Below are 121896 nucleotides of genomic sequence, written 5' to 3'. Positions count from 1 at the left end.
TTGCCTGTTTAAGATTTGCTTCTAGGAAGGAATGGAAGTACTGTTCTTTCCTTGCGGGTGTACTGTTGCCTGTATTAAATTTGGATCTACTCATTCCCTGTCTGCTGTATGTCAGAGACCAGTTTTAGATACAATAAGAGATTTTTGATGAAAGTAACAATGTTGTAAGAGATACTATTTTATTTTATAGTTTTTATACATTGTTAATACACTTTGAGAAGAATAAGGTATTATCATTAAAATACATCCTTTTCTTTTTTCCCAGATCAGTTATACTTAGAGCTGCTCTTAATGTGATAACAGTGATTACACTCTGATCTCAACACCTCCTGCCCTGCATTGAAAAATCGTGAATTTTCGTTGTTGAAACTTAGAGTTGACAGACAGTAGAACTGTTCTGACTATGTATCCAGTCTTCCATGGGGTTAAGAAGAACTTCATTTCATCCCTCAATAGAGTACTTTGCTAAGACCTGTGCTATGCAGTTCCATATGTTTCAGTAAGAAGTGCCTTGCAACATGTTCACAACACTACCCTAGTATTAACTAGATTCTGCATTGGACTGTATTGCAGGGTGAAAAAGGCAATCTGAGTGCTGCCTATGGCCATGCATCTTATCAGTCTAGCAAAAACTATTACACAGCAAATGTAATCGGAATTGGCAGTAGAGGATGCTTGGTTTCTTAATGTATACACTATAAGTTGGGTGGAAGGATGATGTCATATATCAGTACTTGAATAGGGAGAAGTCTATGCACTCTAGAGACATTGTACAATTTCTCACAGTCAATAGCAGGAAGCATATTAAAAATTATTGATATGGATGCAGTGGGGACATAAGAAATCCACCTAAAGCAGATCTGTTTGACATTGAAATGGACCAGCAGCCTGCACTCTTGCAATGGCCTTCTGTAGGTGACTACATAATAGCTAATGGATTCTGATGAAACATTTTTTTTAACAGTATGGAAATGTGCAACTACCTAACATCTGGCAGAAATGTTTACATCTTCTTCAGCTAAAAAGAACCTGCAAATTCGAATTGAGTGACATAATCACTGTAACACTTCACTTAGTAACGTTATTGAATCATTGACTGATGACACAGATAATTCAGTGTAGAGGATTCAAAGCTTCTTTTGTGGTTAGCACACAGTTTTAATAATTTCAGTAGGTATCCTTAATTTAAACAGCTAGTTAAACTATAGTAGTAACTGTATAACATCATAATGCACATATACTGATATGAGATGATACCTTTGTAATTAGTGTTCATGTCACATCAGAGTTATTGATTCTACTTCAAACATGTGCAGTGATTAAACCAGCATTTGACTCTTTTTTCTCATTAATCAAATTTTTATTGGGCTGTTGTGATTGTGGTAACATGGAGGAAAAGGATCAATTATATATGTAATGAAGGTGTCAACTTGACACTCATATGAAGGATAATAGGGAAAAAATATAAATCTAAGAGTGTGACTCCACCAAGTACCTCAATATGATTTCATTGTTTCAGAATTGTTCCATTTTATAAAATGTGATTGAAATGGACTGAATTACTCATAATTTATAATCTGATTTAAATGTTTGGTTTTGGCTTATGTAACATGCACATGCATACTCAAAACTATGGCTATTGTCCTTATAATATATACATTATACTGAAACAATGTTCATTTATTGACATTTTAAAGCACTGAAATACAGTGAAATTGGAAGTTTAATTTGATTCACATTTTTCAGAACTGGCAACAGAACTTTAACTGCTATCATTGTCTAGTTTCATTGAGATATATCATTCCTAAACTGTTTCAAAGTAAATATTTTTTGTTGGCACATGTGTTTTGAAACTACACATGCTATTTTATGCTGTAGTGGACAAGTTTACTTCTTCATTACGTTCCATTGTATCATTAAAACTGAGTGCTTCCTGAGTTCCATTCGCAGTGCTTTCAGAAACCTCAGGTGAACCCTTCTGTGAAAGTTTTGGCTGCTGTCGTATTCTTTTGCAGTTGAGATCCAGCACCAAGTCAGACTGAAAAATTTAACACAATTTTAGTAAAATTTTGTAACAATGTATAGACTGTTTACCATGTGCAGGAGAGAATGTTTTAGTAAATGAAAGAATATGTTACTCAGAGAGCAAAGAGGAAAACTGAACAATACGTTAAGACCAATTTTTTATGGTGTTTTCTTCATTTCTACCTTCCTGGTAAACAATGAATATGAATTAAATATCATTAAAAGCTTTATCTGTGGGATAATGAAGGCGCTTGAGTGCAGCTGATGGCATGTTGTGATTGATGAGGTGACCTTTTTTGATGACTGAAACTCCCTTGAATTGTAGATGCATACATCCTTTTGATGCCCAGTGTATTTTTTATTGACTTAGTGTGAATCTCTTAATAATATGAAATATGCAACAACTTGCTTATAAGACAATGAGAAAACAGTAAAGTATTTACAATAATATCAGGAAAAGGACAGACTGCTACTCACTGTATAGATGACACGTTGAGTTGCAGCCAGGCACAATGAAAAGACTTTTACGTGTTATAGCTTTTGGCCAAATCCTTCTTCAGCAAAGAAAATACAGAGACATTTACACAAGCAAGCACATCTCCTGTACATCTGGCTACTACCACGAGCAGCTCCAACCACTGTGTGCAGATCAAAGCAAACTTCTTGTTTTCCACTGATACTTTTGTCTTTGCAACTTGTTGGCTCATATTATGATATACTTGGACACTTAAGAATGAGATAAAGTTACTTTTACTTTAATTTTGCAATGCATTGAACCTGCACTGCCTAATTCTTGTAGCCATCTCTTCCAATTATAAATTGTGTTCATGTTTAAAGGTTGCTTGATACATGATATTTTAGCTGATCTGTTATTCATGACACTTTTTACAGTGACAGAAGGAGGAGGAGATTAGGGTCTAACGTCTGTCAACAATGAGGTCAATGGAGATGGAGCACAAGCTCAGATTAGGAAAGGATGGAGAAGGAAATTGACTGTGCCATTTCAAAGGAACTGTCCCAGCATTGGCCTTAAGTAATTTAGGGAAATCATGGAAAATCATGGAAAACTTAAATCAGGATTGCTGAATGCTGGTTTGAAGAGTCATCCTCCCGAATTCAAGCCCAGTGTGCTAACCACTGCAATATCTTGCTCGGCAGAGCGATAGGCATTATTCTTTTATTTAGGGGTTCTTAGAGGACTACAACTATTACTTTTCCATTTTTGTATCATTCATGGCATACTAAGTTACTACATCAAGATACTTGCACATGTTTAACACTCCACAAGGAAACTTAAGGCCTACCCTACCATGTATTATGTGAATAAGTGGCATAAAGACACTTGATCTGACATAATTACATTTTCTTGAAGACGTATGAGTCTCAACTTTATCTTTGATAAGGATAGAAGCTGAACCAATAAATTAAAATTTGTGACACAGCTGGGACTTGAACCCAGGTCTCCTGCTTGCTAGGCAGATGGGCTAACCACTGCCCAGTGCCCTCCCTGAAGATATGAACTGAAGTTTGTGTTAGGGAGAACACTGGACTAAAGTAGTTCATGCAGTTGTGGCAGCTGCAACGCTGTGGTGGTGTAGTGGTTAGCACATCTGCCTGGTTATTAAAAGACGTGGCTTCAAGGCTTTGGCCAAGGCACAAATTTCAATTCATTGCTTCAGCTCCTACCCTTATCAAAAACACAGATATACCACATGCACCACACACTGGTGTGTTCTCTAACTGGAGAAAAAATTGTACATTAAAGCACAGTGCAGTATCCAAGTGCATGTTAAGAACACTACAATTCAGGTTTGTGCATTGGAGGAACTACTGCATAGCTGAGCTGTAGATTTTTACCAGCTGAATTTTTTTCTCCTTTCTTTCATCTACTCCTCCTTCCATTGGGGGTACATTTAAAAAAATCTCATTGTTTGCAATGTCATGTGTTCAGTATGTTTGGAAATGTGCTATTTAGTTTTTATGACTGTCTGTAGTGTCAATATATTCCATCTTCTTAAAAAAATGGAATGCAGTTTTTTAAAAAGTCTCTATAAGTAAAAGGAAATGACATGACTGACTGACTTAACTCATCATAGCCCAGTCCAAATTTTTAAGGATTGAAACTTGAAATTTGGAGAGGTAGTTGACCTTATACTGTAGGCATCATTTAGGATGGGATTTTTCAATTTTATTCCCCTAAGGGGGTGAAAAGGGATGAAAGTTTTTTGAAAATACATCACTATTAACCCAGTTTTGAAGCTAGAACTATGAAATCTGGGATTTGGTTTCTCAAAAAGAAATAAAAAAATACCTGTTTCAGCATTTTTCTAATTCAGCCCCTAAGGGGGTGAAATAGTGGCTGATTTTCTTTAAATAAATCATTATTAAATAACCACTGAAGCATTTTTAAAGCTTACATATATGAAAATAGGTGTCTTGAGTTCTTGATGGGAATACTTGTTTCAGTGTTTTTTGAAACTCAAAAAAAGGGGGGGGGGGAGGGGGGCTACAGGACCTAACAGATTCACTGGCTCCTCATCGCCCAGCCCAAACTGCTAAGGACAGAAACTAGAAATTTAGAGAATGTGTTATCTTTTATTGTAGACATTGTTTGTGCATCTACATCTATATTTACATACATACTCTGCTAGCCACTGTACAGCAAATGGCAGAGGATACCCTGTATCACATTAGTCATTTCCTTTCTTGTTCCACTCACAGAGTGAGGGAAAAATGGCTATCTATATGCTTTCATTTGAGCCCTAATTTCTCATATCTTATCTTCATGGCCCTTATGCAAAATGTATGTTGGTGGTAATAGAATCATTTTGCAGCCAGCTTCAAATGCTAATCTCTAAATTTTCTCTGTAGTGTTTCTTGAAGAGAATGTCACCTTCCCTTCAGGGATTCTCATTTGAGTTCCCGAAGCATGTCCGTAATTCTTGTATGTTGTTTGATCCTACTGAAAACAAATCTAGCAGCTTGCCTCAGAATCATTTTGATGTCTTCCTTATATCCAACTTGGTACAGTTCCCAGACACTTGAGTGGCACTCAAGAATAGGCACATTAGCACCATATATGCAGTCTCCTTTAAAGACGGACCACACTTTACAAAAATTCTCCCAAAAACTGAAGTTGACCATTCGACTTCGCTGCCACAGTCCTCGTATGCTCATTCCATTTCATAGCACTCTGAAACATTATGCCCACACATTTAAATGATGTGACTGTGTCAAGCAGAACACTACTACTGCTGTGTCCGAACATTACAGGTTTATCTTTCCTACACAACCATGTCATCTTTTCTACACTCAGAGCTAGCTGCCATTCGTTACACCAACTAGAAATGTTGTCTAAGTCATACACAACACCATCATCAGCAAGCAACCACAGATTGCTGCCCATTCTGTCCATCAGATCATTTATGTACATAGAAAATAATAGTGGTCTTATCACACTTCCCTGAGGAACTCCTGATGATATTCTTGTCTCTGATGAACACTCGCTGTTGAGCACAACTTACTACATTCTATCACTTCAGAGGTGTTCAAGCTATTCACATACCTGGGAATCTATTCCATTTACTCTTACCTTTGATAATAGTTTGCAGTGGGGACCGTGTCAAATGATTTCTGGAAATCTAGCAATATGGAATCCGCCTGCTGCCCTTCATCCATAGTTCGGAGTATACCATGTGATACAAGGGCAGAGCGATGCTTTCTAAAGCCATGCTGATATGTGGCCATAAGCTTCTTTATCTCAAGAAAATTATATACATAATTCACCTGTGCTTTTTCCAATCTCTTGGGACTTTATGCTGGGTGAGAGGTTTGCGGTAAATGCAAGCTAAACAAGTCACCAAAACTATAGAGCAGTCTTTGTAAAACCTAACTGGGATTCCATCCAAACCCAACGACTTATTTTTTTTCAGCTCTTTCAGTGATTTCTCTGTTTCAGGGATGATTATTACTATGTCATCCGTACGGGAATCTGATGGTCAAATGGCAGTACACTTGTAGAATTCTCCTGCGTGAACTATTTCTCAAATGTGAAATTTAAAACTTCGGCTGTCATTTTGCTTTCTTCACCTGCCACACCAGATTGGTCAGTGAGTGACTGGATGGAAGCCTTAGACCTGCTTAGCAATTTTATATACTGTAGGAGCAGAATTTTCTCAGGTTCTCAGCCAGGGCTTTTGCTAAGGTGTGATTGTAGTACTAGTTGTATGTGTTGCGCTTATGTCTTTACACAGATGCATGAACCTCTGCTAAGCTCAAGAAGGGGCTTTTTGAAATTACACTCCTAAAAGGGGAGGAAATAGGCGATGAAAGGTTTTTTAAAAATATGCATTATTAAGGCAAGTTTGAAGCTAGAACTAAGAAAATTGGTTTTTGGTTTCACAATGATTGCACAGTGTGTTGCTTTACACCGGAGCAATGGCATAACAATGTAAACATTTCATTAAATAAAAACAAAAAAACTATGCAGATCATAAAGTCAATGTGAATGAGCAGCAGCACTAAACTAGACTGATTATAAAATAAATTATGAGTTTACCCTAACTGCATTTGGTGCATCTTTGTAGTAGACTTAGGAGAGGGAAATGAATCTTTCTGTAACAGTAATTGTCCCCAGTAGAGCAAAGAAGGAAAGAGAAACGTAAAATATATATATATATATATATATATATATATATATATATATATATATATATATATATATATATATATATATATATATATATATATATATATATAGTAAGAATTATAGGAAGAAGAAAATGTATAACATACTTCCATAGCATTTGTTTTCTTTGATTCTGGAACCACATATTCCTTCATGTTGTTATGGAGAACACTAAGAAGAGGATTTGGTTCACCACATAGCCCTTGAAAATCATCTTCATCTATAGCCCACATCATAGCACCTGCATAGCCTTTATGTTTTATGAAGTTCATCTTTATTTGAAGGCTGTGGGGATTCTCATAGCCTACCCATGTTCTTCCTGCAATAGATGAATGAGCAATGTGTAAAAATATGTTTTCTTCAAGTTTCTACAAATAATGAAAAATCAATTTAATTACAAGAACTACCATTTAATGTTCAAATTACCTTTGTAAGCATATGGAACCATGCCATATTTGTCCCATTTCACAGTCCATTCCCCAACATTCTGAATTTCATTACATATCTGAAATTTTAAACAGACAGTGAATAAAATTTGTAAAGGCATACTATGCATTGTGGATAAAGATTAAAATTTGGATGAATTTATGATAGTGGTATAAAAGTGAAGCAAGCAAAGAGTCAGTCTGAAGTATCTTTATTTATGAAATTAAAATATAATAACTGCTCTGGATGTGTTAACGTGCACGCCTTTGCACCTGTCCCTGTGTGCTCTGAATGTGTTTACAGGCGCCACCAGTCCTTCTACCTAGTACTCTGAAAGTGTCTATGTGTAGAGACAGCATAGATGTCTGTGTGTAGACACGTTCAGAGTACCAGGTAGAAGGGCTGGTGGCATGCGTAAACACGTTCAGAGCTCACAGGGACAGGTTCAAAGGTACACATGTTAACACATCCAGAGCAGTTAAAGGTTTAAATAAGTAAAAATTATTTTTGAAAATACTTGGTGCATTTGCTTGAGCTGATTTCTGGCATAATGTACTTTTATTAATTTAAATTTGCAAAGAAGACACAAAAGTTGTGAGGAAAGGGATATAATTTGGAACAGTGCACCATCAGCCCTTGCTAGGTTCAGAACACATTCATGAATCATATTGAGAGAAATTATTTGTTTAGTCAGCACATTCATAAACAATGCTTTCTCAAACATGTTAAGTCTATTTTGAGTTGAGATCAGAGAGTACAATGCTTTTTGGTGCCCTTTCTCCTGTTCATTAAATGTCTTATTGGTTTTCACATTAACTACAGGGGACAGTGCCCCACACAGGGTGTCTATTTTAACTGAAGACATTGAAATATCTCAAAAAATAGACATTGGATCAAAAAGGTTATAATTCAAATTTGTTTGTCTCAGAGGGGGACATCCAATGATTCCAGATTCAACCCCCAGCCCACCCCATGTGTAGGTGGTGGGAGGAAACTTTGAAATGTTCAGTGGGAACCCCCATTATTTATTGCACATTAAGCTTCTATGGCAAAATATGCAAACTTTTTGTCTGTAGCATTTTCTTCATTTCACCAAAGATGGAATTGTAATCAGAGAAATAGAAATGGGTACACAATCTTAATTTACAACTTGCTACTCAATGGCCCTTGCATATTCAGTGGCAAGTTGGACCCCGCCTCGATGCTGTAAGGATAGGCCAGGCCAGTATTTCGTAACTTCTAATTAGAAACCCCAATTGCAATGTTGTAATCTTCTGACATATTGAACAGGGGACTACTCAACGTGCCACTGTGCCTGTGGCTCAATGTGAACGCTAGTCTAATTTTCCAATTAGAGTATATGTTCGAATGTAGTACTGCCAACTTCAATACACTTGGTGATTTGCTTTTCAATTGACCACACTCAGGACAGAAGCTGATCAGCAGAATGCCATCACAGACGTTTCTGATGCAGTTGACCATATCTTCATGGCCTGTTGGCACTTACTGGAACACCTTATTGTTTAAATATCTCCACAGAAAGAAATCTGGCAACATCAAATCCAGTGACCTAGCATGCCAATTAATAGGGCCACCTCTGTCAATCTACTGACCAGTATAAACACAATCTAACTCCTCCCATGCTTAAATTGTGTAATGCATTGAGCTACCTTCATGCTGAAACCACATACATTGTCGAACATCCAGAGAAACATCCTGAAGTAGTACCGGTAATTTCTATTCCAGAAACGTTTAATATTTGTGTCCATTCAGTGTGCTGTTGATAAAAATAGGACCAATGAGTTTGTTCCCCATGCTGCCACACTATATGTTAACCTACTAAGGAAGTTGATGATCAGCTTTCCATAACCAGTGGGAATTGTCTTCACTCTAGTAATGCATGTTATGCCAGTTAATGCTCCCATGGTCTGTGAATGTAGACTCATCAGAAAATAGTACCTCAGCAAAGAACTTGGGGGGTTGTTTGCATTTGTTGTTGTGCCTGTTCACAAAGCCCTACCCTGTTAAGGAAATTTGCACCATGAAGTTCTTGATGCAGTGACACATGGTATGGCTGATACTTATGATGATGCAGTATTATGACAATTTTACCTATGGAAATATCAGAATCACTTTGCAATTGCTGGGCACTTATCCATGTGTTTCGATGCACTGCTGCTAGTACAGCCATTTCATTAGCTTATCCTGTAACATGTTTGCTTCATTTCCTATTGCTGGTCTGTTCACTGCCATCAGACATAGAGGCATTCACAATCTTGTAAAATGACAAATAAGAGCGAGCTTTCTTTGGAAAATGCTCAGCATACAAGGCAACAGAAGCCTCAACATTTCTCCTACATTCTCCATAAACCAGGATCATTTCATTGTTTTCCTCTGTGGTCCACTTTCACGTCTGTTCTCCAACTGATAGGTAGGTGAGCAGGCAATGAAAACAGTGCAAGTATTGTAATGTTTAGAGCCACTATCTGTTCTAAGTCTGCATGGTGTGTAAGCTCCAGTCACAGTGTACTGCCGAGTGTGATACATCTTAGTTTGCTACATGCGCACGGTGGCATGTTGATTAGTCAACTGTTTGATAGGATACAATGTTGCCAATTGGGTTTCCAATTAGAATTTATGAAATTCTGGCCTGTCCTACCCTCACAATGTGGAGGTGGAGTATTCATGAGCCATTGAGTAACATGTCTTAAATTACAATCGTGTACCCATTTCTGTTTCTCCGATTACACTACCATCAATGGCAAAATGAAGAAAATGTTTCAGACAAAAATTATGTAGATGTTGCCATAGGATTGACATTTGCAATAAAAAGCAAGGGTTCCCATTGATGATTTCAAAGTTGTCCCGCCTTCACACCACCAACGCACGGGGTGGGGTGGTGGGTTGAGTGTGGTGTCATTGGGTGTGCCCTCCGAGACAAACAAATTTGTTTGATCTGATGTGTAGTTTTTGATATACTTGTATATCAGTATCTTCAGTTAAAATTAACAATGTGTGTGTGTGTGTGTGTGTGTGTGTGTGTGTGTGTGTGCGTGCAGAAAAAAGTCACAATACCAAAAAATAATTAATGTAGAGCAATGAAATTTCTGGAATACATTTCTCTTGGTAACATATTTAAGTGATCAACATTGCAAGATTGCAGGATAATGCAAGTGCAAGATACACCTTTGCAAATGTAAAATGCTGGTACTTTAATAACCAGTGTAACCACCAGAAAGTTGAATGCAAGCATGGAAATGCGCATGCATTGTGTTGTAAAGGTGCCGAATGTCAGTTTATGAGATGGCGTTCCATGCCTGTTGCATCTGGTCAGTACAGGGATGGTTAATGCTATTTGTAGATGTTGCTGGAGTTGTCCGATCATATCCTACATGTGCTTGATTGGAGACAAATCTGATCATCAAACAGGTCCAGTCAACATGTTGAGACTCCGTGGATCATGGTAGGTTACAATAGCAGTATGTGAGTGAGTGTTATCCTGTTGGAAAACACCCCCTGGTATGCTGTTCATGAATGGAAGAGCAACAGGTCAGATCACCAGATTAACATGCAGATTTGCAGTCAGGGTGTGTGGGATAAGCACGGGAGTGCTCCTGCTGTCATATGACAATGCACCTCAGATCATAAATCCATGTGTAGGTGAAGCATGCCTAGCACACAAACAGGTTGGTTGCAGGCTCTCAACCAAGAAAAAGCCATCACTGGCACTGAGGCAAAACCAGCTTTTAGCAGAAAACCCTGCCCTCGAATAAGCTCTTGCTTGACCACTGAAGTCGCAAGTGGTGGTGGTTTGATGTTGGTGGAATTCACACTACAGGGCATCTGGTCTGGATTTGTTCTTGTAGTAACTGATTTGGGACAGTTTGTTGTCTCATTGTGGTGCCGACTGCTGCCCAAATTGCTGTTGCAGATGCAACAGGGTGTGCCAGAGCCCTACTGCAGACTTCCCTCTTGGTAGTGCCATGTGGTCGCCCATAGTTCTTGCGACCATACATTCTCCTGACCACTGCTGCGAGCAATCATGTACAGTGGGTACATCCGGCCAAGTCTTTCTGCAGTATCGCAAAAGGAACATCCAGCTTCTCATAGACCAATTATGTGACCCCATTCAAACTCAGTGGGTTGTTGATAATGGCATCTTGGTCACCTTAAAGGTGTTCTTGACTAACATCAACTCACCACTTCAGTCTTATTCTAATTACATCATAAGATCTCAGAAATTAAAAACTGTATATTTTGTATTACATTATGCATGGTCTGCAAACTTTTCTTCTGTGTTCATAGAGAGGGATGTGAGGAGCAAAGGAATCAAGCTTCATTCACCTGCTGTGGGGAGAAATGTGTTGTGGAGGGAGTGGGCCTTACATTCCTCAAACAATTCACTCATATTTTGCGCTGCGTACTGACAATATAACCTCATTTGGACGAGAGCTTTCTTTTTCCAAGAAGGAATAAGGCATTGCCCATGATGGTTCAGGAACTATTTTAATACGGTTTCTAGCATAAACAGAACACAGCATTACAAAATGAAATGTTGTGTTCCAAAATGGCTACTGCAGTACTAGTGCTTATTTGATTGCTAACGTTGTTAGTGGATGGATTCAAAATGATAGCAGCCTGATGTTTTCTAACTTTTAATGGTTTAGAATCAATGCACACATCATACAAAAAAGATTTTATAAAATATGTTAAAATCAGCCATCTTTGGCGGTTTAATGTCCTAATGCTTCATAGAGAACCAATAAATGCTGCCTGCTTTACATCAACTGAGAATTGTTTCTCTACTGTAGTTCCCCAGCGGAGGCATGCCTGCATCTTCCCTTGCGTGTTGGGTCACACCCGCAAACCCACTATGAGAAAGTCGTTCCAAATGTTCCAGCTGTATTGCCCTACTCGGAGGAGATGATTTCATCCCTATTTTCTCACCTCCTGCAACGACAAATCCTTGCCACGCCACTAGCCAACGAGATTAACATCCTTGCCTCTAGGTTACATCATACTGTCCGCTCACAGTGTTACCAACACTGATGTTTGTCAACACTCATAACCAATGTGGTTTGTCCAAAGAATTTTTACGGGGTTAGAGTTTCGGAATAAATTTTTTCTCCGTAGGACAATTTCATTTTTTTATTTTCGTCAACTGTAAATCGAGCTTAGTGTCAACATTGAGACAGATGGTAAATTGCCTCGACTGTAGCGACAGTGCACTGTTGGTGTTACTGTGGGTGTTATGTATTTGCTTATTACGTGTTATAAATTTTGCAGTGTTTCGAGGTGACAGTGTTATGGTTCTAGATAGTTTTCGAGATACCGGTATTCTTGTATCTGCTTCATTATGGATTGTGAATACTGCTTCATCAGTGTAGTAGAGAATGAGTGAAAATGAATGTCGTAAATAGTTTACGTGTTGGGGGGTTTTCTTAACTTTCAGATGACCAGAAACATACTGTAAAGGCACTCTGAAGACTATTACCAGATTTGAATATTGAGCAAGTTATGAATGCCAGAAATCGATAGTTTAAGACAGCACTTGAAAGGGATCTACATATGCGTATATAATATTACGCTGCAATTCACAATTAAATGCCTGGCAGATGGTTCATCGAACCACTCTCAAAATATTTCTCTAGCGCTCAGCTCTCGAACAATGAGCAGGAAAAACGAACTCTTAGTTTTTTGCAAGCTCTGATCTCTCTTATTTTATCGTGATGATAATTTCTCCCTATGTAGGTGGGCTCCAACAGAATACTTTCGCAGTCGGCGGAGAAAGTTCGTGATTGAAATTTCACGAGAAGCATCAAAAACCGCACTTGTTTTAATGATTTCCACTCCAATTCACGATATTTCGCGATAATACGAAACAAGCAGGGCTTCTTTGAACTTTTTCGATGTCCTCTGTCAGTCCCATCTGGTGCGGATCCCACACTACACAGCAGTAATTCAGAAGAGGGCGGACAAGCGTGGTGTGAGGAGGCTTTATAGTAGACGTTCTAAGTGTTCGGCTAATAAATCGCAGTCTTTGCTTTCCTTTGCCCACAACATTATCTGTGTGATAGTTCCAACTTAAGTTATTTGTAATTGTAGTCTCTTAGTATTTAGCTGAATTTACAACCTTTATATTTGTGTAATTTATCGCATAACCGAAATTTAGCAGAATCCTTTTAGTTAGAGATGCAGTATGTAACATTATGTGATTGCCTTATCATTTTAAATCATTCACTAATCGAGCAGTCGCTCGGCAACAGCTACAGTTAGCAATTAATGTTGCGAGAATGTCAAAGGTGAACGACCTGTGACGTAACTTGTTTATTGTCGAAGCGCCGTCAGAGATGCAGTGAGTTATTGACTGAAAACCGCGGCGCGAAAAACGGACAGAAGAAGAACACTTTTACACATTCTTTTGATGTACGAGATATTCTCGATGAACAGTTACTCAGTTACTCATTTTCTCTTGTCTCTTGTAACTTGTGTCGGACGCGCATGTCTTGCCCGTTAAAAATAATATTATTTTAGTGTAAAGTAAAAGTGCAATACTAAAATTGCAATACTGCATAGCAGTAAATTTATTGTGCGACGTGTATGTGAAAACGTCAAAGGAATTATTTTCATTACGAGAAGAGAAGTGCCAGTTAAAACGGCATCCATGTTAAATCCTTCATTGCAGTGTAAGTTCATCTATTAATTGCCATAAATTCAGAGTTAAATGGAACTGGTGTATGGACTATTTATTTAATGTAGAATCTATGTCTCACTCCATGAAGTTATTTAATTTTCTTTGTGTTTCTGCCAAATAGAGAGTTCACAGTCACGAATTCTTTCGTCGACATCGGACGGAAGTTGTATGCGGCGAAATATTTTCTCCGCGCCATATTCTACTGGTAAATGTATGATAAACACGGTCTCTTAGGAAATTCATGTTGAGCTATGCAAAAATAATTATATTTTGAATAGGCATTTACTCTCCTCTGCAATGCAACTTCCGACTGATCAGACGATCCAACAAGAAACAGCCGCTCACGGTCGGTGTTCGCAAATATATTTCCACCGCTGATTATAGCTATATGTTACAGCACAAAAGTAAACATATTGTTATAATTAACGACTACGAACGGGGACATTTATAACTGTATGTTTATGTATACACATTACGTAAACATATCGTTATAAGTACCTAGCTGGGACCTCGTCAGGACACCCTGAGATGGGGTTGTAGAAATGAAGTAAAAAAAAATATTTAATATAATTACTTTTATTTAGAACGCAATTAAATGAAACTTGTTGTGGCAGAAGTAGTTGGTACCCCATATTTTCCGGAAGATTTCACCTTTTTCAAAAAGCGTTTGCTTCCCTTTCAGATATTTATAAAACTCCATTCAAGTCAACATGTAGTTAAGACTGGCATTGGAAGACTGTTTCCACAGTCCCTGGCAGCAGTGGCGTCGTGTGCGGAAATAGAAAACAAGGCCTACTCGAATAATTTTAGCAGTTGCCATTTGCGTTCAGGATTTTCGGTTTTCGTAAGAAAGTGAATCCGCCCTTCTTCCCCGAAATGTTTAGAATTCCATTCTTCCGAGTCAAGCTTAGTTTCTAAAAAGCTCTTCGATACATATATTCCTGAAAACAATTTTCGCCTGAAATCTTCACACCATTTTTAGTCAGATAGACAATCTACGGTTTCGGACAGCGTCATCCAATCAATACTAGATATTTATTAAAAGAAATGGCCCTTTTCTCTAGGAAATCAAATGATATGGTTCAGAAAACCGTTGTCTCTTTTTCAGATTTTGAAATCAAATTAATTACATCTTGGTTGGGGTCCTTATTCTTTAATTTGTTCAAACCTATTTTGTTTTGCATGACAGTAAAGTTGGCTGTCTTCCTTTCATTGAGACATCTTTGAGTGTCGATAATGTTTTTCTTATTTCAACTATCGAGACTTTATTCTACTCCACGTTATTCATATTTTCTTCAAACACAGCCAAGTTTGACTACAGAAACATTAAGTAAATTTCACTGATCGGAGTACCGAAAAAATCTGAAATTATTTTAGATGGCCTGTCTTTAGCGTCAAAAAATTGTTTTAGTGGAATCCAGAGCTTAAAAATTCTCTCAACACCGGGCATTAGTAACAACAACCTTGTTTCTGAATGCGGTAGAAGCGTCTGATGACTGATGTCAACGTATAAGCAGAACTCTTTCACGTTTTCTGTCCTTACCAATTAAATAATTTCCTTGAAGATTACTTCAGAGTCAACAGTTAAGACTCCAGCAGCGCTTGATATAGTGTTGTGGAAAATATGGGCAGGGCATCCAACTCCTACATTTTTTCCTAGTTCTTCTTTAATTTGGTGAAATACATTTCCGCTGGTCGTTTCGATGAAGCCCTTCGAAGTTGATATTTATTGTCTTCACAAAAAGGGAATAATTTATCTAATGGAATTTGCAGTTGTCTTAAAGTGTCTCCCCCCATGAACCATGGACCTTGCCGTTGGTGGGGAGGCTTGCGTGCCTCAGCGATACAGATAGCCGTACCGTAGGTACAACCACAACGGAGGGGTATCTGTTGAGAGGCCAGACAAACATGTGGTTCCTGAAGAGGGGCAGCAGCCTTTTCAGTAGTTTTAAGGGCAACAGTCTGGATGATTGACTGATCTGGCCTTGCAACAATAACCAAAACGGCCTTGCTGTGCTGGTACTGCGAACGGCTGAAAGCAAGGGGAAACTACGGCCGTAGTTTTTCCCGAGGGCATGCAGCTTTACTGTATGATTAAATGATGATGGCGTCCTCTTGGGTAAAATATTCCGGAGGTAAAATAGTCCCCCATTCGGATCTCCGGGCGGGGACTACTCAAGAGGATGTCGTTATCAGGAGAAAGAAAACTGGCGTTCTACGGATCGGAGCGTGGAATGTCAGATCCCTTAATCGGGCAGGTAGGTTAGAAAATTTAAAAAGGGAAATGGATAGGTTAAAGTTAGATATAGTGGGAATTAGTGAAGTTCGGTGGCAGGAGGAACAAGACTTCTGGTCAGGTGACTACAGGGTTATAAACACAAAGTCAAATAGGGGTAATGCAGGAGTAGGTTTAATAATGAATAGGAAAATAGGAATGCGGGTAAGCTACTACAAACAGCATAGTGAACGCATTATTGTGGCCAAGATAGATACGAAGCCCACACCTACTACAGTAGTACAAGTTTATATGCCAACTAGCTCTGCAGATGACGAAGAAATTGAAGAAATGTATGATGATATAAAAGAAATTATTCAGATAATGAAGGGAGACGAAAATTTAGTAGTCATGGGTGACTGGAATTCGAGTGTAGGAAAAGGGAGAGAAGGAAACGTAGTAGGTGAATATGGATTGGGGCTAAGAAATGAAAGAGGAAGCCGCCTGGTAGAATTTTGCACAGAGTACAACTTAATCATAGCTAACACTTGGTTTAAGAATCATGATAGAAGGTTGTATACATGGAAGAACCCTGGAGATACTAAAAGGTATCAGATAGATTATATAATGGTAAGACAGAGATTTAGGAACCAGGTTTTAAATTGTAAGACATTTCCAGGGGCAGATGTGGACTCTGACCACAATCTATTGGTTATGACCTGTAGATTAAAACTGAAGAAACTGCAAAAAGGTGGGAATTTAAGGAGATGGGACCTGGATAAACTGAAAGAACCAGAGGTTGTAGAGAGTTTCAGGGAGAGCATAAGGGAACAATTGACAGGAATGGGGGAAAGAAATACAGTAGAAGAAGAATGGGTAGCTTTGAGGGAAGAAGTAGTGAAGACAGCAGAGGATCAAATAGGTAAAAAGACGAGGGCTAGTAGAAATCCTTGGGTAACAGAAGAAATATTGAATTTAATTGATGAAAGGAGAAAATATAAAAATGCAGTAAATGAAGCAGACAAAAAGGAATACAAACGTCTCAAAAATGAGATCGACAGGAAGTGCAGAATGGCTAAGCAGGGATGGCTAGAGGACAAATGTAAGGATGTAGAGGCTTATCTCACTAGGGGTAAGATAGATACTGCCTACAGGAAAATTAAAGAGACCTTTGGAGATAAGAGAACCACTTGTATGAACATCAAGAGCTCAGATGGAAATCCAGTTCTAAGCAAAGAAGGGAAAGCAGAAAGGTGGAAGGAGTATATAGAGGGTCTATACAAGGGCGATGTACTTGAGGACAATATTATGGAAATGGAAGAGGATGTAGATGAAGATGAAATGGGAGGTACGATACTGCGTGAAGAGTTTGACAGAGCACTGAAAGACCTGAGTCGAAACAAGGCCCCCGGAGTAGACAACATTCCAGTAGAACTACTGACGGCCTTGGGAGAGCCAGTCCTGACAAAACTCTACCATCTGGTGAGCAAGATGTATGAAACAGGCGAAATACCCTCAGACTTCAAGAAGAATATAATAATTCCAATCCCAAAGAAAGCAGGTGTTGACAGATGTGAAAATTACCGAACAATCAGTTTAAGGGGATACGGAATCACCTATCCCCGCAATGTTAATATATGCCTACTATAGGGAACATTTTCTCACAAACTACTGGAGACAGAGAGGTAAAAATTTTACTGTATGTGCATTCATATGTTACAACAATACTGAAACAACAGTTTATTGTCAAAGTATTTTCTTACAGAGATATTGTACATTTATTTTTAAGTAAATTTTTTCCATCGCTTTTTACTAGACTATCACCCCTAAGTCTTTTGTAAATCAAGTAATTAAAAAATCGTTGTTTCAGTATGTAATAGGGACCTATGTCACTACGTCATAAAAATTTCAGACTTCTAGGTTGACCAGTACCTGAGATAATGTTCCTAGATGAAGTAAAAAGTAAACTTACGGGAAACGGAGAAAGAAGATTAAAACATTCCTGATCCTTAGCTAATACCCCCTTCACAGTCTTCATAATCATCTTCAAGTCTTCTTTTGGCACCCCTCTGCACCTGTCTTGCTTTTTTCACTAATGTCTTGATTATATTATCAGCATGCCTTAGTCTGTGCTGATCTAAAAAGAACATAGCACGTACCGTACGGGAACCAACACACATACCCAACTTTTGAAGGACCTGGCATTTAGTTATATTTCCAAGATTGAAGGTTGCCACAGCATCATACACACCAAAATGTAGTGTATTAATTCCGACAAACACTGTTTTTGGGAGACGATGCCATATCACACTATTCAAGCACTCGTTGGGGTTCTGCGTTTTTCCGTGAAGACATTTCATCAGAAGACTTCTGTCAGCCAGGTCTCTGAAAATGGGCTTTATTTCTGCCATGATGGCTGATGGTAGACTGTGGTGGTGAATGTATTTCTCTCCTGTTGTTAGTCCCCTATTGTATTTACACCAGCTGTTTTCACCTTTGGGGCACAAACCATGTTGTGGATGCTCATCCGTGGATGCGGTGTGGAAATATAAAGCCCATATAGCTCTCCTCATTTCTTCAAGATTGCCTGTATTTTGCCTGATTGCAAGGCCATAGCAGTTCTGAATGTGGTCTATTATGGAATCAGTCAATCTTCCTCTGCCATCCAAGGTTTTCCCATCATCTAGTTTTTTTCCCTTTCATAACTGATTTTAACCTTCTCAGCCTGGCACCCATTCTCTTCTGCACATGTCCTATACATTCAAGTTTGCTTATATTTACACTGTTCCCATATGGTTTGCTTTCCAAAACTTCTTTGAATGCTTTAGAGTCACCATCTCCCAGATATTTGACATAGCGAACATTATACCACTGTGAAGAGCGATGAAAAATTTTCTTCACCCCAGCAACCTCCATGCCACCACTACTACCATAATAATTAGCAATACAGTCATCACTGTGTTCATTTTTCAGCCTGCCTGTGCACCTACAGTATTTAGACATTATTGCAACATCAATAACCTTGCCAGTATCAACACTAGTTGCTGTTACAACACCATTGTTGGAGGTGTGGCCCCTTTTCTGCCACGTGCCATCAAACGCCACTGTGAGGTCACGACTGCCGTCATTTTCTTCCACTGCTTCTTCCACAGCAACCTGCATTGACTTCTGTGCTACATCTTCAACTGCAGATCCTAGTACATAATTGTAAGCTTCAAACTTTGAAGGTGCACTTGGAAGATTTAGAACACCACATAGCATATCACCAGCTGCTTTGCCCTTACCAATTGCTCGCAATCCATAAACTAACCTAATATTTACACTATAAAGTTCAGTTTTCTTGTATCCATTATTTACAGTTACTGAAACCGAACTTGGAAACTTACAGCTGTATTTACAAACACTGCATATTAAATTAAACTGGGCAGCCAGGCCAACATGGGATTCTACTTTCAGAGAAACGTTTCCATAACATTTTTTGCAGCACAAACTGTTTTCAAGAGCTTCACACAATATATTCGTATCAATGAGTTCAAAAACTTCATTCCCTCTATCAAGTAAATTATATTTCTCTTCCAAATCTCTTAGTTTTTTATGAGAAGCACTGTTTTCATTTGGTGTAAGTTCGTTCGGCAAATCAGTAATAAGTGGATTCACATTTTCCAACAGTGATGATGATGAACTGCTTTGCTTTGCTAATGAATCATTATTTCTTTTCTTTTGCCAGTTCACACGCTTTTTAAATACTTTTGCTTTAGCTCTAGGCATTTTCACTGCGAAAAATGAAGCACTAAATACGAAATAACTCAACAACAACTACTTATCACACTGTTTACAAAACAGTCCCGCCACAAAGTCAAAGAGTAACTTGAGGAAACCAGAGAGAAACATTTTCGGGCAACTAGTGTATAAATAGTCGCTGGAAACCGGGATATTTGAATTCATGTCACTTTAAAGGTACTGCCAAAAAGTTCATGGTCAGCCACGAGAGACGTGTATAACTAAAGCGCAATACCCGATCTCACAAATATATAAAAATAAAATAGTTATAATTGTAGTAGAGCTATGTATGATACGTCATTTTAAAGAGGAAACATGGCAGAATATAATACGCCAATAAAAAAAAATTCGATTTTTTAACCCAAAATCCGATTCCGTATCCCCTTAATAAGCCACAGCTGCAAAATACTAACACGAATTCTTTACAGACGAATGGAAAAACTAGTAGAAGCTGACCTCGGGGAAGATCAGTTTGGATTCCGTAGAAATACTGGAACACGTGAGGCAATACTGACCTTACGACTTATCTTAGAAGAAAGATTAAGGAAAGGCAAACCTACGTTTCTAGCATTTGTAGACTTAGAGAAAGCTTTTGACAATGTTGACTGGAATACTCTCTTTCAAATTCTAAAGGTGGCAGGGGTAAAATACAGGGAGCGAAAGGCTATTTACAATTTGTACAGAAACCAGATGGCAGTTATAAGACTCGAGGGGCATGAGAGGGAAGCAGCGGTTGGGAAGGGAGTGAGACAGGGTTGTAGCCTCTCCCCAATGTTATTAAATCTGTATATTGAGCAAGCAGTAAAGGAAACAAAAGAAAAATTTGGAGTAGGTATTAAAATCCATGGAGAAGAAATAAAAACTTTGAGGTTCGCCGATGACATTGTAATTCTGTCAGAGACAGCAAAGGACTTGGAAGAGCAGTTGAACGGAATGGATGGTGTCTTAAAGGGAGGATATAAGATGAACATCAACAAAAGCAAAACGAGGATAATGGAATGTAGTCGAATTAAGTCGGGTGATGCTGAGGGTATTAGATTAGGAAATGAGACACTTAAAGTAGTAAAGGAGTTTTGCTATTTGGGGAGCAAAATAACTGATGATGGTCGAAGTAGAGAGGATATAAAATGTAGACTGGCAATGGCAAGGAAAGCGTTTCTGAAGAAGAGAAATTTGTTAACATCGAGTATAGATTTAAGTGTCAGGAAGTCATTTCTGAAAGTATTTGTATGGAGTGTAGCCATGTATGGAAGTGAAACATGGACGGTAAATAGTTTGGACAAGAAGAGAATAGAAGCTTTTGAAATGTGGTGCTACAGAAGAATGCTGAAGATTAGATTGGTAGATCACATAACTAATGAGGAAGTATTGAATAGGATTGGGGAGAAGAGAAGTTTGTGGCACAACTTGACCAGAAGAAGGGATCGGTTGGTAGGACATGTTCTGAGGCATCAAGGGATCACCAATTTAGTATTGGAAGGCAGCGTGGAGGGTAAAAATCGTAGGGGGAGACCAAGAGATGAATACACAAAGCAGATTCAGAAGGATGTAGGTTGCAGTAGGTACTGGGAGATGAAGAAGCTTGCACAGGATAGACAGCATGGAGAGCTGCATCAAACCAGTCTCAGGACTGAAGACAACAACAACAACTTAAAGTGTCTAGACAAAACTTTGCAATTATCTCCGATGTTTCGTTATTCAGCGAATCAAATTGAAACAGCTTCTGTTGGATTCCGTCAGTTTCAGTAAAGCACCGAAAAGCGAAAAGAACATCTTTTCAGCCTTGTGGTTCGATGCACCGGTGCCTATGCCGTAAAATGACACTTGCTGTATCTTCGTGAGTTGCTGAGATGAAACAGGTACAAGTGTCACACAAAAGACCACTCTTTTGTATAATCATCCGAAAAGTGACACTTTTCGTAAGCTATGATAAGATAAATTTATTAGTCGGTAAACAGTTTACAATAACACTTTAGTTATCGAAGTACATGCATCTATACACTTCACGTCCTATACACCCGGAGTAAACTCTTCAAACATTACTAACTTGCATTCTTTGTTCATATTACGTTTAGAAATAATCGTCTTATCAGATCGCTTTTCAAATGGAAGCTGCCTGAATCTTCCGCATGGCGCTGCTTAAGTAGTTCTAGCCCATATTACTGGAGAAGTCTGTTATTTTCTCGAATGATGGCGATAGATCTAGAAGGTGCGTGCAGCGTCGAACAGGATACGCAACATGTTATGCCATCTGTGAGAAGACCTGAGGCTGCACTTACTTGTTTAGCTAACAAATGGCGTTACTTCAGTACTTGAGTCAAGCTCGTAACAGTGTTTTGTGAAATCGGCACAAAATTGGGTCTTGTTGGTATTTGGGGACTAGAAGGTCCATAACGGTGACGTTCCCGATGTATATGGATGGAAGGCAACTCTACTTTTAGTACTCGTGTGGATGACTTCACACATTTCAATTGCCACTTTTTGCAATGTGCATGTATCTCCTTTAAATTATTTTGCAGCTGGTTTTCTACATGTACATGCACGTCATTACTCTGCTATTCACAATAAAGTGCCTGGCACTCAGTCTAAATGAGTGCAGGGCAAACATACGAAGGTAGATCTGGCAACAATTAGTATTGTAGTTGTAAACTACTGTAGTATCCCGAGACCCTCTAACCTAAAAAATCGCCCAGTCCCTTCCGCAGATCTCCTGCTGCCCGTGCAGCTGCTTCCTACTAAGTGGAACCCAGAAACACACCACCAAATGGCGCAGGCCAAGGAATATTTTGCCTACACTGTCGCAGAACTGCCTGAGCCTATGACTCAGACCTGCCACTCGGCTCTGTACCAAAGGACCACAGTTGGTTCTGCCGACAGTGCTGCAAATGGTGAGCTTCGAATCCATCTCGCAAGTAAGACTGGCAGTGCTTACACTTCAGCTAGCCACTCGAAACTGGAGAGAATCTCTTCAGATCCATAGCAGTACCAATGGTTACTACTAACATAAGCCACTATCTGCAATTTGCTGCACCCTGTGCTCTTGACGGCATCTGGAAGCGCCCTTTCCATGTGGAACGACACCTCCTTCCTCCCAGTATGCACACAGAGTGCTCACTGATTTCCTTCCCCTCCTTGGCAGCCATATCCCCAAGCGCTTTATGTTGGAGCTCCCAATTGCCAGTAAACCTTGTGAGTGAGCAGACCTTGCAGGCTGAGGGGCTTCCTCTGGAACTGGGCTGCATCTGGCCCAGGGACTTCGTCAGCCACACATAGAGCCCGAAACCTGTTTGTCAGATTTCGAACACTGGAGAACGTAGCAAGAGTGAAGGAAGCCTTGAACAAAGTCCGACGAAATCTAAGCGCTGTTTATCTGTGCAAGTGGAAATTAAAACATCGTCGCGTCGAAATGTAATAAAAAAGACTGATCTATATGTTACTAATTTACTGTTGTGCATGAATTAAAGCGTCCAGACGGACTTTCGTGCTTAAGTTTCTGACTGAAGTGGAATGGGGAATTTGTATCCTTAGGTTCAAAATGGTTCAAATGGCTCTGAGCATTATGGGACTTAACATCTGAGGTCATCAGTCCCCTAGAACTTAGAACTACTTAAACCTAACTAACCTAAGGACACCACACACATCCATGCCCAAGGCAGGATTCGAACCTGCGACCGTAGCGGTCGTGCGGTTCCAGATGAGGCCTGGTTCATTCTGTCAATGTATATGATCTCACAAAACATGCACCGATATGCACCATAAAATACCCATCAGTACTTTGAAGAGCCGTTGCATAATCTCAAGACTGACGTTTGGTGCGCAGTGTGTGGTGTCCATATTGTAACATGATTCTTTCACCAAAATGTTAATGCTGACTGGTGTGTCTAAAACCTGTTTAACCCATATGTGGATCCACTAAAAAGTCATGAGCGACTGTATGGTTATTTACAGCAAGGCGGGTCAACGGCACACACTACCTTGACAATGCCGTCACACGTGCAAGGGTGTTCGGTGAGGGGAGGACAATCAGAAGAGGCAGTGCAATCTAGGGATGGGAAGAACCGACAGATGAAAACGGATACCGGTATTTTAGTTCTGAATAATCGGTATTTTCCGGTATTTGTTTGGTCTCGGCTGTAACAGGCGTTTTTTAAATTTTTTGCTAATAACCAGGGAAATAAACTGAAATATCAATTAGCCAGAACACCAGTGTTAAAATGTTCGGGTTTTAAATAAATCATTTAAAAAAAATAGTGACTTTTATTCCTAAAATTTCCATAACTTTGAAATATTGCGTTATTGTAGAAAATGGGCAAAACGATCAGTGGTATTTTAATAACAATGGCGACAGAAACAAACTACAAACATACAGCATAAGAGTTGGTATAGCACTGGACCAGTTGCCATGTGGCATGGCCTGTTGGATGGTACGAATGTACAGTCGTGCTCAAAAGTATCCGAACGACCTGAATTGCATTTCGCCTGATTCGAATTCAACCCACATAGTGCAGCTGTCTAGCAGCTCCACTAATCGCCCCTCGGTACAGTCGTTTGACTATTGAAAATGGTTCCAACAAGTCACCACTAGAAAACACTGCTCTGTATCGCAATAACTCAAGAAGTAAAGTAATACCGAGGTACTACAAATATCAGGGAACATCTTATCACAGATAAGACGGTCCTTAAGGCTTGCAAGCTCACATTTATTACAATAAATGACATACCTGAAATGTTACCACCCTCACTATTCACGTAGTAAGTTCGTCGTATTCATGATTTCCTCTTCAAAGTAACATTCCATACTTATTATTTAACACAAAATGACATTAAAAATTTAAGTTATTCACGAGCAGCTAGTTGAGAATATGTATGAACTTCAAATGACACGACGAGCCGTCTCGTTCTGCATATGCATTCAAACCCAGGTCATGCAGACTAAGCAAAGACTTCGTGACTGACGGAAACTAACAGTCATTCCTGACTAGGGATACAGAGAGTGATATACCTCGATTTTAGACAGTATCAGTTAGCAAATATCAACTTTAAATTACATAACGTAAACATTTTTAACGGACGCGAATTCCTACCCAGCCTTTATTGTCCCTGTTAACGAACTACAAGAGATGTTAAATATTGCTCTTCACAAGAAACTTACTTGAAATGCCGTGAGGTAAAGCTTTGTGTTGGACAGGGATTCGAACACAGAACATAACTGGATTGTCATCGAAGCACAATCAACTGTGAGATATCGGATTTTCTCGGCAGTAGCTAGATATTTTAACTGAAATGACGAGACGAAACATTAATTTTTTCTTTCCCAGGACTCCAACCTGACGCCTATCGCTGTTATATTCTAGAGAAAACGAACGTTAAAAATGGGTTTGTTACACCAGCAGCGACATGTGAGCATGTTTGAACTAGAAATAATATGACGAAGAGTTCAGTGCTGACTGGGAATCGAACCCCACACATATCGTTGTTGACTGCACACAAAGAGACGTCAGGTACCGAATTTTTCTCCACCAGCAGCTCGGAATAACATCCTTGAACTTACAGTGATATCGCAAACAGTTCTGTGTCTCAGTGGGACTCAAAAACGTCAGATATCGTTAGTGTTGACAACGAATGAAAATACATTAAAAATCAAAATTATTATCCACCAGCAGACAGGTGTTCTCATGCTAGAGCTTGATAATACATAATGTCAGCGTTAGAGCCGGGCCAGGATTCGAACCATTCCACGCGCAATATGTGGAGATGTTGAGGAACCTGCAGTTTTGAACAAACAACAAATTGCAGTCGAGCTGTATTGTCACGAAGGGATCAAATTCCGCGTTAAGGGCGGTCTGAGTTCCATTCCCGGTTCAGAACCAATTTCATCGACATACAGAAGCTCAAATAAAAGATGGAATAAGTGTCCTCTGACCCTACATTGCGTTTGTTTCGTCACTAGAAATAAATACCTAGTATAAGAAAGGTTACTGCAGATAGAGTTTCTACGTGTCGCGACTCCTGACTTTATTGTGGTTGAACCTAACGTCTACTTGTAGAGAAGGAATATCATGTTTAACATGAATGCCAGACCACAATGCCACTATAACTTCTACACTTGGCGTAGCCTGAAGAGAACAGAATCTGTCTCTCATTATCAAAAATCATTAGCAGAAGTTGGAAGCGAACCCAGACCATAAGTTTATGAACCTAGCATCAATCCAAGAAACCACCATATACTCGCCACACTCACTCATTTTTCTATCATAACAGTGTTGCGCCACACTGGATGAGAATTCTTACACACAGGCTCCTTGTAGTGGTTTGCAGCACGTTCAGTACATGCATTTACTTGGTTGGCCAAATCGCCATGAACTAGCTGCCTCGGCTACCCAGTGCAAACGTTCGACTCTATTTTGTAATCACCGAAATAAAATCACGTAACTGACACCTACACAGAACTGCGAACAGTGCAGGATGCAGAAATTTAAATAGGAAGTGTTCCTTTCGACTTGAGTTACTCTACTGCGCTATCTGTTTGTTGAAAACGTCGTGCAGTGCAAAAGCAAAGCTGTAACTGTCCGTCTCTCAGAAGTCTAGATCCGGTCATATGCATCATCTCACAGCACTGTGCAATGCGGAATGTCTGGACGTATTGTTGTTGAGTTCTGGAGGTACTGCAGCTATGCATCAGGTAGTAGCGTAACGTAAGCATCACGCACTGTAGATAAGATGTCGCAAGTTCGGGTACAATCACTGCTACAATTTTTAAAACGCAATACTGCTGTCTGCTGAAGTTATCGATCTAATGGAACTTTGAACATAATTCCCTTCACTTCTCAACCCAAAATAGTCGCATGTGGAAAAAGGGCTAACTTCTGCGACATTTTGTTCTTTTCAGGTTTAATAGATGGCCAGGCTGCAGATGCATCTCAGAACATTTGTACTTTGTACGTGGAGAGCGCATCGTGCCAAAACACGTCAGAAAAATATTTTATACATTAGCTGTCGTGTTGCAGTGGCATTTTATTCTCCATCAAATCTTGTTTGACAGCTTTAACTCAGATCAAGTTTTCTACATGTTTGTAATCAATAAACTGCATGTGCATTGTCAGACTGTTATAGATAACATCAGAGAATTCGCATATATCGTTGATGATTATTTTCTCTCTCATGTTAACTGATGTTTTAACAGCACTAAAAGTAACCTTACGAAAATTGTGCTCTGTATTATAAGAAATGAAATAAAACTAAATTGCGACATCTGATAAGGAGAAAACTTAAAGCTTAACAATTCATTCATGGTTTGCAATAAAAATAGGAAGTAGCTGATCTGATGCCTATAACTACGTAGAATGCCCGTATTTGCTTGAAGCCCTTGAAAACGGAGAAAGTCACACGAAAAATACACTCTTCACTTAAAACTTCCGGGCTGATAGGCCGTGGTCGGTGTGTAAAACTCTCCCCTGACGTTTTGTCTCCGACTGCGGGAGACATCCTGGAGGTAAAGCGGCGAACTGCAAAGAGAACTCGAGGAAGCGCTGATTATATAGGCAGTATATATATATATATATATATATATATATATATATATATATATATATATAAGTAGAGAGGATATAAAATGTAGACTGGCAATGGCAAGGAAAGCGTTTCTGAAGAAGAGAAATTTGTTAACATCGAGTATAGATTTAAGTGTCAGGAAGTCATTTCTGAAAGTATTTGTATGGAGTGTAGCCATGTATGGAAGTGAAACATGGACTGTAAATAGTTTGGACAAGAAGAGAATAGAAGCTTTTGAAATGTGGTGCTACAGAAGAATGCTGAAGATTAGATGGGTAGATCACATAACTAATGAGGAAGTATTGAATAGGATTGGGGAGAAGAGAAGTTTGTGGCACAACTTGACCAGAAGAAGGGATCGGTTGGTAGGACATGTTCTGAGGCATCAAGGGATCACCAATTTAGTATTGGAGGGCAGCGTGGAGGGTAAAAATCGTAGGGGGAGACCAAGAGATGAAAACACTAAGCAGATTCAAAAGGATGTAGGTTGCAGTAGGTACTGGGAGATGAAGAAGCTTGCACAGGATAGAGTAGCATGGAGAGCTGCATCAAACCAGTCTCAGGACTGAAGACCACAACAACAACAATATATAGTTTATGCATCGACCACGGCCTATCAGCTCGGAAGTTTTAAGTGAAGACAATAACGACCGTGAAAGCCTACACTGTATGATGAACGAAAAATACAGTTCTTCAACTGTAGTTTTCACCCTTTAGCACGATTGTTTGTAATGCCAAATGGTCGTATGATCTTCGACCCTCTCCGGGGGACACCACCTTGACGAAGTACTGTCCGTGCAGGTGGAGAGGCTTGCGTATCTGCAGGCCAAGGATATGAGACCAATCAGTCTGTCCTCCTTCATTCTCAAAACATTGGAAAAATGGTTAATGTATATGTTGGGGAGACGAGGCTAAATAGGGTCCCTCTACACCTGAACCAACACGCATACCAACCAGGTAAATCATGTGAGACAGCTCTCCACCAGCTCGTCGGGGAGGTGGAAAAAGCACTTCACTTCCAAGAAATAGCCCTCTGCATCTTCCTGGATATCGAAGGGGCCTTTAGTAACACGACCTTTGATTCCATGGTAAGGGCAGTAGAGGTGCATGACCTGGGGACCACTATATGTAGGTGGACCAGAGCCATGCTTAGTGGAAGGAAGGTAGAGGCTACCATGATGAATGAAAAGATGGTAATTAAGACCGCTAGAGGCTGCCAACAAGGAGGAGTTTTGTCTCCTCTATTGTGGAATCTAGTGGTGAACAAACTCATTGGGGAACTAAATTCCAGACAATGGCTTCTGCCAAGGATACGCAGATGACCTTGTCATAGTAATACTGGGCAAATTCACTGACACAGTCAGGAATACGGCACAAGGAGGGTTGAACATTGTGCAAAAATGGTGCATTAAACAGGATCTGAGAGTTAATCCTAAGAAGACTGTTGTGGTGCCATTTATGAAGAGACATATTCAGCATGCAAGTTGGAATCTAAAGCTCTTCGATGAAACTCTACCTGTGAAGGGGACAGTGAAATATCTAGGGGTAACCTTGGATGAGAAGCTAACTTGGACCCCTCATACTAAGAGTATCTGCTCCAAGGCAAAAATCACTTCAGTGAGTACTAGGAGGGCTTGTGGCAAAAACTGGGGCCTAAGCCCCAGGGGTATGCACTGGATATACCCTACAGTGGTTAGACCTAGGATTTCCTATGGGGCAGTACTGTGGTGGAAGAAGGTAGAACAGCGGGTTACTGCTAAAGAGCTTGCTAAGGTGCAGAGATTAGCCTGCTTAGCCATAACGGGCGGAATTAGCAGCACACCAACTGCTGGAATGGAAGCCATGCTGGATATGCTTCCACTTCACCTTTGGGCTAAGATGGAGGCAGCAGCTGGGGCATACAGACTTAAAACTGGCCAAAACTGGGTCTCATTCGGATATCCAGAATCACACACTAACATAGTGAGTGAGGTAAATATAGGTATGGCTGGGGAAATGCCCGCCGACTATATAATAACTCCCAACTGCTTCGACAAGCCTTACAACATAATAATTGGAAGTCAGGAGCAGTGGGAGAAAACAGTTTGACACCGTATGGGGGACATCGTTTGGTTCACCGGTGGGTCGAAAACAGATCAAGGCGTTGGGGCAAGGTTGTATTGGGTTCAGCCAAGACTGGAGAGCAGCATCTCTCTAGGGAAACTGACCTCTGTATTCCAAGCCGAAATTACTGCAATCAGGGCATGTGTGGAGGAGAATATGAGTAGGTGCTACAATGACCGTAGTATCTACATCTATTCAGAAAGCCAGGCAGCCCTGAAATCACTGGCAGCTCCTGCAACAAGATCTAAGATTGTTGCAGATTGCCACCGGGCTCTGGTGGAGCTTGGAGGAAGCAGTAGGGTGTGCCTAGTGTGGGTCCGTGGCCACTCTGGGATCTGTGGCAATGAACAAGCCGATAGATTGGCTAGGATTGGGGCAACAACTCCATTTATTGGACCGGAACCTGTCTTGACAATCACCAAGGCTGTGATCAAATTAGAACTACGGAACTGGCTTAGGAAACAGCACATAGGATATTGGACCAAGGTCCATAAACAAAAACATGGTAAGGTAAAGATGCCCAAGCCATGTTTTAAAAGAAGCTCTGTAATCCTGGGATTGAACAGGAAAGAGATAAAACTCATGACTGGAGTGATGACCGGCCATGGAATATTTCAAAAAACACCTACACACAATGGGTATAATGGAAGAGGATCCTAAATGTAGGATCTGTGATGAGGGTGAAGAAACTGCATCACACCTAGTCTTTGAATGCATGGCATTGTAGAGTAACAGACACAGAATCTTTGGGACAACTAGACCTGAACAAATTGTATCTAACAAAAAACTAGTAGAGGGACTCCTCTTTGCACTATTTAAGGGCACTGGTTGGCTTTACTAGATATACAAGGAGCGATACCGCACAATAAACCTAGTTTCGGTGCGATCAGTGGCGGGTCAGACCTAAGCTGTTCTAGCTCTCCTGTTAAAATCAATCAATCAATCAATCAGTGATCTTCGACTGCAACATGACTTTTAGTAGAGTTTCAAAACATTACAATCAATAGGAGAACACTGGTGGTTTTTTGTAGTATTTAACCACTCTCACTTTTCGAGAAAATCAGTGAATGGTGGACAGACAAAGTCTTCTTTTATTTGTGTATTTAATTTAGTATTTTGACTCTATGCATCTTGAAACTGAAGGAGTCAAAAATTTTAATCTTTGTTCGATTTCTACGTTTACTGTAGGAAATAATATAAATAAAAAAATCCGAAAATCAGTTATATCAAATACCGGCTACTTCGAGCTATTTTAACACTCAGGCTAAACTGGCATTGAAAAAACCGATATAACCGAAATCCGGTTTTTCAGTGATAACCGCCTTACCCAATGCAATGTGCAGTTTCCTTGCCACCTCGATCACTGGTTATCCCCCTCCCCCGCTACCTCCCCCTTTTGTGATTTTTACCTGTGGGGCGCAAATTGAAGGGTCAGCAGTACTCAAATAATACTCACACACTGAAAGAACAACAGCAGAATATTGAAAATGCTATTGCTGCTATTCCTCTGGCGCGTCTCAGCTCGGTGAAACGGGCACACTGCCTCATCGACGTCAACAGAGGTCATTTTTATCTTCCGTCATGTTCATTAACAAAGATCAGTCTCGCGTCAGTCTTACTGAAAATGCTTTCTTGGCCAGTTTTATTAGTTCACCATCCACAATGACCGTGAAAAACTGTTTGTAGGATTAATCTGGGCTGTCAGCGGTGGAACAGCCCGTGGGCCACGGAGAGTAGGACTGAGCCCGGGTGTGGAAGACCCGATGCTTGCGTCTCACGACGGACGTCGCTAGTTTCTAATCAGTGCTGGTAACACTGTAAGATGACGTAGAAAGAAATGCGGAAGGTAGTGAAGATTACCTGGTAATAGCTCATCCCACAGACGTCATTTCTGGTGCACGGAACGATGCAAGCGCCGGGAGAGTAGTCGGTGACGTTGGCACACAGTTTGTAGGCGTGGCCGTAGAATGGCACCCCAACAACGAGCTTGTCTGCAGGGCAGCCCAGTTGCTCCCACAGAAGTAAGCCGTCGTGCTGCAAGTTATCCACACATCCAGTACACTCAAGGCTTCACAAGAGCGAAGAACAAAAGCAAAAATGAAAGCGAACAAGAAGTACTCTCTTACCGTGTTTATTTTGGCGTAAGCTCCCGTGTCGTGGGGCCTCCGATAAAGAGGACTGTGGACGTCAGCAAAGTGGTCCCATTCCCCACGTAAATCGTAAGCCATGACGTGGACTGCGTCCACAATGCTATAAAGGAAGAAATGAAATGGCTCTGAGCACTATGGGACTTAACTTCTGAGGTCATCAGTCCCCTAGAACTTAGAACTATTTAAACCTAACTAACCTAAGGACATCACACACATCCATGCCGGAGGCAGGATTCGAGCCTGTGACCGTAGCAGTTGCGCGGTTCCAGACTGTAGCGCCTAGAACCGCTCGGCCACCCCGGCCGGCTTATAAAGGAAGAGACAACACGTTTGTATTTTGGCATGTGTAACTTTCCAGGACAATCTAACTGAATATTTCTCGAATTCCTCCAGCCCCATATCTGTATTAAAGAAACTTAATAACCAGGGTAGGGTTAAATTTTTAGGTGCGCACCTTCTTTCTTAGGTAAATGAAAGCTCTTCGGAAATACATCACACTAGAAATTTTGCCTCTAGTAGCCCCTTTTCCGCTTTTTGGGACTTTTGTCCCTTTTTTCCATCAACCACATCCATAATCCTTTCTATTCCCATTTTTGTTTTACTGAAACTTTTCAGTAATCTTCTTGGACGCATTTTATTATTTATGAGAGAAACGACTTGCGACTTTAGACGCATTTGTTAGTGGGTTCGAACCAATATAACGCCTCCTCAGCTTGCAATGAAATGCGAAAAGTAAGCCTACCTATTTCAAGAAACGCACACCCGCAACAACGGAAAATAACTGTATCTACGTCAATGTGAATAGCCCGAAACACTGCACATGACGATGAGTGCACTTCATTCCTTCCTTTTAACTTCACCAGAATCAGATGCGTGCGGTCCGCCAATGGATATCTGTCACTAAGTGAGTGTATTACTAGGTTTTCCATTTTATCAGTTCCCGATTTTTTTTTGTTTTGCCTCAGGAATTCAAATAAGATTCCATAGAAACAGATGGAACTATTATGCGGTGAACTATTTGCGATTCAGGAATTTTGTTACATCAAAAACACCAGCGAGATCGCATCCAGCTCTGAACATCGAAATAACGAGACTCTTCAAACAAACAAATCACAGGGACCTTTATTACGAAATGCATCTGAATAATGCTCTTCGAATATCCAAAATTTGAAGGAATTCAACATTGATTTGTATGCACCTCTTACACAAGGAGAACTACCACTCAATAAGAGAAACCATCCAGCCTTGAAGGGATTTCTTCAAAAATGTCAAAGCTCGGTGAGAGTTCCGTAAGAAAAAAACTTAATGAAGCCCGTTTACCAAAAAACCGTAGAAAGAGTCAAGGAGAAAGTGTCTGACTGCGATGCGAGAATCAGTCTGGATGAAACCATAGACTGAATGAAACTACAGGTTTTGAAAATTTTAGATTTCCCCTTGGCTGGGGACAAAATTAAGCCCGTGTTGTTAAAAATGTACGAGCTGCCAGTACGGTAATATAGTCAGTCACGGACTTCCGTCAAAAACTGTGGGCTGTTGGTATCGAAACTGTAAAAGTTCGTCTGGTGGTTACAGATCAGACTGTGTACATGGTTTCAGCTGTTAATCAACTGGAGCCTTCATTTACTAAATTGAAGCATGGACGTGATTGCTCTATGCCCTTCACAGGGTTTGTAAATCGAACACGACATCGCAGAACAATTCATCTCTACCCCGAAGAAGACTCTACTGAAAGCTCCGAGTCATATTGTTGGTTACGGGGATATCATTGGCTTGTCCATTGCAGTTTTCACGGTCATTGCTCGCTGGGGAGCTGAGACTGAGTGTGCTGCAATGCTGTGTGAGAATTTTTACAAGATTGAAAAGTCTGTGCTTTCTTTGGATCCAGACGACGCAGGTGTAATCTGCAACCCACAGATACATCTGCTATTGAAACAAATATGTAATTTGCAGATAGCACTATTTTGCATTCATAGCTACAAGTAACTGAGTGCTGCTGTTAAACTATTAGGAGGCCTTGAAAAGCAAAAACGATGGAAAAGTTTTGGTTCCATGAGGGGACAGTTAGATGGTTTTACCGAAGACGAACTTGCGTCTAGGCCTCAGAAAAATCCTGGTAATGAGGGAACTGCCTCATCTGTGGAGTTGCCATTCCGAGTGAATCCAAAGTCTCGCCCCACTGGCTTGTGTGTGTGCCTGAAGTACCTTTAGCATCTACAAAGACATTCTATCTCCTAACAGAATCAGATTTCGTTTTAAAAATGTAGAGATGCGTAATGTCTTGAAGTACAACAGCTTCGTGTTTTATCCCTTGTTCTAATGAGAGATGATTTGATGCACTAGTTTACAACTCAATAAATTAGAATAGGAGAAAGAGAATTTGTTAAATTGATGGAGTAAATCAACACCTTTTGTCCTTTTTTACCTTATTTTAGTACCTCTTCCCTTCTTTTTTCATCTGAAATTTGCAGCTAAAAATCCTAACCTGATTAATAACGACAGGTAGAGAAAGGCAATACCCAGGAAATTGCTTGAGCGGGTTGCGAATTTATAACGCCAGGATACACGGTATCTGATAATACTAGGGTCCCAACTCCCTTAGGTCCGACCAATCTATACTGATGAGTAAATGAACCAAAACAGCAAATAATTAGTCACCCCCAAGAAGCATCGAGTTAATGCCATGAAACAGTGTTATCAGCCTTGCTTACGTTCTTAGTTTGGGAAAGAGCAGTTTCCAGAAGTTTCTTCATGTATGCCATATCCATCTGAAGCCAATAATTGGTGATTATATCTCGTATAGCTACAAAATCGCAGGGATGTAGGATAAAGACTGGCTGATTTAGAGAGCCAGTAGATATTTGATTTGGGTGACTGAGTGAGTCAACCCAGCGTGTCTGGGTAGCGCTGTGAAAACGTCTGTTACCATCTTCGAGGAGGACGGGAGTGTTCACAGCATACTCATCGTAAAGATGTAGTGGATTAGTTGGTTGATTCGGGGGAAGGGACCAAACAGCGAGGTCATCGGTCCCATAGGATTAGGGAAGGATGGGGAAGGAAGTCGGCCGTGCCCTTTTATAGGAACCATCCCGGAATTTGCCTGAAGCGATTTAGGGAAATCACGGAAAACCTAAACCAGGATGCCGGTCGCGGGTTAGATACGTCATCCTCCCGAATGCGAGTCCAGTATGCTAACCACTGCGCCACCTCGCTCAATAAAGTTCTAGGAGAAAGGGCAACACTAGGTCACTGAAATCTTGAAATAAGCATTCTAGTTCATGTTCACGGTAACCTGAATGAATGCTCTCAAAATCTCACAAACCCCTCCACTCTGAACTGGACCGTTCACACTCCCTGGTCAAATTCCTCACTGAGCATTCAGTACACTCTCCGCCCTGCGTACTCGTGGGGCCGCACACACCACGCATCTGTTCAGTTACTGTGTAGTTTCTGCATTGTTAGACACATTTAAGAGGTGCAACATCATGTACCACTAAGAGCAGTAGCCATTTGGGAGGTAGGCAACTCTATATCTACACTATAATCTTCGCTAGGCAACTGGTTGAGATAGCGGTGCAGTCTATTCCGAGACTGCATGGTAGATAATGTGACGATAGATCATTGGACTGCCTCTTTTCATGCGAACAGCCACTGGACCTATGAACTTTCATTATATCATAAATAACGAAGGGTAAACAGTGCTGACACCACCATTCTACCAGCCTGAAATATGTCGTGCCGACCGCAATTCTAATGAAATGTCGTGATGTACCGACTATTTCCGAGAATGACAAGCAAAACCGAGACGGGTCGATGCTAGCAGTTTTGCTGGCTGTGTCCAATCCTGATGCACTGTGTTCCAAAACGATAAGTGCACTCTTTGAAGGAACAATTGATATGAGAAGCGTCCAATAAGTAATGCATCACGTTTTTTTCTGAAAGCAGGTTGTTTTTGTTCAGTATTGCTGTACACCATGTTATTACCCACTGTTTTGGCTAAAAAACCCTATTTTTCAACATCAGCTTCATTCAATGTGACACCCTTACACCACGTTACTGGGAGAGCATGTATGCTGGCATGGTACCACACTACTAGTTCCGCTGTTTCACTAGCTGCTGCTCCTATTATGACTTCCTCACTGTGAGGAGGTTCGAGTGGAAGTTTGTGGCCTGTTGGCCTTTACTCCCCTGGGAATCTTGTAGAGTCTTCTTTCTGTACGTGTGGTTGTATCTGGACTGGCAAGGAGTGCCGATGACCTATTTCTTGGGCTTGTTAATATGACGATTTTTCTTCTTCTTCTTGCTTGTTGCTGAGGGCTCTCCCTCGGTTGGGATACTGTGCGTAATGGTTCCTGCTTTATCATATTCTCCGTTGACCAGAGAGATGATGATACAGCGCATTTGCCACTCTGTGAAGATAGGGTAGGAATCAATCAGATTGAATTCCTCCCTAGAAAGACCAATAAGGCCTTCTGGGTACCCAAGTGGGTGATGTGGGAGTGGAGGTTTAGGATGGTTAGGTGGAACGAAAGGATAAGGGTTGTCGTGGTGGGGGTATGTACCATCGCGAAGCGAGTCAGCGATTTTCTTCGTTACAGCGCTTGCGCTGTACATGTCTGGAAGCGGGAGGAATGGGACTTCATCCTACTCTTCTTCTTGCGCTGCTGCTTCGGTGTCCTTGTGCTGTGTCGCCTCCCCTTCGGCAGGTTCGTCGGTCTGCGTGGCCACCGTCGCGAACTCCTTCTCACGTGGAGGAGTCGTCTGGGTGGCGGTGTCGGCAGAAACTTGGCTGAGCGAAGCTCCTGCGTCAGCACAGCAATCTGTCGCCGAGCCTCGCCCAGTTCCGCTAGCATGGCCGCCCTCTCTTCCGCCATGGCGGATTTGAAGGCGGACATGGCTTCTTGTATGGCGTCGTTAAGGCGCCTGGTGACGACGTCTTCTGTGCAAGTGACCACCTCTTCGTGTGTGGTGGTCACTTGCTTCTGCGTCTTCTTCTCCGGTCCGCGCCAATTTCTTCTGTAGGCGCAGGAACGGGCGTTGGCCGCGTGTGCGCCGTCGCAGTTGGCGCAGGTACAGGTGGCGTCCTTCTGCTTTTTTGCAGTCGCGTGTGTCGTGTGCTTGCGCACACTTCAAGCACGCAACTGCGCCGCTGCAGTGCTTGGCGACGTGGCCAAGCTTTTGGCAGCGAAAGCACTGCGCTGCAGTCTTCCTCTTCTTCTTGCCGGATGTTCCTGCTAGTGTTAGCAGCAACTCCTCCAAGGCAGCAGCTTTACGTCCCCTTCCGCGTCCCGACATCTCGAGTAGCAACAGCGACAATCAGCTATGCGTAACTCACCGCATGCTCGCATGGTACCACACTACTAGTCGACGTCGGAACTAACGTTCCGCTGTTTCAGTAACCTCCCCATCGTCCACATACTGCTTCCCGTGGAGTGAACCATTAATTGGGCTGTAGGGTGGATGAGGAAGAACAGTTCAACGAGGTTTCAGTTTCCTGAGGGTAACACAATACGCTTCAGAGTTGATCTTTGCACCATGAGGGAAGACATCAAACAGAATAACTCCTTCAGAGTCCCAGAAGACCGTCGCCACAACTTTACCAACTGAGGGTGCGGCTTTGAAATTTTTCTTGGGAGGAGAGGTGATGGGGCGCCACTGCATGGAGTGCTGTTTTGTTTCCGCTTCGAAGTCAGGAACCCATGTTTCATCACCTGTGACGATATTCGAAAGAAATTGTCACGATGAACGTCATAACGAGCAAGCAATTCCGCACAGATGGTCCTTGCTTGCTCTTAATGGTCTTCTGTTAGGCAGCGAGGAATCCAATTGGCACACACCTTTGAGTACCCCAACTGGTGGACGAGTTTATCAGCAGAACCAACAGACGCCCAGTTAAGCAGCAAGATGTTTGTTTGTGATCCAACAGTCACCTCGAATGAGAGTGTCCGCACGTTCCAACACTGCAGGAATCGCAGCAGTGTGCGGCCGGCCGGCATGCAGAAGATCGGACGGGTTTGCGCGACCGATCCGAGATGGTGACAGACGCCTCGCCCAACGACTCACCGTGTTTTTATTCAGTGTCAGGTCTTCGTAGACAGTCTGAAAGTGCCTACGAATATCTGCGATGCTCCTGTTTGTCGACAGAAGAAACTCAATAACAGTTCTGCTTGGAACGCACCTCATTTACACAGGCCATATGGAAGGCTACGTAAGCGCCGCCCTCTGTCTGAATTTAATGAAACTATATGGACTGAAGCTGGGATATTCCACTATATCCCACAACAAATTCCGCATTTTGCAGCGGAAACTGATGGGGGAAAAATATGTATTGCATTACTTATTGAAGGCCCCTCGTATTTAGCTCGGTGGGCTTAATGACAGTGCGGAATACCAATTGCTTTGGTTTGGAATCACGATTTAAATTATTTGATTGGAATGGATTTGATACATGAAGGCTATTGGATGACATTTAGAACTAAAAACAACTCTTTCCTGTAAAATACAAGGTGTACAACTTTGCTCACGCCATTTTTCGCTAACATTTGAGGCTTTAATGAAACAAATTGGTTACACATGTATCATTCAAAGTATTTTCCATCGCTGGCCACTACTTTCTCCCTTCTTTTGGGCAGTGTACGAATCCTGCGTCGAAAAAATTGTTCATCTTTTGAAGCGATTCATGAATTGATCCAATTTGTCACTTCTTCACGAGATCGGAAGTGTTGGTCAGCTAGACCATGCGCCATTGATCTAAACAGGTGATAGAGGGAGCAATGTCTGGAGAATACGGCGGGTGGGGCAGGACTTCCCATTTTAACGTTTCCAAGTACGTTTTGACCTCTTTTGCAACGTGGGGTCGAGCGTTGTCGTGCTGCAAAATCACTTTTTCGTGTCTCTTGCTGTATTGCGGCCGTTTGTCTTTTAATGCTCTGCTCAAACGCATTAATTGCATTCGATAACGAGCACCTGTGATTGTTTCACTTTGTTTTAACACCACATAGCACGACGCCGGGCTGGTCCCACCAAATGCAGAACATGATCTTGGAGCCGTGAAGCATGGCCGGGATATCCCCATGATTTCGTTTAGGGTTATCGTAATGAGCCGATTTTTCGTCACAGGTCACAATGCGATGCAGAAATCCTTTACGTTTTTGCCTCTGAAGCCACTGTTCACAAACACACAAACGCCATTCAACGTCTTTTGGCTTCAACTCACACGGGACCCAATTACCTTCTTTCTGAATCATGCCCATAGCCCTGACACGTTTTGAAATGGCTTGTTGTGTCACTCCCACTAATCGCGCCAATTTTTCTCGAGTTTGACGCGGGTCGTCACTCAGCAATGTCTCCAATTCTGCATCTTCGAAAACATTCTCTCTTCCACCACTATGCCGGTCTACAACGTTAAAATCACCGTTCTTGAAGCGTTGAAACCACCCACGACACGTTCTTTCACCAATAGCGTCCTTACTATACGTACTTGAGAGCATTCGATGAGACTCAGCCGCTATTTTCTTCATATTGAAACAAAACAGTAACACCTCCCGCAAATGACGAGAACTAGGCTCGTAAACTGACATTTTGAATCAAGAACAACTTTATGATGCAAACACAAATCGACTAATGTTTGAATGAGGTTATGTTGACGGAGGTCCAAGCTAACTGGCTGACGTCTGTGATCTGTTTCCTTCAACCGCTACTTACCGTTGTCTCCACCTATCGGCAAACGGCGGAAGCAAAGTTGTACACATTGAATAATTTTTTAAAAATAAATAGTTGATGCATTCATTTACTTTCATTTTGTGCAAGACATTAGTTTTTGGCATTACAGTCTTCTTCTGTTGCATGTTTATGAGATAATTTATTAGTAATTACGAATGAAAATGCAACTTTTTACTTGCTATCAGTTGTCCAACGAAAATCACGATATACCATGTGTGATGGATCAGTGAAACGAAGCACTCCCATGGATAGCTTGTGCTGCACTATGAACTGTACGTAACGAGGTCTTCCAATAACGTAAAACGTATAGTGGCCATTAAAACTGCAACACCAGTAAGTCGTGCAAATACAGCCGTTTTGTTTTGAATGAAATCATTTTGGCTATTAGGCCATGCATTATAAAACACTAAAGCAACTAAATTGCCTGGCTATTAGGCCATGCATTATAAAACACTAAAGCAACTAAATTGCCGACGTTTCGGACGACTTGCTGCGCTTCCTTTCAGGACGGAATGACCCATGCGTCTAGCTCTTACTACCATTCCGCGATCATAGTCTGTTAATTCCCGTCGTGCAGCCATAATCACGTCGAAAACCTTTTCACAGGAATCAGTTGAGTACAAATGACAGCTCCATCAATGAACTGCCATTTTGTACAATGTGTACGCGATACTGCTCCCATCTGTATATGTGGATATCGCTATCCCATGATTTCAGATCTCGGTGTATACTCGCACGAGAGTCGCGAGAAGCAAACTGCATCTGTCGGCTTGTGGCATATGCTGGCCGACATTTCACATTACAAGAAGCACAACCAAATCGTCTGATACTGAAATGCTATTGTTGAATGAGAAAACAGCTGCGTAATCTTGCCGTACACAGGCAGTGCCGATGGCGTTCAAATTGATCAAATGGCTCTAAGCACTATGGGACTTAACATCTGAGGTCATTAGTCCCCGACTTAGAATTACTTGAACCTAACTAACCTAAGGACATCACACACATCCATGCCCGAAGAACCGCCTAGAACCGCTCGGTCATAGCGGCCGGCTCGATGGCGTTACGCGTGTCTGGTTAGTAAGGGTGTGCTGAAATGCTGATCGTTTGCATTTCCAAGCAAGTAGTACGCTACATGTCAGTTTGACGTTTGTTGCGTGCCACCTTCATGGTGCTTCAGTTTTGACGGCCAGCGGGGTACTAAGCCTGAAAGCAGAGGAGAGTAAGAGAACCTGCAGAGCTGTGGCACGTGGAAGCCGTCGCGGAGTTTGTCCTCGGTGAGTGGCACCGCCATGGTCAGCTCCCAGCCCAGACCCTCCGCGTCGAAGGCGGCCCGCAGCTCCTGCATGAAGCACAGGAAGTCGTCTTTGTCCTCTGGCACTCCTCCTCGTGGCGCATTGCCCGGGTACTCCCAGTCCACGTCGAAGCCGTCGAAGCCGTACCTGTGCAGGAAAGCTGAAACAACATGCGTACATCTCAAAAACTGAACCGCATAGATTCGTCGAAATACACTGACAGGAAAAAAAATCGCAACATCAAAAACTGACTGATGAGGAGTAACGTAATTTCGGGAATACATTTGTGTAGGCAATATTCACTCATGCTCATAAATTAAGGATAATGCTGAGACATGGTGAGACAACGCTCTGGTGGGCGGTTTGCGGGTTTAAATCACCTCGGCGTATGACCATGCGGTACATTTGACCTGCGGTCGTCGCACGGTGGCGCTGGCAGCAGTCCACATACGCAGAGGTGTGTTGGTGCATGTCAGAGTACGGTGCAGCGAGTAAGTGTGCAGACGTTTTCAGACGTGCCAATGGTGAATTTGTGTTGAAAATGGCTCAAAGACCACATATTGATGACGTTGTGAGGGGTAGAATACTAGACTGGAGGCTGGTCAAATACAGCAGGTCGTAGCACGGTCCCTCAGTGCCACAAAGTGTGATCTCAAGATTATGGCAACGATTCCAGCAGACAGGAAACGTATCCAGGCGCTACAGTACTGGACGTGCACCGTGTACAACACCACAAGACCGATATCTCACCATCAGTGCCCGCAGACGGCCACTGAGTACTGCAGGTAGTCTTGCTCGGGACCTTACCGCAGCCTCTGGAACAGTTGTCTCCAGACACACAGTCTACAGACGACTGAACAGACATGGTTTATTCGCCTGGAAACCTGCAAGGTGCATTCCACTGACCCCTGTTCACAGGAGAGCCTGTAAAGCCTGGTGTCAAGAACACAGTACATAGTCATTGGAACAGAGGTCCCAGGTTATGTTCACGGACGAGTCCAGGTATAGTCTAAACAGTGATTCTCGCCGGGTTTTCATCTGGCGTGAACCAGGAACCAGATACCAACCCCTGAATGTCTTGAAAGGGACCTGTATGGAGGTCGTGGTTTGATGGTGTGGAGTGGGATTGTGATTGGCGCACGTACATCCCTGCATGTCTTTGACAGAGGTACTGTAACAGGTCAGGTGTACCGGGACGTCATTTTGCACCAGCATGTCCGCCTTTTCAGGGGTGAAGTGGGCCCCACTTACCTCCTGATGGATGATAACGCACGGACCCACCGAGCTGCCATCGTGGAGGAGTACCTTGAAACAGAAGATATCAGGCGAATGGAGTGGCCTGCCTGTTCTTCAAACCTAAACTCCATGGAGCACGTCTGGGATGCTCTCGGTCGACGTATCGCTGCACGTCTTCAAAGGACCACGACACTTCAGGAGCTCTGATAGGCACTGGTGCAAGAATGGGAGGCTATACCCCAGCAGCTGTTCGACCACCTGTTGTGCGGCCTGTGTACGTGTGCATGGTGATCATATCCCATATTGATTTCGGGGTACATGCGCAGGAAACAGTGGCGTTTTGTAACACATGTGTTTCGGGACGGTTTTCCCAACTTATCACCAATACCGTGGACTTACAGATCTGTGTCATGTGTGTTCCCTATGTGCCTATGCTATTAGCGCCAGTTTTGTGTAGAGCCACGTTGTGTGGCACCACATTCTGCAATTATCCTTAATTTATGAGCATGAGTGTATTTAGTGATTGCATTGTAAGACCACAAGTTAATGTAGGTGCAATATAAACCATTGCAAATGTGAAATGCTGGTGCATTAATAACCGATGTAAACGCCAGAACGTTGACTGCAAACATGCAAACGTGCATGCATTGGGCTGTAGTACAGGTGCTGAATGTCAGTTTGGGATGGAGTTCCATACCTGAGCACTTGGTCAGTAAATACAGAGACGGTTAATACCGTTTGTGGATGACGCTGGAGTTGTCGTCCAATGATGATGTCCCATACATGCGCGACTGGAGACAGATCTGGTAATAGAGCAAGTCAAGGTAACATGTCCACAACGGTATGTGACAGAACGTTGGAAAACACGCCGTGGAATGCTGTTCATGAATGGCAGAACAACAGGTCTAATCACCAGACTGATGTACAAATTTGCAGTCAGGATGCGTGGCATTATCATGAGAATGCCCCTGGTGTCAGATGAAACTGCACTCCAAACCATAATTTCAGATATATGTCCAGTACGACTAGAGCAGAAACAGGTTGGCTGCAGGCCCTTTCTTGGCCTCCTCCTAACCAACACATAGCCATCACTGGCACCGACGCAGAACCAGCTTTCAACATAAAACACAGCAGACCTCCACCCTGCTCTCCAATTATCTCTCGCTTGACGCCATTGAAATCGCAAATGGCAGTGGTTTGAGTTCAGTGGAATGCACGCTACAGGGCGTCTGGCTCGGAGCAGTCCTTGAAGTAACCGATTTGTAAAAGTTCGTTGTGTCACTGGTCCTTTAATAGGACAGACATCAGCTTTCAGATGTAGAAACACGCCTACCAACTTCCGTTTACGTCGCACAATTCCTTCTTGGTGCTGCAACTTTTTTCCGACAGTGTACTTGGTGCTTGAAAAAATGTGCATCACTTTACTTTATGACCACTGCCCACTGTGAGACTGAATGTCGCCTGCAGGCGTTGGAGGCATATGGTGCGGTAAGGATAGTATATAAGCAGAGGAGGGGCGGATAGAGAATCATTCCAGGGCCAATATGGCACGAAATGGGAAAAAATGCACTGATATACATTACTTCAAGAAAAATGCAATTTGTAATGTCCCGGTACCTAGTAAAAAGACTCTCGGAATTGGCGAAGCTAGCCTTTCGCATTCTACTGCCATGAGCACCTAAGATAAGTGGTTGAAGGGCGGAGAAACCATGCGCTGGAGGCAAGGTGTTAGATGTCTGCGCTTCATCAAAGACCGTGTAGTCGGAGGCTCGCCCCCTCTCTAGAAAAGGACAGGGGTTGATATGTGGCAGTTGTAGCGACAGAGTAAAATGCTCGTGGAGACAAAAATGTTTCGGAGCACACCGTTCATTGCACCTTGTTAACCATGGTGCTCCGTAGAAGACGACCCGTACCTGTTCTCAAGTTGACCGAACAACATCATCAATTGTCAATTGCTATGCAACCAGCACAGGATCATCGAGAATTGAGTGTGTGTGTATCAGCAGAAATGTGGAAATGTGGTGTCGCCAGGTAATATGAATCGCATGCTATGAACGAGAAAGTAGCCTTAAGTCAGCCTTAAGGGCCCTCTCCTTTCCGACTATATACAAAATCTTACATTGAAGATTAACGTGTTTGGCTCTGGCCTTCAAATAATATTCTACTCAGGGAAAGAGAAAGTCGTTGCTAACGTTTTCCCTCCTACATACAAGAAGAAGGAAAGACCCAAGCAGAAAGAATGCAAGAGAATTTCATGTCGTCATGTTTCCAAGCTGCTACTCCAGGCGGGTGTAAAATGAATGTGCGCTACGGAAAATACTGAACGCGAAAATGAAGATTTGGCTCTGTCTGTCTATTCCCTGAAGCAGATCTTAGGATCTCTTAAGGGTGTTATTATCTCCTCCTTCTTGCTCTTTAACATATGAATTACAACATAAACATAAATGAATAATTAAGGGAACTAGTAACTACAAATGATAAATGCTGTTTCTGCTTATACATTTATTGTGGAATAAACCCCTTTATATATTACAAATGTTTATATATCAATGTACAATGTACATAAAGAGATACAAATGGATTTCCTAATTAATATCATTGATGAATTTCCCAAATCTGCCCCTTTTTATGGCTACGCAATGTAATGCAAATAACGCAAGTTGACTGACGTCACCTAGGTACCAAACACTAGAAGACACTACTTTCAAAGATGATCTCCAGTGGTGTGCAACCTCAGTGGAAATAAAATTTATGTGACCACAGCTGTTTGGCTTTATGGCCCTAATAAGCCGAAGCAAATAGCAATATCACCATATGTACTGCTTCCAGTGCGTCAGAGTGACGGTTCTCGTAAACGTCTGCGACAATGGAAGAACTCCAGCCACAAAATATATAAAAAAACTTGATTCAAACACTAGGATGGCAGAAGACGGTCCTCTGCCTAGTATAATCTAATACTGCCTTCTCCTCTCTGTGTTCTACAGACGAGAAACGCGAACTCCCAGCCACAAGGACGGAGTTCAGATAACGTCTCAACGTGAGTATAGGCAGAAGAAGTGCTCTCAATCACTGAACGCTGCTTACTCAATGACGACTCCCTACCTGGAGGCGAAGTCCAGAATCGTATAAGTTCGCAACAGTACAGTGCCTAACCGTTCTAACTATAAAATCTCCTGAGAACAAAGACAGCAAGTCCGTCTGTGCCAACAAAAGCTGGTACTGAGCGACCGCCAAACACGGACACCCAAAACAGAAGACTACCTTCTCTCCACGACTGGCTTCCCAGCAAAGCTCGGCTCCCCTCCCTCATAACTGCAGAAAGCGAATCATATTCTCGAAACCACGGAATATTCTCCCTCTCTACACATTCTTCTGAACACCGACCAACCATATTTTTGTCTTTTGTCGTCCAGCGCGGAAAGTTTGCGAGGAAATACCTACCACCGTTAATTAGAAATACAGACAATGGTACGCTTCGCAGAGTAAATACCCTCGGAAACAACCCAGCCTGCGTGATTTCTGAGGTAACGCTCCCTCGATCCTCTCTGCTGCGTCCAAGATTTTTCAGAGTTTCCGAAGTATTATCCAGTTATCCTTCCGGCTACAAACCGGCCGACCACCGACCGCTGTATTATGCTTCAGCGCTCAGGTGCACCGATCGTCCGTCTTGGCTGCTTCCTGTGTCAAGCAGGACTAATACTCCTGTGCGGGCTTTTCCACCCAGGGCTTGATTTGCGCCCGCCGTTTCATTTCCACTGGCGTTCCAACCTCTACTAGTATAGGCAATCATGCATTATGCAATTCTGATAATAAAGACACTCCATCACCTTTCATGCAATAAGCGTTAACAACTATTTACAAGGTGTACGTGACAATGTCAGTCTTCTTTAAATATTCATTTATACCTACCAAATGATACCTAATTCCGGTTATAAATGACGGAGAAGTATGTAGATGAGTGCTTGTAAGGTGTGAAATTATAGCCACCTTACATGTTCACTAACAAATCATCGCCTCCAAACTATTCCTCTATTGTATTCAATACAAGATGCTGTAAAATGTGCTCATATCCTTCTACTTAAGCGTTTTACTAAACGCAATAAGTGGAGCACACCTTAACCACGAAAAACGCCCTCATACTCCTCCCACTCATCGACACTAAACTGTTCGCTCTATTCGTGATGTAAGGTAACTTTCACTAGGCCTTTGCTAAACCCGAACCGCCAGCCGCGGTGGTCTCGCGGTTCTAGGCGCGCAGGCCGGAACCGTGCGACTGCTACGGTCGCAGGTTCGAATTCTGCCTCGGGCATGGATGTGTGTGATGTCCTTAGGTTTAAGTAGTTCTAAGTTCTAGGGGACTGATGACCACAGCTGTTAAGTCCCATAGTGCTCAGAGCCAAACCCGAACCCTTCCATCGGATTCGCACAGGTTATAGCGTGATTCATCACATCACTCGTTTCGAGTCATCCATTATTCATGTGCGGAACTCTTCACACCACTTCAGGCGTCGCTTATCCTTGACTTCACAAACGTTTGGCTTCCTTCCAGTGATTTCACGCGATTTTTTTTTTACAACCACCTCCGCACGCTCGCCTGCCCCTGTCAGTCAGTGTATGGAATCTGTCTGGTCTTAGTCCCTTCGCGTTCTCACTTCGCAGTAACATCACCAAGTGTCGTCTTGGGCAGCTTTACAACGGTTGAATTGCCCATGATAGATCTGCTACTCAGTCGATATCCAGTGACTAATCCTCGTCTGAAGGTACTGAGCTCTGCTGACCACCCCATTCTGCACTTACCGCTTCTCTACTGACAATACAGTACTCCCCGTAACTTTTCACACTTGTTGGTCCACCTCTCAACCTAGCAGTCAGTTCTGCGTTACAAAGAGACGTCCGGATACTTTTGATCAGATAGTGTGCTTGTCTCCTTTAACTACATCACAATTCAGTCCATTCTCTGATTCTCATTCCCCAACCCTCCACCTCCCTTTTTGGGACATTATGTCAAGGAAACCATTCGACTTTGGATAAGATATCATTTGCATGGAGGGAGTGTACAACAGGTAGTTACTTTCTGGACTAGCCTCGCATGACTACAAAACAAGTAGGTAGTGGTATCAGGTAGTGGAATGCTCTCATCCCGCAGTTGCCAACGATGGGCTGCGACTTCATTTGAAGGAAGACGGCAGAAGTAAAGCGAGGAGAGACTCAGAACGGCTCACCGACGGCGCTGCGCACGAGGCTGGCCCTCCTGGCGGGGTCGCCGACCATGGCCGAGTAGTTGTGGCCGCCCTCCGCCCAACCGCCCAGCGCCACCTGCAGCCGCACGCCGGGAAACTCCTGCCTCAGCGCCGTGAAGTTCTCAAAGCCGCCATCTTGCACGTCCAGCTGTTGGCAGACAAGCAGCCGCTTTGGGAAGTGCGGAGAAATGCAGGCAGCACTTTCACTTAGTGCTATTCGCCATTTCAATTGCAATGACGTCCAGAGCTTTCCTGATTTTACAACGGAAAACTGAGGGGTTTCTGTAGCAAATGATTTCACAGTGTGAGACTAATCTAAATACCATGTTCCACAAAGTTTGGTGATTCCACCCCCCACCCGTTGCCGCGCGTCGATCGCTGTATCCCTCCCTCTTCCACCTCCACAACCTCCATCATCAGGGCAATTTCCAGCACCTCCCCCTCCCATATCTTGAACTTCACCATGACGTATACCCTTCCTTCCAACTGTAACCTGGGCTTGTTGCCTCCCCCCCCCCCCCTTGGGCCCTCTTTTTTCCACTCTCCTCCTTCTCCCAGAGCAGATTTTTCTCCTTCAACTACATCTACATCTACACCCATACTCCGCAAGCCACCTGACGGTGTGTGGCGGAGGGTACCCTGAGTAGCTCTATCGGTTCTCCCTTCTATTCCAGTCTCGTATTGTTCGTGGAAAGAAGGATTGTCGGTATGCTTCTGTGTGGGGTCTAAACTCTCTGATTTCACCTTCATGGTCTCTTCGCGAGATATACGTAGGAGGGAGCAATATACTGCTTGACTCCTCGGTGAAGTTATGTTCTCGAAACGTCAACAAAAGCCCGTACCGAGCTACTGAGCGTCTCTCCTGCAGAGTCTTCCACTGGAGTTTATCTATCATCTCCGTAACGCTTTCGCGATTACTAAATGATCCTGTAACGAAGCGCGCTGCTCTCTGTTGGATCTTCTCTATCTCTTCTATCAACCCTATCTGGTACGGATCCCACACTGCTGAGCAGTATTCAAGCAGTGGGCGAACAAGCGTACTGTAACCTACCTACTTTGTTTTCGGATTGCATTTTCTTAGGATTCTTCCAATGAATCTCAGTCTGGCATCTGCTTTACCGACGATCAATTTTATATGATCATTCCATTTTAAATCACTCCTAATGCGTACTCCCAGATAATTTATGGAATTAACTGCTCCCAGTTGCTGACTTGCTATTTTGTAGCTAAATGATAAGGGATCTATCTTTCTATGTATTCGCAGCACATTACACTTGTCTACATTGAGATTCAATTGCCATTCCCTGCACCATGCGTCAATTCGCTGCAGATCCTCCTACATTTTAGTACAATTTTCCATTGTTACAACCTCTCGATACACCACAGCATCATCTGCAAAAAGCCGCAGTGAACTTCCAATGTCATCCACAAGGTCATTAATGTATATTGTGAATAGCAACTGTCCTATGACACTCCCCTGCGGCACACCTGAAATCACTCTTACTGCGGAAGACTTCTCTCCATTGAGAATGACTTGCTGCGTTCTGTTATCTAGGAACTCTTCAGTCCTTCCCTCCCTGAGTTCCTGCACCCCCTCCTCGACTGCTTCACTCCCACGTCCTTCCCCCTGGCCCTCTTCAGCGCACCCTCCCACCCGTCTCCCACATCTTCTCCTCTCCCTCCCTTCTTCTTCTCTCCCCCCTCACCTCCCCTACCTCGGTTCTTCCATTCTCCCCCTCTCCTCCCCTCCCTCCATTCTTCCCTCCTCCCTCGTCTGTATGCCCCTGGCAGCTCCTCTCTGTTTGCTCATCGTCAACGGTGTACTACATCAGTGTTGCGTTCAGTGCTGTTAACCTGTTCGTCAAGTGCTGTGTGCTGGACTTGTACATAGTGTTATTGTCAGTGATTGTGTTGTGCCACGCCATCCGTCGATACTTTTACGATCCAGTGTGTGGTTTTGTTTTGTGTGTGCTAATTTTTTACGGTTTATATCTCCATTTTACAGTACCCCTCCCCCCTTTTGTCTGTTCTCTTCCGTACTGTTCCCCATTTTATATCTATTTTCCCCATTCTGTTATTTTAAATGTCTTCTTTGTATAACTACTGTCTTTCGGCTGAAAAGCAGCGCATATGTTGCTGCCATCCTGCTCCAGGGAAAAAAAGAAAAAAAAGTTTGGTGCTGTACTCGCTCCTGTTCTTGACCTGCATGAATGGTACAATATACATTAGAGGCCTCTTCAACAACTGTGTTAAAGTGCCTGAATACATTCATACCAAAAATCACTAGCAGAAAATAAACTCTGTCATCATTGGCTTTTGGTAACCCCGTACTGTTCTAGATAAAAATTAGTCTCGTGGCTATTGGTGCTATGTTTTCGACCACTTCAGCTAAGTGAAGAATTTAACATAGACAGCGAGAAGATTTTGAGATTACCCATATGGTATGTTAGTTTGCAGTCTGTGACCTTACCTTCTCGTCGAGTACTTGAAGCTCCCACGTGACGTTGTTGAGCCCGACGAACGAATAGATGATGTGTGTACACATATCTCCTGGAATGTCCTCGATGCCATACCGTAACCTCTTCCGGTACACAGCCCAGCTCTCGAAGTAGCAAGTGACGCGGCCGCGGCGATGACCACCTGGAAATTACATGCCCCTATGTAATGAACGTGTGAGACAGAAACGTACTGGGAATAGACAAACACGATTCAGAAAGAACGAAATTAATATTGGAGATACGCTGATCATCATAAAAACAGCTGCATCCAAAATAACGAGTCAAACTGCGATCATTGTTGTCAGGTAACTAGATGGTACCATATATGTGAAATGATTACACTTTCAACATAGAAAGGACCAACTTTTATTGTGCTGTACAGCACAAAACGTATGTGTTGGCATGGCATTAGGCCCCTGTAGTTTTGAATACAGGCGCCCAGACGTCGCAGCATAGAACTGCAAAGGTCTCTGACGTAGTCCTGTTATGATGCACCCCATGCTCCTTGAACTGCAGTACTCAGTTCTTGGAGATTGATGGGTGGACGTGGAGTCCTGTTGATACACTCCATGGGACTCTACAAATTCTCGATCGGCGAAAGATCAAGCGATGTGGCTGGCCATGGCAGAGAATCAACAGCTGGAAGGAACGCTCAGGATGTGGCAGAGGAATGATGACAAGCATCGTTCTGCTGAAATAGAGCGTGGGTGTGGGTGTTAAGGAACGGCAGAGCCACTGATTGCAGAACCTCCTCCATGTACCATGCGGCTAACAGTGAATGGGTACCGTCTATATCGCGTGTTACACCATCACACCAGTCTGGCAGCTTGTGTTATGGAAGACTACCACCAGCTCTTCATAGCGTTCTCCACTGCTCCTCCAAATAAGGAACTGGTGGTCGTCGCTTACAAACCCGAGGTGGGACTCGTGAGTAAAGATGACATGCTACCAACCTGGAGGGTCCTATGTCCATCAGGTGCAACGCTGCGGGGGTGTAAATGGAAAGTGTCGTAATGGTTGGTATGCATCAAGCAACCATCTTCCAAAGATACTAGCGCTTATGGAATGTTGCACAGAGGCAGTACAGCCCTCTGAATGGCCTCTATCGTTGCTGTTGGATCTGTTCACACATGGCACACGATCCGTCGGTCATCCCTCCATGTGGTACATATCAAACGTCCAGATCATACATATCGTGCATGTGTGCCTTCCTGTATCCATGGCCGTTAACAGTGGCCAATATCTGTATCCGTACGATTTGTGTAGAGCGCAGTGCGAAATTGGAACACACAGCTTCCTACAGCCCCATGATGTGGGCCTGTAGTTCGTCTAGCTAAGCAACCTGCTGTCAAACGTGTCACTTGGTCATAGTACTCGTTCAGGTGGTGCCCTATCGATTCTGGCCGCTGAACTGGTAGCATGGCTGTTTGGGGCTCTCTTAAATCAACCGTGGGACGACGTCACAGCCCCGCTAACACTCACTGAGTGTGTGACCAACCGTGCAAAAGTAATAACTGGCATACCTGATAATGTGCAACATGTCCACCCAGTTTTCAGTGGATCGGTCGTGCCCTTCTGCGTGCAGCTCTTATTATGACGAGCTGTGTAAGAGAACGAGATTCTTTGGGTTGGGTTGATTTGGGAGAGGAGACCAAACAGCGAGGTTATCGGTCTCATTGGATTAGGGAAGGAAATCGTCCGCGCCCTTTCACAGGAACCATCCTGGCATTTGCCTGAAGCGACTTAAGGAGATCACGGAAAACCTAAATCAGGATAGCCGGACGCGGGATTGAACTGTCGTCCTCCCGAATGCGAGTCCAGTGTGCTAACCACTGCGCCACCTCGCTCGTTCGAGATCCTTTCCAGAATAAAATTGGAAAAGAGGCGTTAGTAGTCAAACATTTTGTTGACACATGAAAAGCGGTAGAGTGTGTCAGGTAGCAAACGAAAGACAATTATTCAGTTTCAAGCACTGGCGCCCCACAACGGATTTAATCCATCAAGAAGATTAGAAAGTTCCATTTTATGTTCTTTCAGTGTTTCGCATAAGCATTCACTCTTTGCTCTGCTTATGCCCTTAACGTTCAGTTGGGAAATTGATACTGAGTGTCCAATCTTACGAAACTGAGGGACCTGAGAAGCACTTCTTCGGTTATCTTTCCTTCTTAACGTCTGACCGATCTGTCTCATCTCAAAGGTTGTTGCTCTCTTAACACTACCTGGGCGACAGGTGCAGAGTAATAGAGGGGGTAAATGCTGTGGACGTGTACAGCAATGGCGAACTGCAAATCTAACATCACATTTTGAGTGTAAACGTAGGCCTCCGCGGCCGTTGTCACAGTCAATAAAATTCTTCTGGGTTTGAGGCCGCATTGTCATCCGTAAAAATCCGACGTTTTGGCGACTGTTGCAAGGCGCCTTCCTCAGGGTGTATTGCTAACACCAGCAGTTAGCAATACACCCTGAGGAAGGCGCATTGCAACAGTCGCCGAAACGTCGGAATTTTACAGAGGACAATGCGGCCTCAAACCCAGAAGAATTTTATTATCACATTTTGAGTTCAGAATCTTGAATATTGCAGCACTCAAAAATAGCTAAGTACGATCCAACAGGGGTCCCAGACGTACAAAACTCAAGTCTGGAATGTGGCAGCTAAAATGAAAAACTCGGAGCAATGCACACCAAAAGAACTGCTTGGGACGCCACAGTCCTCATATTATCGATTTTAGCTCTTTCATAGTCGCAAAACATTGCTGTTCAACTTTATTAAACAGTGCTCACACTAAAATAATTGGCACACAGCTTCGTCAGGCAATGCGCCTTATCACAGGGTGCATTCGTTCCACAAACACGCAGGGGCTACCGGTTCTTGGTAATATTCTACCAGCATCCATAGGAAGATCACAGTTATTGCTCAGCTGTGTACAAGAATAAAAATCAAACCAGAATTATAAATTCATTCAAAATTATGATTAACAGAACCGTGGCGACTGAGGTCTAGAAAATTGTTGTGGCGCACAGCAATCAGGCTGCAAAAGAGTCAGTTCGACATGTTAGATGCCCAGAACAGCCAACGGCAGGAGCAAACTTTCTAAGTGCATCATCAACTACTTAAAACTTCCTGGAAGCGACCAGAAAGTATTCATTGGCCACAGCGGCACTTGTGCATGCTAAATAGGTTTAGAAATGATTGGGGTGATGTGGAGCGTTCATGCACCAATGGGGATGGAAGTCCTTCCCTCAATGTGACTGCCCCGAAGTGCACAAAACCTTACATCATATAACATTGAATGTTCCTCAGAGCATTCGAAGGGACGATGGAAGATCTTCACAATTCGTCTGCAAAAGTTTCTGGCTGGAGAAACTGAGTTTGCGTATTTTAGTATAGAAATGTATATATTTACAGTAAATAGTTGTCTAATATTTTCTCCTGTCTTCATAAGATAAATAAATAGAACTTCTGTTGTGTGAGACTCAAACAAAAAGCGATACGTAAAGAAAGAAGAGAAAACGAATGCATTTAGGCACTGAGAATACGAAATATTTCTTCAGATCGATGAAGTAGGCTACAATTATTGAGAATAACTTTAGCCGTGAGATTGTATCGACGCTCATTTTTAGCTTTCCTGAGAGTTCTAAGGAATGTTTACAGTCTTCGAATAACAAAAAAAAAGAAGTCGTTACGCAGGAATGGCAGACACAGTTGCAGTTCTGACAAGGAGGTTCGTATGTTAATTTTTAGAACTGTACCGCAACTATCCGAATTATAAAAGAGGAAGCATTAGGATTTAGCAAGCATTAGGATTCTCCCCTGATACTATGCTTGGGTGAAAGTGAAGAGAGCATGGAATTTGGAAACAAGAATTGTGTAGACCTTCCTGACTGCAAACGAACGCATAGCCACAATCACAATTAGGTAGGTAAGTAACCGTAAATTGGAGTGCTTAGAGCGTTCTTTGCTTAAGTTTTTCGAAAGAACAGAGGAGAAGTAGCCAAATGTAGAACAACGTACTAACGTGTTCCTCAGGGACAACAGTTTTGCTGACAGAGCAGACAAAACGAAGACATTTGTTGAGAAGGCACGCATACAACTCTTCCATGGCGGCTTGACGTCCTGCATATATCCTAGTGTGATTTTTTCTTCCATTCTTAAAAGCGAGTGAAGCTATCGGTGGATTTCACGTTCAGCGGGTCCAATAGCGTCCAGAACTTTAAGAACTGTACTGGGATAAGATTTGGAAGCATAAAAAAATTACGTTCTCCTCTTGGAAAGGATGTAGAACACGGACATGCACAAATATTCAGTCCTTACATTGGGAAAACGGAGAAGTAATACGTATCAGTAGAGGGTCCCCGCGCAACCTTCGTTTTGATGATGACACTGCTCTGTTTATTTCTAATGAGGGCTGTAGTGTAACTTAAATGGAGTTTGCCGAAATCTGCGGCCAAACGAATGTATGATCCATAGACTACACTGAGAGAAGTTACAAAAGTCTTGGAATAACCACCAATATCGTTTCGGGACTCCTTTTGCCTGGTGTAATGCAGCAACTCGACGTAGCAGGGACTTAACAAGTCGTTGGAAGACCCCTGCAGAAATACGAGCCATGGTGTCTCTATAGCTGTTTGCGACTGCGAAAGTGTTGCCGGTGCAAGATTTTGTGCACGAACTGGTCTCTCGATTATGGCCCATATATGTTCGATGAGATTCATGTCAAGCGATCTGGGAGGCCAAATGAACCGATCGAATTGTCCAGAATGTTCTTCAAACCAATCGCGAATAACTGTGGCCTCCTGACATGCCTCATTGTCATCCATAAAAATTCCATCATTGTTTGGGAACAGGAAGTCCACGAATGGCTGAAATGGTCTCCAAGTAGCCGAACACAATCGTTGTCAGTCAATGATTGGTTCTGTTGGACCAGAGCACCCAGTTCAGTCCACGAAACACAGCCCACACCATAATGGAGGCAGCACCAGCTTCCACAGTGAAACTTAGGTCAGTGGCTTCGGGATCTGCCCCACATTCTAACCATACCATCAGCACTTACCAACTGAAATTAGGACTCATTCGACCAGGTTACGGTTTAGGATCGAACCGATACGGTCACGAGCCCACGAGAGGCGCTGCAGGCATATCTTGCTGTTAGCAAAGGCATTCGCGACGGTCGTCTGCTGCCATAGTCCGTTAGCGCCGAATTTCGCCGCACTGTCCTCACGGATGCGTTCGTCGTACGGCTCGTATGGATTTTTGTGGTTATTTCACGCAATGTTGCTTATCTGTTAGCACTGAGAACTGAACTCTACGCAAACGCCGCCGCTCTCGATCGTTAAGTGAAGGCCGTCGGCCACTGCGTTGTCCATGGTGAGAGGTAATGCCTAAAATCTGGTATTCTCGGCACACTCTTAACACTTTGGATCTCAGAACATTGAATTTACTAATGATTTCCGAAACGGAATGTCCCATGCGTCGAGCTCCAACTACCATTCCGCGTTCGAAGCCCGTTAATTCCCGTCGTGTGGCCATAATCACGTGGGAAACCTTTTTATATGAATCGACTGAGTACAAATGAGAGCTCCTCCAATGCACTGCCCTTTTACATAGCGTGTACGCGATACTACCGCCATTTGTATAAGTGCATATCCCTATCCAATCACTTTTGTCACTTCAGTGTGGTAGGGCGGTGGACTAGCATTCGGGAGGACGGAGGTTCAAATCCCCGTCCGGCAATTCAGATTTACGTCTTCTGTGATTTACCAAACGCGTGGGTTGTTTCTTTGAAAAGCACAAGGCCGATCCCCTTCCTCACATTCCCACTGTCCGAACTTGGGCTCCGTCTGCAACAACCTCTTCGTCGACGGAACATCAACCCTTACTCGTTCTTTTTTTCTGGCTATATTGAGTAAGGAACTTCTTCTAAAATATAAGAAGAGACCCGGAGGTCAACTTAATCACAATGGAAAATATGGAGGAGCAACAAGTGAAAGTCACAACGAGTTAATTTTCACTTTCGTTACTGTGAGTATTTTAATAGTACTAGAGAGATCTTTAGCCTCTATATTCCAGGGAATGTTATTTAGAACTAGCTGCAATGGCCGACGCTGCCAGAGATGTTCAATATCTGACACACAAAGTGACTGGCCCTGTGTGCTGTTGATAATCACAGGGAATGCAAGCCGCATGTGAAACTGCAGTCGCTTTGATCGAAGGACGTAATTAAATATCTGTGTATCAATGCGAGTACTGAATACGTCTTCATTTGCGGCTTACCCATTTGGCCTCTATTATGTTCGGCAGTAGGTTCTTCAAAGCCAGCGTTTTGCGCTGCATATGTAACAATGGCGACTAATCAGTAAGTAAGAGTTTGCAATCATGTTTCTGTCAAGCTTTCGCTTGCCCCGCGATATAGTGACGCCTGATGGTACTGCCTCCAAGACGGTAATTACCGCTGTAATTTATTCTCCCGATAGCAATTACAGAGAGGTTACCACGATATAATTCATTTGTTAGAAATTTAATTTTTCATTAATTTTCTTCGTTGTTTTATGCGACTGTAGAAATTTAAAGTAAATCGGCCAAGACTTTTCAATTAAATCTGTCAAGTACTTTTTGAGAATAAGGTGTTCATTTTAACTGAAGACATTGAAATATGTCGAAAACTACGCGCCGGACCAAAAAAAGTTATAATTCAGATTTGTATGTCTCGGAGGGGGACATCCAATGATATTACACTCGACACTCCACCCCACCCCACCTCTCACCATGCGCGGGTGAGAGGTGGTTCAAATGGCTCTGAGCACTATGGGACTTAACATCTTAGGTCATCAGTCCCCTAGAACTTAGAACTACTTAAACCTAACTAACCTAAAGACATCACACACATCCATGCCCGAGGCAGGATTCGAACCTGCGACCGTAGCAGCCCCGCGGATCCGGACAACAGCGCCTAGAACAGCACGGCCACCGCAGCCGGCAGGGTGAGAGGTGGGAAGCAACTTTGAAATCTTCAATCGGAACCCCGTTTTTTATTGCAGATTACGATTCTACGGCAAAATCTACATACGTTTTGTCTGCAGCATTTTCTTCACTTCGCCGCAGATGGCACTGTAACTGGAGGAACAGACATGGCTACACAACCTTAATTTACCACATGCTACTCAATGGCCCTTGAATATCCAATGGCACGTGGGACACCACTTCCACGCTGCGAGGTTAGGACAGGCCAGTATTTCATAACTTCTAATATATTTCATGGCCTTAACGTTGCTCCCATATTTTCCGTAAATCGGGATTGTTATAATTTTTTCTTCTGTGGTTGCAACATCCATCGTCCACTTGCACGTCTGTTCTCCAAATGATAGGTAGGTGTGCAGGTAATAAACACTGCACAATACTGTAATGTTCAGAGCGCTATTGTACTGCGTCTGCACGATACGTAAGCTCCGGCGCATTGTACTGCCTGTCATGATACATCATTGTTCGTTACACGACCACGGTGGTGCGTCGCGTAGTCCCCTGTTCGATATGTAGGAGGAATACAACGTTGCGAATGGAGTTTCCCATTAGTTATGAAATACTGGCCTGTCCTACCCTTGCAGCATGGAGGTTGGATCCCACGAGCCATTGGATATTTAAGAGCTATCGAGTAGCATGGCGTAAATTACTATTGTGTACCAATTTCTATTCCTCCGATTACAGCGTTATCTGCGGTGAAACGAAGAAAATGCTTAAGACAAAACGTATCTAGATTTCGCTGTAGAATCGTAATCTGCATTAAAAACGAGGGTTCTCACTGAAGACTTCAGACATCTCTGAAAGAACAGACACTACGTATATAGGGTGAATCATCTACAGCTTGCACTGAAAATATTGCGGAAAAGGAAAGTGTTATTGATGTACTGTTTTCATAGAACGGGTTGGTAGTCAGGCTCAATGGTTCAAATGGCTCTGAGCACTATGCGACTTAACTTCTGAGGTCATCAGTCGCCTAGAACTTAGAACTAATTAAACCTAACTAACCTAAGGACATCACACACATCCAAGCCCGAGGCAGGATTCGAACCTGCGACCGTAGCGGTCACGCGGTTCCAGAATGAAGCGCCTTTAACCACACGGCCACACCGGCCGGCCGGTATCAGGGACTCGTATTATTAGCCAATAAACAGGTTATAATAATACTTAGAAAGTGTTCAAAATGGTTCAAATGGTTCTGAGCACTATGGGACTTAACTTCTGAGGTCATCAGTCCCCAAGAACTTAGAACTACTTAAACCTAACCAACCTAAGGACATCACACACATCCATGCCCGAGGCAGGATTCGAACCTGCGACCGAAGCGGTCGCGCGGTTCCAGACTGAAGCGCCTAGAACCGCTGGCCGGCTTAGAAAGTGTATTATTCGTTCAAACACACGCTTTTTTAAGTGGAGTGATGCGTATTGACATTAACGAACTAAAAGTAAGGTAAATTAGAACGTCAGTGGTATTTGTTGCAGGATTCCAGTGCGAGTGGTTTACGAGATACTGTATTTTGAAAATTTCCCACATGCGCACTTCCCTGAGTGTATTGTGACTTGCTGGCCAGTGTGTGACAGTCCAAGCAATAGGTCGTCTGTGGGCGATGGGATTTACCAACGTGGCTGTTGATATACTTTCCGGGATGTGAGGTCGTGGTCCAAGAACTTTTCTGCTTGGACCACGACCTCACATCCCGGAAAGTATATCAACAGCCATGTCACCCGGTCGTGAAAGCCTTCATTCTACAATTTACAAACGTGCTCACGGTGTATGGAAAATGTAGGAAGCATGAATTTTCTTCTTGCAGCAATATGTCCCAGTGTATGTCAACCATCTCGGCAATTATTCATCAATCTCTTCAACCAGTTACGTGAAAGCGGTAGAGTAACACCTAGACAACGTCACAGAAGGAAACAGATGACGATAGAAGAGGGAGAAATTAATATTCCTGCTGCTGTTTCAATTGATCCGCTCGTTAGCTCCTGTGAAATCGCACGAGGAAGTGGCACGAGTCAGGCAAGTGTCCTACGTATTCTCCATCGACATAGGTTCGATTCCTATCACATCTCTCTCCATCAATAGCTGCATGAAAGGATTATGCGAATCGTGTTAACTTGTGTACATGGGTATTAAGACAGGACACTCCAGATGCACAAATATCACAACCTCTTAACAGACCATCTTCAAGGATGCTAGAAGGCATTCTTCTGCAGACCAGGAAGAACCTATGGTACCAACATGACAGCTGTCCAGCCCATAGTGCACGAAGTACTACAGCGTTCCAAATCGTTGGACTGGACGCAGAGGACCTGTAAGTTGGTCAGCCCGTTCCTCGGTTTTGATACCTGTGGACATTCCTCTGTGGGGAAAGTAGAAAGATAGTGTCTACAAGGACACAGCAACTACATCCGATGATATGTACGATGTATTAATGCAGTCTGCGCTGAAATACTAGCACGTGTGGAGCAGTTGTTCCAAACCAGACTGGAAGCTTGTACTGCCGCTGCCAGTGGTCATTTAGAAGACAACCTGTGATGCTCAGTTGCCTCGTTACAGGTCAGAATTCACATAACTAGTGTATGCACTTGCGTTATTCTTTAGTGTGTGCTACCACAGGTATTGAACAAGTGTCGGTGTGGAAACTTATCAAAATACGATATCTCGTAAACGACTCGCACTAGGATCCTGCAACAAACATTACTTACATTCTGATTTCCCCACTTTTAGTTTGTTAATTTCAATAGGCAATTTCCATTAAAAATACATTTTCTGAGTATTATTACAATCTGTTTATTGGCTAAAAATACGACCCCTGGCTATCAATCCATTCTGTGAAAGCCGCACATCAATAGCACTTTTAATTTCCGCAGTGTTTGCGACGCAAATTTTAGGTGATTTACCCTGTATATGTCGTGTCAGTTCTTTCGGACATGTCTGATTGAACAGACGCTACTTGTGTATATAATCAAGGTGAGACGGCCAATGATCTGTTTAGTGCAGATGTACACCAGGATCGAACTCTTACAGGATTCGAGGAAATGCCGCGAGTAACGAGGATAATGGGCAAGGGGCACTATATTAGTAGTGTGCGGAGAACTTGAGAATTTGAATGTGAGGATAGGCGTGCTAGGGTAGTCCATGCAGTTGTAATGACGACTGTGTCTGTGTGGCTTGGTGGTCAGAGTATCTGCCTAGTAAGCAGGAGGCCACGCTCGAATCTTGGGCCTGTACAGATTTTCAACGTTCCTTCTTGATTTCAATCAATCCCTACTCGCTGTCAATGTCTGTAATTGCTTTGTGTCTTAAAATACTTTACATTCTTTGTACTTAGCTTTCTCGTAATTTCTTAAGCATTAGTTGTCGCTCTCTGCTGCAACAAATGATGTACAAAACAGGCGTTCTATATTCAAACAAGTGCCAGAACCAAAGACTCTCACTAATTTTCGCTTTCACGCGCCATCGAGTCGATCTCTGTGTGTCTCCATAAGAATAGCCTTTAGGTCCCAAGGAGCGACTGCTACATCTCCATCCTACAGACCAGAGACACTATCAGTCAAGTGTCTGTGGGGTGCTGTAAGGGTAGATCTGCTAGCGGAAAACGTGCACAACTGGCATTGTTTGAATTCCAGAATTTTCGCAATGTTAGGGCCTATATGTGATGGGAAATCCTGGACCGCCATCTTAGTCGGTCACCCATCAGTGTGCATACTGAAATAATTGTTTAGGAGCTGCTCGCTCCGTACAGCTGCTTCAGTTATAAAGTAACATAGTAGCGCTCTCTTAAATTCTTTACAATCGTGAAAACGCGCACTGTCGCTAATTGTTTACATAAAGTGGTGGACGCTGCAGCTGTTTAAATTGGTCTGCCAATTCTCCAATTGTTTAATGAAAACTCTACAGTTGTTTAAATGATGGGCTATCCTTGTAGTGGTCTTGGGGGCTGCTGCCACCGCTACCCTCAAGACACTATCACCACACGAAATTCGCGGAAAACAGATGATATTTAAGAAATTTTGAAGATGACAGTCCTCGGATCCAGAAACATTGGGGTTCTGAGACAAATGCGCTAGATCCATCTAGGATTTTGGTGGAAGCGTGACGTCATAGTGGGGGAGAGGTGGGAGTGTAAGGAGGGCGTGGCCCTAAAAACCCTCTTACATTGATGTAGCCGGACCCAAACCTGTCTTGGTGCCTACCTTCGACGACCACTAACACTGTAGCCTGAAGAAGCCATCTTGTTAATAGTTACTTTAATCAAGCTGTTGAAGACATGTGTAGCCATCTGTCTCACTTCTTTCTGCATTAATGTTAAGCCCTTGAAGCCTTGGTTCAAATGGCTCTCAGCACTATGGGACTTAACTTCTGAGGTTATCAGTCCCCTAGAACTTAGAACTACTTAAACCTAACTAACCTTAAGACATCACACACATCCATGCCTGAGGCAGGATTCGAACCTGCGACCGTAGCGGTCGCGCGGATCCAGACTGTAGCGCCTAGAACCGCTCGGCCACTCCGGCCGGCTAGAAGTCTTTGTAGAGGTTATGTTCGTCCTATTATTGAATTTGTGCTATTCATTGCTTTTTGAAAAAAAACAGACGTATTAGGAATGTCGTATCCTCTTTAGCCGCTTTTATGTCGTCTCGTTGCCTCTGTAGAGCTGTACCATGGAAAGCAAGGAGAGGGGGTTGGTTGGTGGCCAGTATTCTCGTTCTATAACACAAACTGCACACAATTAATAAACGGTTTCTTTGTTCATAAACAAGGAGCTACTTAATTTTAGTTTCTATGTGCTGTGGTAGAAGCTCTTCTCTGTGTAGTGCACATAGCCTCAAGGCTGTTGAATTAGAAGTCCGCTATGTTCACTATAAGGTTGCAATGTGCTCCCTGTCTCTGTGCTGAAGTCTGTGGCTCAGTCTCAGTGGTACGCTGGAACTTCATGGCGTGCAGACTCGACCTAACTGGCGTAACAGGCTCGAACTAGCTGGCTAAACTGGAACGAAATGCCTGACTGACTCGAACTGGCCCTCCAGTCGGCAGTGGCTATCTCAAACACTGGCGGCTGAGAGAGCGTTGGCGGCGTATTTCCAGCGAGTCTTGTCATTAGCCTCTATTGATACTCTCGTAACCACTATGCTGCATGGTGTGCTGGCGCCAGCGTACACCAGCACAAGGAACAACAAAGGACAATAATGAATGAATGTATTGCGAATCAGTTTGATTACCATAAGAAGTAGTTTTTTTATTTTTTATTTATTTTTGTGAAGCTCGCCGATCAGTTTGTTAGGCGGTTTACCTGAGAGCACAGCAGCATTTTCGCTGCTAGAAGATTCCTCGTCGACAGAGTTGGTTGGTGACCCAGTGGAGGAGTCTAGTGGTGTTGTGTCTTCGTCACTGGCGGCAGCCAAGGCGAGGACCACCACCAAAAAGAGGCCGACCTGCGAACAATCGCCTCTTTTATGTGCTGCTGAACACAGGCGCCGAGATTAGTATAATGTGTCGTCTTCAACTGCAATCATGGCTGCCACCATCAAACTAAACACGCTGAAAGCATGGGCAGTATTCGAACAGATGCTTTGTATGTCATTGGCATTTCCTAAAACAATCGCTCTGCGCTACATACCTCTATTTGTAACTGCATCCTAGAACAATGTTATCTACCTAGTACAAAATAAACTGCTCCGCGGAAATCACTATGGGTTTCGAAAACTTTGATGCACAACTCAAATCACACTCTTCCACATGATTTACCCAATACAATGGACTGGCGAAGCCAAGTTCATTCGATGCTTCTAGACTTTCGGTAAATGTTTGACTGAGTACCACATCGACTTCTTCCATAAAAATATGTACCTGTGGGGCATGCAACCAAGTTCTCAAAAGACTCGAAAATTTTCTGACAGTCACAACAAATAAAATTATCCTCTTAAGATGCTGAAGTAATAGTGTGCCACAGGGGAGTGTAATAAGCCAGTAGCTGATGTACTACATATTACTGACTTCATTGATGATGCACTTACCTAATTCTATTCAATTAAAACTGCAGTAATATCCAGTTACAATCAAACAATTTGTGGGAATGCAGCCAGGTGACATCTTCGACAACCGCCGATATTTCGACAGGAGAACACCCACATCAGGGACCAAATCCGGAGAATATGGTGGGTGTGGCAGTAACTGGAACCCCATTTCAGCCATGGAACGATGGTGCCGACTTTCCAAAATTTCTATGGGTGCATATCAAAGGCGGAGTTCCCGTGTTCTTCAAGCCATTATCTCAACAAACAAAACGTAACAATCCAAATTACGTGAAAACAATTTCACTCAAATCTTAAACCACATCTCTGTTATGTTTAAAAACTAACCATTCAGATGGTTTGTAACAATCAGCTTCATTGTATCTCGGATTATTCTTTATTGTTGCTCAATATTGGCAAACATACTTTAAAACTATTGTTGAGAAATGGAGTGGGCATTTGTAGCGTGTCACTTGTAAGAAAACATAAAAGCGTGCTGAAAAGAAGGGATTCCATTCACGGTATGCCTTTGCCCTGGCTAAAGAAAGGCAAGCAATGGGGGAGTGTGTTGCTTGGTTACCTTTGCAGAAACAAATTTGAAACAAATAGAGGTCCTATATTTTAACTTCCATCTCAGTGTTTTAATAGTTTGTTACTTTCTGATAAAATCAAGTGAGAAATATGAATTTTTTCGTTTTTACCAACTAAAAATTTTGTAGGTGCGGCGCAAACACAAGATTATGTACATGGGCGCACCCACATAGTCAGCACATACGCCATGGCATTCATGATTTTTCGACTCGTATGAAGCTGATCATTGTCCTGTTCCAAGAACACTTTCATGTGACAGTTTGCACGCTCCACAAACTCCCACCAACCGCCTGTGAATATCAGCAGCGTTTCACCCTCCTTACATAGAAAGCACATCTTCGATGGTCACACTCAATGTTGTCCGCTTATCCAGTGCCAGGAAGTGGGCAAATGTGCTGCACTTCTTGTGACTGTCCTGTCAGCTAAGGTTAGACCGAAGTACTGCATACTTACAACTGTAATGGCGAGTTAAATGGCGAACCGAGAATGTTGGAAAAAAATGAAGTGTAAATCAATATGAAATGCGCCACATATCTCGAGCGAATGATGCATGATTTCAGGGTATGTATCAAGAAACGACTGAGAGATAGCATTTAGAAACTTTACAGGAAATAGCTTGGCGTGTATATTTTACAAATACCAAAAACTTGGACTATATTTTCAAAGTTGTTCTTTAAAATCCAACTTTCTTATTAAAAATGGATAGTAGTTGTTTAAGTATCAACAATATAAGGAAAAAGATAGATTGCTACTCATCGTAAGAATAACAAACTGAGCTGCACAAAGGCACAACGAAAAGACTGTTACACACTTAGCTTTCGGCCAAAGCCTCCTTCAGAAAATGACACACACGTAATTTATTCACACAACCAGGCACACCTCATGCACAAATGAACACCATCTCCAGCAGCTCGGACCAGACCGCAACTGTCTTGTTGAACAAAGCAGCAGTATGGAGGGGGCATGGAAGGGGGAGGGGAAGGGATGTCGAGGAAGGGGAAGGGATAGCGGAGAAGGGGAAGGGATAGCGGAGAAGGGGAGGGGATAGCGGAGTATAGGTAGGAAGCGAGAAGAGCGCTGTGTGGCGGAGTGTGCAGCTCTGAAGAAGGCTTTGGCCGAAACCTAAATGTGTAACAGTCTTTTTGTTGTGCCTATCTGAAACTCAACATGTCATCTTTACCATGAGTAGCATTTTGCCTGTAAATCTGTTCATCTGTTGCTACATGTAAATGTTTTAGGTTTACTGACGAAGACGTCCACGGATGGTGTCAAAACCAGGTTAAAGTAAAAACTGGTTGCAACCGGTTGGCTGCATTATACAAATCATATTCTTGTACAATTGCTGGCTCACAGTCATGTTTAAAATTGTAAGATTTTTCCTTATATTGCTCTACTAGATGACTGATTACTTAAAATATTGCCACGCGGGATTAGCCGAGCGGTCTGAGGCGCTGCAGTCGTGGACTGTGCAGCTGGTCCCGGTGGAGGTTCGAGTCCTCCCTCGGGCATGGGTGTGTGTGTTTGTCCATAGGATAACTTAGGTTAAGTAGTGTGTAAGCTTAGGGACTGATGACCTTAGCACTTAGGTCCCATAAGATTTCACACACTTTTTTGAACTTAAACTATTATAGACTTTCACTGGTCCAGCGAAGTTATATCTGCTAGGATATACCTTGGAGGCAGTAAGTATGAACCAATCACAAAGTGATATGGCTCGATAGCTTTTTTGTGGACCTCGTTCAACAAAGGACAAGTGAGTCTACTCTGTTTCCATTCGCATTTCGGTACGCTACTCTGGGTCTGATGCTGTTATTGGCCATTGCTTCCACGATTGCTTGTGGACGACTGGTGTGATAACTACCTTTCACACTTCTCTGTGAAGACCCTTGTCATGCAAAGAGCTACAAGAAATATGATGAGAGATTGTGACATGCATTTTGCTACTTATGTTAGTATAATATTTGTCTATAGTATTTTTCAGGGCTTTAAGTGCGTGTTTACTTGTATTCAAATTTAACGTCCATCACTTAGAGAGCTATATAACTTTCGATGCACATGGTGCAGGATCGGCTTTTCACTCGTGAATCTGTAGAGTTGCTATATTGACTATATCACACTCTCGTCAATTTAAATGTGTTTAGAATTTTTGCTGTATCTAGAATTTTTCGATGTTCAGTTCCTTTATGCTAGGTGTATCTGAAATGAATGAAGAAAATGAGAGGGCTGGTAGAGTGGATCACAACAAGCATATTTCACACAGCAACCTATGTGCGTATCACTTAGAGTACGGTGCTAGGCGTCGTTGAACAGTGTAGCGCATCGCCAAGAGGGTAGGCACACAACATGTCATCCAAGCCGTCACGTTATCAGGTCTGCAGGCCAACGATTTCAATGTATTTGTGACTCAAGAAAAGAGAGACGTCCGTTTGAAGTTTTATGACCTTTATTTGTAAACGCTGCAGTCGACATAGTTGCAGGTAATCCAGGCGGGACAACACTACAGGTTTTCGGTCTCTGGGACGTGAACGCGTTGCTTTTGGTCGCGCAAATGCTTGTTTGATAGGAGTTGCATAGAGGCCAGCCCCCTCCCCCCCCCCCCCCTCCCCGTGAACCATGGACATTGCCGTTGGTGGGGAGGCTTGCGTGCCCTAGCGATGCAGATAGCCGTACCGTAGATACAACCAAAACGGAGGGGTATCTGTTGAGAGGCCAGACAAACGTGTGGCTCCTGAAGAGGGGCAGCAGCTTTTTCAGTAGTTGCAGGGGCAACAGTCTGGATGATTGACTGATCTGGCCTTGTAACACAAACCAATACGGCCTCGCTGTGCTGGTACTGCGAACGGCTGAAAGCAAGGGAAAACTACAGCTGTAATTTTTCCCGAAGGCATGTAGCTTTACTGTATGGTTAAATGATGATGGCGTCCTCTTCGGTAAAATATTCCAGAGGTAAAATAGTCCCCCATTCGGATCTCCGGGCGGGGACTACTCAAGAGGACGGCGTTATCAGGAGAAATAAAACTGGCGTTCTACAGATCGGAGCGTGGAATGTCAGATCCCTTAATCGGGCAGGCAGGTTAGAAAACTTAAAAAGGGATATGGATAGGTTAAAGTTAGATATAGTGGGAATTAGTGAAGTTCTGTGGCAGGAGGAACAAGACTTTTGGTCAGGTGAATACAGGGTTATAAATACAAAATCAAATAGGGGTAATGCAGGAGTAGGTTTAATAATGAATAAAAAAAATAGGAGTGCGGGTAAGCTACTACAAACAGCATAGTGAACGCATTATTATGGCCAAGATAGATACGAAACCCACACCTACCACAGAAATACAAGTTTATATGCCAACTAGCTAAGCAGATGACGAAGAGATTGATGAAATGTATGATGAGATAAAAGAAATTATTCAGATTGTGAAGGGAGACGAAAATTTAATAGTCATGGATGACTGGAACTTGATAGTAGAAAAAGGAAGGGAAGGAAACGTAGTAGGTGAAATGGAATGGGATTAAGGAATGAAAGAGGAAGCCACCCTGTAGAATTTTGCACAGAGCATAACTTAATCATAGCTAACACTTGGTTCAAGAATCATAAAAGAAGGTTATATACATGGAAGAAGCCTGGAGATACTGGAAGGTCTCAGATAGATTACATAATGGTAAGACAGAGATTTAGGAACCGGGTTTTAAATTGTAAGACATTTCCAGGGGCAGACTCTGACCACAATCTATTGGTTATGAACTGTAGATTAAAACTGAAGAAACTGCAAAAAGGTGGGAATTTGAGAAGATGGGACCTGGATAAACTGACTAAACCAGAGGTTGTACAGAGTTTCAGGGAGAGCGTAAGGGAACAATTGACAGGAATCGGGGAAAGAACTACAGTAGAAGAAGAATGGGTAGCTTTGAGAGATGAAATAGTGAAGGTAGCAGAGGATCAAGTAGTTAAAAAGACGAGGGCTAATAGAAATCCTTGGGAACACAAGAGATAATGAATTTAATTGATGAAAGGAGAAAATAGAAAAATGCAGTAAATGAAGCAGGCAAAAAGGAATACAAACGTCTCAAAAATGAGATCGACAGGAAGTGCAAAATGGCTAAGCAGGGATCGCTAGAGAACAAATGTAAGGATGTAGAGGCGCATAATCACTAGGGGTAAGATAGATACTGCCTACAGGAAAATTAAAGAGACCTTTGGAGAAAAGAGAACCACTTGTATGAATATCAAGATCTCAGATGGAAACCCAGTTCTAAGCAAAGAAGGGAAAGCAGAAAGGTGGAAGGAGTATAGAGGGTCTATACAAGGGCTATGTTCTTGAGGACAATATTATGGAAATGGAAGATGAGGTAGATGAAGATGAAATGGGAGATATGATACTGCGTGAAGAGTTTGACAGAGCACTGAAAGACCTAAGTCGAAACAAGGCCCCAGGAGTAGACAACATTCCATTGGAACTACTGACGGCCTTGGGAGAGCCAGTCCTGACAAAACTCTACCATCTGGTGAGCAAGATGTATGAGACAGGCGAAATTCCCTCAGACTTCAAGAAGAATATAATAATTCCAATCCCAAAGAAAGCAGGAGTTGACAGATGTGAAAATTACCGAACTATCAGTTTAATAAGTCACAGCTGCAAAATACTGACACTCATTCTTTACAGACAAATGGAGAAACTGGTAGAAGCCGACCTCGGGGAAGATCAGTTTGGATTCCGTAGAAATGTTGGAACACGTGAGGCAATACTGACCTTATGACTTACCTTAGAAGAAAGATTAAGGAAAGGCAAACCTACGTTTCTAGCATTTGTAGACATAGAGAAAGCTTTTGACAATGTTGACTGGAATACTCTCTTTCAAATTCTAAAGGTGGCAGGGGTAAAATACAGGGAGCGAAAGGCTATTTACAATTTGTACAGAAACCAGATGGTAGTTATAAGAGTCGAGGGGCATGAAAGGGAAGCAGCGGTTGGGAAGGGAGTGAGACAGGGTTGTAGCCTCTCCCCGATGTTATTCAATCTGTATATTGAGCAAGCAGTAAAGGAAACAAAAGAAAAATTCGGATTAGGTATTAAAATCCATGGAGAAGAAATAAAAACTTTGAGGTTCGCCGATGATATTGTAATTCTGTCAGAGACAGCAAAGGACTTGGAAGAGCAGTTTAACTGAATGGACAGTATCTTGAAAGGAGGGTATAAGATGAACATCAACAAAAGCAAAACGAGGATAATGGAATGTAGTCGAATTAAGTCGGGTGATGCTGAGGGAATTAGATTAGGAAATGAGACACTTAAAGTAGTAAAGGAGTTTTGCTATTTGGGGAGCAAAATAACTGATGATGGTCGAAGTAGGGAGGATATAAAATGTAGACTGTCAATGACAAGGAAAGCGTTTCTGAAGAAGAGAAATTTGTTAACATCGAGTATAGATTCAAGTGTCAGGAAGTCGTTTCTGAAAGTATTTGTATGGAGTGTAGCTATGTATGGAAGTGAAACATGGACGATAAATAGTTTGGACAAGAAGAGAATAGAAGCTTTCGAAATGTGGTGTTAGAGAAGAATGCTGAAGATTAGATGGGTAGACCATATAACTAATGAGGAGGTACTGAATAGGATTGGGGAGAAGAGAAGTTTGTGGCACAACTTGACTAGAAGAAGGGATCGGTTGGGAGGACATGTTCTGAGGCATCAAGGGATCACCAATTTAGTATTGGAGGGCAGTGTGGAGGGTAAGAATCGTAGAGGGAGACCAAGAGATGAATACACTAAGCAGATTCAGTAGGATGTAGGTAGCAGTACGTATTGGAAGATGAAGAAGCTTGCACAGGATAGAGTAGCATGGAGAGCTGCATCAAACCAGTCTCTGCACTGAAGACCACAACAACAGCAACAACAACAGAGGGCAGCACCTGTACGCACTTAGGAGTCTGGTCGGTTGGCCATGCGTCAATTTGTCATCAAACGGGAGCACTCTTGTGTTTGTTACTGTGTGAAGCGGACAGGAAATGGAGCGCTCTTCATGCGAGGAAAGGGCAGACATGCACTGTGCTTACTGGGAGGCGAATGGAAATGCTCACGGTGCCCAACGTTTGTATGTACTGCGGTTTTCGCATCGTCGAGTGCCAGATCCACACACATTCATTGCCACGCACGGGTCCTTACGAGAGACAGGTTCCACAATTTGACGTATCTACTGTGAAGATGATTTTCTCCATCGACGCCTTCAGAAAGTTCACGTCCTTAACACAGACGATTTTCCACGTCGAATTGAGTTGCCAGTGGTTTTTCCAAAGGTGTGCCATTCAGCCGGACTTTTTACGAATAAGGAATCCTTTACACGAGAGGGTATGTCAACAGCCGCAACCAACACCTGTGGGCACGGGAAAATCCGCACTCCGCCTTTGTCCGTGGTCACCAAGATCGCTTCGCCGTCATCATTTGGGCCGTCTTGGTAGGCGACAATCTGGTCGGTCCATACGTGTTCTCCCTGTGACTGAACGCAAACGGATACTTAATATTTTTACGAGACATTCTGCCAGAGTCGTTGGAACACGTTCCACTCAACGTGCGACAGCGAATGTGGCCTCAAAGCGATGGTGCACCTACGCTTTTCGCACACGCACTGCGAGTACATTTTGATGAAACCTTTGGTGAGAACTAGTTAGGGTGTGATGGGCCGGTGACATGGCCCGCACGTTCCCCCAGCTTGACGCTTAATGATATTTTTTTTCTTTCTGGGGCCAGTTGATATCTGTTGTCTATGAAACACGTGTTGAGACTGGAGAAGAGCTGATAGAGCGCATTGTGGCACTCTCCGATGCGATTTCCATTTTGCCAGGAGTGCTTCAAAGAGTCCGACCGTCATTCCAGCGTCGCTGCACGGCGTGCATTCGAGCAGAAGAGCTTAACTTCGAGCATTTTTTGTAACTGTTTTCAAATAAAGGTTATAAAGCTTCGCCCTGACTTCTCATTTATTTTGATACCGCCAATACATTGAAAACGTAGCCCTACAGACCTGTCACCATGATTGTTCAAATGGTATGTTGCGTGCCCACCGTCTGCCTACCCTCTTGGCGGCGCGCGACACTGTTCTACGAGCATCACTCCAAAAGAAATGTACACTATTTTTTTTTAATCCATCTTTTATTCTACATGTTTGAAAGTTTTACAGTGTGTAGATACATCCTTTAGGAACAATATTTTCATTTCTCCACATAATTTCCATCCCTCTCAACTGCCTTACGCCATCTTGGAACCAGCGCCTGTATACCTGCACGGTAAAATTCTGGACCAACCCGTTGGAGCCACTGTTTGGCAGCGTGCACCAGGGAGTCATCATCTCCAAACCTTGTTCCACAAAGAGAGTCTTTCAGTTTCCCAAAGAGACGATAGTGACATGGAGTCAGGTCAGGACTGTAAGGCGGGTGTTTCAGTATTGTCAATCCGAGTTTTGTGATCGCTTCGACGGTTTTTTGACTGACATATGGCCGTGCATTGTCGTGCAACAGCAAAACATCCTGCTTTTGCCGATGTGGTCGAACACGACTCAGTCGAGCTTAAATTTTCTTCAGTGTCGTCACATATGCGTCAGAATTTATGGTGGTTCCACTTAGCATGATGTCCACAAGAAAGAGTCCTTCGGATTCGAAAAACACCATAGCCATAACTTTTACAGCAGATGGTGTGGTTTTGATTTTTTTTTTTTTTTACGTGATCCACTTATTGCCTCTTCGTCTCTGGTGAAAAATGATGGAGCCATGTTTCATCACATGTCACAATTCTTCCAAGAAATTCATCTCCACCATTCTCGTACTGTTCCAAAAGTTTACTGCATACCGTTTTTCTTGTTTCATTGTGAGCCACTGTCAACATCCTGGGAACCCACCTGGCACAAACCTTTTTTAACGCAAACACTTTCAGTATTCTGCAAACACTTCCTTCCCCTATCCCAACGTAGCGTGACAATTCGTTCACTGTGATGCGTCTGTCAGCAGTCACCAACTCGTTAACTCTTTGAACATTGTCTGGAGTGTGTGCAGCCTGCCGCTGCGAGGACAATACTCAATATTGCCGTGCCCGCATCGCGTAACCTGCTTGCCCACCGACTAACTGTACTGCGATCGACAGCAGCATCTTCATACACCTTTTTCAACCTCTTGTGAATATTTCCCATTGTCTCGTTTTCACAGCACAGGAAGTCTCTGACAGCACGTTGCTCCTGACGAACGTCAAGTGTAGCAGCCATCTTGAAGACATGCTGTGACGGCGCCCCTCATGGGAACAAGTTGAACTAAGTTTGAAAACAAGCGGGACGGATGTATCTACACACTGTGAAACTTTCACACATGCAGAATGAAAACTGTATTTTTACAAAAATAGTGTGCATTTCTTTTGGAGTGACCCTCGTACGAAGCCTAATGCCGTGCGCTTAGGGACGCGGACATGGGCTGCTATGTGAAATATGCTTGTTATGACCCTCTCTCCTAGCCTTCTCATTTTCCACATTTCTTTCAGATACACCCTGTATACGGTGGTCTTGCATGCCATATGGTCCACTATAGGACAAGTGTTAACTTTCATGATGCTTTTAAATTGATCACAGTAATTAGAAACTTAACTGAAGCCTGTACCATTTATTTTCAGTTCCGTGTCACTTATGAAATTCATGTCCAAAATGATGCCGCATATCTGCCATTTTCCAATCTGTGCTAAATTCAAGCATGATCTTTACTCTGAATTCTGTCTTCAGCAGGAACGTCAGTCAATGTGAAGCAAAACCGCAGTCAGCAGAAGCTTTCCAGGAAACTGTTATCAGCAGAAATCTTTTCCTGTACTTTTCAAGCTTTACAGCTTAGATGGTAAGTGGGGTTTGGAGACTCCGAGACAGCTTGCTGCTTATCAAATGTTTGACTTTACTATTACACATATTTACCCGACATTTCAGGTTAGACAGACATTAGGCTCGCACGCACATCACACTTGATCACACTGATCACATTATGAAGTTTCTAGAAGTAACTGTGAACTTAAAATTCACTCGATCGTTCATTTATGCCCCTCTTTCCTTTTCTTTGCGCAATGTAAGCATTCTCCACTCTTGAAAAGTGTTAATGAAATGTCATCAGACTGCGTTATGAATTGTTTCTTGGGCCAAAATTTTTTGTAGGAAGGGGAAAATGCTCAGGGAGTTTTTCTGAAGACGTACTTCCACATACTAAGATCATTTCAAAAATATATTAGGAAGCTTACAGCAGTTTTTAATCATGAAGAGATCTACCTAACGAAACACAATCTGGTTAGATTCGACAGTCGTTCAGTAACACGCAGCCATAAAGAGTTAGAGTAGCCTACTTCTCAGTTACGTTGTCATTCCTGGACAGATGAACTTCGCACAAGCACTTTACGGATTTCGTAAGAATGTTGTTCTTTTTAAGTAGTCGCCAGTGTGGAACCAAATTTAGAAACCACGGAGGAAGCTCCTACGTTGGCCCCATATTTTGTTTCAGTACATCCCGAAAAATCCTTTGGTTCCGGCAACGATTTCGTAACAATACAGCAATGGCGCCGTTGAAGCTCATCAGAACAGTGATAGCGTACACTGTTCGATTGCTGTAGCAACTGAACTATTCCCAGACCGCAGGAAAAGGTATTGCCTGCCACATATGCAATGACAGGAATTCAACATCTATTTATGTGGGAATCTGTTTCATTTAGTTCCAAACCATAAGGCCAAGACAGGCATTTTAGGCATGTTTTGTAACGCTCACGACAAAATGGCGCAGCATCTTAATGCTCTGCGTCCGTTTCTTGAGGTCGCACTCTTATGACTAGGACATTTATTTTCGCAGTAAAGAAAAACACCATTTTTCGAATATAGTTCTGTTAGCATGAAAATTACTGCTCACAGATTGAGACTCTGGTCTTCAGTGCTGTGGAAAATTTTGTACTTACTTACAAACACATAAATAAATAAATAAATAAATAAATAAATAAAAAATAAGAAAAATCTTTCAAATGGCTCTAAGCCTATGGGACTTAACATGTGAGGACATCAGTCCCCTAGAACTTAGAACTACTTAAACCTATCTAACCTAAGGACATCGCACACATCCATGCCGAGGCAGGATTTGAACCTGTGACCGTAGCAGTCGCGCGGTTCCGGACTGAAGCGCCTAGAACCGCTCGGCCACCGTGTACTTACTTATCCCCGTCCATGCACTTCACCGTGGTTTGAAGTGTATGTACCTGTAGGAAAGTAATACACATCACCTGTCAGAATACGACACTACAAAGAGTTTCGCGTTTTCTTCAAGACGTTTGTCTTCCTAGCTTCCGGCCATCTGCTAATGGTAGCCTATGAGTGACTTTTCCACCCCTTGACTAATTTCTGCTGTTTGAGGAGTCATCTTGTGGAGTACAGGGAAAACGAGGGTCTGCTCATTCCTTATTCACTACAGCCTAACATTTAGTGCTTATTTCAATGGACACACACATGAGATGATACGGTGATAGTGATCACATGAACGAAAAAATCGTTGTTCAGTGTCAGGCGTGCTGGCTTACGTGTCGAAAAGGATATCGAAAAGATGTGAGCATTGTGTTGAACACAAAACTGGATTAATATAATCTTCTGTGTCCCAGCCCATTTCGAGATAGCCACGGGAGCATAGTCGTATCGGCTTTGAGATATCGTTTCTGCAGACTTTGTGGATTATGGCGGAAAATCGGGAATCAAATTACTTTCATATCGTTGTTATATGTACTTTGGAGATGAAACTTCTCGGTCACAGTTTGTCTTCTAGCTTCCGATACTGACCCTCAGTTCACAATATTTGTTTCTCGTTTTTCTGCTGTAGCGCAACTAGTATCCTCAACATTCCGTTTTGCACGTTGGAAGGTCAAAGGAAATCGATATCAGTGTACTTCTTTGGTCAATGACACAGTCGACATGCAATTTACATCCGTTCCTGTTTGTTATTCTTGGAGGAATGGTGCAGGGAATGGCAATTGAATCTCAATGTAGACAAGTGTAATGTGCTGCGAATACATAGAAAGATAGATCCCTTATCATTTAGCTACAAAATAGCAGGTCAGCAACTGGAAGCAGTTAATTCCATAAATTATCTGGGAGTACGCATTAGGAGCGATTTAAAATGGAATGATCATATAAAGTTGATCGTTGGTAAAGCAGATGCCAGACTGACATTCATTGGAAGAATCATAAGGAAATGCAATCCGAAAACAAAGGAAGTAGGTTACAGTACGCTTGTTCACCCACTGCTTGAATACTGCTCAGCACTGTGGAATCCGTACCAGATAGGGTTGATAGAAGAGATAGAGAAGATCCAACGGAGAGCAGCGCGCTTCATTACAGGATCATTTAGTAATCGCGAAAGCATTACGGAGATGATAGATAAACTCCAGTGGAAGACTCTGCAGGAGAGACGCTCGGTAGCTCGGTACGGGCTTTTGTTAATGTTTCGAGAACATACCTTCACCGAGGAGTCAAGCAGTATATAGCGCCCTCCTACGTATATCTCGCGAAGAGACCATGAGGATAAAATCAGAGAGATTAGAGCCCACACAGAAGCATACCGAGAATCCTTCTTTCCACGAACAATATGAGACTGGAATAGAAGGGAGAACCGATAGAGGTACTCAAGGTACCCTCCGCCACACACCGTCAGATGGCTTGCGGAGTATGGATGTAGATGTAGATGTAGATGACTGTAGGACTACTTGAGAACTGTTGCCATGCTTGCTGTTAGAGGCTCTGAACTATTGACGATGCCCAGTCACAGAGATCCATGCTAAATTTTGAACTTTCTTCTTCTTCTTCTTCTGCTTCTTATTTTATTATTATTATTATTATTACAGGAATCCTTCCCATGATGAGGACGTTTCATTTTTATATTGTGGTCTCTCTATTTGGACAAATGTTACGGCTGTGAATAGAAAGAACTCTCAGTATTCACGTTCAAGATGCTATTATCACGAAAGAAACACATTAAATATTTTCTGAAGTTTAGTTAAACACCTGTCGCCTATTTTCCAAGACCACTAAGTGTTCAGGCTAAGCGATCTCAAAGTTTTAAGTCTATGCTACGTCTCTTCTCATCATTATTGTGATGCAGTCAATTACAAACACTGTGGTTCCAAGAAATCTCGTCATTCAGACCGCATAGCTTTATCTGAGTTGGTATTGACGCAGACATAAGCGTGCAAAAAACTGCTGCGAGTCGCCGCCGAAGAACGCGAGACTGGTTAGAGCGCTGCCTTCTGCCGCGAAGCGGCCTTCACTGCGAGTTCGCTTGTTTCGTCGGCGCCAGTTAGCAACACCATGTCTGTGCATCCCGACATTACCTCTCAAACTCCCGTACTGTTTGCAAACAATGAGTACCTAGTGTTTCGGCTTTAATGCACGAACAGTTGTCGTAAAGTACAAGAGCTTCCTAACGTCCGCTATCTGCAAGATTCTAACAACAGCTGTGAGCTTGGTGCTAAAAGCAGCCGGCACCTATTAGAACGAGGCAGCCAGACGGAATTCAATGCATTACGAAATTAGAATTACATTAATACCTTCAGCTGCTAACGGGCGTTGTTATATATCAGCGGGGACAGGTGAAAATGTGTGCTCCCACCGGGACTCGAACCCGGGATCTCCTGCTTACATAGCAGACGCTCTATCCATCTGAGCCACCGATGGCACAGAGAATAGCGCGACTGCAGGGACTATCTAGCGCACGCCTCCCGCGAGACCCACATTCTCAACCTGTATGTCCACACACTACATTCGAAGTGTCCCACTCAAACACACTCATTACTCGTGGAAGACATTCTTACCAAGTCCTGTAAGAGTTCGGGCAATAAGTGTGTATCTGCACAGAAGAAGAAGGTGATGGCCGGTGTTGCCAGAACTATATAGTTATACAGATATGGTGTCTTTTCTTTCGGACATGACATTCTTCTTCTGTGTGGATGCACACATATTTCCTGAACTCTTACGGGACTTGGCAAGAATGTCTTCCACGAGTAATGAGTGTGTTGGGGTGGGAAACTACGAATGTAGTGTGTGGACATACAAGGTGAGAATGTGGGTCTCGCGGGAGGCGTGCGCGAGATAGTCCCTGCAGTAGCGCTATTCTCTGTGCACTCGGTGGCTCAGATGGATGGAGCGTCTGCTATGTAAGCGGGAGCTCCCGGGCTCGAGTCCCGGTCGGGGCACACATTTTCACCTGTCCTCGTTGATATATATCAACGCCCGTTAGCAGCTGAAGGTATTAATGTAATTCTAATTTCTTACTAGACAGCTGCAGGTCTTCAATGGTGTATGTTCTTTCGGACATGTCCGAAAGAACAGACACCATATCTATATAAGTATCAGTACATTCCATTCCGTAACTACCGTAATTTCCCACAACTGTGGTCCGAGCTCGTAAATGTGGTCTAAGCTGCCGGTATAGATTATTATATTGTTGTATAGACCCGTACACATGTCGCCTGCAGATCTTTTGTGCTGCATTTGAAAGCCTAGTAAGACCTGCACCCTATGAAACCGCCAAATTACTAGATCGACCTACTTGGAAAGTGTCAGGTGCTGTTGAAGTTTGTTGGGAAATGAACGTGATTTTGATTTTGATGCAAACTTTCGCGTGTGACCATAGGCAGAGAAGGGAATTTAAATACGCCGTGTAATGATGAGTCACAGATATTTAAGAAATTTACATTGTATGATATTTGATAAAGACCTCAATTTGGAGGCCTAACTATACTCCAAAATTTCCATCAATGGGGTGTTCAGTTTAAATTATTTTACCTTGTTGCTACGGTACTTAGGTACTTCAAGTTAAAATAGCTCTTTTTAATGCAAATTACATGTAAGTAGCAGTAAATGATGAAAAATAAACAGCTAAAGAGAATAGGTGGGAGTCAACACAGTCCTTATCCCGCTGATACAATGAACTTATCTTTAAGGGAAATAATAGAAAACGCTGAGACAGGGGATAATGTCTAAAATTAATGATTTTGACATTGTCAAATATGAGGGCGAAGTCTGGGTAGGTAGAGTCATTAAAGTTTGCAAAACTGGGGCAGAACTGAGTTTCATGGAAAGAAATGCGCAATTGTGGATTTGGCCTAACGAAAGGGTTCTTCTTATAGGGAAATGACTCGTATTGGTGCAAGGTATCCTCCGCCATGGACCATACGGTGGTTTGTGAAGTATGTATGTAGAATATGGTGAAATCTGCAAAATTCAATCCCCATCTGAGATATCCAACGAAAGAGTATTATGTTCTGTAAAAGAATTCGAAGGCCTGTGGGGCAAATGTATTGGTGTTTAAATTTCATTGATTGCAAAGTAAATGTTTTTTCATTTCCTACTCAAGATAACGGATAAAGAAGCCATAACCATAAGCCCCACAATATATGTGAGGTGGACCAGAATTAGAGACATCAGCACCTGACTATGATACAATATTTAATAACTGATAACTGCTTTGATAGTAGTTAAAATTAACAGCCGGAAAATGCTAATATTCCTTTCAGTGTACTGAACACTTGAAAAAAGAAAGCAAAGGTAATTTAAATGTCATATATATAACCTCTGCAAACAAAATGAAACATAATTGCTGAAACTGGACAGCAATTACGATAAATTGCGGTATCTGATGAGTTAGAAAAGAAAATCTAGTTGAGCGTTACAGCTACAAAAACTTATTACATAAAAGAAATTGATAGCAGCGACACGCAAGCTTACTGCTAATAAAACAGTATCGTTCACAATCTTCTACTCAGCTCATATTCAACTGATTTTGCTAGACGTGCATGTGATGACAATGAGGACTTAGTTTTATGATTTTTTGAGTTCCTACAGTCGAATCTGAAACGTTACAGTCAACGTAATCAATACAGCCGTATAGCATCACAGACGAAAATTTAATTCAAGTACTTTTTTCACTCAGGAATATCTCTCCTGATTGTTGTGGCAAAGGTCAACGTGTTAAAAATACTGACGACGTTAACGTAGTCATTAGCAGATAAGCTTCAATCTGTAGACAGCTGGAGATCTGAGGTACTGCAATACAATTTGCTCTTTATACAATGACGGAAAAAAGATCGCAACATCAAGAAGGAGTTGTGCGACAAAAATGGAAGTTGACAGGAGTGTTCCTGAATCTAAATGATGATGTCAACGTCATAGTATAGTGGTGCTAGTAGCGCCAGTACGAGGACGGACATCAGGTTCGCTTTAAATACACGCTATAACGTTCGTGAACGTTAGCTGTCTTTGGGATTGTCCTTTGTGAATTGATGTTGGTCAAGAATGCCTTTAAGGAGACAAAGACGCCATTATCAATATGTCCATGAATTTAAACGAGGTCGTGTAATAGTGTTACGAGAAGCTGGATGTTCCTTCTGCGATACTGCGGAAGAACTTGGTATGAATATAGTCACTGTACGTGATTGCTGGCAGCAGTGGTCACATGGGTGTACGGTCACAAGAAGACCGGGCTCCGGACAGCCGCTTGGCACTAACGAGAGGAAAGACCATCGTGTTCGGCGTATGCCTCTGGTGCATCTTACTGCATCTACAGCAGCAACTAGAGCAGCAGTTGGCACCACAATGACACAACGAACTGCTAGAAATCAGTTACTTCAAGGACAACTACTACATCTACATCTGCATCTACATCTACATCTACATCTACATCTACATTTATACTCCGCAAGCCACCCAACGGTGTGTGGCGGAGGGCACTTTACGTGCCATTGTCATTACCTCCCTTCCCTGTTCCAGTCGCGTATGGTTCGCGGGAAGAACGACTGTCTGAAAGCCTCCGTGCGCGCTCTAATCTCTCTAATTTTACATTCGTGATCTCCTCGGGAGGTATAAGTAGGGGGAAGCAATATATTCGATACCTCATCCAGAAACGCACTCTCTCGAAACCTGGCGAGCAAGCTACACCGCGATGCAGAGCGCCTCTCTTGCAGAGTCTGCCACTTGAGTTTGTTAAACATCTCCGTAACGCTATCACGGTTACCAAATAACCCTGTGACGAAACGCGCCGCTCTTCTTTGGATCTTCTCTATCTCCTCCGTCAACCCGATCTGGTACGGATCCCACACTGATGCGCAATACTCAAGTATAGGTCGAACGAGTGTTTTGTAAGCCACCTCCTTTGTTGATGGACTACAAAGGAGTCACTGTACCACTCCGAGCCAAGTGTCCCGTAGCGTGTATTTTACTGATTCCAAACCACCGCCATTTAAGACTATGGTGACGTCATTGGAGGGTTGTTGAGTTTTCTGATGAAAGCTGGTTCTGCCTCGGTGTCAGTGATGGCCGTGTGCTGGTCAGAAGGAGGCCATTTGAGGCTAGCCATCAACTTGTCTGCATGCTAGACATACTGGACCTACAGCCAGAGTTGCGGTCTGAGGTGCGATTTCGTATGACAGCAGGAGTCCTCTCATGATTATAGCATACACATGACGGCAAAATTGTACATGAGTCTGGTGATTCGAACTATTGTGTTGATATTCATGAACAGGGTTCCAGTGGATGTTTCCCATCTGCATACCGCTGTTGTAACCCAGCGTGCTCTGCAGAGTGTCGACACGTTGCCTTCGCCTGATCGATCGTCAGATCTTCTCCAATCGAGAACATATGGGACACGAATGGACGACAACTCCAGCTTCATCCACAAACAGCATTAACCGTCACTGTATTGAGCGACCAAGTGCAACAGGCATGGAATTCCACACCACAAACTGACATCTGGAACTTGTACAACACAATGCATGAAAATTTGCATATTTACATTCAGCAAACTGGCGGATACACCGATTATTAATGTATCAGCATTTCACATTTGTTAAAAGTGATCCAACCACATATGTACAACCTACTCACAAATTGCTCTGTGGAGTGGAAGGAGTTGTCGAGTGATTAATTTCAAATGGCTCTAAGTACTATAGGACTTAACATCTGAGGTCATCAGTCCTCTGCCGGCCGGGGTGGCCGAGCGGTTCTAGGCGCTACAGTTTGGAACTGCGCGACCGCTACGGTCGCAGGTTCGAATCCTGCCTCGGGCATGGATGTGTGTGATGTCCTTAGGTTAGTTAGGTTTAAGTAGTTCTAAGTTCTAGGGGACTGATGACCTCAGAAGTTAAGTCCCATAGTGCTCAGAGCCATTTGAACCATTTGAATCATCAGTCCTCTAGACTTGAACTACTTAAATCTAACTAACCTAAGGACATCACACACATCCATGCCCGAGGCAGGTTTTGAACCTGTGACCTTAGCAGCAGCGCGGTTCCAGACTGAAGCGCCTAGAACCGCTCGGCCATGATTAATTTCAATCTGTTCTTAAAACTCTCATTATCTTCCAGTAGCTTGAATTCACAAGGAAGTTGATCAAATATTTTCGTGGCTGGATACTTTGATCCTTTGCGTGAAAGAATGTTTCGACACAGTTTGACATAATTTAGAACTGAGGAAGTGATCCAAGTACGCATATTATGAAGGGAGCGCTGTGTAATTCTACAACACCTGAATCATCTTACATCCTAAATAATTACCTGTAAAATGCGTTTAGTCGTTGTTACAAGCAGTAATGATTGTTGCCATTAATAAAATAGTCAGTAATTCAAACATGGTGGGGTAAGTATAAATACAGAGTGCATCATAAATAGCACACAGTGTAGTGATAAGTGAGTAACGCCCATAAAATACACTGCTGTGCAAAACTTACTTTTGCATGATGTGTACCTGCGAAATAACATAGTACGACGAAAGTTAGACCATACATAGAAAGAACTGCTAGTGTAGCAGATAACTGAAAAAAATACGCAGTGAGAGGAAGAGAAATGACACTTTTATTCAAAGACAACAATTACTTTGTAGTCACTGCAATTCCTTATGGTCCCGTGTACATTACAAAAGGCCGGACATGGTTCTTAACAGGGAGTGTGAGCACCACAGGCGGCAATGCCTGCTCTGTAACGTGCTCCCATGCTGGTCAAAAGGTTGATAAGGAGCTCTTGTGGTAAGGCGTTGCATTCCTCTATCAGCGCTGTTGAAAACTGATGGATGGTCGTTGGTGCACGTGAAAGTGGTGCAATACCCCCCAAGGCATGCCATACGTGCTCGATGGGATTTAAGTCCTGAAACGGCCAAGCCAGACTATTCGCCGAATATTCCCTCGTTCCAAGAGCTGCTCCGCATGCGCTGTTCAGTGCGGTCACACATTTTAATCCATAAAAACGAAATGAGATTCGAATTCACCCATGAACAGACCAACGTGGGAAAGGAGTTCAATGTCAGCATAATGTTGACCGGCGAGTGTATCGTCTTCAACGGTTTGGAGGTAAGTACGCCCGTGCAACATTATGCCTCCCCATGCGACAACACCTGAACCTCCAAAAGGATCATGTTCGACAATTCTGGACGTACCCTCATTCGATGAGAGATGGGAACGCGTAATTCACCCAGGAACACTGGAATCACACAACTCATGCAAATACTTGGTTGCAACAATTTGAAAGGATGTTAAATGCAATGATCACATGGGTTCAGTTGTAAGTAAAGCATGTGGTAGACTTCAGTTCATTGGTAGGATTCTGGGAAAATGCAGTGAGGCTACAAGGGAGAATGCTTACAAAAATCTCGTGAGATCTTCCTATTGCTCAGGTATGTGGGACCCGTTCCAAATAGGACTGACAGCTACACTAGACGTTTACTCGAATGGTCACAGTTTTGTATGACCGACAGGAGAGAGTCGCGGAAATGTTGAAAAACTTCAATTGGCTGTCAGTTATCACACGGCTGACTATTTATTAACCAATCAAGGTGACTCCTAAGTAGGTGAACATCAGGCTGACTTTCGAGCTAGTAGATCTTGCACAGAGCAAATAAAAACCTCAAGACCATTCTTATATACCGGAATCACGGAGGACCACCGTGAGTAGCCATCCTAGTGGACTTTGAAATGGCATATGATTCGACAGACAGGCTCTCACCGCTACCCTACGAGAAGTGGACCTAAATGGGAAGACCACCAGTCTAGTGTGGGCCATTCTGAGGAACACCACCTCTGTAGTCAGATGTAGAGATGATATTTCTGAGTGTTTCGCCATTCAAATGGGAGTTACACAAGGTGACGGCCTCTCGTGCGTGCTATTCAATTGCTCGCTGGAGAAGATTACAAGGGAGTGGACTTGCACACTTCCATCAGGAACTGGAATGAAGACTGGATGCTAGAAAGATGACCTCAATGGATCCTGCCTAGACTTTGCAGATGACTTTGTCTTGTTAGCTAACAATATAGAGGAGGCTACTCATCAGCTACAGAGGTTATACAGCACGGCAGCTAAGACCTGTTCGAAGGTCAGTATTCAAAAAACTGAGTTCCTTAGTAACATAAAGGGAGTCCTACTGCAATTCGATTAGAAGGCACCACCGTTCGTAAAGTCCCTGCAGTCAAATATTTAGGAGAGTGGATTTCAGCAGATGAGACAGAAACTGGCAATAGATACCAGAAGTGCTAAGTTGGAAATGGTATACCACTCCTGAAAGAGCATTTACATCTCCAAATACCTTTCCAATAACCTTAAACAACACAACTTAGCAGTAAGAACCTCCGTACTGTATGCCTTCCTGAATGTCTGTTGATGAACAGAAAGTGTCCACTCAGGAAACAGAGTTCAGAGAACGAAAAATCCCAAGGAGAACTCTAGCACCAATAAGAGTAGAAAATGGCGCCTACAGGATCAGACAACGGCGAGCTGTACGATCTCCAGGAAGACATACACACCTCTTAGGAAGAGGCGACTGGCCTTCTATGGACATTTTGACCTACATGCACCTCAGCAGACTCACGAATAGGAGCTTTACCAAGACAGGTAAAGGGAGAACGTCCAAAAAAAAAGTATCACCACAGTGAAACCAGACCTGGAGCATCTTGAAATTTCGCTAGAAACCATACTGAACAGTCCCAAATGCCGGCAGGTCGCTCCACAAGGGGTGGAAGCACAGAAACCAACAGACTGTAGTGGACAGAGGAGAGAAAACTTGCTCACAGCGATAAAATGGAAGCTTTCTAGGCTAAGAAGAAACAGAAGACCCTTGTAAATGAAACGGTCCCTAGTCAATTGCACAGAATCTTACTATCGGCCCGCCAGGTATCGCTCACCGTAAGGTGATGAGCGTGCAGCGCCGAAGCTTAAAGGGGGAAAGCGCGCACCGCTCGATATATTTGTGGACGGGCAAGTGAATGTGGATTGCAGTGCTTCATCGAAGCTGAGTTTATGCCAGGGATGGGGTGGTGTGGGGCCAGAGTTTAATTTAAAACTAGTTGTACACAGCAGTGAAAGCAGAGCATTGTAGTGTTAGTAAGCCGTCGCGCGCGGACTTACATGGAGATAAGGCGTTCGACGTGAAGGAAGTTCCTCGTTGCAGCGAGTCGATTTGGCTGTTGTAACTGCACTGGCGGCGGCATTTGGTCGTTCACTGATAGTGGAATGTGATCAGTGCTAACTGCCTTTAGTCGGTGTCACACTGAGAAGGCGTGTGCACTGACACAAACTTATTCTATGTTGCTGAATGGAATTCAGCTGCCGGCCGGAGTGGCCGTGCGGTTCTAGGCGCTACAGTCTGCAGTCGAGCGACCGCTGCGGTCGCAGGTTCGAATCCTGCCTCGGGCATGGATGTGTGTGATGTCCTTAGGTTAGATAGGTTTAATTAGTTCCAAGTTCTAGGCGACTGATGATCTCAGAAGTTAAGTCGCATAGTGCTCAGAGCCATTTGAACCATTTTTTGGAATTCAGCTTTGCTTCAGCATGATATGGGTGTGCACCCGCAATTCTGTAAAACTTCATTCATTGCCAGTGCGTTAATTGTTCAAATATATATTACATATGTAATTAAATTTCAAACAAATTAATTAATGTGAAACTTCCTTGAGAGAGCTGTGTGTGTGTGTGTGAAACTTCGAGACTAATATATACAGGGTGGTCCATTGATCGTGACCGGGCCAAATATCTCTCGAAATAAGCGTCAAACGAAAAGACTACAAAGAACGAAACTCGTCTAGCTTCAAGGGGGAAGTCAGATGGCGCTATGGATGGCCCACTAGATGGCGCTGCCATAGGTCAAACGGATATAAACTGCGTTTTTTAAAAGAGGAACCCCCATTTTTATTACATATTCATGTAGTACGTAAAGAAATATGACTGTTCTAGTTGGAACACTTTTTTCGCTTTGTGATATATGGCGCTGTAATAGTCACAAACGTATAAGTACGTGGTATCACGTAACATTCCGCCAGTGTGGACGGTATTTGCTGCGTGGTACATTACCCGTGTTAAAATGAACCGTTTACCAATTGCAGAAAAGGTCGATATCGTGTTGAAGTATGGCTATTGTGATCAAAATGCCCAACGGGCGTGTGCTATGTATGGTGCTCGGTATCCTGGACGACATCATCCAAGTGTCCGGACCGTTCGCCGGATAGTTACGTTATTTAAGGAAAAAGGAAGTTTTCAGCCACATGTGAAACGTCAACTACGATCTACAAGAAATGATGATGCCCAAGTAAGTGCTTTAGCATATTAGTAGCAGACAAATTGCGCGAGAACCGGGAATCTCAAAAATGTCGGTGTTGAGAATGCTACATCAACATCGATTGCATCCGTACCATATTTCTATACACCAGGAATTGCATGGTGACGACTTTGAACGTCGTGCACAGTTCTGCCACTGGGCACAAGAGAAATTACGAGACGATGACAGATTTTTTGCATGCGTTCCATTTAGCGGCGAAGCGTCATTCACTAACAGCGGTAATGTAAACCGGCATAATATGCATTATTGGGCAACGAAAAATTCACGAAGGCTGCAACAAGTGGAAAATCAGCGACCTTGGCGGGTTAATGTATGGTGCAGCATCATGGGAAGAAGGATAATCGGCCCCAATTTTATCGGTGGCCATCTAAATGGTGCAATGTAAGCTGATTTCCTACGTAATGTTCTACCGATGTTACTACAAGATGTTTCACTGCATGACAGAATGGCGACGTAGTTCCAACATGATGGATGTCCAGCGCACAGCTCGCGTTTGGTATTGAATAGCATATTTCATGACAGGTGGATTGGTCGTCGAAGCACCATATCATGGGCCGTACGTTCACCGGATCTGACGTCCCCGGATTTCTTTCTGTGGGGAGAGATGAAGGATATTTCCTATCGTGATCCACCGACAACGCCTGACAACATGAGTCAGCGTATTGTCAATGCATGTGCGAACATTACGGAAGGCGAACTACTCGCTGTTGAGACGAATGTCGTTACACGTATTGCCAATTCCATTGAGGTTGACGGACATCATTTTGAGAATTTATTGCATTAACGCGGTATTTACAGGTAATCACGCTGTAACAGCGTGCGTTCTCAGAAGTGATAAGTTCACAAAGGTACATGTATCACATTGGAACAACCGAAATAAAATATTCAAACGTACCTATGTTCTGTATTTTACTTTAAAAAACCTGCCTGTTACCAACTGTTCGTCTAAAATTGTGAGCCATATGTTTGTGACTTTTACAGTGCCATCTATCACAAAGCGAAAAAAGTGGTCCAACAAAAACATTCATATTTCTTTACGTACTACTCGAATATGTAATAAAAAATGGAGGTTCCTATTTCTAAAAACGCAGTTGATATCCGTTTGACCTATGGCAGCGCCATCTAGCGGGCCAACCATAGCGCCACCTGGTTTCCCCCTTCAAGCTAGACAAGTTTCGTTCTTTGTAGTTTTTTCGTTTGGCGCTTATTTCGTGAGATATTTGCCCCGATCACGATCAATGGACCATCCTATATATATATATATATATATATAACAAATACTATTCTTTCCAACACAAACTTGTGTACTTTTAAATGAACACTCCCTATTATTCCGTATGCGATCAATAGCATGAAAAATCACAAAAATATTGGCGTTGGTTGCATTGCAATACGTCAGTTACATCCAGAGAAATTGCGAAGCGAAGTTGACTCTTGAAATAAATTGAGCGCACAGCAAGCGCACGTCCTGAGACTCAAGCTTGCACCTCACGCTGCGGGTAATCGTATGTGATTGACGTGCTACGTCAGTGGAGTGTTTATGTATGGTGTGGTGTTGTATGACAACACATCATTGGCCCATATTTCATTGATGGGACACCTAAAGGGGGGTAATTTAATCCCTTCTTGAGTTGTACCTTACTTGAACCAGTCCACCTCTTATAATGTGTCAAATAATGTGGTATCAGAATGATGAATGTCCTGCGCATAATGTTTATCGTTGCGAAATGACAGCTAGAGGTACAATTAGCGGTAACACACTTGGTTTAACGTTTCTAAACCCTATAAGTTCTGAAATAGTGGCTTGTGAAGGATAGCAACGGCGTCGCAGTTTCTGACAAGGCACTGGCGTCTGTATACATATCAGTCTGTAAACATACCAGTATCACACCTTCAGTGTACAAGTGTCTCCGAATCTGGTCTGCTGAACTGCTCTCATACTTCAACGTAATTCACAAACGTTGCCACATTAAAACCGGTTTTCTTGTTGCGTGTTACATTCGCCGTCATCTAGACAGATATGCAACCGCAGCTGTGACACTGTATGCTGAACGCTACCCAGATCGGCGGAGTCCGTCACGTCGAACCATTAGCAACATCTGCAAGACACTCACGGAAACAGGAAGCTGGGCACCCACAAAACGTCGACGTACAACGCCAGCGACTGGCAATGGAAACGAAATCGCTGTTCTGGCTGTCGTAGTGCACAATCCTCAAGTGTGTGTATGAGAAGTTACACGAGGTGTAAGAATAAGTCACTGTAGTGTGTGCAGAGTCTTGCATCGGCATCGGTTTCATCCGTTCCATATCTCACCGCACCAAGAACTTTACGGGAATGACTTTGAATCTCGCATTGCATTCTGTCGTTTTGCACTTCAGCAGTTGCAAGGTAATCTAGTATTCCTAAGCAATACGTTGTTCACGGACGAGGCTTCATTTACAAATCATGGTAATGTGAATCTGTGGAACATGCACTACTGGCCCGTGCAAAATCTCCACTGGATTCGCCAAGTTGCTCATCAATGACAGTAGAGTGTCAGTGTTTGGTGCGGTATCATTGCTAACTGTATCGTAGGTTCCTATTTTTACCGGGGAACATTGCATGGACAGCAATTTGCATCATTTCTTCAACACACACTAGCGCTCCTCATGGAGGTTCTAGGATTGGAAGCACGTCTACCAACTTGGTTCCAACATGGTGGATATCCCGCACACACTGCAAAAGTTGCCAGAGACGTTCTAGATGCGACATTTCCAAATAGGTGGATGTGGCGGGGAGGTACTGTGCGATGACCAGCACGGTCCCCCGACTTGACGCCATTAGACTTCTTTCTCTGGGGCGCAGTGAGAGACAGAGTGTATCAAGAACCCCCAACGACAATAGATGATATACAACATCATATTACTGCGGCGTGTGCGGCAATATCTGCAGAAACTACAATCTATGCAACACTCTCCTATTTTTGTGATTTTTCATGCTATTGATGGGATCTCCATTTAAAAATACACAAGTTTGTGTTGAAAATAGTATGTGTTTACGTTTTAAAATTTCGCATAGTATTTGGTTTCCTAAGCCCCTGCCTCACGTTCATGCTGGTGAAAACCGTTTCACATTTTTTAATTTGTTTGAAATTTAATCCTCTGTATACACATATAATGAACAATTAAAGCATTGGCAGTGAACAAAGTGCCAGTAATAGGCTGCCTACCCAATGGCTTCGAGAGGCAACATTAATTTCATTTTTAGTATTTCATATAATTACCAAGAGAATATAAAAATTTAATATGCTGTCATAATCTATTAACTGAGTTATTATAATCTTATGCTTATCACAGTATGAAACTGTCTACGCCTAGAGGCAGCGCCAACTCATTGCGCGCTAATGCCCACACTATATATTCAACCAGCATTTGAGAATGACAACACTTCCGACCAAATTTACACATAATTTCAAACCCTTACCAAACCTTTTCTCTCTGGCACCGCTCAAGAAGTGATGAAAGGGAAGACGCTTATCGCTTACTATACATTTTCGTCGTAATGCAGTAAAATTTCTGCATGATGCATTATGTTTTATTACTTCTCTGAGCCGGTATTTATCAAATTTCTTGACAAAGAAACCACTATTTTTTATGTTGTTTGTTTCATAGTTCCCAGTCACTGAAAGGGACTGATTTTTCCAACACGAATACTAAATGTGATTAAAGTAGTATCCCTCCTCCTGTTAATGTTAACATCTAAAATCTGAGTGCAGTGTAATTTACACAGTTCACAGTAGCCAAATCCTAATAGTATCACTGAAAATGTCTTAGCTTGAGTAATTATTGTCACCTGATATGTTTAAATTCAAAAGGAACTGATTTGGTATATATCCGCCTGCTTGCTAAGTACTTACTGAGGCTTTATGCTGTTTATAATTCATTCCCGAATTTCTTTTCGGATTTCAGACTCCTTTTAATACATTCAGAACGAGGCATGACTGTTATATTCTTGGACATTAGCTGATATTTATTCTTATAAAAGATCTTTTGTCCTTGTCCTTGCTTCTATCCCTTATGTGCACCTATGAAGTTAATTTTTTCCAGCCTTTCTCTTCACTTTCAGTACCGCTGCTGCATCATCGGTGAATCGTATTGTGCTAATTTTCTGCCATTAACGAACAACAATTCTTTAATTCTCTTTTCAATGAACAAACAAAAATCAGTGGTGACAGTGAATTTGTCTTCAATTTTCCCTGCATTTGACTTCTTCCACAAATCTGTCAGTACAGACCATTCTAATTCGCTTTGAAGAAAGAGTTTCCCTTTCCCTGCTTAAAAAATTATTTCATCCCAGTTTATAAAAGGTCTTTCAATATTTACAATACGACCACCTGCGCATTTCGAGTGTGCTTCTCCACTCCATATACACAACACACAACAGTTTCACAGTAGGTTTACACCGGATGGTTACAATTAAAGCGTAGCTATTCGCGTATGTCCAGTGAGGGCTGTGACTATCGTATGGCAGCGAAGCTTGGCAGCAATTCTAATGCATTATTGCGGAACCGATTTACTGAAGTAAAAAACAATAATTCCAATTTTGGCCACCAGGTGCAAATCTGGCGCTCTGAATGCAAGAAAGGCTTACAGAAATGAAATTGTAATGTATTAGGGGTGGGACATGAGCAGAAGGGTTCGAACAAGTCAGAAAGCCATATTGTTGATTTTATTAGTAACTGCCGCTAAAACAGTTTGTTCAATATGAGCGCCGGAAACGTCAACGAGGTGTTGGGAAGTGCCAGATTTTCACCTGGTGTCCAAAGTTGGAACTAATTTTTTCCACTGCAAAATTGTTTCGCATTAACGCATTAGGGAATCCGACAAGCTTCGCTGCCATATGATAATTGCAGCTCACACTAAACCTCTGTAAACAGCTGTTTAAAAATGGTTCAAATGGCTCTGAGCACTATGGGACTCAACTTCTGAGGTCATTAGTCCCCTAGAACTTAGAACTAGTTAAACCGAACTAACCTAAGGACATCACACACATCCATGCCCGAGGCAGGATTCGAACCTGCGACCGTAGCGGTCTTGCGGTTCCAGACTGCAGCGCCTAGAACCGCACGGCCACTTCGGCCGGCGTAAACAGCTGTACTTCAGTTATAACCACCCGGTACACGCCAGCAGCTTGCAAAAAACAGAAGATAATCGCTTTCTTTGATCAAATCTAAAGGCAAGGCGTTAGCTTTGATCATATAAACACTACATCAGATATTTTCGGTTGTGCATAAGTTTCTAGCATTTTTGCATAATTTTAATAAACACAACAGGTACACATAACAAGAGACTTTAGCCATCCCTTCATTATTCACAACAGTCTGACAACGTTGTTGCAATTTTGCGATTTGTTGACTGTAGAAATCACGTGGTTTGGAGGTGAAGAAATCGTCGAGCTGTGTTCGGAGCGCATTTTCATCCGGAGAGGAAGTTCCTTGAGATTATTCGATTGAGCAGCATTACTTCAAGCGGTCTTCATGGTCGTTGTTCTTGGACAGCGGCTACAAGAGGTCTCAACTGTTGACAATAAATGTCAGTAGCGATGGTTACACCTTGGGGAAGAAATTCGTAGTAGTCCTGCATCACTCCCTCGCTGTTCCACCACATGATCTTTTGTGGAGCTTTGTACAGGGCTGCTTTGTTAAGACTCAGTCATTTCTTTCTTTTTTTCATGTTAGCATAAAAACACCATTTCTCGTCACCATTGACGATACAGGATAGGAATGGTCGGTATTGTTCAAGAGTCAATTGATGACGAGCAGGCAGAGATGCACACATGGCCATGTACTGATTTTTTTATTTTTTTTATTTTGACTTAGAACATGCGGCGTCCACACACCTGATTTTTGAACCTTCTCCTTCGAATGAAAATGTCGCACGGTGGTGGAATGATCATAGTTCATCACAGTTCTCTATCACAATGATGTGGCAGGCCGAGGTGGCCGAGCGGTTCTAGGCGCTACAGTCTGGAACCGCGCGACCGCTACGGTCGCAGGTTCGAATCCTGCCTCGAGCATGGATGTGTGTGATGTCCTTAGGTTAGTTGGGTTTAAGTAGTTCTAAGTTCTAGGGGACTGATGACCTCAGTAGTTAAGTCACATAGTGTTTAGAGCCATTTGAACCATTACGTTGATGTGAATCATTGTGGATTAAAGCGAAGATCTTCCTGAATGTGGGTAGTCACTAATATCAAAACTATCCTCCTTAAAACGAGAAAATCATTTTCTTTCCGTGCTCCGTCCAGTGGGATTACCCCCATACATGATGCAAACGTTCCTGGCTGCCTAGGCAGCTATCGCCCTTCTATTGTACCCAAGCAGAAGAATCTGTCGGAAATGTTCAGATTTCTCCACTTGACACCCCACAGCTCACTCACTATCTCCAAATGACAATATGTCAACTCAGATAGCATCAGTAAACTACAATTAAAAATGACAATCGATAAATAAACCCATAGCAACAGAAATACCAACGTGCAAAACAAAAACTCTACGATCTTAGACATCAACGTAATGTTTGACAAAGCAGCTTTGTGAAAGAAAGGTGATAGTTAATACCGGCCATTCTACTGACTCTTTGAAACACATTTTACAGACAGTACCCACATATACCACCGAACGTACCTGCTAAATTATATCATTCTACGACACATGGTATAGGAGATACGACGTCATAAACATTGAAATGTGTGAAAAAGTAGCCTTACTTGAAATGGAGCGCGAATTGCCTAGACTATACTCATCCAGTGTTTGATAGTGAGAGACTTAGCGGATTCCAGAAAGCTTTAAACATAATTACAAACGTTTTCTTAAGTTTTTTCTCGCTTACAGGCTTAACATCAAGTATTTGGTAATTTCCAAGAATGATTGTCTATCGAAGTCGTGGTGTCCAAATGATACATGTCGAACGTGCGATCGTAAATCGATCATGCGAGTCCATTGGCGGGTGTTGTGATCAATTATTTGTGATCGTAATTTTTATCTGTTTTCCGTCGTTCCCTTAGTTGCTCTAAATTACATACCTCCACGAATTGTTTGTGAGTTGCTAGGGAAACCCAGACGATTTATGTCGTTAGTGAGTGGGATGTGTGGTGTTCTTGATGTTTCTTCGGCGGATTCTGTCACACGGAAAAATGTAATTCCATGTTTATCCAGCGTAGAAAATTGTTCGACTATTTGTCGCAAATATGGAGTACTACTGGATGAGGAAAGAAGGGACAGTGTAGACTGTGGTGGTGCGAAGTGTGTAAAACTTCGTAAGAACAGTTTCAATGCCGAAATACCGTTACAGTTTCATTGCGGAGAGTGCGGAAAACGAACGAGTATCAGGAAGAATACATGGTTCGACTCTACCAAATTATCCATCCAGACTAACGTAATGGAATATCACATGACGACAACACCGACAACGAGTGAGTTAAGTTGTCTTCTTTGCAATTACAAGTATTTTTGTAACGCACTTCTTTTGTCGTTGCTGCAATGACCACTGTAAACATACTCACAACACCCGCCACCAGAGTTGCTTGATCGATTTACGATCGCGCGTTCGATATGTATCGTCTGGACCCCGCGACTTCGATAGGCAATCATTCTTCGAAATTACCAAGTATTTAACACATTCACTTATTTTTAAAGTACTCAGAAGTTTGAAGCTGCTTTACACAACAGTAATCGATTCTTCAAAGAACTGGGGTTTAGTGGTTGGAGCGGATGGCAGTGATTTTGAAATATAGCAAAGATGAAAAGACGGCCAGGTAGCCGGCAGCGAGTGGCGTGTGACGGCGGAGTACTGACCTGCGTAGCCGTGCGCATGCTGTTTGTTGGTAGCTGGCGACTGCGGACTGGCGGGGGGACGGCACGCCGCATCTCGGCCTCGGACGGCGCGTCAAACCCGCCCACAGTGCGCAAGCGCGCCAGCCGGCCGTTTAGCCACCGTCCGCCGAGGTCAAGGAACACCCGCCACCTGCCTTACCGTCGAGGACGTTGCTACCGCGCAGGGGCAACCCAGGGAGCAGGAGAATCGCACACGCGTTACCCGTCCGACCGACCGACAAAATAGACCTGTGTAGGTATTCTGACCGACCGACCGACGAACATTACTTGTCGGAATGTCGAGCGGTTAGCACTACCGACAGCCGACAAACCTGCTCTCCTCTCCCCCCCCCCCTCCTGCCACCACACTACCGCAACAAATTGTGCCGTGTGTAGTACTGTCGTGCCAAAGTCGCTACAAAAGTTCGTCTTTCGCCACTGCGCGTCGGTTTAAATGCTGTTCTAATATATGTGACAGAGCGTGAGGTGGACGACACTTTATGACAGAGTTTTTAGAGAAATTTAAAGATTGCAAATGTTTGTGGGACTCGTCGTGCGAGGATTACAGCAATATGGCTGCAAGAAATTAAGCACTTTTTTCAACGGTTCTGAAATTGTTTTGTGTGGCACATAGAATAAAAATGTAGACCTCTTGTACTTCTGTTTTTAGGTTTTATTTTCGTTGTATTGCGTTGTTTTGCGGGAAGAGATCTAACAGCGAGGTCATCGGTCTCATAGGACTAGGGAAGGAAGTCGGCCGTGCCCTGTCAAAGGAACCATCCTGGCATTTGCCTAAAGCGATTTAGGGAAATCACGGAAAACCTAAATCGGGATGGCCGGACGCGGAATTGAACCGTCGTCATCCCGAATGCGAGTCCAGTGTGCTAAGCACTGCGCCACCTCGCTCGGTTTTTATTTTCGATATTCATCGGTAACGAAATTTAAAAATCGAAATATCGACCTTCAATGGTTGTTAATTCATAAAATGTACTTGCTTAATTGTTGTGTTAAAAAAGAAGTCTTGCCTATATCCAAGCTCTATGCTACGAAGAACAAAAGTGTCTTTTTTCCAGTTCTAACAGTTGCTACATTCTTTACTTCTTATTTATCTGGTATTGTATTTACAAGAGGGTGTCTGCCACCACCATGAGTAGTTTTTCTTCTTAGAATTTGAAATGAGTTTCTTAAACGTACATGAATGAATAAAGTTTACGTTCGTTGTATGTGCTCGGGGCGGACGTCATAAGACATCCTTTTAAGTTCGTCTTTGATCGGTTAACTCTTTTTTTTTATTACAGAGGGCTGCTAACCCTCTGACCGAACACGCTGAGCTACCGGACCAACTGAGCTACCCAACCACGACTCACGCCCCGTCCTCACAGCTTTACTTCTGCCAGTACCTCGTCTCCTACCTTCCAAACTTGCACTTGCCCGCGAAAGGCAAAGGTCCCGAGTTCGTGTCTCGGTCCGGCACACAGTTTTAATCTGCCAGGAAGTTTCATATCAGCGCACACTCCGCTGCAGAGTGAAAATCTCATTCTGGAAACATCCCCCAGGCTGTGGCTAAGCCATGTCTCCACAATATGCTTTCTTTCAGGAGTGCTAGTTCTGCAAGGTACGCAGGAGAGCTTCTGTAAAGTTTGGAAGGTAGGAGACGAGGTACTGGCAGAAGTAAAGCTGTGAGGACGGGGCGTGAGCCGTGTTTGGTTAGCTCAATGTTGTAAAAATTAAAGAAAAAAAAAAGTTGGTAGAGCACTTGCCCGCGAAAGGCAAAGGTCCCGAGTTCGAGTCTCGGTCTGGCACACAGTTTTAATCTGCCAGGAAGTTTCATATGAGCGCACACTCCGCTGCAGAGTGAAAATCTCATTCATGAAGGTCTTTTGTTTTTCTCATTTTTGTTTACCATGATGCATTTCCTTATTCAACTATAAATCACACTACGGTTTTGAGGAATCATTTTAACTAACAATAGCGCAGATACAACAGCACTGAATTTGAGGCCCACTTAACTTCTGCCAGTGACTAGAAATCGCGAAGTTCTCATGCAGCTTACAGCCTCTCTCATGACTGAATTCTTTTTGTTAAGAATTGCCTGATGATGACCAGCTCTGTAATACACGAGTCATCCCATTACGAAAATTGGTTTCCAGCTGCTCAAGGAAAGAACATGGTCGAACTTCTTTCTGTGAATTAGCCACTTCTTTGCTCATTGTTTTCTTTACACGTAAATGGAAGGTGGAAAAGGGAAGAAAGGAAAGGAAACGGAAGCGATCACTTCTGTCAGCTGCATCGGGTCATTACACGGAACTAGTGGCTACGAGTGAAAATGTGTACCGGTCACGGATTCGAACCCGGGATCTTCTGCTTATTAGACAAGTGCGTTAACTACTGCACCAGATGGGACACAGCTTTAGCGACACTCCGCAGACTGTCTTGGCATTCCTCAAGGCCAAACCACACTCCCATCGAGCGCCACCTATCCACAGTCCCTGTCCACTTCCTCCAAGTTGGCTGTTCTGACAAGGGAACCTCCCCATCGCACCCCCCTCAGATTTAGTTATAAGTTGGCACAGTGGATAGGCCTTGAAAAACTGTACACAGATCAATCGAGAAAACAGGAAGAAGTTGTGTGGAACTAAGAAGAAGATAAACAAAATATACAAACTGAGTAGTCCATGGGCTTGTTAAGCAACTTCGAGGATAGAGTGAGCTCAGGAACGCCGTGGTCCCGTGGTTTGCGTGAGCAGCTGCGGAACAAGAGGTCGTTGGTTCAAATCCTCCCTAGAACGAAAATTTTAATTTTTTTATTTTCAGACAATTATCAAAGTTCAGGCACTCACACATAATCAACTTCGCTCTCCAAAATTCCAGGACATGTTCAGATTTGCTTGGACATATGCAGGATTTGTCTGTCTACACACAGAAAAATTTGAAAACGTTAAAAACATATGTTTTGACAGAGTACAGGGAAAACTGTGCGACTGTGAAACTGTTGCATTCATTTGTTGCAGTTTATGTGACAAACTCTTATGTTTTCATCACTTTTTTGAGACTGATTATCACATCCACAAGAAAACCTAAATCGGGCAAGGTAGAAGAATCTTTTTACCCATTCGCCAAGTGTACAAGTTAGGTGGGTCGACAACATATTCCTGTCATGTGACGCACATGCCGTCACCAGTGTCGTATAGAATATATCAGACGTGTTTTTCTGTGGAGGAATCGGTTGACCTATGACCTTGCGATCAAATATTTTCCGTTCCTATGGGAGAGGCACGCCCTTTCGTATACTAATCGCACGGTTTTGCGGTGTGGTCGCAAAACACAGACACTAAACTTATTACAGTGAACAGAGACATCAATGAACGAACGGAGAGATCATAACTTTGCGAAAATAAAGAATGTTAACTTTTTACTCGACGGAAGACTTGAACCAAGGACCTCTCGCTCCGCCGTTGCTCACGCTAACCGCGGGACCACGGCGCTCGTGAGCTGACGCTGTCCTTGATGTTGCCTATCTTGCGCATGGACTACTCAGTTTGTATATTTTGCTTATTTTTTTTCATAGTTCCACAACTTCTTCCTGTTTTCTCGATCGATCTGTGTTCAGTTTTTCAAGGCCTATCCACTGTGCCAACTTATAACTAAATCTGAGGGGGGTGCGATGGGGATGTTCCCTTGTGAGTAAAACCAAGCGGGATCTCGTAGAACATAAACTCAAGGTACAAAAGGTAAACAAATCACAACAAAAGGACGCTGTGTGCTCTCGGTCTCGACGGGTGTAGGCTGCCATTAAACTGGTGGGTCTACCGATATATTGTTGCGTGTGTAGGGGCCTCACGGAGTCAATATTCAGAACGTACATTGCATCCAACGTCACGTGACTATGCTAGCCGTAAAGTTTGTTCGTAAGTGCCCCGCAGCTTTTGAAAGTCATTGAATCATTGGTACAGACAGATCCCATTCTACAGTAACACGAATCTTGTATTCACGGCTAAAGTACACCCACGTTGTAGGCGGCTCTCGCATTGCATGCTGATATCGGCAATTCTTTGATACTGGCCGTAGCCAAGCAGGTGATAATCTACGGTAGCCAATGATAATAGCTAAATTTAATTACTTCTTTTGGCAGTAGGTACAAATTGATTACACATTTTTGTTTTCGGTACGGAGTGCGCCAGAATAACTTTTACTGATGTGTTTTTATGAATATTAAGGTTGCTCTCTGATTTTCGGATTTCTTTAGTGACAGCAAAAACCCAGATGTGCTCGCACCTAAGCCTGAGGCCTAGGTCAGGTTGGAATACGATAATCCGCTTGTGGGTTGGCGAAGCCAACGAATCTCAAGACGAAAACGTTTATAATATTACTGATACTTAAAAAAAATGTAATATTACGTTTATCGCTTTTGCTGGTGGCAAAGTTTCTGAAATGGTAAAATGATGCATAGAAAATTTTTACTTGTGGATGATGAAATTATATATCCCGCCAACCAGCATCAGATTCCCATCAGACCGACGACAACGTTGACCGACGGCATTGTTTAGAGGCCAGTGATGGGTCTCAAAATTAGGCAGTTTGCGTAATTACATTTCCCGGATACTGATAGAAACGACCGGTAAAAGAAATGTAAGAGACGCTGAAATAAAAGTTTGATTAAGTAATAGCCGATTGAACACTAGTAGCGTTCGGCTGTGACCACCAAACAATTCATCGGCAACTCTCCTTCGCTGCTACCTGAAAAAGTTCTAAAATGCAGCATAATTGTTTGATATGTGGAATTAATGAAAAAGAAAAGTAAATTGTTAATTGAAACATGGCTGTTGTAATTAAATTAGCGTAACTATTTAATCAAAAGTTATAGATACAAGAGCAACCCTTACACTTCGTGAAACAGCCGTCGAAAACAAACGAGAGAGGGAGAGAGAGAGATAGAGGTTAGGTTAGTGTTGTTTAACGTCCCATCGACAACGAGGTCATAAGAGACGGAGCGCTAGCTCGAGTTAGGGAAGGATGGGGAAGGAAATCGGCCGTGCCCTTTGAAAGGAACCATCCCGGCATTTGCCTGAAACGATTTAGGGAAATCACGGAAAACCTAAATCAGGATGGCTGGAGACGGGATTGAACCGTCGTAGAGAGATAGAGCTCACAGCTCCTGCTTTTATATAATCCAAAAACAAATTACGGCGAATGCCTTTTCAACTTGCTTTGCAGTTGCGATAGATAAACAGTTCTCTGGAACGTTCTTTAGCCGGCCTCTGTGGCCGAGCGGTTCTAGGCGCTTCAGTCTGGAAACGCGTTGCTGTTACGTTCGCAAGTTCGAATCCTGCCTCGGGCATGGATGTGTGTGCTGTCCTTAGGTTAGTTAGGTTTAAGTAGTTCTAAGTCTAGGGGACTGATGACCTCAGATGTTAGGTGGCTTAGAGCCCTTTGAACCATTTTGAACATTCTTTAGCGGAACAGCAAAAGAATACATTCTTTACATTAAATCGTGACCTTTTCTCCTTACTTTATAGATTTATTTACACAGGGAAAATTAATTCTTAATGTATTTTAGTCTTAATTAAAATATTGGGGCATATTATATTAAGCATTTTAAAAAAGCAACATTTCACGTTATTGCCATAATACACTGATGTATACCGTAGCTCGACGTATACTTTCGTCATTGCAACGATCTACTTGCATGTCTTATTTCCGATTTTGCCAAGTATTCCAACCATTTCATTAAATTCTAAATTATTGGAACAATATAACAGATAACTTTATTTACGAACCATTGAAAATTACAAACGACAACCTCATTACATATTTCTGCCTGACTCACGATTCATCGGGCCAACCGTTACAAATAGCAGCAAGCAAGGGAAAAGCAGACGACACCATAAGAGCACTTTTATCTCTATATGCGATTCACTGGTGTCGTAACAACTTGCATTCGATACATGGAATGAACGTGGGTTAAGGCTTTGAAGAGATTAGTACAAAGCCCTTTCGCTTATATGCTTGTTCAAATCCTCTTCGCAGGTCAAGAAATGCTGTATCTACTTTCGTTGACCCATGACTTCCAGAATCTCGTGTGAGAAAATCGCTAGTTGGGTTTAGTTCGACCGATTTTTAAGGAATCGAGCTGGTTGCCGTGAAGATCACTCTATTCATTGAGCCTCCGTTAAACTACAAATGAAATACCTAATATTAAAGTAAAGTTATAGAAATACTGCGATAGACACTGCTATATTCTTTTTTAGATTTTGTACTGCTGTTTATGGTATTTGCGAATATCTGTTTCTATGAATTATGTTGCACGGGCATGCAGAAGTGAAATTTCGAATTTGGAGCTAAATTGCCGATTTATCGTACTTTGAAATATTTTTCAGAGACAAATTTTTTCCGCTTTTAGCCTCTGGTACAATTCTTTTAATCTTCGTTCATCCGTAGAAAAACTAAAATATTTCTCGCACGTAATCATCCACCACGTTTTAGGCACTACTCATAGTAACAACTACTTTAAAATGTGGTTAATGGCTTGGTGATCCATGTAATCCGGAGGAAGTGATTCAGACTACCACATATAACTCTTACCTGCAGGTGAAAAATGCTCGAAATGTGTATACTTTGAACGGATTGACAAGCAGCACACTTCTACACCACCGAGTTGATATAAATTTGTCTCTTAAATATATAAAGCCACGCAATCACACAAATCAACCCTTCGGTATAAACTCTTTGTTACACTGTGTCTCGATATTTTCCAACCTATAAAGAACCTCTTACCAGTTTCATAACTGTAAGCACACCTTTGTGGTAATGACCTGTATAAAGTAACTTTCTCTCCTTTGGCGTATTTCGATATGCATCCGTTACATCATAAATTATTCACTAATAAATAAATGTGTAAGAACAGGTCACAGATGCTTAGTATTATATTTCCGCTCATAGCACAGAATGTAAACAGAGAGGGTTATACAAAAGTTATATAACGATCCCAGTTTGAAATTAGAATTATATTAATACCGTCAGCTGCCGACGGGCGTTGATATATCAACCGGGACAGGTGAAAATGTGTGCCCCCACCGAGACTCGAATCCGGGATCTCCTGCTTATATGGCAGGCGCTCCATTCACATATATTTTTTTAAATCCCATTTTGTTCGTTGTAAGACACTCGTTTCAGTTCGTCGTTGATCCATTAACTCAGTTGTTTTATTACAGAGGGCATCTAACCCTCTGACCGAACTCACTGAGTTACCGTGCCGGCACCTTATATGTCCACACACTACATTCGTAGTGTCCCACCCCAAGACACTCATTACTCGTGGAAGACATTCTTACCAAGTCCCGTAAGAGTTCGGGGAATATGTGTGCATCCGCACAGAAGAAGAAGGTCATGGCCGGTATTGCCAGAACTATATACTTATATGGGTATGGAGTCTGTTCTTATATCCCAGTTTGACGTTGGTGATATATGCAAAACACAATGCTCAGTTCACAGATATGCCTACTCTACGAGGCAGCTAAGAAAGTCAGCTGATCGCTATTACAGGCTTCTGAGACTTGTATTTGTTTCTAGTCGAAAGGGACACTACTTCCAGACAATGGGAGTGGCGGCTATGTTTCAACAGGAAACCACAGAACGATAGCACTAGGAGGAAGTTATGTTCGTAGTGACCTGCTAGAAACCTGAACTGTAAACACTGTAGGCTCTGATATAACAATCTTTTCTGAACTGCAAAGAGCATTTTACGAACCCGGAAGGAACAAATGGCCAGGTATGATGAGATACTGGATCTCTTGCTGTCAACAAGCCAAGGAGCGCAGCAGGAAAAAATTAGTACATTTGAGAAGACGACGTCGATTTTGATCCGGTGGCTTCTTATGCCACGTAGGAGATAGCAGATGTACAAGGTGCGTTCAAGTTCTAAGGCCTCCGATTTTTTTTCTAATTAACTACTCACCCGAAATCGATGAAACTGGCGTTACTTCTCGACGTAATCGCCCTGCAGACGTACACATTTTTCACAACGCTGACGCCATGATTCCATGGCAGCGGCGAAGGCTTCTTTAGGAGTCTGTTTTGACCACTGGAAAATCGATGAGGCAATAGCAGCACGGCTGGTGAATGTGCGACCACGGAGAGTGTCTTTCATTGTTGGAAAAAGCCAAAAGTCACTAGGGGCCAGGTCAGGTGAGTAGGGAGCATGAGGAATCACATCAAACTTGTTATCACGAAGAAACTGTTGCGTAACGTTAGCTCGATGTGCGGGTGCGTTGTCTTGGTGAAACAGCAAACGCGCAGCCCTTCCCGGACGTTTTTGTTGCAGTGCAGGAAGGAATTTGTACTTCAAAACATTTTCGTAGGATGCACCTGTTACCGTAGTGTCCTTTGGAACGCAATGGGTAAGGATTACGCCCTCGCTGTCCCAGAACATGGACACCATCATTTTTCAGCACTGGCGGTTACCCGAAATTTTTTTGGTGGCGGTGAATCTGTGTGCTTCCATTGAGCTGACTGGCGCTTTGTTTCTGGATTGAAAAATGGCATCCACGTCTCATCCATGTGGTCGTCCATCAGCATTCGTGGCACCCACCTGGATGACACTTTTCGCATTTTCAGGTCATCATGCAGGATTGTGTGCACAGAACCCACAGAAATGCCAACTCTGGAGGCGATCTGTTCAACAGCCATTCGGCGATCCCGCAAAACAATTCTCTCCACTTTCTCGATCATGTCGTCAGACCGGCTTGTGCGAGCCCGAGGTTGTTTCGGTTTGTTGTCACACGATGTTCTGCCTTCATTAAACTGTCGCACCAACGAACACACTTTCGACACCTCCGTAACTCCATCACCACATGTCTCCTTCAACTGTCGATGAATTTCAATTGGTTTCACACCACGCAAATTCAGAAAACGAATGATTGCACGCTGTTCAAGTAAGGAAAACGTCGCCATTTTAAGTATTTAAAACAGTTCTCATTCTCGCCGCTGGCGGTAAAATTCCATCTGCCGTACGGTGCTGCTATCTCTGGGACGTATTGACAATGAACGCGGCCTCATTTTAAAACAATGCGCATATTTCTATCTCTTTCCAGTCCGGAGAAAAAAAATCGGAGGCCTTAGAACTTGAATGCACCTCGTAGTGACAGTAGTTTCAACGTCGTCTGCCAACAATAGCGTAGTGGCATAGCTACCAGAGCGCCACCTATGTCTACTCTTTAATAGGGAAAACTCACAAAAAGGAATGCTCAGTGTGGTGCAGATGTGTATAGCAGGCAACCATGACACGGAGACGCACTCGTCCTTCCTACAGCCAACTGATCGAGTTTGATAGGGGTCAAATTGTAGCCTTCCCAGTGGCGGTATGGTCCATTCGGAGAATCGCCAGACATTGGAGGCGCTGCATCAGTTGCGCAACGATGCTGGAATCAATTTTCACGTGAACATTCTCACACCCATAGCCGAGGTTCTGGACGTTCACGCAGAACAGTCACGCGCCAGTACCGTCGTTTTGTAAGGGTAGCAGCAGCTACTACAGCACAGGTAAGAGGGCTTGTGAGTCGCGAACCGGCTATTAGCAGTGCAGCTACAAGCACGCATACCTCTAGGCTATCTTTCATTCATGCTATAGCATCGACGTGCACGGTTGGACTGCCGCCGTCAAGGGTCACTTGGAAGACGGAATGGCGCGCAGTGATCTTAAGCGAAGAAAGCAGAATCTGCCTGCACACAAGTGGTGGTCGTTTGCACACACGACGTAGATCTGGTGAGCGCGTGGAATGCATTCGTCCAAGACACACTAGCCCCACTGCAGGGCTGTGCTACAACTCTCATTCACCCTCAGTGTTAATAGAAGGGACGCTTTGTGCAAAATGTTTGAGAGCCGATCTTTTGCCGTTTACTAACAGTGATGAGTGGTTCCAATAGGATAATGTTTGCCCACACACTTCCTCTGGTGTCACAGCCAGACACCACTCTTGCTAGGTGGTAGCCTTTAAATCGGCCGCGGTCCGTTAGTATGCGTCGGACCCGCGTCTCGCCACTATCAGTGATTGCAGACCAAGCGCCGCCACACGGCAGGTCTAGAGAGACTTTCTAGCACTCGCCCCAGTTGTACAGCCGATTTTGCTAGCGATGGTTCACTGACAAAATACGCTCTCATTTGCCAAGACGATAGTTAGCATAGCCTTCAGCTACGTCATTTGCTACGACCTAGCAAGGCGCCATTACCAGTTACTATTGATGCTGTAAAATATGTACCGTCAAGACCGATGTTCACCATTTATGGATTAAAGTTAAGTATTCCACAGCTACGTCCTTTTTTGCTAGTCTAATTTCCTTGACCTGTTCCATACCTCACGCCAGCCTGCGTGAGCTAAAACGCGTGCCTTTCGGCTTCCGCTCATACCGGGTTGGCTCTCTTGCCAATCCACAACACTCCCCGGAAACTCAACGTGCTCTGCAAGACGTGCAGCAACTTCCCCGACTAGCACGATGTCCAGACTTGTCTGCAATCCAGCATGTTTTTCATAGGATGGGACTCTTGCGCCTTGGCAACCAACTGTTACAACCTACGCGAACAGGTCGAGCAGCCGTGGAATAGCGTATCCCAGGACGGTATACGCCATTTGCACAGTCGACTGGATACCAGAGTCAGCGCCTGCGTTGCTGCCCATTGAAGCTACAACACGCACTACCCGGTACCTCAAAACCGCTTGTGCTGTTCACCTGTAAATGTAATCATCTGATGTACTCCATATGCATTATTGCAACAATACAACGCGAGTGAATTGGAAACCTGTAAAAGAGTGTATTAATTTTTCTTCCGGCAGTGTGTGTAAATTTTGTCATCTCCTTCTTTCCGTTAGTGTTTAATCTGTCTAGGTAGCGGCTTTGTTGTACTCAAGTTGTGGCAAGTTTATTTTATTTAGCTTTCCTGCCGGCTGCTCTTTCTGTCACCGCAGTCATCAGGTGCCTAAGGCAGGGAAGTCTTGTGTGTCCCTTTCAGTGAACTGTGTAAACTTTGTTCTGTGTGTATTGATCGTATTTTACACTACTGGCCCTTAAAATTGCTACACCACGAAGATGACGTGCTACAGACGCGAAATTTAACCGACAGGAAGAAGACGCTGTCATATGCAAATAATTAGATTTTCAGGGCATTCACACAAGGTTGGCGCCAGTGGCGACACCTACAACGTGCTGACATGAGGAGGCCGGCCGGTGTGGCCGTGCGGTTCTAAGCGCTTTAGTTTGGAACCGCGTGACCGCTACGGTCGCAGGTTCGAATCCAGCCTCGGGCATAGATGTGTGTGCTGTCCTTAGGTTAGTTAGGTTTAAGTAGTTCTAAGTTCTAGGGGACTGATGACCACAAATGTTAAGTCCCATAGTGCTCAGAGCCATTTGAACCATTTTTTTTTTTTTTTTTTGACGTGAGGAAAGTTTCCAAACCGATTTCTCATACACAAACAGCAGTTGACCGGCGTTGCCTGGTGAGACGTTGTGATGCCTCCTGTGAGGAGGAGAAATGCGTACCATCACGATAAAGGTCGGATTGTAGCCTACCGCGATTGCGGTTTATCGTATCGCGACATTGCTGCTCGCGTTGGTCGAGGTCCAATGGCTGTTAGCAGAATATGGAATCGGTGGGTTCAGGAGGGTAATACGGAAGGCCGTGCTGGATCCCAACGGCCTCGTATCACTAGCAGTCGAGATGACAGGCATCTTATCCGCATGGCTGTAACGGATCGTGCAGCCGCGTCTCGATCCCCGAGTCAACAGATTGGGACGTTTGCAAGACAACAACCATCTGCACGAACAGTTCGACAACGTTTGCAGCAGCATGGACTGTCAGCTCGGAGACCATGGCTGCGGTTACCCTTGACGCTGCATAACAGACAGGAGCGCCTGCGATGGTGTACTCAACGACGAACCTGGGTGCACGAATGGCAAAACGTCATTTGTTAGGGTGAAGCCAGGTTCTGTTTATAGCATCATGATGGTCGTATTCGTATTTGGCGACATCGCAGTGAACGCACATTGGAAGCGTGTATTCATCATCACCATACTGGCGTATCACCCGGCGTGATGGTATGGGGTGCCATTGGTTAGACGTCTCGGTTACCTCTTGTTCTCATTCACGGCACTTTAAACAATGGACGTTACATTTCAGATGTCTTACGACCCGTGGTTCTACCCTTCATTCGATCCCTGCGAAACCCTACATTTCAGCAGGATAATGCACGACCGCCTGTTGCAGGTCCTGTACGGGCCTTTCTGGATACAGAAAATGTTCGACTGCTGCCTTGGCCAGCACATTCTCCAGATCTCTCACCAGCTGAAAACGTCTGGTCAATGGTGGCCGAGCGACTGGCTCGTCACAATACGCCAGTCACTACTCTTGATGAACTGTGGTATCGTATTGAAGCTGCATGGGCAGCTGTTCCTGTACACGCCATCCAAGTTCTGTTTGACTGAATACCCAGGCGTGTCAAGGCCGTTATTATGGCCAGAGATGGTTGTTCTGGGTACTGATTTCTCAGGATCTATGCACCCAAATTGCGTGAAAATGTAATCACATGTCAGTTCTAGTATAATATATTTGTCCAATGAATACCCGTTTATCATCTGCATTTCTTCATGCTGTAGCAATTTTGATGGCCAGTAGTGTAGTTGTATGTGTATAGTAGTATCTGAGGCGGTAAGTGGGGTCCAGCCCAGTATAAAAACCATTCTCATAGTGGCTGGTGCACCATACACGTTCGTCAATATTCCGCGCGAGTCCGATCCGTGTCTGGCTCACCTTACAGTCTCACAAGCTAGCGCGCTGCGCAGTACGCTATACGGGCGGGTCAAGAATCCTTCACGCCCTTGAATGGAATTCATGTAACAGCGTACGTGCCACCAGATTTTGAAAAGAACTTCAAAAGAAAGCATGAGCGGATGGGTGGAAAATGTATGTCAATCATTACATGTCACATTCATCAAAAATATTCACAGAACTACGGTGTGGAGGAATGGAAAACAAAATTTAAAACGGATTCTGAGAGAGCCAGTTTGGTTTTTGGGGGGAAGCAGAGGCCCTCGAGAAGCATTTGTTGCGGTGCATGTAACAATACCCTGAGGTGATAAAAGTCTTGGAACACCTAATATCGCATCAGACCTGCTTTTTGCCGGCGTAGTGCAGCAACTCGACGTGGCATAGACTCAACAAGTAGTTGGAAGTTCCTGCAGAAACACTGATTCATGTTCCCTCTATAGCCGTCCATAATTACGAAAGTGTTGCCCCGCAGGATGTAGCGCACAAACTGACCTCTCGATTGCGTCCCATAAATGTTCTATGGGATTCACTTTGGGTGAAATGGGTGGCCAAATCATAAACTCGAATTGTCCAGAATGTTCTTCAAACTAGTCGCCAACAGTTGTGACCCATTGACTTGGTGCACTGTCATCCTCAGAAATTTCACCTTTGTTTGCGAACATGAAGTCCATGATTGGTTCAAATGGCTCTAAGCACTATGAGACTTAACATCTGAGGTCATGAGGCCCTAGACTTAGAGCTACTTAAACCTAACTAACCTAAGGACATCACACGCATCCATGCCCGAGGCAGAATTCGAACCCGCGACCGTAGCAGCAGCGCGGCTCCGGACTGAAGCGCCTAGAACCGCTCGTCCACAGCGGCCAGCCCTCCATGAATGGCTGTGAATGGCCTCCAAGTAGCCGAACATTACGGTTTCCCGTCAGTGATACGTGTAAACACAGCCCACGCTGTTATGGAGCCACCACCACCATGCACAGACAACCTAAGTCCATGGCTTCGGCGGGCTGCCCCACACTCGAACCTTACCATTAGCTCTTGCCAACAGAAATCGGAACACATCTGACCAGTCTACACTTTTCCAGTAGTCTAGCAGCCAACAGATGTGGTCACGAGCCCAGAGAGGCGCCGCAGGCGATGTCGTGTTAGTCGTCTGCTGCCATAGTAGCCGATTTCACCGCAATGTCCTAACGGGTGCGTTCGTCGCACGTCCCACGCTGATTTCTGCGGTTATTTCACGCACTGTTGCTTGCCTGTTAGCAGGGGCAACTGCGCAAACGGCCGGCCGAAGTGGCCGTGCGGTTAAAGGCGCTGCAGTCTGGAACCGCAAGACCGCTACGGTCGCAGGTTCGAATCCTGCCTCGGGCATGGATGTTTGTGATGTCCTTAGGTTAGTTAGGTTTAACTAGTTCTAAGTTCTAGGGGACTAATGACCTCAGCAGTTGAGTCCCATAGTGCTCAGAGCCATTTGAACCATTTGAACCATCTGCGCAAAACGGCGATACTCTCGCTCGTTACGTGAAGGCCGTCGGTCACTGCGTTGTCCGTGGTCAGAGGTATTGGCTGAAATTTGGTGTTCTCGGCGCACTCTTGACACTGCACTGTGGATCTCGGAATACTGAATTCCCTAACGATTTCCGGAATAGAATATCCCATGCGTCTAGCTCCAACTACCGTTCCGCGTTAAGTCTGTAAATCCCCGTCGTGCGACCATAATCATACAGGAACCTTTACACATGAATCACCTGAGTGCAAATGACGGTCTGGAACCGTGCGACCGCTACGGTCGCAGGTTCGAATCCTGCCTCGGGCATGGATGTGTGTGATGTCCTTAGGTTAGTTAGGTTTAAGTAGTCCTAAGTTCTAGGGGACTGATGACCTCAGATGTTAAGTGCCATAGTGCTCAGAGCCATTTGAACCATTTCGCAAATGACGGCTCTGGCAATGCACTACCGTTTTGTACTTTGTGTACGCCATACTAGCCCCACCTGTATGTGTACACATCGCCAACCCATGACTTTTGTCACATCAGTGTAAAACAGGCAAACAAGGAAACGTACTTTGCATGCATAGATTTGGAGAAGGTTTTTGATAATGAGGAAGGGAATAAATCTTTTTCCGTTCGTAGACAGAGTGGTATCAAAACATTTTTCATTTTCAGCACAATGGATCGGCCATCATTGACGGAATACTACAAGAGACAAAAAACTGGAAATGAATAATGCAGGATCGTTCATTGCCACCACTGATATTTAATTTATGTACAGAAGAGGCAGAGACAGAAGTAAAATAGCGATGCGGGAGCCATTTGTCGTAGACAGAAGGTCAGCATGATATGGTTTGCCTTTGGTGTACCGGTAGTCATCAAAACTGAACAGATACTGAAACGACTACTTCATGAAACCGAATGTGTGCCAGCTGATCCTTATAATACGCGCATAAACAAAACGCAAAACTAGGGTATCGATGTACCCAGCAGATAGAAATTCTGGGTGGCTAAGCATAAAACTTGGACAAGATACTCCTGAAGAGGTTGTAAGTAGGCTGTTTAGGTTCTTATATTGGTAACGCCGCCGCCACATAGCGCTCTCTGTATGAAAATCACTGGCTGTGCTGTGTTCAGTCTGTGGCTAGTTTGCATTGTTGTCTGCCATTGTAGTGTTGGGCAGCTGGATGTGAACAGCGCGTAGCGTTGCACAGTTGTAGGTGAGCCGCCAGCAGTGGTGGATGTGGGGAGAGAAATGGCGGAGTTTTGAAATTTGTAAAAATGGATGTCATGAACTGCTATATATATTATGATTATTAAGGTAAATACATTGTTTGTTCTCTATTAAAATCTTTCATTTGCTAACTATGCCTATCAGTAGTTAGTGCCTTCTGTAGTTTGAATCTTTTATTTAGCTGGCAGTAGTGGCGCTCGCTGTATTGCAGTAGTTCGAGTAACGAAGATTTTTGTGAGGTAAGTGATTTGTGAAAAGTATAGGTTAATGTTAGTCAGGGCCATTGTTTTGTAGGGATTATTGAAAGTCAGATTGCGTTGCGCTAAAAATATTGTGTGTCAGTTTAAGCACAGTCATGTATAAATGTTCAAAGGGGACGTTTCAAGGTCAACGAATTTTGCTCTCTCGGAAGTAGAATACGTGAATTAGGAAGATAGAACAAAGTCAGAGCAACAATGAGTGAATAAGGCGAAATGATTTTCCATAAAATAAACGACAACTAAATTCCAAACACATAATCCTTGAGGCAGTAAAACGATTCATGTAGCACAGCTTTGTATAGGTCGAGAACATGGGCAATGGGGAAGACAGACTTTTGAAATATTATGATACATGGTCCTGTTCAATATCAGGTGGATAAATCGAGTAAGGAATGAAGATCTCCTCCAGAGATCCAACAAGGAAAAATCCCAAATAAAGAACATATGAAACAAAAGGATAGAATCATTGGACACAACCGAGCGAGGTGGCGCAGTGGTTAGCACACTGGACTCGCATTCGGGAGGACGGCGGTTCAATCCCGCGTCCGGCCATCCTGATTTAGGTTTTCCGTGATTTCCCTAAATCGCTTCAGGTAAATGCCGGCATGGTTCCTTTGACAGGGCACGGCCGACTTCCTTCCTCATCCTTCCCTAATCCGATGACCTCGCTGTTTGGTCTCTTCCCCCAAATCAACCCAACCCATTGGATATATGCAATGGGGTGACAAAAGTTACGAAATAGAGATATGCACATATACAGCTGGCTGAGGGAGGGAATCGCATCGGAGGCGTACACACACCATCTGATGAAACGCATCCGGACAGGCCGGTGTAATGCGCGGCTGACCACTAAATGTCAGGAGGGACAGACCAGCAAGTGTAGAAGCAGGCGGGAAGTACTGTGTCGTAAGCACAGAAGCGGTAACATCAGAATGGGTCGGGCAGGAGAGCTCACTGACTTTGAAGCTGGACTAGTCGTTGGATGTCATCTGAGTAACAGTCCGCCCCGATGGCTGAATGGTCAGACTGCCGTCGTAAGGGGCCCGGGTTCGATTCCCGGCTGGGTTGGGGATTTTCTTCACTCAGGGACTGGGTGTTGTGTTGTCTTCATTATTTCATCCCGATCCGGCGCGCACCAAGGCGGCCGGACCTGCCCCGTCAGGGGCCTCCCGGCCAATGACGCCAAACGCTCATTTCCATTTTTACCTGAGTAACAGTTCCACCGCGGACATTTCAACTCTTCTAAACATGCCCAAGTCGGGACTGTTGATGATGTAGTTGTGAAAGTAGAAATGCGAATGAATAACCACAGTTGAACCATGGCCATTGTACTGTATCTCCTGGGGTGGTCATGAATTTGAAGTTAATAAATTCCATGTACTGATAATTGTTGTATGAATAACTGGTGATTGATTATGCCAGAGATGAAACAAATGCATTGTTGCAATATATTCCATGAACATTCGAGCTTATGCGACTGAACTTTTTTTTAGTTTTCTTCTGTTCTTGGACTCGAAGAGGAAAGAACGATTGTCTGAGGTTCATATTGCTGTAACAGTCTATGTAAGTTGTAAACGAAACTGAAATATAGTTGTTGATGACTTAAAATTTGTGTACGCTATGTGATGATTTGTAAAGCTAAGGCTTTAGTGTCCTGAGTAGACGTGGCCTAAACGGAACATTGACCATTGTTAGGCGCCATACTAGAAAATAATTAGTAATTTTCCTTCAGCTCATCTTCGAGACGTGCCGCCAGTTAGGACACTAAAATTTCTTTCAGATTCCACGAGCTATGCGGCCACTACGAATAATTTAACACATTCCACTTTCAGATTTTCTCAAGGTTGCGAGGTAGCAACACAGGCAGAAAGGCCTGGTCACAGGATTTTAGCTCTGGTATAAGATTTCATCTGCAAAAGATAACGCTTCTTATCTTATATTGGTATTCTTGACGAAACCACGATCTGGAGTTGAGGGTTTTATTACTTTACATTGAACTGACCTACGAAATATTATGTGGTGCTATAAGAACGTTAGTTTTAACTACATTTTTGATATATGTTGAGAAGTATCTGTGATGATTCAAGAGAGAGACAATTAATTATTTATAATCCAGTAACCACCCTGAGTACTTAGCTAGTTTGCTGATTGCTGATTCGCGTTGGGCTAAATTAAATTACGTTACACTGTTCATAGCATTATTAGAGTTCTTTCTCTTTTGTTTTGACGTCACTTTATTAAAAGCTATCAAAGCGTATATAAATTAAAATAAATTACATTACACCATGCACACTTCGCGTACAGGGAGCGGCGAGCATTGCGGGGTGTGGTTGCGTCCACCTAAAACACTGACTGAACCTCGGGGGTTAAAAAGAATGGGGTGCAATGGTTGACCAACGGTAAGAGATGCACAGGTGGTGTAAAGAGCGACGGCAGTGGACAGTAGATGACTGGAAGCGAGTCATTTGAATTGGTGAATCGCGCTGCACCCTGTGACAATCCGATGCAAGGGTTTACAATTGGTAAATGCCTGGGAAGTGTTACCTGCCATCGTGTGAAGAACCAACAGTGAAGTAGGAGAGGATGGTGGTAAGGAATGGGGGTGTTTTTCGTGGTTGCGCTAGGTCCCATCATTGAATTTAAAGATAACTCTACATTCGGAAGGATATGAGCACTCAGTCACAAAACAGAGTTTGTGCGGCAATAGTTTCTGAATAATGACATTCCTGAAACGAAATGACCTGTCCAGACTCCCGACCTGAACCCAACAGAACACCTCTGGAATGAACTAGAAAGTCTACTTCGCTCGAAACCCCTGCATCCAACATTACTGTCTCCTCAGATCTTGGCTGTTGAGGAAGAACATGCTGTCATTCCCGCACAACCATTTACGTACCTCAGATACCTATAGTGTTCAAGCTGCCATACAGGCGGAGGTTGGATATGTTGTGTAGGCTACTGTGGGAATCAGCACAGACGCTAACAAGGAAGGAGAGAAGTTGTAACGGCCAGTGGCAGGACTCCAAAATGATCTGTACATAACAATTTCAAATTAATAGAACACTTTGCCGGCCGCTGTGGCCGAGCGGTTTCTAGGCGCTTTAGTCCGGAACAGCGCTGCTGTTACGGTACCAGGTTCGAATCCTGCCTCGGGCGTGGCTGTGTGTGATGTCCTTAGGTTAGGTAGGTTTAAGTAGTTCCAAGTCCAGGGGACTGATGACCTCAGATGTTAAGTCTCATAGTGCTTAGAGCCATTTGAATTTTGAGAACACTTTATTTCTAAAAAGGAAAGAAACATTACTTAACCCCTCTCGTAATGAGATGGCTTGATGTGCTTCCTGAGCATCTTACAAGCAATTACTTTCACACACTATTACTACTCACAGAACGCAAGCTAAATATCCTCTTTCTCTTACTCAGTACTGACGCTCCCGAAGTCTGCGACCGAACTGGGCCCGAACAGCGATGGGTGGCTGGTTAAGGCAGCTTTGACAGTGGGCGCTGAACTCTTGTCTTCCTGGAGGTGTGGCGTTGCCAGATTTTTCCATAGGCGTGCAGATCTACGCCATCACTGTGCCGTTTCGCGCAGCTGCTCTGGTCGCGGTGCAGTCGAAGCTTTACGACCCCACAGGACACACCCCACAATAATGTCCACTAATAACTTACCGGATACTTTGGATCAGATAATTTATGAAACTAAAGAGTGAAGTAAGTGGGCACATATTACGACAAGAGTCATTACTGAAAGCTGTATGTGGGAGGATGACGGGAGGAGAAAATCGCATGGGACTCGTAGATATGAGAACACAAGCGAGTACGTGACTGACGTGGGTTGCGGCAGTTGCACTGGACTACGGAAGACAGCTGTCAGCTGAGAGGAAAGGGGAACAGTATCAACCTAACCCAACAATACTCTGAAATGTGGGGAACACTCAGACAGCGGAATAAGGCACGGAACCACGGATCCGGAACCAGCCACTTGAGAGACACCTCAAAAATTTATTGACTCGCAGCAGGAGTTGACGCTAATTGAGACCTAGAGCACTAGAAACTAGTTTTTGCAGTGATAACTGCCAGTTTTCTGTAGATGCCTTTAAAAAATCAGTTTCTGAAACAAACCTTTTTCAGCTGTATATGAACTTTTACAGGAACATGACTGGTTTCATGATTTCATATCACATCTTCAGTTTTACAAACGTCAGTGAAACGCGGTAATTAAGGAAGGCAGGATTGGGTTACGATTGTGGACGGGGCCCGAATCGATTACTATTGGTTTGGTTTGCAATTCCACTCATTTATTTTAATAAGTAATTTTTGAAAAGAAGCCAATGAGGTCGCAATCAGACCTTTAAGGCACGTAACCACAATCACGGCTGAAGGCCTTTAACGCGAAAAATGGAAGTAATTTAAAATTTAGCCAATACATAAAATACAGACAGCCAATCGTTTTGAAGACAAGGCAATGTGTCGCAATCAGAATTTTAAAGCAAGTAACTACTCTCACGGCTGAAGGGCTTTAACGCCCAAAATGGCAATTATCAAAAAATTTAACAAAGATACATAAAATACAGACAGTAAATAATTTTTGAAAACAAGTCAGTGGGGTCGCAATCAGAATTTTAAAGCAAGTAACCACAATCACGGCTGAAGGCCTTTAACGCCAAAATGGTAATTATAAAAAATTTAACAAATATACTGTCAAAAGGCGAATGGCATAACAAAAGTTAACTAAAAAAAACAAACAACAGATCACCAAACAGTTGAGACAAATGATGGTAACTTAATAATACAATAATAAAATAAAACACAAGGTCCAGTGACAGACGGTGCTCCAGGAATCGACCTCTGAGTAGTTCACACCAAAAGCACTTTCGCGAGCGAAGGAAAGGCAACCAAAAGTTGCATTCAGATCAGAAGATGGCAACTCGGACTAGTGGCAGTCTAACGAGCGACTAATGATAATCTTGGTGAGGCTACCTGACATCCGACAAAACAAATGTAAGATGTAAATTTACGCCAAAGCCGAAACCGGCGGTCTGGCCCGCAGAATACTGTACTTAGAGCGCCCGGAACAAGAAGGAATGACTACCACTAAGGTAGAAGAACGCCACCCAACCTACAATCAAGAAGCTGTCAAACTTACACCCCTCACCGGATAGCGGCCGCAAAGCGAGGAAATGTACACAGCCGTTACATATACTAACCCCCCAGGACAGGTAAATGGGGCGTTAGCGGCCACAAGACAGAAAAATACCGCTGGTTGAACTTACCAGTGTAAGAAGCTGAAAATAGTAAATAGTAATTAGAAGCTGAGGAAGGCTAGTCAGATCCGCCTTCCTCAGGGACTCCACTCGCTGCTTTTCCCCTCGGCGACACTAAGAGCAACAACACGAACCCAAGTCACTGGAGAATCGCGAGATTTCACAATGGAGGTGGTTTCTCTACGCGAACTGCAATGCACTCAACTTATAACATGCAGGATTCGGTTTCGACGAGGTCGTGCACCTTCGTGACCACTGCCCTTCGGTCCGGCAGTCCATACACGTCGCGAGCAGTCCCTGCGTGTTGTCGCTCTGCGTGGACCTCGCTGCTCCTGCGTCCCCAACTTAACTCCTCACTCACATCACACGGAAGAAGAACGAGGTCGCCCCAAAGCTAGGGCAGCAGAACTACATATCGATAAGCGCCGCTGCTGCCACTAGCGGACAGGCAACTCTTACGAAACCGAGTGGCGCCAGTGAACACGAGAAGGAGCCAAACAACGCGACCGTGCCAACTAAACGATACGATCTGGCAGAAACCTAGACACGGCACCAACGCGAGCCGCAGCATGGCTCAGTCAGTAAAATATTTAAGCCCCGATACAGGAAGGAGTGGACTCAGTCTTCTCAAAATAAAATACTGTTATCCACATCAAGTAGGGCGTTGTCGTTCAGACTGACCAGTTGAAAAAGCTGACGTGTTAAAAGCGCGTTTACTTTGTACCAGGAAGCGGCGTATAGCAACCCTCCGACCGCCTCGCCGTGGAGGATGCCACTGCTAGCCAGTGTGATCCTGTGTGTCACGGAGGCCACTAGCAACACCATACCAATAGCGAGGTAAGTTACAAATATTTAATTCTCCCTGTGGTGACTTGATGTAAGGATTACAGTTTTTATGAGAAGAGTATACAAATCTCTAAATAAAAGAATTCTTCGTATGACTTTTAACAACTGATACACAGTGAAATTAGTGAAGCTTAATATTGTAAAATCTCCGGAAACTATGGGAAGATGTCCGCATTCGTTGTCACACTATATACACTGAAGCGCCAAAGAAACAGGTATAGGCATGCACATTCAAATACAGAGATTTGTAAACAGGCAGAATACGGCGCTGCGGTTGGCAACGCCTACATAAGCCAAGAAGTATCTGGCGCAGTTATTAGATCGGTTAGTGCTGCTACAATGGTAGGTTATCAAGATTTAAGCGAGTTTGAACGTGGTGTTATAGTCGGCGCACGAGCTATGACACAGCAGCTCCGAGGTAATGATGAAGGGGGGATTTTCCTGTACGACCATTCCACGAGTGTACCGTGAATATCAGGAATCCGGTAAAACATCAAATCTCCGACATCGCTGCGGTCTGGAAAAGATCCTGCAAGAACGGGACCAACGACGACTGAAGAGAATCGTTCGACATGGGAGAAGTGCAACCTTTCCGCAAATTGCTGCAGATTTCAATGCAGGGCCATCACCAAATGTCAGTGTGCGAACCATTTAACTATGGGCTTTCGGAGCCGAATGCCCACTCGTGTACCCTTGATGACAGCACGACCCAAAGCTTAACGCCTCGCCTGGGCCCGTCAACACCGACACTGGACTGTTGAGTGGAAACATGTTGCTTGGTCGGACGAGTCTCGTTTCAAATTGTATCGAGCGGATGGACGTGTACGGGTGTGGAAGAACCTCATGAATCCATGGACCCTGCATGTCAACAGGGAACTGTTCAAGCTGGTGGAAGCTCTGTAATGGTGTGGGGCGTGTGCAGTTCAAGTGACATGGGACCCCTGATACATCTAGATACGACTCCGATAGGTGACACGTACGTAAGCATCGTGCCTGATCGTCTGCGTCCAGTCATGTCCATTGTGTATTCCAACGGACTTGGACAATTTCAGCAGGACTCCAGTAACACTCGTCTGAGTTTAAACACTTCCGCTGGCCACCAAATACCCTAGACATGAACATTATTGAGAATATCTGAGATGCCTTGCAACGTGCTGTTCAGAAGAGATCTCCAACTCCGTCTGTATTACACGGACGTCCAGAACGTGGTCTACTGGTGTAGGAATGTTCCACAGACCACTGCTGAAAGCAGTGACATACCATCGATACAATGTGCCCAACATGTGCAGCAATCCGTCAATACGTCCATCCAGCTTGCTGCACGGCCAGAGTATGGCTCGGTTCAAATGACTGAAGCTATTCAACGGTATTACGTACTTGTTGGTGAGTATCCTAAAGTGTATGTTGCACATGCTGATCACTCCTGAATTCAGTTTGGTTACTGGTTGCAGAATCAAAACAGATGGCGCACAGACAGGCCTCTCGAGCGATGACCGTAGCAAATGAATCACTAGCATTACAACCAATCAATATGCACATATCACACCCTGATATGCCATACAGTGCACTGCATTTTTTCCAGTAGTGTAGATCGGTAGACTGTACAGAAGTGACAGCCACCGTAATAGGGGAATACTGCCAAGCTCTAATGCCACTGCTAATAGTTCAACGGCGTTAATCAATAGCAACAAGTGCACGATAACCTGAGCTTCTAGGTGGTTTGCGTGCCGCGATAAAATTACCAAAATGACGTAATAGTGGAAATACCACCACCAAGCAAAGCCCGATTTCACGAAACGTGATTTCACTGTGCTCCAGAAAACGCATTCGAGCGCACATTGACGGCCTTCAGATTGAAGTCAGATAGTCAGACTCAAACGTAGAAGCGAACTCTAAACAAGGTGGCCGACTTTGTCTAACACATATTACTCACGGCTGTCTGAACCACCTCCTGACCACTAGGTACCCACTCACCCTTGAATTTGACTCGGCATAGTGCAGTCTACCACTGCACTCCTCTACTTACAATGACACCAGGAAACACATCGACCAGAAATACATATGTGCCACGCCTCACACCTGTGATTAAACGCGAAATTATACTTCTCTGCAAATGTGGTAAATGATACCCGCTGACATGCCCCTCTGTTGTTAGTGGAGGAACGAGTTGCATTTTGTGTAAGGAATAAGTATCTTTAGGCAATGGATGGACGGTAAAGTGTGGAGAAGACTGCTGAAGGAATATTGTTATGGGAAACAGAATAACTGTTCTTTTTTTATTTTTTTAAAAAAGACTGTGTCAATGTAATGAAAATGTTGTCGGAGACAGCGAAATGACGACGTGTTATAATGAGTCAATGGAATTGTCAGCAAAACATTACGTTTCTAAATTATTCAGCGGATAAGCATCACGAGAAAGAAGAATAGAAGATCAGAAGTAAGAACAAACTAAAGTCGTTGTGGAAGAAATATAGAAGACAAAAGAAAGGAAGACATGGCAAGAAAGTTTAATGGCGAACGGCAGTTACGATATTTTGAAGAAAATTAATAATAGCTTAACACTCCTGTTGCTAATGTGTGGACGGAAGGATTAAACCTGACCTTAACAGCATGTGCAAGAGAGGAATTCTGTCATTTGTCAGTATAAACGAAGACGTGTACAAGAATATTGGAAGTACTTGGGCTATTTTTTAGTGTGAGTAATTCGGATTTTGTGAGGACTGTCGTGATTTGCGAAGTAACTGAGTAACTGTATAACAATAGCGACTGCTACTAACTCAGCAATACACCGACAATGTTATTCCTGTGAAAGAGTTTGAAAATGACCGTGATCGTGCGTAATGGATAAGCTGTCGGACTGAATTTCGTGCTCGAAAAATTACTATTGAAAGGAAGCAACACCAGAACAAACAATATTCGAATCAAAGTACTGTTAGTTATAAGTAGACTGCAATTACCTAAAAGAGAACGGTACCATCCTAATTCGGCAAATATGTACCAAGTGCTTCCAGTGTTTATAAATAAGGTTAACTCTTGATGTTTATTGTACTTAATACTGAAATACTTTTTTTGTTTATAGGACACTAGTACACTTTAGCAAGCAATATCCAGTGGTTTGAAATTGACAATACAGAAGGAGTATTAAAACATTTTGGCGACAACTGGCTCTCAGTAATACTTATTGTCTATATAATAAAGCAGAAAGCTAATATTTATTACAGGTAAATGATTACTAATGGTGGAGCTCTACTAACAGGAGGGACAGTAGTATCGGCCTAACGGTTTAATTATTGGGAAATGTGGTGTCACCGCCAGACACCACACTTGCTCGGTGGTAGCCTTTAAATCGGCCGCGGTCCGTTAGTATACGTCGGACCCGCGTGTCGCCACTATCAGTGATTGCAGACCGAGCGCCGCCACACGGCAGGTCTAGTCTAGAGACACTCCCTAGCACTCGCCCCAGTTGTACAGACGACTTTGCTAGCGATGGTTCACTGCCTGCATCCGCTGTCATGTGCAGAGACGACAGTTTAGCATAGCCTTCAGCTACGTCATTTGCTACGACCTAGCAAGGCGCCATATTCAGTTGCTGCAACTAATTACTTCAAGACTGTATTCTGAACAAATAATATTGTGAATCATGTACCGTCAAGAGCGACGTTCATCATTAATGGATTAAAGTTAAGTATCAAACTGATTACGTCCGCTTTCTGAATTCTCATTCTTTGTCATGTTCCAGACCTCACGTCAGTATAGTTCTTCCCTCCTCACGCCAGCCTTCGCGAGCTAAAACGCGTGCATTTCGGCCTCCTCTCGTAACACGGTATTGGCTCTTCTACCAACACAACAGGAAATACTTTCATTGAAACTGTATTCAAACAGCTATATTTTCTGATTATTATTTGTTTTGTCAGGGAATATTCACTTCTTTATACCGGATAGGGTCCAAATGTACGTGTGGTCCCTGAATCTGTTGTGGTTTGAATAGTAGCATTCAGTTACTTATTATAGTTAATGCGGATGAGTGAGAAAAACAAACCCGTAGTGTTCTGATACTGCATTAGTCCGCTTGACACGTCACGTCGTTTAAATATCTGGGCGTAACGTTGCACAGCGATATGAAATGGAACGAGCATGTGAGAAATGTGGTAGGAAAGGCGAGTGGTTGTCTTCGGTTGATTGGCAGAGTTCTGGGGAAGTGTGGTTCATCTGTAAAGAAGATCGCATATAGGACGCTAGTGCGAGCTGTTCTTGAGTACTGCACGAGTGATTGGATACGTTAGGTCGATTTAAACGAAGGCATTTTATTCCGAGGCGGGCTGCTAGATTTGTTACTGGTAGGTTCGAACAACACGCAAGTGTTGCGGAGATGCTTCATGAACTCAAATGGGAATCCCTGGAGGGAAGGCGACATTCTTTTCGAGGTACACTATTGAGAAAATTTAGAGACCCGTCATTTGAAGCTGACTGCAGAACTACTCTACCGCCGACAACATAAATTTCACATTAAGGACCACAAAGATAAGATACGAGAAATTAGGGCTCATACGGAGGCATGTAGACAGTCGTTTAGCTCTCGTTCTGTTTGCGAGTGGAACAGGAAAGGAAATGACCGATAGTGGTACAGGCCGTAAGTGAACTGCGCAGTACCAATGTGGATGTAGATAGCACACAAATGTTATAAAACTAGTAGTTGCATTTCATTCGTTACTGTTATTGTAATACGGGAAGCAAATCTGTCCCAACAACTTTGTTGGGGGTGAGGGCAGAAACTATTCTATCAGTGACTACGATCATGCCTGACTAGCTTTGTTACTACACAATATGAAAAACACTGTTAACTGCAGACACTTGTAATATACATATTGTTACAAACGTGTACATTAATTGTTCCTTACGTTGGCCTTTCAAGTTTACGGGTCAATGACTGTTTTGACTAATGACAGCTTCGTACAGGAAACTTCAATACTGAACTGAGATTCAACAAGGATGACAATCAAGCGAAACACTTTAGATTATTTCTTTCCAATTGCACTTTGGTGAAAATTTAACTATCCTTCTATGAAAAAAGCACGTGGAGTATTTCAGAAACAAAACTCACTGAATGGTAAAGAAGTTTAATACTCCACTAAAGGACAGTTCATCAAAATAGGATACTCGGAAATATCGAAGAACCTGGAATGGGACCCTGTCTAGGTAAATGACTAAGGATAAAATGCGGGCGCTCAATACAAAGTCTACAGAGCATAATCTTATTACTGAATAAGGAACCACATAACTAGTCCATGCATTTATACAGTACTAAACTGGTTATTTGAGACGAAGATTGTGGCTGTAGTGATTTTCTGTGGCTATTCAAAAATATGGCACAAGTATCCGTGGCTCTTTCTGTGTAACAAGCTCTGAAAATTCTCTTCTTAGCGTTGGGTTTTCGTAGTACAGCGCTACCAAAGAATGCCACCAATAATGAGCCCAAATTCTTCCACATCAGAGGCTACAGTAAATAATCTTGCAGCACTTCTTGTCTCATTCAGCACATATGATGCGAGCACATCGCATGGTAGCCACCAGCTAACCCTTACCCCTAAGAAGCCTTGCAGTTAGACTGCTAAATCCACTTTTTCCATTCCCGCCAAGTCAGTTTCGTAGTAGAGGGACCACCTAAGTTCCCTATGCAAGAACGAGTTTTACAAGTAAAGTTTTAACATTTCCATTCCTACACAGAACATTACCCACAAAATTACACACGTACAATAATTATTGTGACAGAAATGGAGATAAATAATGAACAAAACATTTACATAGATGTTACATCAAAGAGCTTGTTGATACCGAAGGTACGTTAAACATCAGCAGACAAAGAAGTCAATAAGTATAGGTTAGTTAGTTAGGTAACATTGATATTGGTGTTATAACTGGAGCTACATTTTTGGTCGTAAGAGCATATCGCTTACGTTGAGAATGAAAAAGTTGAATAAACTGATTTCCTTACAGCAAAATAAATAATTGCACGGGATACATTGTTGCGGTAACAGTTGTGTGTATGAGCGTGTTCTACGAAATAATTCATTGCACCCCATTCATAAATTCTACCTGTCGTCGAACAGCGTATAGTGGTATTTTGAGTGCTGGTAAGTTTTCAGTTAATTTATTTAATTTCGGGAAGGAGACGTCGCCGTATTACCAGTGGACGCTAATTAACGACGGAGCTGAGGTCCAGAGATCTTCTTGCCAGCAGCTGCAGGCAATGGCAGCTCGACAGCGCAAGGTTCAGTACTCTCTTCATTTTCCGAAAATAAACAGATTGCTAGTACACAATTATATGAACGCTGTAGTTTTACCAATTCTATTTCAGCTCGGTTAATTAAAACATTCCGAGAAACAAATTTTAAAGACTGTGGACGGTTTACTAGCAGTGCAGTATTCGCATGCTACGGTATAAAACAAACTCTCACTCGCAAGTTCTCTTAGGGAGAAACTGTAAATTCTCAAGGACTTATATATTGTAGGATAAAAACTGTAAGTGCAGGAGGTCACCTACACTGTACATTCACAAGGGCTCCTGCAGTGTAAATGCAGAAGGGCAAATTCAGTGTGAGATTTATCCGTTCAGACTATGTGCAAGTATGTTAAGGCCATGTATGCAAGTATGTTAGAGTTAAGGACGGGACAACATTAATATCATTCGGTATGTCACAGTATATCTGAACATTGATTAGTTAAACATACAATCACATCCAGAATCTAATTATTTAATTATTATTCTAACTGCAGTGCAGTTTCGACGAAAGTTGTCCATCAATTTATATTGTGGGTTGACTACTTTTACGAAAGTCCAGTGGTAACGCTATTATTTCGAGGACAGTAGTTCTAGTCCACAGTAGTCACTGAAGTAGCATCTTCGTAGAAGCAAACAGAGAAATCGTAGTCTACAGTAAAGACAGTGTGACATTAGTTTTATACAGGAACAGACTGAATATAGAGGTAGTGTCTGCGTGAGCGACAGTTAATCGTCAACAGCACAATTACGACATACGGGGCATACGTGTGCGCGCCAGAACTGTTAACTACCTCGTTCGTGTGGGGACGTCTCTTCCAGAAAATTCTTCCAAGTTATCTCTGCCTGGTACACGCCTTTCCTAATAATAGTTTTATGAGGTCATTCCACTTTAAATAACTGAGTACGCATATTTAATGGATGTGTTTGTACAGCAATCTTATAATAAGACAGTAACGAGTCTTTTCACCTTTATGTATGCAGTACTTTAAATTAGTTTATGTTGAGGGTCACTT

At 43.2% G+C, this 121896-nt stretch overlaps 1 protein-coding gene across 1 annotated transcript; it reads right to left on the bottom strand.

The window, feature by feature from the left end:
- Positions 1–205: 205 nt before the first annotated feature.
- Positions 206–92837, bottom strand: LOC126095042 (endochitinase-like). Its single transcript, XM_049909714.1, has 10 exons — positions 92685–92837; positions 61926–62067; positions 49589–49758; positions 47101–47266; positions 40580–40802; positions 31608–31731; positions 31342–31515; positions 7139–7217; positions 6820–7031; positions 206–2038 (listed from the first exon to the last, which is right to left on the bottom strand). The coding sequence occupies exons 1-10, from the start codon at positions 92754–92756 to the stop codon at positions 1868–1870; spliced, it is 1533 nt and encodes a 510-aa protein (XP_049765671.1). The 5' UTR covers positions 92757–92837; the 3' UTR covers positions 206–1867.
- Between the last annotated feature and the right edge of the window lie 29059 nt (positions 92838–121896).

This window comes from Schistocerca cancellata, chromosome 8 (genome assembly GCF_023864275.1).
Source record: "Schistocerca cancellata isolate TAMUIC-IGC-003103 chromosome 8, iqSchCanc2.1, whole genome shotgun sequence".
NCBI lineage: Eukaryota > Metazoa > Arthropoda > Insecta > Orthoptera > Acrididae > Schistocerca > Schistocerca cancellata.
Note: the sequence above shows the minus strand (reverse complement) of the source record. Positions and strands in the feature narration are given on the sequence as shown.

Bases quoted from the DNA above. Each gene is read 5' to 3' on its own strand.
- LOC126095042 (XM_049909714.1), bottom strand. From the start codon at position 92,756: ATGCGGCGTGCCGTCCCCCCGCCAGTCCGCAGTCGCCAGCTACCAACA. The intron at 62,068-92,684 runs GTCAGTACTCCG...GATTGTTCGCAG, and splicing joins GCATGCGCACGGCTACGCAG to GTCGGCCTCTTTTTGGTGGT. The intron at 7,032-7,138 runs GTAATTTGAACA...CATCTATTGCAG, and splicing joins GGTTCCATATGCTTACAAAG to GAAGAACATGGGTAGGCTAT.